We start from the raw sequence: 114,774 nt of genomic DNA, 5'->3' as shown, positions 1-114,774 counted from the left end.
GATCAGGATCACTTTTGAAATACCCGATTTTGACATTTAATCCTGTCCGTATAATTCTAATCTTGATTAAAGGTTCTGAAATACTGGCCCCTGATCTTCCAGTCAAATCCAGCCCCCAACTGCCGCCGCATTATATTCAAAAAGAGCCGAACTCTCCTCTGAGACTGAGACCTGACATTCCTTATCCCGTGCCGACAGTACGCTCCCTTTGATCCCAGATGGTGTTTTGGCTCAAGACGTTCGACCACAAACCCAAACACATGTACGACTCAATGGGATTATCACGGCTGTTCTGCCGTATCCCATACATGGTTCAGCTTTAACAGCAAGGACAGCTATTTAAGAATTCCCCTCCCAACATGACTGGAATACCTTGGGAAGCTGCCAGAGACCAGACAGAGCCAAATGCACCGGCTCTTCAGTCTTCACATGACCTGTGTGCCTCAGAAAGCGGGCTGTGCACCACTGACTCCTCGCAAGGTATTCTGGGATTCTGCTGAATAGTATTATGTTGACGTCAAGTCGCTGGACCGAGTGAAATTTCTCCAGTCTGCCCCAAACCAAACGGTGCCGTCTGGAGCGTGCCACCAGAATAATTATACACATTTCAGTGGTTCATCATAATGAGTTAATTGATGCGTTTAATAAGCCATCATTTGCAGCGTTGAGAGGAAGAGCCTCTTTTGTCAGCTGGCCAATTAGAGCTCCTGTTGCTGCTCTGTGGCTTGGACCTCTCTTAGTTTTTAGTGCGGTATGCTGGCTGTGTGTTTAAATGACATAGCGGGCGTAATTAAAGAGACAAATGATAGAAAAACCCATTAGCAAATTAAATACAAAAGTCATAATTAAAAGTCTTTTTAGCCACATTAGCGACATGACTCAAAGGGGGAACAGTGTGGCCTGGTTCAGACTGAAATATCTCAACAAGTGTTGGATGAATCACCATCACATTTTGCACAGATGTTCGTGATCCCCAGAGGATGAAGCCAACCGATTCTGGGAATTCCCTTACTTCATCTGGTGCCACTTGCACACTAACATTTGTGTTTTCGGTGAAGTATCTCTAAGACTAGTGAATAGTTTGCCACACATAAAAAATGATACAGATATTCATGTTGCCCTCAGGATGAACTGTAATAAAATTGGTGATTTCTTAAAGGGTTACTCCAACAATCTAGTTTTGTGCCTCTAGAAAGTTTTGAAGCTTGTCAGTGACAGATTTCAGCAGAGTTAAATTCAGAGTTAAATTTTCAGGTTTTAGAAAACACATCCAGAGCAGCACTACAACTGTTTTTACAGGATGTGGCTACTCCTTGTCACAAGTAAAGTGGATTTCATGAAAAAAATTGGTGGAGTACACCTTTAATTTTGCCATCATCTGATTAAAATCTAGAGTTTGTATTTGTTTACTACATGGCTTTGTTAAAAACTCAATTCTGATTGGTTAATTGCAGTATTATAAGGTCTGTTATTTCTTTATAGCAGACTGTTATGTATAACAGACTGTTGCTACAGACACAATTCTGATCATAGACTCTGGAGGAGCAATAAAATCAATTAAAAAAAAAACATTTTATATAATTGTATTGATTTATTTAAGTAATAGGTACCATGTAGCGGGATAATGTACAGAGAGCAGGTCATTATTGTGAAATAAATCATGCTGAAGTGGTTTATTTCATAATAATGACCTGCTCACCTTACATTATCCTTTACTTATGATCAAATGGAGAGTTTAAAGTTATGTCCCATTCTGGTGGACCACCATGGGAAACTAACTTGGGAAAAAATATGAGCGTAGTCAATAACAACAGACAAATAATTTTTTGATCCCTTTTGAATTGTGGTAAGAAAGTCGCTGCTGTGTCATAAAACTTCTTAAGTATCAAACCAAAGATACGTAATTAGAAAGACTATACACCAAGAAGTGGCGTTAGTGATGTCATGACTTCTTCCCTCCAAAAGCTAACGTTAGCCGGTGAAGTTACGATGTCTGTGTGTTTTCATGCTGGTCCGTCTTGTTCTCTACATATTGTAGCTCTAGCCGCTAACGTTAGCTAGTCACTCACACTTTTTATTATCTTCAAAGTCTGATAATACAATAGTTTTATGACAAACTGCGACTTTCTTGACTTGTAAAATGATCTTTTAAGTTGGCAAACATCATTTGTGTAATTTGTGGCACAATTCAAACTCAAATTTATTTAGCAAATCCATTTATAAACTAAAGTAAGCACTTTATTATTTGGACATGGAAAATGAAATTAGAGTTATTAAAAGGCACACATAAGGAACACTGTATAAACTTTCAGCCAGCAGAATAATTTAAATGTAAATTTAAGTAATCAGTTTGTTTTTCAAATGACTGTAGGTTAATTAGCGAATGGAAAAGTGTGTAATTATCTCTGTGGCAGACTGCAGACTGCATTACTAACAAGCTGCAGTCAGCTACTTTTGGTTTTGTTCTATCACTGCCGAGCTGCTGCTCTGCACAGGAGCTACAGGCTGTTTCCTTCAGCCGGGGACCAGGCAGTGAGCTGGCAGCCTGCTCCCTGTCCGTGACATCACTTTCCCAAACATTCACCCTTGGAAGTTCTTCCATATATGGAAGAGCGCTCCACTTTCTCCTGACTGTCGGGGCTATCCCATGTCGGCATCTTTCCTGCTCTGCGTGTGTGTGTGTGTGTGTGTGTGTGTGTGTGTGACAGAGAGAGGGAGAGGAAAGGGAGTCGGTTTACCTTACAAGGCAGACAGACCTGGCTCTCGCTTCACATGTTTACAGGAGCTGCGTTGTGACTCACCTTTCTTTTCTGAATGGCTGGAAGTCTGTTGCATACTGTACAGTGTACAGTATTTACCAATGGTGGAACAGAAGAATTCAGATCCTTTACTTAAGTAAAAGTACAAATATCACACTGTGAAAACACTATACAACAAGTAAAAGTCCTGCACACAAAACCTTAAGTAAAAATATGTAGTACTGTATTTGTATAAGAGTTACTTATAACATCAGAAGTTAAAGTCCCTGTCAGTGTTGTATTATTGTGCAGTTATCTCTATGTTGTGTTTTACTGCAGTGGCGTGTCCAGACTTTTTTGACTGGGGTGCCTCAAGTGTGGACACACAAACACACACATGTTGGGATATCATTAATCTATCACTCCTCATATCTACTTTATTATTAACATTAAAGTGTCTTACATTACAGTTTCTTACAGATTTGTGTTTAAAATGTTTATTTCAAAGACAAATAGTCCTGCAAATCACAACACAACAGAGTAGCTTCATACAAATGTGATGTAAATCTTCCATATTTTATTCTTTAAGTCTTGAAAAAAGAAATTGTAACTCTAAAGTTGGCTGCATACAAAAGAAAATTCAAAAATACTCATACTTGGGGTGGCCAATCACATTTCAGAGCTTTGCCAGTGCCACTTCCTGGACACACCGCAGTTTTACTTCTGCATTTGTTTAAGGTTTAGCCGATTTTAACTAGCCTAATTTATATGCTTTTGGATAGGTTAATCTACAGCAGACTTGGGCCTTGACCTCTGTACACTTGACCCCAAATACAGTTCGTTTGATTAGTGGGAACTTTGTGCTTTGAAATGTAGTTTGTTTGTGTGTCTCTGTTTGTACTTTCAGGTGTCTGCTGTACTGTTACCGTTTCATGTTTGCTTTCAGCTGTGTTGTAGCTGCATGCAGTTACTGTTGATGAAAAAAGCAAACACAAGAGGGTACATTTATTGTGAAGAATTTAAAGAAAGAAACTGTTTATCCCATGTACGTACATGAACAGTTTATCCACCGCTTTACAGTTGGTCAACTTGAGCCTTCTCTGTTTCGTCTTCAGTTAAAAGACACACCTTCAAGCGAGTAGACCTGTTGTCATGGAAACGCTAACCCCCACCGCACTGGGCTGACAGGCTAAGTCAAATCGAGCAATCAAACGTAATGAAAAAACATCTGAGCCTCTGGGGGCAATGACCAGTGTATCCAGATAACGAACAGTGAATAACTGACTACCAGACCGATTCTGTCCTCGAAGTGTGTGTCTGTACACAAACCGATAGCTAACATGCATGAAGAGAAAGTTGGAGGCTGGAGTAAAGCAGAATTCCGTTTATGGTTGTCGTGATTCTCATCAAAAGATTTTTTGTAAAACTGAAATGATACAGGAAGATGGCACCAATTCCTGGATGCTATTCAAACATACGTAAATTGACATAAAATGGTGTAAATGACAGCACAAAATTATGTACAAAAAACACACTGAAACTGCAATAGCATACTTGTAGCAGGAAAGCTATCAAATAGCTAGTTTAAGCTAGTTTATCATTCACATGCAGATCAGCTAAACATTTAAATGCATGATGCTTTACAGAATACTTACATATTTAGAATTAATGATGAACAGAAATTTTACTTACAAGCGGTGCTTTCAAAGACATGACAGAGGAAGGAAAAGATAAAGTAGCTACTGAGCAGCTGAAGCATTTCCTGAATGACGTCCCTGGCTGATCATGTGACTCAAGCAACCAATGAAAACAGCTTATAATGAAACAACCACCAGTGGGGAAGAAAATACTGGAAATAAATGCAAAGTTCTTAGAGAACATGACAAGGCCCAGACTTCCTCTTCTGCATGCTGGTCATTATTTTCATTCCAATTAGCAACTTGAAACACGAGAATGGAGTTAATCTCTGTACAGATATTTGCATATGAATGCAGATAAATCTTTAAATGAAGCAAATAAAAAGCTGAAACGTCAAATTATATCCAGTGAGTTCTGAGATTGTATTCTGTCTCTTTTGCTCTCCATGTGGACTGTTTGCTTGCATCTAACCAACACCCACTCACACATGATTGGTCAATACTACTGGGATTACAAATGGAAACCAGAACGCTTCAGATACCAAAATCTTGTCCATTTCTGACATCTGTTTACAGAGATACAGTAATGCATCATTTTCTACAACAGAGGTCTGCAACCTTTACCATCAAAAGAGACCGTTTAGGCGAAGAAAAACGACCCACAGAAATCTGTCTGGAGCTGCAAATTTTAAATTTTCATGCAGACTGTCTGGTTTTGGTCCACCCCCAGTCATGTTTTAAACAATATAAAATGCAAGAACTAATAAATTGTGTCTGATATGTTTCAAATACCTTGTTAAAATGGCTCACATAATTAGCTGCACCTGGCTTCCCCTCTGTTTTGCTCGCTAATCACGGTAAACTAGCTACATCCAGCCTCTCCTGTTGGCTGAGCATTACGGCTAATTTGACATAAACTTAGGTTTATAACATCATATACCCAGCCTGACTGAATTCGTTCTTTTGAGACGCCCTTCCTCACTGCAGTTTCAAAGCAAAACATGTATATTTATACAGTTGATGAATGTAAGAATCTTTAAATGAGACTAACTGAAAATCAAAAATTTCTGAGATTTCTACTTTATACTCAACCATATTTATTTGGTGATTTTAGTCACTACTTTGCAGATCTAATAAAGTATGATTTAGTATAGGTTGAGTTATCCAGCATTAGATAAAGTATTTAAAATTAACTCCTCCTTTAACAGCTGCAACACTGAAGTGATGCAAACATGAATCATCAATAATCAGAATCCAGTAATCAAATATTTATGATTCAGAAATGTGAGTCTGCATAGTGAGCAGTTTGTACTTAGTTACATCCCACCACATTTTGCTGATAATACTCCTGTACTTTTGTATCATTTTGAATTCAGAACTTTGACTTGTAACAGAATATTTTTATTTTATAGTATTTGTACTTTTACTCATGTAAAAATATCTTCTTCTGCCACTGGGTGTAACTAGCTATATTTACTCAAGTACTTCTACTTTTTACAAGTAATTCTACTACTATATTTGGTTAAGAAATATTGTTGGCTACTTTTTACTCCACAATATTTAATTTATAGCTTTAGTTATTGTACTAGTAACCTTAAAATTGTACTTAAGTACTATACTTGAGTAAATCTAAATATAGTTACATTTCACCACATTTTGCTGATAATAATTCTGTACTTCTGTATCATTTTGAATTCAGAACTTTGGCTTGTAACACAGTATTTTCATAGTATATATTTCTACTTTTACTCAAATTAAATATTGTGTTCCATAAGTATATTTACTCAAGTACCACTACTTTCCCCCATGTAATCCTATAACTATATTTGGTGCTTTTTTTCTCCACAATATTTTATTTACATGTCTATTTATTGTACAAGTACCTCAAAATTGTACTATACTTGAGTAAATGTATTTAGTTACATTCCATTACTGAGTACTACTAATGTTACTCAAGTAAATTATTTAACTATGTCTTCAACCACTGCTAAAAACACACCCAGAATTAACAAAACTCATTAGCCTACAGTTATTTAATGTTTTTCTAGTTAATGAAAGGTTTCCAGTTTCTATGGTTTTAGTTACACCGTACGAGGTAACGCGTTACTCTTGGCTTACTCTGATTACATCCTTAAGTCTCCTCACAGTCAAACACTCAGATGTTTGGATCAACCTATGCAGTCAACCTTGAATATAAAGCCTCCGCACTGACTGCCGAACCAGCCAATCGGCTTCGAGGAGGCGGGCGCTGCGCTGCCGGAGGCGTCCAATCAGAACGCTCGGTCGGTTATCGATTCAATTTGTCTGAAGCAAAGTTTTTGCGTCTGTCGCTCCTCTCGCCACTGGACCTGCCTACTGCCTGCCCGCCCGCCTGCCTACCGCTGCGTGCTCCTGCTGGGCGAAAACTAGAGCAGATAGAGAGAGAAAAGAGGCAGAGTTTGAGAGGAGGGAAAGACAGAGAGACCCAGAGACAGACGTAGTGAGAGAGAGAGAGAGAGAGAGAGAGAGAGAGAGAGAGAGAGGGAAGAAGAAGCCGGGGGTGGACCGTTAATTTCATCCACACACCGTCTTGAATGCGTGGCGGAGAGTAAAAGACTGAGCTGCTGTAAAACATCACCACCTCGCCGCGGAGGAGAACAAGAAGAAGAAGAAGAAGAAGAGAGCGTCTATATATATTAAGCTTTATAGATTTACATGTTTAATATGGATCAGTATGATGGAGACGTTGACTATATGCAACAAGAAGATGACTGGGATCGGGATCTGCTCCTGGATCCGGCATGGGAGAAGCAGCAGAGAAAGGTGAGTCCTACCTCCGGTGTAAAGGTGCGGAAGTGGTGCTGTTGCCTTGGATGGTGATGACAATATTTAAAAAAAATATATGATTAATATTACCATCACACATCAACGAGGCGTGTTTTTGACTTATTTGAGGAAGCAGAACGCGCACTGGCAGCTGTTGGCTTTAATTAAAAGCCTCATTATCGCTTAAATAATCACCTGTGCGCCCTTTTCCACTACTTTTATCAAACTTTCCTCGCCTCCACATCTTGAGAACGTCCTGCATATTGTTATGAAATGTAGCAGCAATTAGGCCCTACCCATTATATTTGCAGCAGTGTAAAGAGGGGGGAGGAGGAGGAGGAGGGGGTGAGTGTAAAAATGGGGGTAGAAAAACAATTAAAAACTGGACAGGGCGCCCACCTTGTTCCTCCAGCGCAACAGATGTCAGCCATGCGCTTGACTGCATATGGTGTGTGTGTGTGTGTGTGTGTGTGTGTGAGTGACTGGCCCCTCCTGTCATCTGGCTTATGATGCGACGTGGATTAGACCATGCTTAACAGCCCCGGGGGATGGAGTGTGTGTGTGTGTTTGGGTGTGAGGAGGGGGGTAAACCCATTATAACTAATTTTATTAGCCATTTGTCAAATTTACGCGCGGATTCTGCGCATTTTGGAGTCTAATAAATTGATTTTTCGTCACTTTATGCGCTATTTTTTTACATTATAGCCACAACCTGGAAGGTACTATACTCCTCTTTAAATATCTTAATATATTACAGCTTAACTGGATGAATATGAGCTCCATAACCCTGCGCGCACACGGCTCAACTTCATAATAAATGGCTGTAAGACATCCGTATATTGTCTTTAACGAGCCCAAATCATCCACACGCGTCAAACAGCTGCTGCTCCTTCTCCAGACACGGCATGAATGGTCTGTTTCGAGAAAGGGGTGTTACTTCTTCTCCTTTTTTCCCCTCCTCTTTGCTCCCCATACTTCTCTTTTCCTCCGCTTTGAAAAACGGGGAAGAAAAGCGCTGTGGAATCCGAGTAAGCGCTGCGGTTTGGGCTGGGCTTGCATGGGAGCAAAGCCGTGCCCAAAAATGGTAATAATCGGCCCCTCTCGCAGCCGTTGGAAAACTTTTTCCCCAAGTTTCTTTCTTGCACTGCGAGGCTCTCGGCTTCTAGTTTCCTGGATTGTGTCATCGGCAGGCTGCTACCGGTACAGACAGAGTCAGAGGACATAATAAAGGAGAGGTATGCAGGGGGTGAGGTCAGGTGTGAACAGCAGGCAGGCACTCATGCTGCTGTTACTTCACTGCCATTACAGCAGAGGTGGAAGGTAACTAAGTACAGATACTTAGTTACTGTACCTTATGGATTTTTCAAGTATTTGTACTTTACTTGAGCATTTATTTATCTGACTTTTTATTTTCCACTCCCTACATTTTAACACAAATATCTATTTTTAATACAAATACTTCTTTCCTGACATTTTCATCAAGTGTATATCAAGCACGACAGACATGAAAAGACAAAAACGACATAAACAATGTAACAAGGTAACAAAATAGATGTAAAAGATGTAACTGGACATAAAAGATGTAACAAAACAAAGGACATAATAAGACAAAAGGATGTAACAAGGCAAAAAAGTCAAAGACATAACTAGATTGAACAAGATGTAACTAGACTTAAAAGACGTAAGAGAAAAAGAGGCAACAAGACAAAAAAGAGCAAACAATACAAAAAAAGTCATAAAAGATGAGAAAAGAAATGACAACAAGATGAAAAGACGCAACAAGACAACAAAACATAAAAGATGACAAAAAAAAACATGGAAAAGTGGTCACGGATCAAAAAAACATGTAACACCTAACAAGGCGAAAACTATGTTAAAGATGTAATAAGACAAAGAGAGGACGTAACAAGACGTAGCGAAGAAAAAGACATAAGACAAAAAGATGCAACGAGACAACAAAAAAGACGTAACAAGATAGAAAAAAATGACATAAAAGATGAAAAAAGTATCTGTACTTCTACTTGAGTAAAGAATGCATGTACTTTTTGTAGCACCTCTGCTGTTAAGGAAGTTTCCATGCAATTAAAATAAAGTTTACACGGGCCTGAAGGGAGCAGTAACACCTGACAGTTTAGTGGATCACAGATCTTACAGAGTCCATCGTGGTGAATGAACTACTTTCCTCTGATGATCTGCACATTTCTGTGTCGACCCTCATTGATCTAATCATCAGTGAGACGAGCAGGAATGTTTTATTCATCTCCACAGAGAGCGGTGATAAGTGGTTATGTAGGGATCTGACTACACACAATTACAGATTGCTTGATGGGATGGCAGCAACCACCCCCCCCGGCAACATGCACCTCTGCCCTCTCACACACACACACACTCATCCATATGTTTGCACACACAAACTCCCTCCAGGCTCCTGCAATCAGCTCTGCTGCTGATGAAGAGCTAATCTAAAAAAAAGCTTTCATGTTTGCTGATTGGTTCCCATTGTGAAACGCATATTATAATTATTTAGATGTTTAAAATTCTGACCTGTTTTGTGTTTAAATTATTCAACCATATTACAGAAGCTACCAAATTAGCAGATCATATCTGATCTGATTTAGGAAAATAGCTCCTATCCTAATTTAAGACAGAAGATGTATATCACACAGACATCTTCACTTCCCAAAATCTTAAATAAACTCTCCTAACTTTAGACTAACCATCCAATCTGTCCTAGTAGTAGCTAACTTACCAGCTAATGCTAACTAGTAGTGTTCAATAATAAGTAGCTACTAGTAGCTAACAGTGCCTAACCGATGTGTTTGCTAACAGTAACTAATGGCTGTGTTCACTAACAGTTGTGTTTTTTTCTAACAGTAGTTGATGTTAGTTAATTTTGTTTGATCAGTATGGCTGCTCTTTTATTGTTTACACATTGGATGCTGGATATAGCCCAACATGTGTACTATCATTCAACATACTTTTACAGTAGCTACAAGTTTTGTTAGCTAACAGTAGTGTTAGCTACCAGCTATGTTCACTAACAGTAGCTAACCGTAGTGGTAGCCAACAGTAGTGTTGTGTAACTCATTTAATTTGTGTGGCTGCTGTCTTAGCCTGCTCTCTTTCCTTTATCTTTATCTGCTATCATTTGTCTTGAAATTAAGTACAAGTTGTATTTTTTCTTCCATTTTTTGCATTTTTCAGTGATAAAAAAAACAAAAAAATGGTTCCAGTTACAAAGTTGTTTAGCTCTGTGAGATAAGAGAGGATGAATAAGATAAGATCAGATTCATAAAGTTAGTAAATAGGATTTGCTTCATACCAAATTGGTAAAAATACTATCTTGAACTCTTCCTATCTTAACTTAATTTGAAATACTTGAAATTAGATTTAAGACAGGACGTTTCTGTAATAAAGCTCTTGGATGTGCTTCCTTAGCCTTCAAGATAGATGTTGGTTGTTTCATTTAAACAAGATACTGGCAGAAATCAACAATCACATTCATGTAAATGGAATAATAAGAGCTCACAATTTTTCGTTGTGCTTCCCTGTGTGTTGCTTTGTTTCTCTGTAGCCCGAAGGTCATTAATTTGTTTGTTCAAGAGGTGATAATTGTACAGCAAATATTTTACCACCTCAGTAGTCCTGTTGAAGTAGAGTGTTGAATACTGTTAAACTACACTGAATAAATACAAAAAGGCGGCTGAGACGTACATGTTTCATAGGTCAGGGCTTTTTGTCAGGTCTCTGTTTTGCAACTCACTTTGACTCACGCGAACCCAGCATGTCAGAGAGTGCTTAAAATATTTTGAGTCCGATGCAAGTCTTAACCTGACCCCTCTGAGTATGAGGGCGCTGCTATCCTCTTATCTTGGAATCTTAATGTCTTAGCAGACCCAGGTGTCTCAGGTACGCCGTGCCAGATGTTGCTTAAAGCTGTAGCCCCCACATATTTTCACTCAGGCAACATACCGCGGGACTGTTTATGTATCAGTCCGTTAAAAAACAAACAGAACCACACACGCCTTTATCAGTTTTTCATTGTTGTTTTCACGGCTGAAAGGTGGAGTTCAGGTGTTAGCTGCTGAAGCTAATTTGTCCAGGTTTGTCCTTATAAGGATATGATCTGCAGTACCTTCGATCAGGCCCTGCCTGGAAACCTCCCGCCTCCCACTTCCAGCTTCCAACTTCCCATCTCTCCCACACCCCAAACCGCTCACACCCACATTCCCCTGCTCCGACTATACAAGCCAGGTCACAGATAACATCCACTAATTGCCTGATTTGTTCTCTTTTGCCAAACTCACTTCAAGACTTTAACTTTCAAATTCATCACTTCTGACAGACAAGGACCAAACCTTCTTTCTTACACAGTTTTTAAAGTCAAATTCAGTGCTTTTTAAGACCTCAGCAGATATTATTCAAGACCCAAAGAATGCTGACAAATTCTTTGGTAGTTTATGGTGTCCAAACAAATGTCATCAGTGGATTTGAATCAGGATCACAGGCAATATATCGGTATTATGCAGATATCAGGATATTAGACTGGATTTTGTCTTAGATTTTGCATCTTATATGTGTTAATATGGTGTAAGTGTTGTCTTGTCCTGGTTTTAAAGGCTGCATTACAGTGAGGTGATGTAATCTTCTGAACTTACCAGACTGTTCTAGTGAGTGTCATCATCATAGCTGCAGTACTGATGATTATTTATCAAAAATCTCATTGTTTTAATATTTTATGAAACCTCTGATAGTCATCCTTACAATATTGCTGCAATATCAGTAACCGGTATTTGATCAAAAAATGTTGTGATATTTGATTTTGTCCATATCTTCCAGCTGTAATAGGCACTAATATTTTAATCACTCTCCTCACAGGCCACCAGGAGTCTACATTGGGTGGCCAAAGTACATTTTTGGTGGCCCAAATGTAAACTTAAGGTAAAGGTGATACAAAAATACATAAAAAAAAACAATATACAATATGTTTATTTTGCTTGAACAGCATAATTATAAGGCAAGACATGCAGTATAAATATCAGAGGCATAGCAGGAGCAAGACAAAAAATGAAGACACTCATAGTAACAAAAAATATATTTAACAACTTAGTCACATAAGTTTTATATCGACTGAACTCAGGTTACATCAGTTTAAAAAATACTTTAAATCAGCCCAGAGATGATCGCTGGCAAAATGACTCTGTCCTATTTATTCATTTTTAAATTTAAAGATGTGATTTAAAACAGCCTTCGTTAACTCTGGCACCTGTGGTGTCCACTTGGTGATGTCGTGTTTCTTGAAGGCTTTAAGTCATTAAAATAGTACAATTCTGTTTTACCACTTGTCAGTTCGGGAAATTGATTTGACAGATTTATTTGCCTAACATGGCATTTTACTTGCCCCGGGCAAGCAGGCAGTCCTTATTGTTGAGCCCTGGCACTTTTAGGTCCCATACTTCAGTATAGAGCTACAACAGTTTGTCGATCAATCAATTAATTGCCAACTGTTAAAATAATTAACAACTATTTTCATAAGTGATTAATCATTAAGAAAAAATACATAATGTGAATATTTTCTGGATTCTTTAGTGCTCTATGACAGTAAACTGAATATCTGTGGGTTTGTGGACAAAACAAGACATTTGAGGATGCCATTTTAGCCTTTAGGAAACATTTTAAGGCATTTTATAGACCTAACTAACTGATAAATCAAGAAAATGATTGACAGATGAACTGATAATGAAAAGTTTCAGTATCTAGCTGGCGACGAATACAGTTTTAGTCGAGGCATGAAAGAATCAGGACGCATGTGGAGCTGTAATGAGCTGGCGAGGGCTCGCAATATGAGGATAAAACTTATCACCTACGTGGTATATTTGGTGGCCACAGAGTCACTTTTTGTTTGTTTCTCTTCGTGTGACCTACTGACCGAGTTTGTGGATTTTTCTTTTTGGAGTGCGAGCTCGGGCTGTTCAGACTAATGAGCAGCGGCGTGTCATGACGTAGGACTCAATTAATCCACACTGTGGGCCAGAAGGCTGTGCAGAAACTTGTCTTTTTGTGTGACAGATATACAGGATGTTGCTCACTAAGCGAAACAGTCATCAGACTTGACATCAGTGTACACTCCCCACTTTGACTAATCAGTGTTCCCGGGGTTGGGCGGGGTCGTCGCTGGCAGCAGGCGTCCAAACCGAGCATCCTGACCTACATCTGTACTGTCATTTCACCGCATCTGGAGAAAATAACACTTACTTTTACTGCATAACAGTTAATTTTCAGGAAAAGAAAACAAACCTGTTCATGTTTTCTGTGCCCAGAAATGATAAATTACAGTATCTGATGAATCTCAAGGTTCAGGAAACTGACTCAGCACATGAATGACTGTGTGACGTTTCACTTCGAGTAAGAAGGCCATAAAAAGTTGCGTGTTTTGTTCCCTAACGGCAGCTGTTGGCTAGATTGCATAATAGGATGTGTAATGTCAGCTCTGGCCACCTCACAAAATGCTTCCTGTCATCAGATTCCTCTGTTCCCATGATGCACCTTGTGCAGCCCTCTTGTAACAAAAGAAGAAGACCGTCACAGAGCGGCGGTGACAAAGCAGGGAATGTCAAAACAGTGAATCCCCCTCTCTCTGTCTGTGTGTGTGTGTGTGTGTGTGTGTGTGTGTGTGTGTGTGGCAGGCGGCTCTGCTCTGCACGCCAATAAAGGCGTTATGTGCTGAAATGTTGCTTCTTTTCACTAAATAAAACATGAGCGTGCCGAAGAGTGTGTCACGTTTTGTTTTTTTTTCCATATTCAATCAACTGTGTGGCTGTGTCATGTGATGTTTCCCGTCCCGCAGCCTGACAATCAGCTGCTGATTGAACACACATGCATTTGCAGTTATCATGTAAGTTCATAGAGATCGGAAAAGTAGTGGAATTATCAGGACAATGGTTTTGATGAAATGTCTAATTGCAATTATTTTGACCGATATTGCAATTGCAATATGATTTGTGATATCAGAGGAAATTTCTACATCATTGTTCTCATTTTGATTATTTTTGCAGGGCTCTAAACAAAGATGTTTTCTGAAGTCTAGAGAATAATGTGTTGGCCAGGACATCTCTGCAGCATTTCATTTCATTTAAAGTTGTATTTTTGTTGTGCAAATATCGTGCGTCCTGTGATTTGAAAATTGCAGTAGACCATATTGTGACTGTGATAAAATTTCCATTAATTGTTCAGCCCCTCTTTAGGTCAGGTCTTGTGAGAAAAGTGAGAAACGCTTTGGTCCGGCAGTAACACTTTCCCTTCCCTCAAATGCTGAAAATCCCTTGAAACTAATAGAAACTGGTTGAGAAAGTAGGTTTTCTGAGCCTTCTAAAAACCTCAATAGACTGTTTTCACAGCAGCCATTTTTACATGAAATAAGGGTAAACACAGGTGTTACCAATGATACTGATTAAGGTCCTCTGCTGCTCTAAATTGAACGGGACCTTAATTAGTATCATTGGTAACACCTGTGTTTACCTTTATTTCATGTCAATATGGCTGCTGTGCAAAAGGCCTTTTTCTCAGACAAACTGCTCTCAGTAAATGTGAATTTAGTCTGCAGCATCGCAGTTCATTTTCAGAATAATCAGAATTGCTTTATTTGCCAAAGTTCACAAGAATTAGACTTGGTGATGCAGCGCAGTCTGACAAGAAACTAAAAAGTTTAAAGAGTTGTTTGACTATTGAGTCTATATCAGCGATGTCAATGTAGTTCACGGATCACGTACACCAGGATTTGATCCTAGTAAACCTTCTAGGTGCTGGTTGGCAGGTTTTGTTACCTTTGGACAGAGTAAAGCTAGTTGTCTCTGTGTGTCCTGTCTTAAAGCTAAACTAAGCTAACCTGCTGGCTCCATATTTAACAGACAGGTATGAGAGAGGTCCAGGAAGATAAAAGTCAAACTATTCCTTTAAATAAAGTCTAGAGAGTGAACTGTGTCTCAGATGCCACCTCTGTCTGACTCAAAGGCGCTCGAGGGAAATGAGCAACTTACTGTCTGTTTCTTAGCAGGAGACGCCTCACTATCATTCTCTCCGTCACTTAGTCGTCCGTTGGGACGACAGGCTGCTGTTGTCCGTGAAATAGTAAGAAAATGGAAAAGATATCTTTAGTGGAAGTCTCGAGCGCTCTTGAACGCTGATAATCCTGCATCCGCTCGCTGTCGGGGTTAACGCAGCTGGGTTATAAATCCCAACAGGAGCTCCCCAGCGAACCAATCATCCCGCCTCGGTCACGCTCTCGGGGGCGCTGTCTCGTTTATTCTGATTGATGGGGTCACGGGCCGACGCCCCAGCTGAGAGGGCCGCAGAGCATCCAGACAGCCACCCGACCCATCGCAGGAAGTTTTATGTCTGTAGTCCTGGCTCAGCCAGGGGGTACGATTAAAGGTCCAGTCCACGTTTTTTTAAACTCAGGGATTGTCCACTCAAGATTTAGATTGTCTTCTCTTCAATCTGCATTTAGTCGACACTGTTGTAGCTTTAAAACATTTGAAATCATCCAGAAATATTTATTATCCAATTTAGTTAAGCATCTCTGTACTGATTCTATTTAATAATGGTTTAAATCAGTAAGTCATGAAACTTTACTTTTTTAGTTAAATTTTAAAACTGGATTAATTCATTTTAAACATAGTTTTGCTAAACTCTGAATTAATCTAATTAATCTTTGTTGGTGTAACCCAGTCTCAGAGTCTTTCCAGTGAGCCAACATACACAATAGCGCCGCCCCGACTCTGAACTTTAATTAGTATCGTTGGTAACACCTGTGTTTACTCTACTAATTCATGTCAAAATGGCTGCTGTGAAAAAGGTCCATTAAACCATTAAATCAGATCTGATCATTTAAATGTGATAAATTAAGAATGAGTGAATCATCAGGGGGTAATCACCAAGACATTAATGTCACAGCTGATGAAAATTGGGCTTTGCAGTTTTATGTGGAAAAATTAATTATAAGTCAGTAAATTCCAGCAGTTAAAGATGCAATGTTGGTAATATCTTTGCTAGACTGTGTTCAAATCATTGTAATTCCACTTAGATTAATAAAATTATCTATCTCATGGAAATTTCTTGGTGACTCTCAAAGTTTCAATATGTTTTCATTATTGGTTTCTAATTCTCCCAGCTGGAATTGGAACTTTGACCCCTAAACCTACCAAATCCTAACCCAACCTGACTTACTCTACCTACTAAACTGTAACCCTGCCTACCTAACCTTACCTACCAAAGCCTGACGCTGCCTACATAACCCTACCAACTAAACCCCAAACCCCCTCTACCTTCTACTTAACCCTACCCCAATCCTCTACCTACCTACTACATCACTTTCTACCTAACATTAACCCCATCTTCCTTCCTACCAATCCTAACCCAACAAGCTCTCTTTTCTACCCACCCTTCTCCTCATCATCTCTTCCCTTCTTCTCTTTCTCTCTGTCCGTAAGCCGACCCTGCGTGAACACGGTCGGGGTTTGACCGGGCACGTTTCGTAATTAACCGAAACATCTCATTGTCTGCTATTAATGAGGAGCTCTCAGTGAGGAGGAAAGCATCTCCTCTTAGTACCCTGAAGCTCCTGTTCTTGATGTATGGTGTGTCAGAGGATACTGACCTGTGTCTAATGACTCTTACATAACCCGACTCCACGTCGCAGGCGGGGGGTATTGTTCTCCGGTGAAGTGTACTGGGGGCTGTTGTTGGAGAACTGGTGGCAGTGTTTACCCAAGAAAAGTCAATGGGGCAGCTCACACTGATTGATCCAGTAGAGAGTTGTTTTACTACACGAACTGGTGAAAACAGCAGCCGTTCACTGAGTTAACAAGCTGATTGGACTTTTGGCAGTGCTAGTGGTGTCAAGTGGTTCTATGGAGGTCTGTGGTGGTTGGTTGCTCCAGACTGAAATATCTCAGCAACTATTGGATGGATTGCCATGAAATTTTGTGCAGATATCAATGGTCATCAAAGAATGAATCCCAACAATGTTGCCGACTTTTCTATAAATGCTACAATTAGTTTTACATTTGTGATTTTGAGTGAATTATCTAAACAACTATTGGACGGTTTGCCCTTAAATTTGGTGCAGAAAGTCACATTTCCCTCAGGATAAGTCAAAATTTAAAAACTAATGATCATCAGCTTCAACTGTACTTTGTAGTGTTAATTAGCAAACATTAGCATGCTAGCATGTTATGCTGCATTCATGTGCTCCTCCAACGATTGGTCCCATTTTGATTGGAACACTTTGGTGTGTTCATGAATTTTAAGTCGTAATTTGGAAACAACATGGACGCTGCACCAGTATGTTGCCTTTAAGCCACTAAAATATTGATTTACCTGACTTGTTATCAGATTGAATGCTAATAGATAACTTTTCTAACTTATCTAGGTCACTCTGTGAGGACAGCAATTAACGGTTTAAACCTCATCACATATTTCTAATTACTTGTGAACACTTATGTATAATGTGAATTAATAATAAGTTATCAACCAAACATTAACTTTTGTCTGCCATGTTTCATTTGACGTCAACAACCCAGCAAGTCATGTACCAAAGTTTTTGCTGACTTTCCGAACCATTGTTCCAAATTGAGGGAGCGTTCTTGTGAATTTTCTGACTTGAGAACTAATTAATTGACTAATTGCAGCTCCAAAGATAATGCAGGACATGCAAAGCTAAAAGATAAGGCTTAAATTAACTTCTGTGGTCTCCTTTTCAGAGAGCATGAATACCACAAGATTTGAGCGTTTGTATTGACTCTTCTCGTGAACACATTATATATGTTAGCATGCTCATGTTAGCATTAGCTCAAACCACCTCAGTGCCAAAATATAGCCTCACTGAGCCGCTAGCAGGGCTGTTGACTCTCAGTCTTCTTAGGAAATAAAATAACTATTAAACAACCAAATGAGTCAAATCAAAGAGTAAACACTAACAAGCCACATCCCAGACTTACCAACATTTATGGGTTTAGTTGTAAAATGCGCCCCTGTAAATACTTTTTCCATCTTTAACAGTCCGGTAATCGAGTGCAACAAGTTTAAGACACATGAAACAACTTTTTATTCTTTCTTTCTTTGAATATTGGTGAACTGCATCCCCTCTGTGTTTTGCAGCACAACCTTCTTTGCTCTAATGCCTGTTTCAGAGCCAATGATTGAGAAAGCAGCTCTGTTTGTCTGAAGAGAGAGAAGGTTAGACCTTAGCAAAACTCCTCATCCTTTCTTGGTCTGGAAACATTTTCATGCTTAATTTGCAGTTCTCGTCCCTGAACAGTTTCTCCTTTATTTGTTTCAGGAAGGTGAAAGCTAATTCTTCCTCATCAAGCTGCGCTGCACACTGTATTTGGGCCTTTTTTTTTCCAAGTCACTGTTTGAAAAGTCAAATGTGAGCAATTACCAGGCTCTTATCTGAACGGCTCCCAAATGCCAGGGCCCTGATGCAAATTCTTGCAATGCTTATTTTCTCAGGCTCGTGCTCCAAATTTAGAAACATATACAGAATTCAGCTCCAAGCTCTTGGTTATAGGTCATTAAAACAGTTTCAAGACCAATTGTGCAATGAATTTTAATGACTTTATCAGGGGTTTGGGTAAGTTTGACTGCTTTGCCTCATAGTTTCATAACTGACGATTCGTTCTGCACAGACACACTGGAGTTTGGTGTTTAGTCATTCTTGAAAACTGGGACAAAACCATATTTTTGGGGAGGGTTTTTAAAAGGGGGATTTTAAAGATAAACCTTGTAACAGGCTAACCTTCCAGTGATTTCATTTTTCTATTAAATTACTGCTTGAGGACTTTTTTTTATTTATAAATTTATTTAGATTAAATCTAAAAAATCTGATAGATGTTAGGTTTTACGAAGTTGACAAAATGTTATATTTTAAATTGCGAAGAGTTCTCTTAATGCTAATCAAAAACACATTTTAAACCATAATTGTTATTCAGCTTTTGATTTTGCTCAAGTAGTATTCCCATCTTTTTTAAACCAGGAAATGAAACAGGGGTCCTCAGGGTATAAGTAAGTCTTTTTTTGCCTGCATATTTTTGTGAAAATCTGATGGAAACAACTTTCAAGTGCCAACATTTTCTTTTTAAAAAACAAATATTTTAAGACAAAGACAATTATAATGAAGATGTGAATTCTTGTCGAGGAAAAAGGCTGTTTTCTGTCACAGAGCAAGTTTAGAAATTAATTTAAGTAAACCAACGATTTCCATCAGATTATTTACAAAAACACAACTTAATCAGGCATAAAAATATTTAGCTATACCCCAAGGATCTCACTCTCTGGTTTTTAAGTGCTGGCAAGTTTTCTATTTTTTGATAAATTCATGACATAATATTGTTATCAGATGTGTCTCAACCATAACATGTCAACTTTGTAGCCCTTCTAAATCAAAACTAAATAGAAATGATGGTTTAAAAATGTGTATTTTGATTAGCATTAAGAGAACTGTTAGCAACTTAACTTATGGTCACTCACTATGACCATGCTGTGAAATAAAACATTTTGTCAATTCTGTCAGATTTTCCATCTGATAGAGCTGATGTCTACATTTAATGAAAAAATTAATCAATAAGATGTTTATTAGCCAAGAGTTTGATATTTTAAAATGTATTTTCCCACCATAATTGAAGAGTACAAATCAAAACCCTCTCAAAATACAGTTTTGACCCAATTCTGAAGGATTCTTAATGAATAAATTTTCAGAAAAACAAATTAATTATAGAGTTAATAGTAATATTTCTTCAAGAATTTTTTAGTCGGACATGATTTGTCCCAGTTCTCAGAGAGTGTGTGTTACATTTGCAGCTCAGTGGCAGATTTCAGACCCCAGACGGGAGCTTTTTGGATTCCATATCCACCATGGGATTTGGGGTCAAGGTGCATTTCCTGTTGAGCAAAAAACCTCCTCAAAGCTCGACCACGTCTGGAACCACTACGCTCTCGTGGTCACATGTCTCCAATAGCGTACGACCGAGGCCAGAGGGGCTTTATGGGCGATCCGTCTGCATGTTTGCAAGGAATTTTCCTGCACCACATGGGAAGGATGTAGCCGGGTCTTTTCCCCTGTTAATGCTATTAATCAAGCCACATGCATTCTCAAGTGCATGTGAAGCCTCTCTTTGAAGCCGAGGGGGGGTTCGTACTGTACCGTTCTCGCTTGGAGAGTCTATGAACATGTGAGTGTATTAGCCGTAAGCCTCCTCACAGGAGCAGCTGCACTGCGTCTCATGTAAGTGAAAGCAGCTTTGAGTAAACAGATACGGTGGTAAAAAGCAGGCAGCGGGGCACACCTTTCCATTCAGTAGCTGTGTGGGTGGAGCTCTGGGGGGAGAAGGGAGAGGAGGGGAGGAGGAGGAGGAGGAGGAGGCAGTGAGTGGAAGAAGAGGCTCAGACAGAGGAGCTTTCAGGTCTCAGCACAAAGAGAGCGTGTTCAGGAGGCCGTCCTTTGTCACTTTGTCAACCTGGAGTCAATAATTTATCATCAGGGGGCCAGGACGGCGTTTGAGATATCAGATGACTCTTTACTCTGAAGGTGCTGCGGGGAGTTTCCCTCCTGTAACATAATTAGTCCGTCATTAACAGTGGCTGGCAAGTTACTCGAAAACTGTAATCAGTTACTTTTATTTTACAATTTTACAAGATTTGTCTAAGAAGAGGTTGTTTTTTTTTAGGCCCTTGTTATATATTATTACATATTATGGTGAGGTTTTGGTGCTCTGGTGTCATTTTGGACCATAAAGCTAATTAATAAACTGTAAAATATTCTGCCTCCATTAAATATCTTTTTGATGGATCAAAACTTAAAGAACAGAATTGGCTGATATATTGTTTTGATTATTTTTGAATAGTGATATTGACATTGACCCCGAAAATCCAGTATAGGTCAGGCTCAGTCGGCAGTTGCCTAGCTTAGCTTAGCTTAGCATAGTCGAGAGAAGAAACAGAGGGAAATGTTGCAGTTGCCTGGCAACCACTGTAGAGACAAGATGTAAACAAGATATAAAGTGTTAATTAGTGAACTTTAGGGGTGCTGGTAGGTGGATTTCTTGCCTTTGGACAGAGTCAAGCTAGCTGTTTCCCATTGTTTCCCATCTTTATGCTAAGCTAAGCTAACCATAATATAGTCAACCACTGAAATAAATAAGAGATGGATGACTTCTAGGCACTGCATGAAAATGAAGCCATAATATCCCAGATACCAGCACCATCATCTCATGCTGGTGGTGTCAAGAGATAGCAGTGTTGTTATCTGTTTGAGGGTGGTGGTGTTTTTCTTCTCTAAATCTCAGTGAGGAGAAAAAAAAAAGCAGTCAGCAGTCAGCTAGCTTAATGTTCACCCTGGTGACTGCATGCAGCACTTCAAAAGTCCCGACCTCACAGTGAAGCTGCAGAGTTCAAACACCCTCAAACTATGACTCCCAGGATTTTCCTGAATGTGAGATAACCCGCTGCTTTGCAAGCAAGCTATGAATACACAATATGTAAATGCGACCACTGTGGAGTTACTGGAAGCTGCAATTTGTCCAGCTTCGGTTCAGGCTGACCAGCCCTACCGTCAAGCGTGCGTTCACCACAGCCGTCAGTCGTCTTTTTCCCGGATTTCTTGGAAGTTTGACTTTCCTTTTGTCCGTTCGGCCGTGGTTGCAGTTGCCGCTCACAGCTCTTCCTCTGCCGTTTATCCGCAATCAGCCACTGCTGCTTCTGCCGGAAACTTATCAACGCATCACTTCCCATGTGGCACAGGAGTTTTTCCTCAGAAGAGTGCAGTTGACTCAGGGAATGTAAAACTGCAGGAGGTTTAATGAACCGGATTAAGTGGAGGTTAAGACACTATTATGATATGTCAATCAGTGCTGGAGTGAATCTGTAAAGAAACATTTCTTAAGATGGTTATGGTCAGAACTTCCATTATCACCACCCCTCTTCTGCAGGATGTGACTGAGTGTGTGGCGATGGATTTAAGGAAACAGCTTTCTCTTTGCTTTAGCTTCAGTGTGTTAAAATCTCCCAGCAGTCTCATCAGGAAGCTTGTCCTCCACTGCACAGAGGGTGTTGGTGCGTCACCATTATTTGCTCTGTGTGTAATAAATAAGCAGTTGCAGCATTTAAAGAATGAAAACAGGATGTTTCTTCTCGTTTTATTTACACTGTAGGCAATTAAGTCTAATTCAGAAGGAGCTAAATCCATTGCAGTGAATCAGCCCTCCTATGTGGCCAATATTGCAGGCAGGGAGTGAGTAATAAGTGCAGCGGTTAATAGGGCTGTGAATGCATGGAGTTCTGAACATGGTGAAAATGCAACGTACTGCACTTCATTGAAAGATACTATTTTAAGTGTAGCGTAGCTCCTTAAAGAAATAGGCCAGTGCTGCAACTTATGATCATTTTCATAGTCGATTAATTGGCCAAGTGTTTCCTTGATTAACAGATTAATAGTTGTTTGGTCAAAAAAAAAAAAGGCCGAAAATGGTGAAAAATGTTTTTCACCAAAGATATTCAGTTTACTGTCCTAAAAACTGCCTTTTTTATAATTAGACTGATTAATCATTTATCAAAATCATTGCAGCTTAATTTAGTAATTGATTAATAATCCATTAATCGTTGCAATTCTAGCGTAACGTGTGTGTGGCATGCAATACTCAGGACCGCCTGCCTGACGATATGTCTTAATTTAAGTTGAGTGGCTGTCAAACAGCAATCAAACGCTTTACTTCCTATAAATTCTCTTCACAGCAAAAGTTCCATGTTATTTTGTTATTTAAAAGCTTTTATTATGAAGCAGCTAAATCAGGAAATGTTTGGTTTTCATCAGCAGTAAGTTAACACTGTACCTGTACGGCCAAAAGCGATGTGAAGCAGTGAGATAAGGCTGATATGATGGCTGCAACTTACGATCACTTTCATATCTGATTAATCAATCGATTATTTTCTTGATTAATCAATTAATAATCACAACACAGTTTATTGTCCTAAAGGAGTAAAGAAACCAAAAAAATTCACATTTAAGCAGCTGAAATCAGAGAATTTTAACTTTTTCTTCTTTAAATACAACTGAAACTGATAAATTGTTGAGTAAAATAGTTGATGATGTGCTTAATAATCAGTTAATTAGGGTGAAAACAGCAACAGAAACTTGAAAACACAGAGATTCAGTTGAAGCTACAAAAGTACTTTTTTCTTTTTTTGATTGTTGTGATTTTGAAGGGTCCAGTAAACCTTTAAATATCAAAAATATTTGAATTTTCTTGCAATTATTTCATTTGATGATTTGTGGTTTTACAGCGTTAAAGCGACAGTGCATGGAAAAGTAGATAAAACAAATTCTCCTGTGGACCTCGACTGATGATAATGTTAGAAATAAATCAATCCATCTATCTGTGAGTCCTCGGGAAGAGAGTGTTTTGATGAAATCCAAGGCCTGAGGCCATTTGTTCTGCTGCACTCTTCCACTTTTCTAAAGTGGGACATGTATCGAACGTCTGAATTTCAATCAGTGGCTGATATCGATCGTCTGCTCCGCTGGCGCTCGTGGTCAGTTATAGTTGACTCCCTGCAGGCCAGTTGCATTACGCGCCGGTGACTCGGCGATGCAGCCTGCACAATTCAATTCTGCAGCAGCAACACACACACTGGCCGACATTTCTCCTCGCTGCACTACTTTCCTGCTGCAGGATTAGTCCGCACGCCGCCGACGTCACTTCATTTGCGACAGTAAACAACAGCAGCCGCCGTGAAGAGCTCACACACGGCAGATCTCATTACAAGTTGTAACAGACACCTCCCCTCCACAGCCCCACCCCTGCTAACCCCCCACACAAAGGGAGAGGCGGGTGGATACTTGTCGGCGTGTAGTGGAGAGCTCTTGGCAGAGCGGCTGGGCAGCAGAGTGGTTTGAGCTGTGTGAAGTGCTGGCAGGTGCTGAGGCTGGTGGACGGACTCAGACAGACGGGGAGTCAAAACAGCTGATTCTGCAGTTCATCTGTAGCTGTGGCCACTTAGAAAATATTGAAATTCACAGGCTGCGATGAGCTCCACAGATGTGTCTCTTCTCAGGCTTCTTCTTCTTCCCGTTGTGTTTCCCTCTGACTTTCCCATGAACCATTTCGTCGTTTTCTCGCCCGTTGTAATTACAACCTCAGTGACCTTCCACTGATCCAGTTTAGAAAACCAGAGAAGAAATTCAGATGCCCACAAGATTTGTCTTTGTCCAGCAGAAATACAGTTCCTCTTTCAAAACCTAACGTTACTGCTGTCAGTCACATTCAGGGTCAGATCAGGTTGTTTGGGTGAATCTGTTACTGTGAACCTTTGAATCCCTGAAACGTAGCATGAATAAAAATCTGTGGTGCCCCAAAACAGAAAAGAAGTAATTGCAGCTTGCTTCTCTGATTAATTACGGCAAAGGAAGTGTAAGATGTGATCAATCAGTCACCTGCTGATCAGATCCTCCCACTTTTCATCACAATATTCAGCCCCTCCAAGATTTTGCAGATTTTCTGAAAACTTGCAGTGCATGTTGCAGTGTTTTTAGGCTTTCTTTGCAAATGAAATTGCAGTAGCAAGTGAATATTACAAAAGGAAGTTGTGATTTTTTTTTTATAGATATAATTCATTACAATCAAAAGCATCTTGTGTCAGGGAGAACAGGACCACACTCTGTCCTCAGTGTTCTAAGTAATCTCACCAAACAGACTCAGGTGTAAAAAAAAACTTCTAAAAAAATATGCCTTATTTGTAGATGAAGACATGCACAGAGCGCTGATAAATGTCAATAATAATGACAAACCTTCTGTTCTTTTCAGTACCGGCGACAAAATAAAAAAACATAAGAAAACACATTAACTGCATTCATTGAGACGTACATGTGTTTTGTCAAATTTGCAGAAAAGTTCTGGAGTTTGGACAGAATAGCAAGGCTGCACAGAATTCAAAGGGATTGGTTGAATTTGCGCGAATTGTTGCGATCGCAACATCGCAGCTTCCTGGTGGGACTGAAAATTAATGTATTTACTAAAAAACAGTTTAAACAATCACCTCAATCATTAAATGATCCTACAGCACACAGCAAAGACACACTGCTAGTTTTCCCTGAAGCTCAATAAACCTAAGATTTCATGAAAGACTTTATGATTTTGTGTTTTGTTGCAAGACAGCATTCACACTCTGTCTATCGCAATCATTGCAAACTCTTTTAATGTTCATTTTAATGTATTGAATGCATGTGTCTGATTCAAGTGGAAAAAAAAACTTAACTCTGTTTTTCGTTTTATAGTGGTTGGCATCCGTAACTGTTGCATTACCTTCATCTACTGAACGGCCCCTTTTCATATATATTCTGGCATTGCCATGACGTGTGTAAAGCTGCAAGACTTAAATGTTTCTGAACTTGCATGTGTGAGTGTTGTGAAAATCTAGTTAGTGGTTCCTGAGAAGTTATCCCAGTAATTTACTGGGAAGTGTGTGTAAAATTGGCTGTAATATGCTGCAAGAAACCCTGCAGCACTATCCATTTACTTTTTAATGCAAGCGAAATGTTGTTGTTGTTGAAAACAGTTGTTGTTAGCCGCCCACTGGCAGTCCGAAGCCTTGGGTCGAGTTTGTTGACCAATCAGAGGCTGTTGTTCTGTGTTACAGTGGCGCCAATCAAAGGTGTATTAATAGATCAATGGATGACTGGTGGCACTGAGCATAGAACATATGTAGTGGCTTTAAGTGCACATATTCAAATCAAAGTTTATGTTTCAGTTTTGACGGTTTGATAAATGTGGCCCATGGAGTGCTCATGTGGTGCTTTTCTTTCTAGCGTGAAGCAGAAATTTCTAACGCCATGATGTGTCTGTAAAAGCGTATAGTGTATGACATAAATACACGACTGGATGGATGTTTAATGTCGAGGTCGGAGGAGGAAGTCAAGCATCCACTGGAGCGTGGCTGAATAGATCACAGCAGTAAGTCATGATCGAGCTTTCACTTTACGCTTTACCTGGACTTCTTTTTTTAGACGCTCGTCTGTCCTGAAACCGGCTTTCATGTCCGGTTTATTTATTGAACTGAAAATATTACTGCTTCTCTCTTTGATTCTCATGTGGAACTGATGATCAGGAAGCTTAATTCTGTGTGTGTTTCGTTCTCAGAAGGATCTCATGTATAAACAACACAGAGGCCAAAGAAACATAGGTGACATAGCCAGCTACAAAAAGCCAAATTAAAAAAAAAAATTTGGTGATTTTGAACTAACCTTTAAAGATACCAAAATCACACCATAACACAAACAAACTCACTGATCGAGGCAACGGTAGACCAGTGTTGTTTGGTTGAGTTTGGTTGGTTTTGAGAAAGCAATATTTGGACAGATTCTGTCCAATTATATACATATATTTAATATATATATATATATATATATATATATATATATATATATATATATATATATATATATGTATATATATATATATATATATATATATATATATATATATATATATATATATATATATATATATATACACACATATATATATATATATATACAATTATATATATTATTATCCAGTTATATTGCTCTCTCTAAGGCAACCAGACTCCTTTTGCAGAATCAATAAGATGGGAGTTGTGGATCTACTGCTGCCTCGATCTCTTGTTTGTTTCTGTTATTGTGTGACAGTGACTGAGGCAGCAGTAGATCAGAAACTAATGTGCTCTGCCAGGTAAAATGTCAAAAGAGAAAAGTTGATAACAATACCAGAATTTTAAACTTTGATATAATACTAGGTCTATAAAAAAGGGAGATACTCGATACTTCTTTTGATACCACAACAAAAACAAAAATGTCCTTGGCACCCAAAATAGGACTTTTTTTTTGAGTGTTAATACAGAAAAAGTCACTGAATGCTGTCTGGTGATACTGTGAGACAAATTTCAGACAGGACAATAAGACTGAACTGACTATAACCTCCTGATTGTTCTCATCAGAATGAAACTGAGTATTAAATAGTAGAAAGAAGAAGTGAGAGACCACAGATAAACAGGTATGATGAGTCATGTGTTTATTAGATGCCATTATTCTTCAAATGTTAAAGAAGCTCTTATACACTCTGAGGTGTCCTGATAGAGGAAAATAATGAACAAAGTTTTGTTGCTGCAGTTTAAAACACACTCTGCAGATGTACAATATGTTTTTGTTGTAATAATTTGCAGTTTTAATGAACTTCTATCAATCAGAAAGTATTTTTTATCTACTTTTTCCCTGGTACAATAAGAAATACACTGTCTTTGTTTTGAAACTGAACAGAAAATGTCACCTCTGTTCTCCTGCTAACGTCTAGTTTGTTGAATAGAAATGTGGCACATATACTAAGTACAATATGTACAATGGCTTTAACAGGACACGTACAGTACAGTTGATGTGTAGATGTGTTGAATGCGTCCTTTGTTCGAGTGCACTGTAACTCCTCCCAGCTCAGCATTTCTCTGAGTCAGGTGACGGTCAGCAGAGAAAAACGCTGCTCCGGCACAAAGCGGCACCGTGGCCGAGCCGCACGCTTCTCATCACACGACCGCTGCGAGCAAACCAAGCTGGAAGCTGACTCATGACTAACTGTGTGTTATGACTCGGGTGAAGTGGGCCACTGCACTTCCCATCACTCTGTTTGGATTGGCAGCTGACTGTTGTCAGAGAGCACAACAGCTCAGGCATGACTCAGGAGTTATGGTTCTGCTGAGTTGCTGTGATAACAACTTCATTCCTGTTGAGAGAGAAAGAAATTTATTGTCTCTTTGCAGTGGATAAGTGCCGATCTGTCCATTTTAAATAAAGTTAAAATTGATTGATACTTGGAGTATACAGTGTGGGACAGCAAATAAAATTAATACATTAGTTTGTGATCAATACTGTTCAAGAAAAGTTGAGAAAACCTTTTGAGTTTTGAGTCAAACTTAAACTCTCAGGCTGGATGAATTGCAACAGTTGCAAAACTCCCAACTTCGTGAAACTAGTTTCAAGCAACAGCCAATCAAAACACTGATGTTGGAAATTATCATCTTAAACTTCACACAAGTTTGGTAACACCATTATGAAACAGGAGAAACACACAACACGTTTGAACTGATATTATCCAGCAAGAAAATTATACAAAATAAAGATACAAAGATGTAAATGTAGTTAAAAAGACCCTTTCCACCCGATATAATCTAGTAAGAAAACAGTTATTAAAAACAAATGACAATCTAGCCATCTAGTTTTAGTTAAATTAAATATTAAATTGTGTTGCATGAGATTTAATATGACTGTTTTTAAATTGCTTCATGAAATGGTTAAGTTGCATGAGAATTTACATTTCAATATGCAACCCACAACTAGTCCCATGAAAGTGTGAAGCCAGCTTGTAATCTTTTGTTGAAATAATTTACCTTTCTTGTTTAGATAAACTTGAATCTTTGAGTCTCAGAAACCATGAAAAAGAAATTCAAATTAATGCCGTATGTTTGCTGCATGAGCTAACGTTTGTTAATGAGCTGTTAGAGATCATTAATAATCTTTTAGGAGGAGTAAATGTCTATAACGGTTAAATTAAGTGATATGTTAATGGAGTTTGGCAGGCAGTGAGACAGTCACTGAAGTCAAACTCCAGACTGTGTATTTTCAGAGAAGTGGGCTTTTGTTTTCAGAATAACAGGTTTAACTTTACATCGACAGACAACTGACAGTTATATTCAGCTGATCAGCTTACAGTGTAGGACTCATCATTGCTTGTTATTGTCAAAAAATGTTGCGCTCGTTTTCCACTCCTGCAGTGTTCCTGCAGCCTGCCTGAGGCTCCTCAAGTCTGGGCGGGAAATAACTCACTTCTACCGTAGACTGTTTATTAAGCAGGATTTCAACCTATTTAATATGCCGTCTATGGCTCCAACTCACTATTTGAACTGCTGTACTCATTTTTGGAACCTCATTTGCTTTATGTTGTTTCTTTAAGAATTTGAGTTTTGCTCAAAAATCTATTGAAGTTGCCTGAAATTTTTAGTTTTCTTAGCTGATTTTGTTTTTACAGTGATCATACTATCTTTAGAATTTGCTTCATGTCTATAAAATATGAATATAGTCTGCACTATGCTGATAATATTTAAGTAAAACTTGAAGTCTGTGTCATTTTTCACCCAGTAGCTGTGTGTTCTTCAATGCACACATTCCTCACAGTTTGTTTAAGTAGCGTGAAGTCGAGCCGTAGCTTCAGTCTGCACACATACAGTACAGAGAGGAGGACTCTCTACAGACTGGCCTTTGTGCAGTGGGACACTCCAGCTCTGAGCCGATGAAGCGGCGAGATACATGCTCACACTGAGCTTTTCAATGACTTGTTGCTCAGCATGGCCTCTTTGATGCCTGCAGGGCTCCATTTGAATAGCATCTGCACATGGATTTGCATCCAATTTGTGTGCTGCTATGAGATCATCAGAAATGCTGCATCTTCTTATCAACTCTTGTCCTGCTCAGTTAGACATTTGTCAGCACAGGGACTTATTTGGTGTTGTTCTCACCGAATATGAAAGCTTAATGAATGAGATGTAATATAACATCAAAGCGGCTTGAAGAAGACTTTAAAAGTTTTCTGTTTTTAGATTAATTGGGGGCCTTAAAACACTTTGTTTTCACTGTTTGAAGAACTACTTTGATCCTTGAAGTTGCACCACCAACATGCAGAAATGTTATATATTATATTGCTGTATTATTATTGATGCATTAACTTGTAAGGTGCATGCTAAAGGTGTGTTATAGTTCAGATTATGTAAAGTGGGGTTGTATGAGGTCACTGTATTACCTACAGTAGATGACAGTGAACTCACCCCTAGTTTGGAGAAGTAGAGGAGTACCAGCATGGAAGCTGAGCAAAGTACCGCTGTGGACACAGTCAGCAACAAAACGTATTATAACCACCTAAAACAGGTCCATCTAAGAGAATTAAAACCATTTTAAGTGTACGCTATATCTAGAATATTTTCATCACTTTACCTCAATGTCAGACAGCCTTTTCTGACAGGAAATTGCTGTTGTACAAGCCAGTCATCGCTTTCTCGAAACCAACCAAACTCCTTTGGCAAAAGCTGAAAAATTGATAAGTTTGTTTGTGTTATTGCATGACTTTGGTGTCTTAAAATGTTAGTTTGAAATCACCAAAGTCACAAAATAGCACAAACAAACTAACTCTTTGAGGCAGCGGCAGACCAGCAACAATTCTGTCCTCTGAAGTAAAATTGCTGTTTGGCTGTTTTGGAGAGAGAGATATTTGCCTCATGTAACAACAGTTTCCTGTTGGAAAAGGCCATCTGATGGCAAGGTAAAGCTGTCAAAATATTTTAAATCTAGTGTACACTTAAACAACATTGATTCAGGTAATACAGTCCCACTGAAAATAATCTGAACTGTCCCTTTAATGTTGTAGCTGGTTGAGCAGAGCTATTTTTTAATACTTTACATATCTTTAGGCAACTTAATCTATGATAATTAATCCTTTTTTGTAAACTGATCATTTGTTGTGTCTATAAAATTTTAATCTGCAAAGTGACTAGTAATCATAGCTGTCATATAGTTGAACAGTAAAAAGTGTAATAAAATAAGTAGATATTTTATTATTACTTCATGACTGTTCATGTTTAACAAACTAAACTGACATCACATCCTTTGTAAAATTCAAATGCGATGGATGTTTGATCCAGCAGCAGTTTTAGAATCATCTGACATGAACTAGAAATCTTTAGGTTCCTTCAAACCGTCTGTTGAATTTCAGCTCCAGGTGACCGGCTGAGGAAATTACCCGTTGATCTCTCGCCGTCACAGACGTTTTTGCGGTTGTAAACTTGTGTTGCGTGGGGAGGTGTGGGAGTGTGTGTGTGTGAACGTGCACGTGTGAGCTGTGACGTGTTGTTGGATCCCGGCGAGCGCTCGGCGAGCCGTGGAACGTGGGTTTTAAGAGCCGCGGCACAGCCAAGCTGTTTGTTTGTGGGTCTCCAGGCTTTGGTGGTTGTCATAGCAACCGGCCAGTGTTGGGTGCTCTGCGGCATTTTCACAGATGAGCCGCTCTTTGTTAAATGAACTCGGCTGAGGAAAGAGCTACTACCACTCTTTGACTCCACATTGTAACACACACACACACACACACACACACACACACACACACACACACACACACACACACACACACACACGCACACACACACACACACACACACACACATATGAATATGCATCAGGGCTGCTTTGGGCCACAGAGAGTAAATATCAGTCCTCTGGTCACAATGGCTGCTATTCTTTGTCAATCTGTACGTTTTGGCCGGCGCTCTGCTCCATCAGCACGTGCTTCAACTGTGGAGTGTGTGTGCATGCATGTGTGCTCGTGTTGAAGTGCATCCACAGCACGCACACACACACACACACACACACACACACACACACACACACACACACACACACACACACTGTCTGCAGACAGGCTGTATGTGTGTTTCTGTGTTGGCATATATTTTTTTTTTGTACTGTGTTCACACTCTGGGGTGCATTAGCTTGCACACACTGGCCCTCGTGCACACGTGTGCCTGCTGAAGCAGCAGCCAAGGCGATGGATAAGTGTAATGGGATGAGTGTGCTGAGTCAGCGGTTTGCAGAAACAGCCTGTTTGTGAGCCCGACTGGATGAACGCTGCACCTGAGAGACTGTCGCACTCCATCAAGGCTGCAGGCTGCTGGAGGAAAGAGCACTTCCTCCTCTTTCTCTGGGCCTGAAGAGAGACTGCTGCGGTGAGACACTGTGTGTGTGTGAGAGAGAAAGACACACACATACACTCTCACACTGTGTGGTCTGATCTGAACTGAGATAGGGCAACAAAGAAATGCTAGTAAAAATGGATAAGAAAGAAAAGCGACGTAAACATAACCATCATTCAACCCATTTTTTGTCGCAGCCGAGCGGAAACCTTGGGAGTCTTTAAAGTAATTAAACACTGCATCATCAATGTTTTGAAATTTGATAACTCACCCAGCCCTACTGGGATCTGAGTACCTCATTTTGATCTGTCATGTTTATGCTGGAATCACAGTAAAGCATCCTCATTCTTATTTTGGCAGAGTTCCTGATTTAACACTGATGCATTGAGCAGTTTGATGTGTTTTATTGAGTTAAAAGCGGGGTTAAAACATGGTTATATAATGTAAAGAATCAAAAAAGGTATTGTTTTGACATCAGCACCAAAATGGACTTAACTGGCAGTTGTTCTTGGAAAAAGAAAATTAAAGATTTTCTCACTTGATCGTCCAAATTTGTGTTAGAAACTGTATTAAAAGAGGTAGAAAGTGAGAGAAAAATAAAAAGAACATGGGAGAGGTCCAGCTGTGCAGCTCTTGAGAGGAGGAGGAGGATGAGGGAAGCCGAGCCAGAGAGCCACAGTACTGGGATTATACTGGGATTATACTGGTGTTAACTCAACTAACTCCACCAGCTGCACTGAGAAAGTAGAGAAAGTGTCCACTCGGTCCATGTCGTCCTCCTCTACACACACACACACACACCACATCTGCCTGGCAGCCTCATTTGAACCTCGTCTATGCGTCTGAAGCCAGGGGAGTGTGTGCTGTTTTTTTTTGTGTGTGTGTGTGTGTAGCCAGGCTGTATCCTCAGTGAGCTTTAGAGGAAGGAGACAGAGAGGGATGAATAATGACCTTTGACCCTTTCAGCGCTCTCCCTTTGTTAGCTTTGTTAACCATGTCCCCAGACTTCTGTCCTTCCTGTTAAGAGAGAGAGAGAAAGACGGAGAGGGTCTTCAGGGCTGTAACAGAGAGACAGAGACAGATATTTCCCTTCATCCCTGCAGCAGGTGGAGCAGCAGTAAAGGTTACGTTGTTCCTGTCCATGACTCACTCTGAGCAGGACGGATGGAGCAGCGGAGCTTTTTTTGCGGCCGTGTCCCGCTGTTTGGTCTCGAGGCGTAAATGTTGGGGTGCCTCTCCTCTGTGGATGTTTGTCTGAGATGCAACAGTACGGCTCTCTTTAGCTCCGCAAACACGATTTATCATGTCAGGACAGCCGCTCCAAACGAGTGCTGAAAGTGAAGCACCGAGCGATCTGTCCTCCTGCAGCTGCAGCAGCGAGACAGCAGCATCGTCCTGTTTACTCTCTGTCAGCACACAAGCACGATATATGAGTGTTATCAAAACGTGGAACATGTTTCTGTTAGCAGAAGTCATTTAAGATAGATTTTCTACATCATATCAGTGGTAAAAGTGGTCTGGACCACTGCTGTTAACTTTGTCTTCAGTTTTTGAACTTTCTGCTTTCCTTATCAGCCACGTATGAGTCAGAAATGGCTAAAAATAACATTACAGACTGTCTGTAATTTGTTTCAGTTATTTTCTTTGGCCCACACTGATGCAAAATTACACTGCCAGTGATCATCTTACCTGCATATGACTGCAGTGATAAAATAACTTCATGTCATGACCAGTTTAGATTTTAAGTCAAAACACTGACTGTCCAGTTTAATATGCATCACAGCCCCTTTTGAATTTGAGGTCCAGTATTTTTCTGATCAGGCATCTAACATGGAGTCTTTTAAACAGATATGCCACTATATCACTGTTCTAACGTCTGCGTCTATTTTTCAGGATTCTGATAATTATTTGTTGTTTTCCTGTTGGAAAAGCCTGTCTGATGGCAAGGAAAAGCGGTGAAAATATTCTAGAAATAGCTTGCATGTAAACTGATATAGTTTTTTTTTAGGTGTACCTTTTCTTTAAAGTGACTAAAATACATTTTGCTGCCGAGCTTGTCCACAGCAGCGAATAGCTTCAGTGCAGATACTCCTGCTGCTTCTCCAAACTGGGGATTAATCTGAATTATCCCTCTCATGCCGCAGGTGCAATCTTACTATTCCTGATGGCAATGATGAGTAAAACTACAAAAACAGCCCAAATTGTAAAAAAAAAAAAACTAAACAACCTCTCAAACACATAAAGCAGTGTGTATAAAGATGTCTGTCGCGCTGTGAGACGCCGTAGGTGATTCATAGGAGCCTTTTTCCAGCGTTTTCTTGGAAAATGCAGCAGATCTTTGTCAAAAACAAAAGAGCCTGAAATAGAGAAACAGTCCTGAGACCTGTTGTTATATTGCAGTAAATTATGACTCAAATCATAAGTTCTGTGTGAGGAAAATGGCAAAACAAAATTGATTTGCGTTCTCACGTACAGTAACGTGCTGGAAATGTGGCGGTGGAGTGATTACTTTCTCTCTCTGTCACTAACCGGACAATAAGATAACATTTTTAATTCAAGAGACATATTTCCTGTCTTGTGACATACCACATCTGTTTCATGGAGCAGTCTGTGCTCCAGCAGAACAGGGTTTTATGAAATTGGATGGTTTAAATGTCTATCGGGACAGTTTGTAATCTTGTCAGAGTTCACAAAAATTGAGCTCCGTGCCAAAGTTAAACACGGATTTTGTTTGCCTACGTGAGCATATCCACCGATTGCTCTGATTTTATTGGAAATAATTGGTTTTGGTTAGAAAAACTGCAATCATGCGCCATGTTTTTTCAAATGCTGAGTGCTTATTTAACAATAAACAGTACAAACATATCAGAGTTTAATAGCGCTCATGAAAAATTCTGATTATGCTGGAAAAAAAATCTCACAAATGATTTCCCTGTCTCTGTCTGAGTCTCTGGACACGTACAGTAGTTGTTCCACTGTCTGCCATCATTTTTCTCAGACTTTGCATCATGTCTCTCTGCTTTCTTGCCTCCCACTCAACTGCTGAGATGGAATTTGTGTTTTTAAGTCCCTCTGTTTGCCAGATGCACAGAGCTGCAGACAGACAGACAGCAGTAACCTGAATCTTCTCTCTCCACTCTGCCAGACTCTCATTGTCAATTCTGATTCACCTCGCACTTCCCCTTTTTAGATGACACTTCATTTTTTATTTTAGGATGTAACCCTTATCTGATTGCTGCCTCCATCAGCTGACAGCTCTGTCAACACTAATGCAGACAGGAATCTGTTTTAACACCTGTACTTTGCTCGCTTGTTTGGAGGTTTCTCTCATTCCCTGTCCTGTTTCTGGCTCAGTCGAGCTGCAGAAGGTGTTGAAGTTGCAAAAACTTTTCCCTGTTTGCTTTTGTTTTCAGGTGAACTTAGAAAATGTACTCATTGCCATGGCAACGCTGACAGATTACAAATTGTATGTAGGTTGTTGGAATATAAATGTGTAGCACGCATTTATGAGGTGCAGCTTGGAATTTAAACAAGAATCTCTGCAACGTTTTGACATTAAACTTGATTGGAAAACATTTTTGTGTGGATTAAAAGAAGGGAGAAGATTTTGCAGTTGCACCAAAGCACCAAAAGTTTTTTAGTTGCACAAAAAGTGATTTAATTTCCAGAGATCTGCACCACACTGCAACAGGGAGATTATACCAAATACCAAATTCATGTGATACAGACATGATTCAGACGCTGAACTGGAAAAAGGACAGTTCAGAATAGCTTTTATTACATCAAACAGTTGGTGATGCTGTGAGAAGAGGCTCTTTAAGATAAGATGAACTTTATCGATCCCACGCCACGGAAATTCACAAAAATAAAGCTTGAAAAGGGCAAGAAAATACAAATAAAATAGAAATACAAAATAAAAAGTTTTGTACTATATGGATAATCACACACATACTGTAATACACATGTCACAGCAGCAGTAAAGTAACTATTATAAGGTATTTTTGCAAAAACCTGTCGTGATGTAGTTTTGATTGAGTCAGTTTAGGCAGGCAGAGGAATTTGAATTGAAGGTTGAAAAGTGGGTGTGTCACATGCTGTTGCGAGCTCGCCAACAGAAGAATCTGAGCTCTGTGCTGCAAAGAGCTGAAGATTGATTGGTTGATATTGATTGAAATTGGTTGGTTCAAGCTAGGGCTGCACAATTAATGGAACTTTTATTAAAATTGCAAAACTGCAGTCTTCATATCACTGGAGGCACAATATTTGTTAGAGGTGTGTTCCAAAATACCTTTTTATATTAAATTATCATCCTGCTGCAGAAATGTTCTGGCTGAAACATCAGAATCCTCAGACTTAAGAAAACATCCATGCAATATAATTTTTATTATATTCATTATCAGTTAATCTGTGAAACATTTTCACAGATTGATTTGTTGTTTGGTCCATAAAATGTAAGAAAATGTTGAAAAATGTTGATCACAGTCCAAGATGATGTCCTCAAATGTCTTGTTTTGTCCACAGCTCAAATATATTCAGTTTACTGACAGACATGACTAAAGAAACCAGAAAATATTCACCTTTAAGAAGCCGAGATCAAAGAACTTTTCTCAAAATTTTCTTGATTTATCAACTAATCATTGCAGTTTGTTTTGTACAGATTGCTGCAAAACTATTTATGTAAAAATTATCATTCCCTCTAATAATGCAAGTCATATCGCAACTGCAATATCAGCAAAAATAATCACAATTCAGTATTTTTTCAAAATCTTTCAGCCCCAGTTCAAACCCTTACATGGAGAAAACATTGGATTTTGATGTAAAAATACAAAGAAATTGATTTGCATAGCATATATTGTTAAATATGTGCACAATATGACTGGGGATGTGATTTAAAAGAGGTTAAAATGTGTGTAAAACAAGGTTGAACGTGCTAGAAAGCAGAAATTCAAATCTCCAGCCCACTCTGGAGAGTCTTGGTAGCATAAACACATGAGAAAAGTTCTTCCATTCCTCATCATTCAGCATTGATTCACCCTTGAGCAAGGCAAACTTCACGCACAGCTCTCTCCTCCTACGCAGCTGCCCCTCCTCCTGCGTGCCATTTTAAATCAGAACACGCTCCCAGTGAACCCGTCTGGTTAAACGCGATGCCCTAATCCATCACACATCAGGAAGTGATCTGGGAGTCTGAGAAGGAGGAAGGTGCCGTAGCTGTTAGCAGCTCTGTTTTCCTGGCACCGCAAACTCTTTCCACCGGCGCTTTCTGGCCCCCATGAGCCTCGGCGAGACAGAAGCAGCGTAGATAGACTTAACAGGAGAGAAAAGGCGCTCTTCTTACCTCCCTGGGATTCACTGAGCCCCCCCCCCAAACTCATCCAGACTCTCACTCTCATTACAGCCGGAGCTGTGGATGGTGTTATGGTTTTTATGTTGTGGGTTTGATTCTAAAGAGTCCCCCCCCCTTCAGCCTCCTCTCGGCTCCTCTCCTGCTCTGGAGGAGATGCTGGAAACATATTTTTCTAGTTTTTTTTTCAAGTTTTTCTTGCAATTTATCTGCCTGAGTCTGAGGTTTCATCGGGACATGAGAGGCCCTCTGGTACCCTGAGCTGGAGACTCGGGCTTGAGAAACTGGCCACCGTGCTGAAAACCGCCTTCCTGTGTCAGACGCTCTGCCAGCAATATCTGCCTTTCCTCTCCGCTCCCTGAGACTTGTCCGCCTGCCCGTGTGTTCGGATATGGCAGGCAGGGGCTCGCACTCATGAGCTGGCTTGTTTCAGTAAAAGGATTGTACTAATATGGAGCTGGCAGAGAGGCAGGAAATATTTTCCTAACTGAGGTTGATTAATGGAGTGGGAGGGAGGGGAGACGGGACGAGGGGGGGGGTTGGGAGCTGAGACAGAGGTGGGGAAAGAACAGGAGCGAGGAGAGGAAGAAAAAACTATATGTGATGGGTGTGAGGCTCCCAGTACAGCAAGGAAGACGAAGATGAAGCCCTTTTTACTATCTTAAACATGGTTTATCTTATTATTTGCGCCGACAGCAGCTGGTTTATCACTCGATTAGCTAATCAACACAAAACAATTCCAACTCTCAACGTTCACTTTCTAGTTTTTTTCTTGAGTTTTCAAGCGTGTCATGTGGTCGCATGTCATGATGATGGATCTGTTCAAGTTTATTTTCATCTGTACAGGAACCACAGGAATGAATTATGGTACCAAGGCACTCTACATTTCAAACAAAAAAAAAAAATATATATATACATGTATATAATAAAAGATGAAGAGTAGAAAATGTACAGTTGATGAAACACGTCACTGAAAAATAAACTTGGTCGCTGTTATATTATCCACGGTACATCTCTGGCTAATGGACTGCCTTCATATGGTTTATATAGTGACCATAGTTTTAGTGCAGCTGGACCACTTTGGAACAATGCGCCATCACTTTTTTTTTCTCAAAGTGAGGAAATACAAAATTTTCATAGTTGGCATAATCAAATAAAGTTCTGTTTTTTTTTTTTTTTTAAGAACAAGTGTATTTCCCCGATCAGACAGAGTGCAGTTTTTACAGTGAGAGGCGTCTTTTTCCAGTTGTGAGAAAGAGTGAGAAAGGAAATGAGAGGGAGCATTCATGCAGCGTTGCAAAACTCAACACGATGATCAGTTTTAGTTAGCTAAAGTCTGTAAACTTGCCACCGTAGGAACAGTTAAATGACCTGAAACAAGACAAAATGTAAGCATGCATACATACATCAGTCTGGTGCCTAAACAAACAGCGCTACACTTCTGATCATGATATCCACCCATCGATAGCAACACAGAGCTGAGATTCATTAGTCTGCTAGCTAGCAACAGCATGGTACGTCGGGTTATGACACGCCCACTTTTCAGCGTTAGATCAAATTCTTCCCAACACTTTGTCCCGTCTTCCTAGCCTGTTTCACTGTGAAATACGTCAGGATACAGAAGCCAGTGGCATATCGTAAACACGGTAAATACGACCCCATTTGAACGCACCACGTAACAATCCATCTCCATGACAACTGTCCAAACTCCCTCTGTTGATGAAACTAGTCAGGGAACCTTCAGTTGGGACTGCCAAAGTCAGTAATGAACTGTCATGTTCAATAGTTTTTGGGGAATTACACCTATTCACTTTCTTTCTGAGAGTTTGATTGAAATTGATACCACGTCCATGTTTATATGGTAAACATGAAGCTACAGACAGCAGCTGGCTAGCTTAGCTTAGCATAAAAAATGTTATATCTCGTTTGTTTAATCTGTACAAAAACCAAAGTGTAAAAGTGTTGTGATGGTATGAGGGCTTTGTACCTGATTATGTGCTAAACTAAGCTAATTAAGCTAATTCAGTTAAAGCAAAAATGCCAAACCACCACCGCTTTCAGCTTCTCAAATGAGAGGATTTGTGGCTTCTGTGTGTTTTATATTCTCTCTGGTGTACAGTCTGAGCAGAGTATTCAGGTTGACTGTCTTCAGGTACTTTGTTTGCCGAGCTTTGCGTTCAATGGTTGCCATAGGGAAAAATGTTGCTATAATGACGCTGACTGGCAACTTTCCCTGAAACTGATGTGGAGCAGATTCCTCCTGCTCTTGACCCCTGTTGTTTTTACAGCCGCCTCAGTTCTGGGAGGCTGAGAGCAGAGAGAGAGAGAGAGAGAGAGGAGGCAGACGAGAGCAGAGAGGGGCGGTAGGAGGAGGGGGGGGGCCTCCAAGTTTATGACCCTCCAGTTCCTCCCGCAGACACACTCAGTCGCACTTTCACTTTGCTCCGTTTACACGACATGCTGTAGTGAGGCTGAAGCAGACTGTGTTTGAGCCTCAGTAATGAGAGTGATTTTCACTGGCGCGCTGTCGATGAGCAGGAACTGGTCTCCTGCAGAAGACATGTTAACACAGATTCACAGCACATACTGTACTCACACTGATCGTACAAGGACAACACCATCACACATACAGCGCACAAGGATCATACTGTACAATCATACTGTACAACACACACTATACACAATAAAGTACAGTATGTGCACTCTGCAAACAGCTGCTCTCATGCTGTTTAACAGCTGTTTGTAAAGTACTTTGCATTCTGGGGTTTATTTTGTCGTGCTGCAAAAAAAAAAAAAAAAAAAAAAAAAGTAGTTGAGACAACTCGAACTTTTAAGGCAAATTTTTTTTACTTTTGAGCCCAATTCAAACTCTTAAGTTTTAAATAAACTTAAAGATTTTGCCGACCTGTAATTTTGAATTGAGATAATTTACTTTTCTTCTTTAGATAAACTTGAATCTTTGAGTTTTAGGGACTTTTAGGAAAATTAAATGGCTTTAATTGAGAATATGAATTTTTTAACCATCATTCACTTTCACTTCAATGAATTTACTTATATGTAATTTTTGGGGGGTTTCCAAAACTCAATTGGATTTAAGTTGATGTAAAGACCAAAAGTAAATTATCTCAACAATGGATTCATATTAGCTAAAACTTTTCATTATCCAAAACAATGATAGACATAAGCGTTTTGTTGCAGTCCCACCATTTTACACCCAACTTTCACCAGTTCTACAGAGAGGAATCTACTGTGAAACCGTTGGGGTTGGGGAAAAATCGTTACAGCTTAGTATCATGATATTTTGCGTGGCAATATTGTATTGATATTTCTATTTGATTTTTTGGCAAAGTCAGCAGAAGTCAGTTAGATTTGTAGATTTGTTTCTTTAGTTTTAATTCAAGACAAAAACAACGTAAAAAGAAGACCAAAATGACTTAACAATACATATCAAGACAAAAGTAACTTAAAATGTGTAACAAGATGAAAACGACGTAACAATACATAAGAAGAAAATGATGTAAAAGTTGTAACAAGATGATACAACATAACACGTAATAAGTTGAACAGAATGTAGCAAGACGAAAAGAAGTGACGATGCATAACAAGATAAAAATGACGTAAAAAGATGCAACAAAACAAAAATGACACAAAAGATGTAATAAGATGAAAACAATGCAGCAAGATGAAAGCAACGTAACAATACATAACAAGACAAAGATGGAGTAAAGTTGTAACAAAATGAAAGGGATATAAAAGACATAAGACGAAACAGACAGAGACGGAGACTCGAGTGTGGAGAAAAGGTGAGGTTCACTTAGTTTTGCGTAGATACAGACGGTAGAAATGTCTTTCAGAGGGAAACCTTTTACTTTCTTTTTTAATCTTTACTTATTCAGGAAGAGTTGACTGAGAGCGAGGCTCTCTTTTGCAGCAGCTGCCCAGTACAACCACAGACTGATCTGCTGATCGCTGAGTGGCTCACTGGAACAGCTGGGGGGTAAAGTCCTTGCTCAAGGGCACCTCAGTGGTGGTAATGAGGGAGGGGAAAGCGCTGTCTTTCACTTTTCCTGCCCGGATTTATCAAACCAGCAACCTTCTGGTCCCAAGCTCGCTTCTTTAGTACATTCTACTACTTAAGTTACTTACTTACTTACTTACTACCTTCTTAAGTACATTTCACTTTTTTTTTTACCTTTACTTAAGTAAAGAAGTTGAATCGATACTTTTTTACACAAATACCTGTTCTTCTTCTTTAGTTAATAATGTGTGAACTTTCAGCACCTCTGCCTTCATAAAATATTTGGTAGCCACGGAGTAACTTCTTTTGGCCACAGGCCATCAGACTGGTAATATGCGAGGATGAAGCTTCTCTAGTCTTTTTCATTCAGAACAGATGATGCCACTCATCCTTCCATCTCCTTTGGCTATAAATACTTCAGCCCTCCTCATATGGAAAACTCAGCAGCTGCAGTTTGTTGGAGTGATGAAAACACAACTCTGAAGGGGCATATTTCTGTGATAGCTCCTTCAGTAATCCACCACCAGGCTTAATTATCTCGTGCTGAGTTTCTAACCAATGTGTTTGGCAAATTTAACGCCCTGAAAGCATAGAGGACCGATTTCCAGAGCAGAGTGGACACAGTTTTGTGAGATTAGACTGACCACAAGATGTTCATTTTAATACCCGATTTGACTGTCTGCTCATGCGGTAATCTGCCGCTTTAACCGGTGGACCGGTGCCTCGGTGTCACGCCCCGCCGAGAGCCCTGGAACACCTGAAGGGCCTGGGAGTGTTGACCATAACACAGCCAGCAGGTCATGTGACAGCGCAGGTGGCTGCCAGCCTGGCCTGAGCGCCGCTGCTTGCCAAACTCCACACGGTGACCCAGAGAGTTAGAGGAGCCGCGGGAGGGCCGGCTAATTCTCGTCGGGAGGGGGCCTGTCACCCAGCCCGGAGCAGAGCAGCCAAACTTACCCTCCTTTCCAGCACATTTAACAAGCTAACATTCCTTCTGTGAACTTTTAGTCGTTTTCACAACTGTGCTCTTTGCGGGTTGACTCAAAGCCTTCTGACATTTTCATCTGTCTGGTCCTGTTAAAGCTGCGCTAAGCAGGAGTTTTGAGTAAAAATGCACTTATTTTATCTGCTTAAAACACATTTTCCATTGCCCTTTGTGACTTATACCTCCTTCCCTCAAGTGAAATTATGGTATTAGGAGCTCACTTTAATTGTAAAGCTTTAGTTCGAGGCTTTGTGCAGTTTGCTGATGATATGTTAAGTTTATTAAAGGTCAAAGTTCTCCTCCTGCTGCCAGTTGGAGTTGCAGAGTTTGCAAGACTTTTATTTCTTTCATGTTTTTAAAGGTAGGAGGCGATTTGAAGGATGATGCTGTCCCCTTGTTAGCCTGCCGCCCTCCTCTCCGCCCCCTCACAGCAGAGAGGTGCTGGTCAGAGGGCTTGTTTAGTTAAATATGTTGGTCTGATCTCTCTGAGTCACTGATTCTTCATCTGACTGAATCTGAATCTTGTGACAGAATCTGTGGCTGCAACCATGTTTCTAAAATATCAGCAGCCTTGACTGGGCAGTGTAGAGATAAAATCCAGGAGTGTTGGTTCTTTCAGTTTCATCTTGTATCTGTAATGTTCTCTGAACTATATTGCTGTGTGAGAATATTAAAAAATACGGAACCAGAAGAGTTCTTCATGAATCTGTTCCCTGTTTGCAGGTGAACAGAACTGATCGTTCCCCCTGTTCAAATGAACACATTGCCTGCTGTTTGAAGGTAGAAAGAAGGGTTCCACAAGGGTTCCTCCTGAAGGGCCGAGGTTCTCCCCAGAACCCTTTCTGAAGAAAGGATTCTAAGGATTCTATTAAGAAGAAAGGAATTTTAAAGAATTGTTGAAAACCTTGAAGAACTCTTTCATCAAGGGTTCATTATACCATAATATTAGAGGGTTCTCAGTTGAACCCCTTGAGTGTGTTCTAAATATAAACCCTTGGAACGTATAGAGATTCTCTGTAGAATCTCCTCGGTGTGTTCTTTATATAACTTTTGGAATATAAAAAGGTTCTCGGTAGAACCCTCTGAGTGTGTTATAGATAAAAACCCATGGAATATAAAAAGGTTCTTGGTAGAACCCCCTGTCTGAGTTTTAGATAAAAAACCTTTGGAATATAAAAACCTGTAGAACCCCCTGGATGGGTTCTTGTTGGAACCCTTAGAAGGTTGAATGGTTCTGGATAGAACATCTAGACAGCTCCATTACACCACAGATGTGTTCTAGAGCCCCATATTGGGGGTTCTTGGTGGAACCTTTCACACATGGTTCTTGTATAAGCCTTAATGTTGAGGTAACGTTGAAGTTCTAACGGAAAACTAAAAGTGTTCTCCTGTGGGGACATGCCAAAGAATGCTTTATGGTTCTAGTTGACATCTTTATTTCTAACAGTGTTTAACTAATACAGCTCTACAATTAATTGCAATTGCAGTAAAATAAATACATAAAATTAATAAATAAAAGTGCAGTATCTAAAAAAGAACGCAGAACCAGAAACACCTAATCACAATTTTTTGAAAAAGTAAAAATGTGTGAGAGAACTGAATGCAAAACTGATCATTTCCACTGATCGTATGACGTATCACAACTGCGATTTCAGTCAGAATAATTTGTTTGTTTTTTTTACCAAATCGTGCAGCTCAGTTAACTAAGTCATAGAAGTGAGAGAAAATGTTCACTTTTCAAAAAGGATCCTGTACAAAAAAAAAACCCAGAACACCCCACAGTGAGACTCACAGCAGCAGCGAACAGGCTCATCTCAATCCTCTGATTAAATTATACAGTATTCAGTGCTGACACCACAGCTCTGCCCCAACAGTTTAAGATCTTTGACAAGCCTTTTAAGGGACTATTGATCAGGATTAATTGAAACATCTTAGTGCCTGTTGGAGCTCGACTTAAATCATGACTAACTTTAGAGGTATCTTTCGGGCCGAGGGCGTGTGCCTGCCAGTTACACATAAATCCTCAGCGCTGGTCTTTTTCTGTCAGCTCTACCCCTGCAGATAAAACACCGTATAATCTGCCCCCTTTTCCCTCCACTTCTTTCTACAGTATCCTCAGTTCCCTTTGGCTTTTTTTCTCTCCTCTGGTTCAAACTCCACCACATGCCAGCGAACTCGTACGCATCTGAAACCCTCACTCGAGTTTATTGATAGTCGTGCAAACCTCATGCCACTCCATTTTAAGAGTGACCTCATCGCGGAAGTTCCACGAGTGCTCCGAACCGGCTCGCCAGTGACTTTTAAGTGGCTTTTGTTCCCCGGCTGTGGAGGGCCGGTCAGCGACAGACAGTGCAGGCTTTCATAAACGGCTGGCGCTGCTCCTGCAGGTCCTCCTCCGGCTCTCTGGTGGAAACATGGTGCCTGGTGTTTCGGCCCTGGGTGTAATTAACCCGGGAACTCGTAAAGAGGCGTTCACGGCGGGGTGCGTGGCGGGCCCACTCCTCATGCCAGCTCCTGTCGGGCAGCTGAGATCCTGCTCCAGATGTTTTCCGTTCGCATATTTGCATGCCAGCGATGCCAGAGAATCTGAGGCGCGCTACACCTACTGTATACAGTACACAATGATCCAGTGTGCTGCAGCCACATCGACATGAGATTGTTAGGAGGGGCTCTCATGAAAGGGTGTGAATAAACCAACAGGAAACACTTTTATTGGTCAACAGGTCTGGTTCAGCGACAAAACAACACACACCAAGCTGGGAGTGATTTAGAGTTTTGCTCCCAGACGCATTAACGATGCAGGAAGTGATTCTGGAGAAAGAGTTGATTGTTGAGTCTCATTCCTCGGTCGTCAAATTTGGGAAAGCACAAGCAGGGCTTGTATACGTGCCAGGGGCAAGTAAAATGTCACGTCGGACAAGTAAATATGACAACCCACTTGCCCATCCTTGCACTTGATGTAAAAGAATTAAACTACGCCGATAACTGATTAATCGTTGCAGTAATGAGTCATGCAAAATGGCAGAAAATGTTGTTTTCAGGTTCTTAAATATGGAGATTTTCTGCTTTTCTTAATTTTGATCATGTTAAACTGAATATCTTTTTGGTTTTGGGCTGACAAAACAAGAAATTTGAAGCCATCACCTTGGACTTTAAAAAGCCGGGATGGACATTTTTTGCTATTTTCTGACATTTTATAGACATTGCACCCCTTGATTAAACATGACAGTTAACTTTAGTTGTTTTTTAGTAATTGTTAATAAAGGGGCAAATCAAAATTTACTCTGGCAATTTGATTTCTGACCAAATTGCTCAACCAGGCGAGTGAAAAACAAACATTACCGTTGAACCCAGACAAATAATGCACTGGAAACTGATATTTCTTCTATCCACACTTGCTCATTATTATTTGGAAATCAATCAGCTCCATGATGACCTTTGCAGAGTTAAAAAAAAGGTTAAATCACTAATTTCATGCACTCTAGCGCCACCATGAGGTTGACATTTGAAGATTTGAATGAAATATCTCAGCAATGAATGGCTTGCAATGAAATTTGGACCAGGCATCCATGTCCTCTTGGCATGATTTATAATCACTCTGGTTATTTCTTAACTCATCCTTTCACATTATCGAGCCTGGGAACCAAAAGAATTTGCAAGCTCATGTTTCATTTTCTCTGGCAGATACATCTGGCTGCCCTCTTGTTCAAGCAGTCCAGGCCAGTCACAACCATTTATTCAAAATGGGGCAGAAATAATTGGTAAATTAACCCAAAAGCACGGGAGCGCACGGACTGAGGCAACAAAACTTTTTATTGTTATGAGACTAATGTTTTGATGCACACTGCGGCTGTGTTCTACAGTGCTTTTGGATCAATCTTCCGTTTTTTTGTTTTTTTTTTCATCATTCATCATTTCATCATCAACTGGCTAAGGCATTTTGATCCTCACCTGTTAATAACGCCCTGTGAAATTCTAAAATGAACTGAGAGTTGTGGGTTAGTCTGGTGATACCAGGTTAAGCGATTTCATCAGTTAAAATTTTTGATTTAATACTTTTGTTTGTTACCAAGAACCTGAAAAACTAATAATATCCTTGAGTCTGAGACTGTGAGCCTCCCCTGAGACAAAACTTCCTGGATGTCTATGGGATTATGATTATATTATGTGATTGAGCCAATATTGGTGTTTGGCGTTACTTCTGACAACACTAATAGAAAAGATCTGTCCAAAGACATTTATTAGTTTCTGACTCTGGAAGAGAGAGAAGTGGAGAAAACCAATTCTGTATCTCTGAACCATCTCTTAAACCAGATAACACACGGTCTGGTTGTTCTGTGGGATCTCCTTTTGATAACAAATCTTATAAATAATCCAGTATTTAAAGCAGAAATTATTAATCGAATAATTAATCAACTATTTATAAACTATTTTGATAATCAATTAATCGGTTTTGAGTAAATTTTTAAAGAAAAAAGTCAAAATTCTGTGATTCTTGCTACTTAAATGAGAATAGTTTCTGGTTGTGTCTGAGGATGTCATCTTGGGCTTTGGGAAACATTGACCAACATTTTATGGACAAAATTGACAAATTAATTGATAATGAAAAGGCGTACGTCCATGCGCTCCACATGTTTGGACCTATTTTTAAAGCCGCAAGATTTTGACAGGATTAATTAATCGATTAATTGAGAAAATAATTGGCAGGTTATTCCCACTTTGAAAACCTCTGTGCTGAACTAAGCCACTAGACTCGACTAGCGTTGTAAAAACACGGGAATTTTTTTTTTCCAGCTGGAAAAACACCTCACTCCTGCCCAAATGTTTACTGACCAAAATATAATTCCTGCCTTTGAGGTTAGCCTCACCGAGTTTAATGCACTGGACTGTTGCCACTGTCAACTGATTGTAAAATAGTGTGAATTTAATAACTCAGTATGAACAATCATAAAGAGACTCCGGTGGCCTTGAAATAAAAGTTGGCTGCGGTTTATATGTTCGTCAATAAGTGCAGCTGACTGATGTTTTTTTTTTTTGTTCTCCCTTTCTTCCGTCTCTGCAGACATTTACAGCTTGGTGTAACTCTCACCTGAGGAAAGCAGGCACGCAGATCGAGAACATCGAGGAGGACTTCCGGGATGGACTGAAACTCATGCTGCTGCTGGAGGTCATCTCAGGTAAACAGCTACTCACTAACTGGATTATCTGAATGGATGGACGGCGCTCGGCCATGCTGAGTTTGGATATCAGGATTAGCCTTAAAGGAGTAGTTTGACATTTTGGGAAATTTGCTTTCTCGCTGAAAGTCAAAAGAAGAGTTTCTAGGTGAACGGAGCACGTGAGAAGGTTCTAGCAAGAGAGTGCGATTTTGATGAAATCCTTCAGATTTTATTTGGATTGTTGGAAGCAGATTTGACTTTGCAGTATGGAGCTGTTTAAAGATCTGGAGGTGGAGGGCAGAGAGAAATAAACACACCTCCTACTGCGATTGGCTATCTCTCTGCTAGCTACAACTCACAAGCTTACAATCAGTCATCAAAAATATTCCAAGGTTTTACAGAAATAACAATTATTTTACTGTCTTTGAGCACGAAATTACTACCAGCAGCTGGTTAGCTTAGCTTAGCTTAGCTTAGCGCAAAGACTGGAAACAGAGGGAAATGGTTAGCTTGGCTCTGTCCAAATGTAAAATCTTCCTACCAGCATCTCTAAAATTTACTTATCATTATTATTATATATCTTGTTTGTCTAATCCGTACTAAAACTGACGTTTAAAAACAACAGAGCTGTTTTCAATCTTTATGCTAAGCTAAGATAACCTTCTCCCAGTTGTAGCTTAATACTAACTAGACGTATATGAGAGTGATATCAATTTTTGATAAAACTTTATCGATCATAGCCAGTTTGATGACAGGGACTACAGTAGTGAGGTGGTTCCTGGAATTCCTGGGCTGAGTCAGCTACGTAGGCGGCTAGCTCCACAGCTAACCGAGCTGACTAGCTAACGCAAGTTCACTAGATAGCAGCTACTGCTTTAGCACCAAATAAAGTAGTAAACAGCTATCAGTCCATCAGGTAACTCTGTAACTCTGTACCTTGGTATTGTACTCTGTCATCAACCTGGCCATATAACATTTAATGACATCTTTATGACAAGTTCAAATTTTCTCACTTTACTTGAGGTCAAGAAAAATATTATTAATGACAGACTTGTAATGGTCTTGTGATGGCCAGTGTCAAAACCAACCACATATGACAGTTTAATTACGTGTTAAAACATACAGATAAACAGTTTCTTTAAGTCTGATAATGTCACATTGTCATAACAACTTGACATTAACCAAAACAAAAATGTCTTTGTTATAACAGCTTGGCATCATCAGACTTTTTAGCTTTATGTTTTAGCATTATATTAAACTGACGTTATTGTCTTGGTTAATGTCAAGTTGTCATAACAAAGACATTTTTCTCTCGGTGAATGTCAAGTTGTCATAACAAAGACATTTTTGTCCTGGTTAATGTCAAGTTGTCATAACAAAGATTTTTTGTCCTGGTTAATGTCAAGTTGTCATAACAAAGATTTTTTGTCCTGGTTAATGTCAAGTTGTCATAACAAAGACATCTCAAACAATGTCAACTTTGTATTAGAAATGACATGATTGACTCAATGACATTTAATGACAACAGTCATTAAATATTCATAGACTCCTTCACACTCATGTCCGCTATCATGACATGGCTATGACAGTGTTATGACACTCTTATTCACACCCCTTCAAATTTGTACTCTCTCAGAAAGAAGGAGAGTAAACATATTTCTCAGAACTGTTGATTTAAAACAACAGGAAATATGAAGAACTAATCTGTGCTCCAGTTGAACCTGCAGCCTGATGTTTTCAGATTCTGCACCGTTGTCTCTATTTTTCTGAATCGTTCCAGAACACGACGTTATGTTTTTTTAATGTGAGCACTTAGAGAAACTCCCAGACATACCAATCATCCTCTATCTGTCTGCCTCCTTGTGTTTTCCTGTCTAGGCGAACGCTTGGCCAAACCGGAGAGAGGCAAGATGAGAGTCCACAAGATCTCCAACGTTAACAAAGCGCTCGACTTCATCGCCAGCAAAGGAGTGAAACTGGTCTCTATTGGAGCAGAGGGTGAGTGATGTCACCTCTCTGTCATACGGTGACATTTCCCCCAGAAGGCGAAGCCACCTGACCTTCTCTAAGCTTGTTTACATCTCGGCTGGTCACCTATTGATTTAATTAAGCCATCAGTCAGATCAATGGCTGTTATTCAGTTGTAAATAGTTATGTGTGATGTAGTCCCTGGCCCGCTCTCGTTACCATGGCAGTGCCTCTGGCTGCTGTGCCGTTTAATGAGATCCTTATTCCAGAGTGTTCCGGCCGAGGTTGTGCTTTGCAGTGCATTTTCTGAGAGTGGATCTTAGGATCAGCAATCCCCTCAGGGTCTGAGGCTGCTCATTGTTCAGCACAAATAACTTGGGGATGTCCGTCCTCCTCCCATCGGAGAGTAAACAACTCTTTAGCCGAATAAACACTCCCCTTTCCCTCTCACTCTCTCTCTCTCTCTCAGTCTATCTGTCTGCCTCTCTCACAGACACACACACCCCTCTGGCATTTTCTGGAAGTGACAAGAGTTTGCACATGTGTGCTACAAACAGGAACTACAAACTGTGTCCACTGAGCGATCTCAAAATATTTAAATTCCTTTTAAAGGGTCAGTTCACATAATATATAAATATTTTTCTGCTCGTCCCTCATGGTATGCAGATATTTTTGGTTTTGAGTGCCAGGGGTTTGAGATATCCGTCTCTGAGATTTCTTCTGCAGCCCCGATACGACGGAGCAGAACAGACATTTTATTGTGTCGCTCGATGCGCTGAAAGACGACATTTGAAGAACTCAATAGGAACTTGTTCTTCAAGAAACAAAGCTCTGGTCACTCTGGAGCGACCAGAAATCTGACTTTCAAAAAATCCTGTTGGAACTGCTTTCTACTGAAGAAATAGCCCCAATGAAACTGTTTCAGAGACAGATATCTTAAATATTGATTAACCAATATGGGCTTGTTAATGGCCGATGCTGATATTTACCAATCAATCAATCAATCGATCAAACTTTATTTGTACAGCACCTTTCATACAGGTTAATGCAATTCAAAGTACTTACCAGATGACTGTGAAATTGACAATAAAACACAACAAATAAAAACTGTAATAGAGTGAAATATTTCAAATAGAGGGAAAAACAAGGAATAAAACTGTTGATAATGATATATGATAATGTTGATTTAAACGCTATATAGAATCAAATAAAACCAAGAATCAGAACTAGATAACAGATTAAAAAAGGAAAAAACAAAATAAAAACAAATAAAAATGACACAAAGGATAAAAACAAAAGAAATATTCATAATAATAAAATAAAGTAAAATTAAAGAAGATGAAACAAGTAAAGGAATTTTAAAATTATTTATAGAGCAGGGCAGTCAATGGTTGATATATAATACTGATATCAAAACAAAGAAAAGTCATATATAATCCAATTATTCAATGTACATTACTGTCTAATATACAGGATTATATAAGACAGTAACATTTTGTTTTAGATTAAACTTTTATTAATTAATGAAATAAAAAAAAAAAAACTTAAATTAACTGGCTGACAGATTTATCAGTCTGTCACTAATCTGAAAACTTTAGCACATAAAAGTAAGTGAGAACATTTTTAGATATTTTGTTGAACTGACCCTTAAAATGACATGAACGTCATAAATTGTTGATCACTGACCAGCTAACATCCTGAAATTGTTTTGATTAAAGAAACAAGAGTCTGAAATCAGAGAATTTGGAGAGTTTTTTTTTAAATAAAAAAAAAACAACTAACAAATATTTTCATTATTATTGTTTCAATTAATTGATTAGGTAATAGTAGTTAATAGGTTATATTCCATAAAATCTCACAAAATGGTGAAAAAAATTGATCCCTTTTCCCCAAATTCCTCTGATTTTGTCCACAATCCAAAAGTTTACTATCAAAGAGGAGTAAAGAAACCAGAAAAACAATCACGTTTTCTTAAAGAATGACTCACAACGATTAAGAGATTATCAAAATAGTTGTTGATTGATCTAATAGTTGGTAACTAATCAATTTATCAACTAATTGTTGCAGCTCTAATCTTAACATATGTCAGTGTAAGCCAGAAAATCACACTCTTTGGGAATTTTGGTCCGCAACTAACGATTACTTGCGTTGTTGGTTTATCTGCAAATCATTTTCTTGATTAATATCTCAGTCATTTGATCTGTAAAATGTCTGAAAGCAATGAAAAATGACATTTTCCCAGAGCCCAAGCTGACCTCCTTAATCACTTGTTTCTTTCTGTCCGTCGATAATTTGAATAATCAACTCATCATTTCAGCTCTACTTTGTTTTTTAAAGATTGTTGAAACAGTTGAATATAATAGCAGATTTCCTTCACTTGTTTAAAGAATACAAAGCTGAAAAAAGGACTAAATTACTTCATAAGATGGAGATTATTTGTGGTGCACAGAGGCCGGTATAAAAGCTCCTAAGCCAGAGCAGCATTCCAGACAGATTAGCCGGCTGGAATCCCTCCTGGTCGAGCAGCTCCCAGCTCGCCGCGGCGGAGGGATGAGGATGGTCAAAGGCTCGGGTTCAGGCCAGCCATGGGGGGGTTTGTTGTGGGTGGGGGGAGGCAGTTTCAAATGGATTTAATAGGATTGGAGCTCTTCCTCCTGGTCCATCAGTCATGTTCATTAATCTCAACATGTATCTGTATGTGTCGGCCCAGCGCCACTTTTTTTTTTTTTCTTTCTGCCTCCTAATTCAATCCGAGCCGTCTTTCGCAGCGCGTTACATGTTCAGACATCTGACTGACGTCTCGCAGTCCAAGTTTGTCCGTCACAGTGGAGCGGCTGTGGAGCTGCCGTGCACCGTGCCTGATTGGATTAGAGGGAGAAACAAATGATCATTGAAGGCAGGCAAACAGAGCGACCTGTTGGAGGGGATTTTCATTATCGACGGCGCGGGGAGGCCTGGACAGAGACGGAGGCAGTTCATTCACAGCCTCCGACTGCAGCCACGCAGCTGATTGACAGCTTAACAGCTCCAGACTCAAAATGATTCAGTCATCACACGTTTCATTCATAAGAGCTCAGAACTCGCTGTTTTAGAAGAAAATGTCAAATCATGCCGTGTAGGATGCAGGATCTGGTGTTGAATCAGATTATCTGAGGGTCAAATGAGATTTGTGACTTTATAAATGTGTTCATGAACACATCATATGTATGTGCAGATTTGTCTGTGGATAAAAGTTTAGAAAACACCAACTTCAGGTCTAAAGACATCTAGACATCAATCTAAAACTTTTTTACAAAACAGAAAGTTTTTTTTTAGACATGTTGGTGTCATATACCCAGAGGTGGAAGTAACTAATTACAAATACTCAATTTGCTGTAATTAAGTAGTTTTTTTGGGGGGGGGAGAGGGGTACTTGTACTTATATGAGCAGAGTTACTCGTACTTAAGTATGCGTTACACCAGTGTTTCCGAAACTTGTTTTTTTCACTTTTCCTGGTGACCCACTTTTTAAAAACGATAAACCATCGTGACCCAGTTCACCACAAACCTTATCAATAAGTTTCAGGAAGAGTTCATTTGTGCAAGTTCCTCACCATTTCAGCATCACCTTATATTATCTTGATATTTATTAATTAATTAATTTATTTTTTAATATATTTTTTATGCACTGGTATCATATTGGTTATCGGTATTAGCCGATATGCAAAGTTCAGGATTTGGTTTAGACAGGTTTCTTGTTTATAAACGTTCCAGGGTGAGTGCACATTCGATACGATACGATACGATACGATACGATACGATACGATACGATACAATATACTTCATTGTCTCTGTAGGGAAATTCGTCTTGGACTCACATGCTGCGCACAAACATTCCTCCACAGTTGCGCTAAAACAAACAACATAATAAACTGCACATAATCCACATTGCACATTACAAGATATCGCACATACACAGCACATAACACATATTGCAGATACCCCATGGTAAAAACACCATAAAACTATTGCACAATCCCTGCAGCCTCAGGGAGCAAAACAGCTGTGTTAGTTGGTCAAAAGATTATCGCCAACTGTTGTGATCAACGTTCACTTTGTATGTTTGTGTAAATCCATAAAATGGCTTTTCAGAGTCGGATCTGTCTATTTGTCTTTCATATCATATTAATATATTATATAAATGTTATCTAACATTATTTGACTATCAGTTTAGTCATCAGGTCTCCACTAAGTTTGATATTCAAATAAATGTTTAGCTGAAAGGAACTGAATCACGAAACCTTTATGGGTCACTGACATCACCTGTAACCATGAGCACCTCACCTTTATCCTCCACTGAAGGTAAAATGTGTCACAACATCCTGTAATAAATGAAGCACTGTGGTACTGCAGAGACGCTCCGGCCTACAAATTGTATTCTCCAGATGTTCAGGGAACATGCTTGTCTGGTACAGACCCCAACAAAACTCACATCGTCGTCAATTTTAGATTTTTTTCAGGGAAAATTAAATGCAAAAATTACCATATGAAATATGTGTCAAAATAATTGCAGTATGTATATTTTTCTGCATGTTTAGTCCAAGTTGCTGCTAAATATGTAAATCCTAAAATCTAAACGTTATTGCTTTGCCCTTCTTCTTTCAGAGATCGTAGATGGCAACGCTAAGATGACCCTGGGAATGATCTGGACCATAATCCTCCGCTTCGCCATCCAAGACATTTCTGTGGAAGGTACTGAGTGTGTGTGTGGAACGTTTCCACACGCTTCTTATTCATTCACTTCATTGAAAAGAACTCCTGCTCACTGTCTTCATTTGCAACTGAAAACACTTTCCATTGACACTGAGTCTCAGCGTTCAGACCTTTGTGACGCATCTTAAGAAAAAAAAAAAAAAAAAAAGGCACAGTGTCACATATAGACTCCAGCTAACACACGTTCATTTGAATATGAATGTTCCTGCGTCTTTCCTCTGGATGTGGAAGTGTTTATGTTATGCTCCTCTCCCTGGTTCACGTATATAATGCACTTACACTCTAATCCAATTTAAATGTCAGGAGTGATCAGCCTTGATTTGTTCAGCATCAGATTCCAGCGCCGGATATTTTAAAGTATTTAACTTTCACTGTTTGGGTACAACACACCGCTGAACACCTCTCGGTTTCCAACAAGAGAGCCCGAAACATCCGAGCAATCACACATGCTTCCCATTCACTTCACCTCCACTTAATCCGGCACTAAACAGGGATTAGCCGAGAGTCGGTCAAAGTAAAAGCCCGAGAGTTTGTCCAACTTCACAATGATCCCTTCTCTCCCCGACCGCAGAGACATCTGCCAAAGAAGGCCTCCTGTTGTGGTGCCAGAGGAAGACTGCGCCCTACAAGAATGTCAACATCCAGAACTTTCACATCAGGTGAGACTCTTAAGGAGGAAAATGTAATAACTAACAAATAAAAGGTTATTTTACTCACCCGCAGAGATGCAGTTATAGTTAATAAGATGAGATTGTGGAACCATACCGAAGAGGTCAAGTATCTGCGTCAAGCAGAGAAAATTACGGGTTGATTCCAGTGGGGACGGCACGCCTGCGCCAGGGTTTTAATACGTCCTGCACACGTCTGCAGCCCCCACCAGCAGTGTTTCAGAAACGACTCGGCTACGGAGCTTTTTCCCCACCTGAATATGTTTACTTGCTCTTTGTGCTTCTACCATGGATAAGTGTGCTATGTAGTTAGATAATTTATTTTCTGTCTGTCTGTATGATCATGAGTCTGCACAGGGACTTTTATTTTGAAAATTGACCAGATTCTCTCTACTTTCTCTGTGTCTGGCTTCCTGTTTGCTCGATCGGCTCTGTGCTGAAACAGACTCAACGTGTGTTTAAAGTGGAGCAAAGCAGAGAGCTGCTTCTGGGACGCTCCGCAGCACTGCTGGGGGAAATCACAAGCATTATATAGAATGACTGCGATCAGTTTCAGCTGCCATGGTGCAACCAAAACGCGACGCAGACGAGCAAAGAACACGAAAGAGCAGCAGTGCCATCGTCTCATCTAAAGACAGTTTTATTTGGTCTAAAACCACTTTGAGCAATGAAATCAGAGGTTCTTCAACAAAAACAAGTATATTTGAATGGTATTTTCTTCATTTATATAAATTTCCAAAGCCTAGTAAATAATAAATGATGATTAAATTACTTTTCATGCTTTCCGTAGCAATGTTAACAAACAGTATAACTACAAAAAGCAACATAAAGAAAACTGCTGCATTATAATGCACTGAACCCAATAATCACCTGTAATGATCTTGATAGATACCTGATACGTTTTGATAAATATTGTCGTTATGTTAAACCAAAATGTTTGCCAAAAAAAATGTAATTATCATTCAACAATGAACCCAAACTTAAGTTCTATCTTTAGAACAAACTAGTGGTGTGCCGACCCAGTATTCAGTATTAGTTTCACGTCCAGTACTGACCAAAATCACATCACAATCAGATATTTGGACTAAAAAAAGTGTAATCCGGTATGATTCCTTCAGCCCAGGGGTCTGCGACCTGCAGCTCCAGAGCCACATGCGTCTCTTTTTCCCCTTTCCAGTGGCTCCCTGTGACTTTGCCAAAAAAATTAAATGGAAATGAATAACAGTTCTTATTTATTGTTATTTAATACTTTGACATTGTTTGACGTGCCAAAGTGTTTCTTTCATTCTCTAATTGTAGAAATGTGTACCCTATACCTCAAATTAAATTTTTTAAAAATTATTTTGTCACAGACTATGTCTACGGCTTGGTGCCTTTTCCTCTAAATTTTGGCAGTGTCTTGTCGTATGTCTCCCTCGAGTAGCTATGGATGCCAAATCCAAAAGAAGGAAAGTCTTTGAAGAAAACAGAGAATTTAATAGTTGCGGTTCAAATAGATTTGTTTTGCTTTTCCAACCAAAAACGTCTGTTTTGATTGTAAAGGTTGCTGACCCTGCGCTTTAGCCCAAACTTGTGTGCAAGTGCAATATCCAAATCGTAGAACCAGAACCAAACCGCAAAGAAAAATGTGAGAAAACAGCATTTTAATGAGGCGCTGTAGTCCTGCAGAGACGACCTGCCCTACAAATCTTGTTCATCAGAGTCAATCAAGTTTGTTTGTTTGGTTCAGACCCCAACAAATATCACAATGTTATGATTTAAATAGTTATTTGTTTTAGTAAAAATTAAAATTGTGATCGCCCCCACTAATTGTAATGCAGTTTCAGTCAAATAATCGCAGTATGACTTTGTAAGTTTTCTTTACCAGGGTGGAGGTGTGTGACGTCCATGTTGATTCCAAGAAACCTAAAACTGTCCACCTGCTCCTCCTCATTTGATGCTTAACTTGCTTGTTTTCATGTGGCAAAAGAAACCAGACTTTAAGAGTAACCCTGAATGGTTTGAATAGTTTGTTTTGCAGTAGTACTTTGTAACTGAGTGTAATATGAGTCCCTCCACCCTACAACCATCTCTTTAGGACACTGGTTTGAATTAAAATGTGGTTGTCGGCTTGTCTGCTCTAATTAAGGTCGTATATAAAACAAAAGAACACCAGGATCGCATAAAAATATCAGGAATAGTTAGTGATTCAGCACAGACGACAGCAGAGGCCTCAGACAGAGAACAGTCCAGCAGACGTGTTCTCATACTCCAGACCAGCACATTTAAATTTATATCAACAGATTTATTGCACGCAAAAGTGGTGAGAATACAAGGATATGGGTTAGCGTCCGATCCACCCGCGTGTCTGTCTGTTCCCGCCACCGGTGGGTTTAGTCAGGCCTCGGTCCGCGTCACAGGAAGCCTCCACGTTGAATTATTGACAGACGACCGCTGCGAGCCTCAGATGTGGATGAAAGGCGGGGCGAGAAGAAAAGTGGAGGGGAGGTCAGATCAGGAGAAGGTAAAGGTAGAGGCCCGGTGATCCCGGTGCAGGAGCAGAGGACCGGCCCTTTGATGTGGTCTCTCTCTGTGAGAGATGATAGCAGCACAGCTCCTCAGTCAGGAGATGAGAGGCACTCACACATGCTGCTGCTTCAGGTAGTCGCCTCATAAAAGCCCCTCTCTCTCTCTCTCCCTCTCTTCTTTTATGGCGAGTAATACATTCAAATAACCCATCTCACTAATTTGTTACCATGCGAGCAGAGAGCACCAGTAAATCCTGAAGAGCTCGTCCAAATTGAGACTGAGATCACACTGCAGCATCTCATCATGCTGCATTTACAGACCGTCTGCTTTCAGCATCAAGGCCATGAATCAATGAGCCGCAGAAGGCCGAACTAAAAATATGTCTTCCAGATAAATAGACACATAAACATTGATTTCAAAGCAGAACTTAACTGTAATGTTCTTGAACTTTGTGTCCCATTTAAATATAGCAGCTTTGCACATTTAAGTGCTGTGTCTTTTGTATAAGTGTGTTTTTACCGACATTTCTGCAGATGGAAACTTGTGTTTAAAGGAGCAGTAAGTGAGTCTGGAGAAAAATGGTTGAGTCATCAAATAGCAAGCAAGTTACTAAGTATATCAAGTATTTCATACACAAAGGCAATTCAGTGTGCTTAACACAGATTTTAAAAAAAAGAAACGTCCATGTGATAAATGCAATTAAAGGAGGTGCAAAATACATGAAGACTCATCTCAGTTATAAACTATGTGACTTTTATTTCACTGTGAACAAATTTTGAAGTACTTTTTTTTTTTTTGAGTTTCCAAAAGTCAGAGATTCAAGTTAATCTAAAGAGGAATGGTAAGTAATCTCAACTAAAGATTATAGGTCAGCAGAACTTTTTAAAGTTTACTTCAGAACGTAAGAGTTTGAGTTTGAGTTGGGCTCAAAACTCAAAAATCTGTTGCAGTACGTTGCCTGGAAATTTTGAGTCATCTAAGCTATTTTTTTTTTTACATTTGCAAACTGCAAAAATATGGCAAACTGCGCCATGGCCTACGTCTATGGCTCAGTGCCTTTTTCTCTAAATTTTGACATTGGCATCTTGAGTCTCCATGAATTAGCTATGAATTCAAAGGAAAAGAGAGGATTTAATAGTTGCAGCTCCAGACAGATTTTTTTTTCCCTTTTCCTTGTCTTTTGATCGTGAAGGTTACAGAACCCTGAGCTTGGCTCTGACTCTGAGAAAACGGAGAGCGATCAGGTGTTGTGTTGAAGCCTGTGTTTTCCCATCACTTAGTGTTTCCATGGCGATGGCCTCCATGGTTGAGGGAGTGAGGTGAGGTCAAACACGTACCGACAGGGAAGCAGATTTGAGCACAACACCCATTGTCTTTACCACAGCATCACAACAGTAACAGCAGTAAGAAATGCTTTCGGACTGAAAAGGACTGCTAAAATGCTAAATGCTAAAAGTGGCATTTATCTCCAACATTTACAGGGTAAAAAGGTTGTAAATATAGGAACTAAACCATATGAATAAACTTGCATGGCTTAATGAAAACTAGATATTTCGTCGCAGCTTGTCTCGCGTTCGGAGCTCCGGCGTTCTGTAAAAACTGAACCACATCTGTAAGTCAGTAAGTCACAGTGAGACCACTTGCCAAGAAAATTACTCTGGAAAATGAAAGCAAACCAGCACCAAAATACCACGTCTGTTCAGTGTACAAAAGTGACGAAGCAGGAATTTCTGTCTCTCTGAACACGTTCCAGAATCTGGACCTCAAAAGCCGAACGGCTACAATTTACATTTGTTTCACGGTCCTTGGAAATAATCTGATGGGTCAGTCTCTCTTCTTCAGAGACTAAAACAGTGTTTTACTTTGACATCATCTGACTGTAGATTGAGTTTGTTCCAGCACGCTCTGCAAATTTGTCTCTTTTAACATCAAATCTCAACATTAAATCTCATAGTTTGTCTTATAACTGTATTTTTTTTCCTGAAATAAAATAAATAAATCTAAGATAATATCACTGAATTTAATAATTTGACCTCACATTATGACAAACCATCAAAAATAAGTAGATTCTCAAACTTCAGAGGCTGAACTTTAGTTGGAGACTTGGACTATGTGGTGGTTAGATAAGCTATCATCCTGATCGTGGTCAGATTCCTGCTGTGTTACAGTAACACACCACGTGCTGCCAGGAGGACGTGGGTGTGTTTCATGAAGCTAATTAGGGAGACAGACGGAGGGGAAAGATCTCGATCAAAGATTAAAGTCAGACTCCCTCGGCTCGTTCTGTTTCACCTCACTCTCACCCTCATCGCCGATACTAATATATTCCTCTCTCTGTCCGTGTGTTCCAGCTGGAAAGATGGTTTGGGTTTCTGTGCACTCATTCATCGACACCGTCCAGAGCTCATTGACTACGGAAAACTGCGCAAGGTGAGAAGACATTAATGTGAGAAACATGTAACATGAAACCCGGCAGTTCACCACATTTCAAATGCAAAATCAAGACAATGACAAAGTAAAAGGAGATGAGAAGTTGACTTTTCAGCTCTTATGATCAGTAAAACAGCCGCTTTATGTCCTTGTGACTTTGTGACAAGTTGGAGTTTCCTGCTGAGACATGCTGAGTTCACAAAGATGTTTAAAAATCTTATTGTCAGACCATAAAGTCCCACTAAATAACACCACATACACTATCTGGTAGCAAAATAGACAAACAACACACTGTAAGTCATTAATATGTTGATTAAAGTTTAAAGTTTTAAAGAGAACTTGTGCTTTTATTTTGAAAGGTTAGTTTGTGCTACTCTTTTCAAGCAGCAAAGGATAGAGAAACAGTGCTTTAATTAACAAAACCAAAGAAATCATTTTGATAAATGGTAAATAATGATAAAAGACTGGAAAATTATATCTTATGTTTTCAATTTGTAGTTGCACAAGTGCCTTTTAGTCAGATTTTGTCAAAAGCATGTGCTGCCCTGTTTTCCTTTTCAATTAATCTGCCATTTCTTTCCTCATTTATTCATTGATTGTGTGGTTAAAAAAATAAAAATGTATATATAAAAAGTCCTACCCCAAAACATTCAGTTACACTCGTAAAACAAAGACAAGCAGCAAATGAAATCGATATTTATTTATTTTTTGCGGGAAAAATTACTAATAAAATAGTTGCAGATTGACTTTCTGTTGATCAACCAACTGTTTAATCATCATTTGTTTTAGCTATACTATCATATTGGTTGTAAATTTGATTTTTTTTAAATTAAACAGGTAGTTTGACAAATGTATTAAATAATCTCTGCTTAAATCATGATAGGATTATTTGGGTAAACAGCACTTTACTTTGAAAAAAGAGTTTCACCTTTCTAAATGCTAACTTGTTAAGATGTCTTTTCATCTCTATGACAGTTTTTCAAATAGTTATTGTGCTACTGTAAAATGTAGGGATATAACAATACCAAAAACTAAAGGTACAATAATACAATAAAATGTCTGTGATATTATATTTATTGCAATATTAAAAACAAAGAAGAACAACTTGAAAATAATGCCCTTTATTAAAAAATAAATCTGTTAAAAATAAAAATAATAAATCTCTGTTTCCAGCATGTTTTGTTTGTATAAAATTAGTTTGTCCTTTCAGCTTAAAAGCGCCTCTGCTTTCCTTAAATAAAATCTAATAAAAGTGGTCATTGGATTTTATCCTGATATTGGTACATGGTGAAATGTTTGCTCTTTAGAAACAGTCTTAAGTGTGAAGGTGTTGATGATCTGCTGTATCCGCTGCTGACAGGACGACCCGATGACCAACCTGAACACAGCCTTCGACGTGGCGGAGAAGTACCTGGACATCCCCAAGATGTTGGACGCAGAAGGTGAGCTGGCCGGGAGGAGAACTGTAAAATGATGATGATGAGGAGGACAGACTTTTTCCTGTGCTCAGAGACCAAAATATACTCTCTCAGAAGTGCTGTTCAAAAGACTGAAAGTGATGGAAAGTTCCTCTCAGGACATTCAGAGGTTCTGCTGCACCAAAATGTTTATAACTTACAGAAACTCACAATCTGACAGCTGTGCCTGTTTTCCTGCAGAGATTAGCCCGGTGTGAACACGGGCACAGCTTCAACTTTCACATTCCTCACATTCCTACTTACATCACTTTACAGATTTAATGCTGAATTACCTCTGTGGGCAGCGTTGAGAGTTAAAGGGATAGTTTTGAATGTAGTGCTGTGGACAGGGTCAGGAGCAAAGTTTAAGTGTACGCTATACTTAGAATATTTTCACTTCTTTACCTTGCTGCCAGGTAGCCTTTTCTGACGTGAGGCTGCCAATTAATAGCCAAACATTGCTCTCTCCAAACCAGCCAGACTCCTTTAGCAAAAACATTTTATTTTGCAGAACATGAGAGTTGCTGGTCTGTCACCGCCTCCATCAGTTACTTTATTTGTGTTATTGTGTGACTTCTGTGTTTTAAAAGGTTTGTTTTGATTCACAAAATAGCACAAACTAACTAACTAATCGAGGCAGCAGGGGACCAACTCCCGTGTTCTGTGAGGTAAAATGATTGATTTTGCCAGTGGAGTTTGGTTGGTTTGAAGAAAGTGATATTTGGCTCATATAACGACTCGTACCTCTGCTGCTTTTCCAAACTGGCATTGTCTCGACTACCATCTATTGTAGGTAAAACACTGACTATCGATCCAACCCCGCTTCAAATAATCCAAACCCTGAATCCCTGTAAGAAAAGAGACAACAGGAGAAACAAAAATGGCCAAAAATCTTAATGAAGTTCTGAACAGCAGCATGAGACTCCTGCAGACAGATGATAGATGGACTCTCCCTTTTCCACCACTTGTTTTTTTATAACCTGTTTATTGATCTCTGGGCACTAATTTCTCTGAGAGAGTATATTTTGGCCTCACACACGCAGCTGTGAACACAGAGGGACACACACACACACACACACACACACACACACACATTCTTGTTTCTATTTAATGTAAATATGCAGTTCTCGCTCTGTAAATATATCAGAGCTGTTAGATGTTTCTGTTCGCTCAGTGCTGCAGTTATAACATCTGTGTTTCTCTGTTTAAAGGGACAGTTCACATATTTTCCCTCTTACCCATAGTGCTATTTATCCATCTAGATAGTTTAAGTGTGAGCTGCAGAGTTTGGGAGAGCCGTAGAGATGTCTGCGCTCTCTTGAATATAATGGAACTAGATGCACTCAGCTTGTGGAGCTCAAAGCGCCATAAAAATACACCTGAAAAACTCAACAGCAGTGTCTCTTTCCAGAAATCCTGACCCAGTTACTCAAGATAATCCACAGACAGCAGTTTCGTGTAGGAACTATTTTCTGTCTACCAAACTAAACCCGCCCGGACGCCATTAATGTTTAAGATCCCATGTTGTCAGAAGCACAAGCCTCTGAGTGGATGCACACTTCCTTCTGCATAGTTTTCTGAGTGACATGATGGTGGGTGTAGTTTGGTAGGTAGAAAATAGTTTTATGTGAAACTGCTCACAACAAAGTCTGGGGATTATCTTGAATTTCTTTTACACAGAATAAAAAACCCACAAACTTTTGGCTTTTGTCTTTAATGGGAAAGGGTACAATCGGCATTCAGTTCCGTGTCAGCTCTGCAGTAAACATGAGTATTTATCAGTTCCAGCTCTGATTGGCAATGATGTAAATGTGACCTCCGGTTGGACACGCTAATGTTTGCTCCTTTTTGGCAGAAGGAATGGAAGCTTGTGACCCTTTTCTCACACATGTCCTGCTTGGTTTGACTCAGTGTGGCAGCCCAGCACAGCAGAATTTGCAAACGCCTGAGGAAACGCCTTTAACTGATGAAGTGCCTGCCTTTAGTGTGTCTCAACAGTGGATAAACACTTTATTTTATATAATTCTTTTCAATAATAGTCCCCCATTATTGTTTTTTTCTAAAAGCTTTTCATATAAAGTAGCAAAATCATGAAATGTTGTTTTAATCAGCAGTAACTTAACTATGGATAAGGTAAATACCTGAAAGAGAAAAGGGACTCAGGAGAGAAACTGTCAAAATGTGTAAAATTAAATGAGATGCTGGACCCAAAAATGTATGCAGGGTGAGGCAGAAATAGTTCAGAATGTGTTTTAATAAGAAACAGTATACAAAAAGCTTGCTTGAAAGGGCGGCATGCCAAACTAGAGTACAAAAAAACAAATAAATCAAACAAGGAACAAAATTAAAAAAAAAAAAAGAAGAAGAAAATAAATCCAAAGTCCAACAAACAGAACAAAGGTCAGAAACAGAGGACAATGAACTGATGTGGAAACAGAAACTAAAGGACTAAATAGACAAAGAACTAATCAGACACAGGTGAAACAAATGGTAATCAAAAGGGGCGGGAAAAGGACAAAGACGGGAAGTGAAGACACACGAGGCAGGACCAGGACTGCAAAATAAAACAGGAAATAACCAGATAAACTTCAAGACCGGGACGGACACTACACTTCAAACCACAGAGATTCAGTTAGAAGCTACAAAAGTAGTGAGAGCTAAACACACAGAGACTTTTAGAAACATCTCTCTCTGCTGTCCTGCACAGATATAAGTTGAAGCTTATCCACATTTAAAAAACTTGCATATACATGCTACTTTTGGTGTAAAATGTTATTGAGTAACTGGGTCATGATTTCTGGAAGGAGGCGTCCCTGTTGAGTTTTTCACCAAAGCTGAGTGTCATCTAGTTCCATTATACTGAAGAGAAGGCAGACATCTCTACAGCTGATATCTCCAAAGCTCTGCAACTCACGCCAAAACAAACTAGATGGATGAATAGCACTACAGGTAAGTGGAAAAATATGCATTATTGATTTTGGGGTGAACTGTCCCTTTAAGAGAGACTGCAGACTTTAAATCAAGTCGTCCCTGTTCGGCACATCTGGACAGTGACACAGCATGTTTTTCTTTCCACTCTGGATATTGTTTATGTGAAGAGCTGAATCCCGGCTCTACTTCCTGTGTCTTCATTTATCTGCGCTCTGTTTAACAACCTTAACTCCCCCCCCTCCCCCTTCCCGATCCACCCTCACCCCCCGCCCTGACCTCCTCTCTCCCGCCCCCGCAGATATTGTGGGCACTGCCCGTCCGGACGAGAAGGCGATCATGACCTACGTCTCTAGCTTCTACCACGCCTTCTCAGGCGCCCAGAAGGTATCCTGGATGCAGCATCTCCTCCTCCTCCTCCTTCCTCCTCCTCCTCCTCCTCTTCCTCACCCCTCTCCTCCCTGTCGTGTTTCTCCTAACAGTGCCCTTCTCTTTCTGCAGTGCACCACGCCCCCCTGCAGGGGTCACTCTCCTTCACTTTCCGCATGGTTCACGCCACCAAATGCATGATGGGACGACAAACACCACTTGTTCTTAGAGGCAGCGAGCACAAGCGCCTCTCCAGTCTACCTCGTTGCCACGGCGCCGCAGGCCGCCACGCTTACCCCTGATTAGGGTTTTGTTCCGCTGAGCAGGAGCCGAGCGGAGTGGGAGGTGCGGCGGAGTTTGTCTGATAAATGAGGATGATTGTCTGTGATGAAAGCGGCGGTTGCTGACGGAGGGAAACAAATTAGCCTGAAGTGTGGCATGGCGGGGGAGATGTAACCGTTTAAATGGATGGTTGTGTTCAGCCTCGAGAGCGACAGCTTAAATGGAGGGTGGAAGAATGAATGAAATTAAAACCGGCACTTCAAAGTCAAGCAGAAAGCTGTCTTTTAATTTTAATGGATACGAGCTGTCTGGCTTAAGTGGGGAGTCTGTTTCCTTGTTTCCCTGCGAGAAAGAAGTGTTGTATCAGACTTTATCTGCTGGATAATGGAGGATTGTCTGTTAGTTTGACAGCTACAGTACAGAAAACATTAAAGAGGAAACTATAAAGAATAAAGATGATGCAATAATGTAAATCATGCATTCCCAAACTATTTCATCTTAGGACCCATAACAGAAATTTAGTGTCTCCCCAGGACCCAAACTTGCAGAAATACATCATGAGTTGCCAACAATTAAGTGAATACTCAATTATTAATCGATTATTTATTTAATCAGCAGCTGTTTTGATAATCGATCAAACAATTTGAGTATTTTTTAAAGAAAAAAAGGTCCAAATTCTCTGATTTCAGCTTCTTAAATGTGAATATTTTCTGGTTTCTTTACGCTTCTCTGACGGTTAACTGAATATCTAAGACATTTACGTCCTCTTGGACTGGATCGACATTTTTCAACATTTTCTTATCATTATGGACCAAACAACTAATTGATTAATGGAAAAAATGATCAACAGATTGATCAATAATGAAAATAATTGTGACAAGAAAGATCTGAAAAATATGTTTGGACCTATTTTTCAACTGACAAGATTGTGACAGGATTATTTAATTGATTAATTGTTTTGAATCATTCACTGGGTCATTAAGTGTATTCATTAAAGCAGACACTTGAAAGTACATTCCCTAGAAACTAATTACTTTATATGCAGTAATTGGTAAAGTAATTTAATTACTTTTGAGAGAAGTAACTGTATTTTTTGCCCATGTCCCATCTGTTTAACATGGAGGGGATTTATGACCTATACTGCAACCAGCCACCAGGGGGCGATCGAGATGTTTTTGCTTCACTTTTAGGGAGCAGTTATGTCGTTTATCTTTGCATATGTCAGTGATTCAGAAACTCTATGACAAGAGCAGTGCAGCTGTTCTGGAGACTTGTGGTCAACCGCATCTTAAGTTAAGTAAGGCACTTCAGTTTTTCCTTTAATTTGTCTGCACCTTGAAGTGTAGCCCTGACTCTGACCATAACTCTGTGGCTCCTCTTGGACAGTCAGGGGAGGAAGCGAAGCATCTCAAAGCAGCAGAAGTTATATAAGAGCCAGGTTCATGTGAGAGGCCCAGCAGCAGAGAGAGAGTTTCAACACAGCTGTGTTTAAGCAACTCACATCAAAAATGTCTGTGTTTATAACTGGAGAGAGTGCAGAGGTGTGGTGTGTGAAACTACAGCTGGACTCTGGGTTGCATCATAGAATCTCAGAGCAGTGGGACAAGGCATGGCTGGTTTTTAAATTAATCTGGACTAAGTTTAGTTACAAAATACGATGAAATGCAAAGTTCAAATAGTTATCCCTCCTTCAAAAATTAATGATATCATCGGATTGTAACTTTGGCCTCGGTTTGACTCGTTTAATCCTCCATATTTTACAGTAACTGGCAGATATTTGATACCAAATCTCTGGTTGTATTTTTGTTAGAGGCACTTGGCTTCAAGGTGTGAATTCCATATTTAATTTATTATAACTGCATGTTGAGTTGAGTCTGAGCTGCTTAAACTGTACATACATATTAATACAGTTTAAAAAATAATGTTTAAAACTATATTTTCACTTCGTTAGCTCTCTTCCCACCTTAATATTTTATAGGCAAAATTAACCCACGAGAACCCGTCTTTAATGCAACCTGTTGGTAGACTGGAGACGACTTGTGCCCTCGCTGTTGCCTCCTCTTGTGATTACGCCCCCTGCTGGCCCTTTTGTCTCTGCACTCTTTTACTTTTGTGCATTTTTCTCCTCTCTGTCCTCTCTCCCCTCCTCCTCTGTTCCCTGGGCAGATATCATTAGCACCTTGAGGCCAGATGAGAAGGCCGTCATGACTTATGTGTCGTGTTACTACCACGCGTTCTCAGGCAAGCAGAAGGTGAGAAATTAAATGAACAAAAAATAAAAAAAAAAAAGAAAGAAAGAAAGGAAAATCTCCAAAACAATAACCGGATACCTGCCAAAGTGGTTGGCAGAGAATTAATGATTTGCTTTTTGCCAACAATCATTTTTTGGCTGCTTACATGTGGAACCATAATTGGACTCTGTGTACACTGTATGAAACCAAAAATGACCATATCAGGCAATACAACACCTGAGGTACTTATTTTTTAAAGGTTGAGCGATTCCTGTTGTTTGTATTTAATTTTTCTTCGTTTATCAGCAATTCTACTGACAGTCGACAATTATTTCACATATTTTTGGTGCTGAGTATTGGTTTTTAATAACACAATAGTCAATATTTTTATATTAACCGTGGATCATATGAGTATGTGTGATGTGAGAGGGGTTGTGATAAACCCACAGAGACTTTGTCACCTGACTTTGCCGCTCTATAATTAGAGTTTTAGCATCTTTCAGCTCATTGTTTTTGATTGGCGGCTCATTATTTTCGAAACCCCAATAGTCTAAAAAATGTCCCACTGGGCTGAAAGCCAATTATCCTGAATCCTGATTGCTCGGAGGGTCCATCGCTCCAAAAAATATCGCAAATTATTAATTATCGCAAAATAAACCCAGACAGGGTGATGCAGTCCTGTACATTGTCCTGCTTATTACACGTCTACTTACCAAAAAAAAGCAATAATTTGACACTAAATATTAATTTAAAGTATACAGAGCAACGTATTTATAGCAACAGTCTGTTATTCAGAACTAACAGATCATAGACTGCTGTAATCGACCAATCAGAATAATAACAAAACTGTGTAATGATAATTAATATCTAACATGTCTGATTTTTTTGGAACAGTTCCGAATGAGTTTTTAATCAGCCCACATCTGACAACTCGATGTGTTTTAATGTAACTAAGGTAAAACGCTCCCTTACATTTTTATTTCCAACATTTGGAATTTGTCTGCATTAGTAAAATTGTTTGGTGTGAGGCTGAAAACTTGGGCTATTTAGGGCAAAAGCCTTGCTGATTCGGCACCATGGACAGGGCCAGCAGTCAGTGAACTAACAACTGTACTGAGTTCGTGTATTTTTGGAGCAATGGGCCCTTATTTTCGGGAGAGTGGACCAGTGGGAAAAAAAGGACATTTTTTTTTACTTTAGGCGTTGCAGAATAATGGGCTGACGGATCAGTCGGTAGGCCCTTCTGGTTTCACGGTTCTCCCGTTTATGGTAACTATTTTGGTGCACTCTCGCCACTCTTGTATTCTTGTTTCCAGCATCAGTGCAAACCTGTTTTCAGCAAAAAAGCTCAAATATACCCATTGTACACCACCTGCCACCAGCTGGTCGACAGAATTTAAAATGTAGCAGCAAAAGAGGCAGTTAATTCTCTCGTTAGTTGGTGGAGACCAAAAACAGAGCTAATAGAGAGTGAATATTGGACCTACATGTGGCAGGTGGACACAAATATAATTCCAAATGAGTGGAAATGTTGCTCCATAACTGCTGGATGTGTCAATAAGTGACTGTTAGCTCACAATATCAACTTTATAAAGTATAATATATAAATGCTGTGTTTACAGCAGCCCATCTTCACCAGAAAAACAAGACTGAGGTTTCATTGGCAATCAGCCTATTCTGTTGTTTAGGTATGAAGACATGTTAATTTACATGTGGCCAAGAATCTGTTAATGCAGGTTAAGCATATTTTAAAAAAAAAATGTACAATATATTATGTCAGTGAAAGATTTTTTGCAAGAATGTGCAGAGTATTCACTAGGGAATGTGCCAAAGTTCTCAGCATGAAGTAAAAGAATATTTTAATGTGCAAGATAGTAAGTCAAAGAAAAAATTGTGTGTTAATTTAGTGTTTTTATTCAGTTGGTGTATGTAACCTGTTTTTAAAACCTTAAGCAGCCCAACAAACACATATTTACATGCTGACGTCTCATCTCCAAACAGACCTGGTGAACTCTTTCTTTTTATTTGCCTCGCAGTGTTATGACTTCGTACATTTTTTATTGTGGGCGGCCCCGGTGGGAACCAGAACCCTCAGTCATTCCGAACCTCCTTATCTGCCATCTTTCAGCGGCGTATTGATCCCTGATAAAGAAGTCAACCTTTCTCCTCCCTGCCAACATAACATTCTTACACCCTCAGAGGAATACGTTATGCCAAAGACACGCCAGACTCTCTGCAGAGAATAACGGAGACTTATCACACACACACACAGGATATCCGCTAAGTCTCCTGTACTTAAAATCTTTATTAGGATCCACTGCTTAATGGAGCTCCTGAACCTCCCGAGGAGTCCGGAAACCACTGCTGGCTGTCTGGCTCACAGTTTTAACAGCACTGGCACTGATTTCACACAGAAACACTTACTCTTCCTGTCTGACACCTCAGAGTGAGTGCACCCTCCAGGGCAGCATCACTCCAGCTTCTCCTCGCTTAAACTGTACACAGAGAGGGTCGGTGTTAGCTCCAGTTTGTGCCTCTTATGTATCTTCTTTACAGTCCAAAGTTAAATATCTGATGTTCTGAAGACTTTTCTGTCCATCTGGATCACAAAATGTTGTCTGTGTTGCATCATAAAAATGATAAATCTGTGTTATAAAATGTAACTGTGTTCCCTGAGCCAAGCAAAGGTAGTCAGAGATTACATATCTCCTTCCTTGTAATAGCAGATAACGTTGAAGTCACTGAGATCACGTCCTTGGTGATATTTCTGGGATTACGGGATGGTTTAATGAGCTTTATACTCTATAATTACAAATATTTTCCACATGTTGGCGGTTTTTAAGCTGATTCTGGTATTTTAACACTAAATTTCTTGACATTTGTCTGTTTTTAGGGGGATATACAATGAATTAGTTAAAATAAAGTAAAGAGATTTACTGTTTTCCACCAGGATTAGATATCCTCTGCTGTGGAGAAAGCTTTGAGCCCCGGCATGAAAGACAGTTATTTCTCTTAGTGGTTGGTGGAGACCAAAACCAGAGCTAAAAGAGAGTGAATGTTGGACTCGTAGCTTCATAGCTGGGTAACATAGTTGAGTGTTTAGCAGCTAAAGAGCCGGATATTTCCATCAGGTGTTGTTATGAACTAAAAAGAGAATAAATATTGGACTTAAATCTGGCAGGTGGACACAAATACGACCTGTTAGCTAACACATTCATTCTTCAAGCAGTTATTTCAGGAAACTACATAAAAACGAAATTTTTTTTCCCCCAGAAAATTGTATGAGGATGGAGTTTAAGCCCTCAGGCATTTAAATCACAGCCCTGGATAAATATACATGAGAATATAACTTTTTTATTTTGTTGCTGCTTCATACAGACCAAGCCAGGAGACTTGACCTCCTGTCTACCATCTTTATTTGAGAAGATGGATATAAAGAAGTTTATTTATTGTGCAGCAGACAGAACTTAATATGTTGTTAAAAGGCTATTACAAACTTTTACCACAGACATAACACATTTGTACATATACAGTAAATACACTTAAAGGTACCATACATACATCATAATAATAATAATGATGTTAGTCTTTATTTATATAGTGCCTTTAAAACCAGAGTTACAAGATGTTTCCCAAATTAAAAACACAGAAAAATATGGTATAAATGCAATTTGGTCAAAAAAGAAATTCAGAAAAATAAACCACGATTTTAGAGTTTATCATATGCAGAAAACGTGGAGATAGGAAACCAAGATATTAAAAGGACAAGATTAAAATATTTCAAATATAAGCAGAATTTACAAGCAACACAGTGATCAATTATGTATTTTGATCATCTTGATGTAGACATTTCGAGTTTTTTAAAGATCATCAGTGAGTTCTGTGATTAAATCTTTATGGTGATACATGAGAGAATCAAACTGGAGCTACGTCCTCGTTGACCTCATAGATCAACAGCTGGATAGTTTTTGCCTTGATCAATCCTTCCAGCGTCCCCTCTCTGTTACCTCTGATGTCAGGACAAAGTAATTCATAAAAGCCGCCCTGGCTGTCAGCGCTCTGGGTAAACAGGCCCAGCGTGCACACATTTTGCTCACAGAAGCGCGACCTGCACATCCTGGCTCTCCTTTTAAGGCAGCTCGCCTGCTGCCCCCCCGCTGCCGGAGCATGTCTCCGACCGAGCCAAGTTTCCCCCGTGATCTTCTGACAAAAGAGGACTGGAAGCCCGTCCTCCTGAGTGGGATGCCAGTCTCTGAGCTATGAAATGTGGTGGGAGGGAGATTCGAGCCTGTCTTTGTGTGTCTGTGCTCTCTAAAAGGACACTGCTGTGAGGTTACGCTGCCTCTTAAATCAACTCATTACCATGTCAAGCCTTTTAGAGGGGAAATCGATGACCAGGGTTTGGTTTGATTCATGATTGTCGCAGATGGATTCTTCAATTTTTTATATTATCTCATGCACTTTACCTTCAACTCTCTAAAACACTGCTGGAAACTTTTATTTCCGACTTAATGTTGGTCAGAAAGCAGCACATGTGCGCTTCACAAGCAGAAGATGTGGCAGGAAGTAGCTAACTGATAAAATAATGCTAGAAATCTTGTCGTTAAATGAACCATAGATGAATGAAAAAGGTCTGAAAATATTACTTATGATTGAAAGGAGCCAAGCTCATAGTTTCCACTGATTTTTGTCTGTCCTGAAAAAGTGTCTTGGCGTCTCCTCCTCCTCTTCAATCACCATAAATTCAGCTATTGGAAATCGATAACGGTGCTGTTTGGGTTGATTCATGACGGTCACAGATGGATTTCTTTCATTTTTAATATCAACTGAGGCACTTTACCCTCAGCACTAAAATAAAAACTTTTCTTTCCAACTGAATGTTGGTCATGGACAAAATCATGCAAGAAATGAACCACAGATGGATGAAACAGTATTAAAATATTACAGAAAGAAAGGAGCCAAATATTGACAGGAGCCGACACAAACTGTTGAGTTTCAATAAAACGATTAGGGCTGCAACAAACAATTATTTTCACAGTTGATTAATCTGTTGATTATTTTCTTAATTAATCGATTAATAGCTGTTTGTTTTAAAATGTCAGAACATGGTGAAAAAATGTCAATCAGTGTTTCCCAAAGCCCAAGATGACGTCCTCATATGTCGTGTTTCACTCACAGCCCAATAATATTCAATTTACTGTCATAGAGGAGCAAAGAAACCAGACAATATTAACTTTTAGGATGCTGGAGTCAGAATTTTGACATTTTTCTTAAAAAAAAAAAACAATTAATCGGTTTTCAAAATAGTTGGCAATGAATTTAATAATCAGTTAATAATGATTTAATTGTTGCAGCTCTAAAAACGATATAGCTAACATTAATATGCGAGACAGAGTTAACGTTAGGCTAGCTAGCTACAGAGTTGCCAGTGCTAACATCAAATTTACACTCGCTAACAAGCTGCTAGCGTGGCTCATAGTTTCCTGTCCCAAAAAATGTGTGTTCCTCGTCAGTCACCATAAATGCAGGTATTGTCTTATGACCAAATATTTAATTTTTAAGGGACTGTTACAGTAACTGTGAACTTTTTTTTGAGTAAATATGGTCACTAAGGAGCTGCAAGCAGCCTACAATGAAATACTTTATTAGCTTAGAGCAAAGCATCCTAAAAGAAATCGTTATGGCAGCGCTACTCAACTTGTGAGTGGCTCTCCCTCCACTTTCTAATTCACAGTGAAAATAAACTGATTTTTTTCGGAAAAGGACAGGTACCTCATTTTTGTGTGACAGGATAAATCAGACTGTCAGTAAGAGATAAGGCTGTTCAGGCTGTGCAAAGTGCAGGAGGATCAGACGGTGAGATCTGCAGGGGAAGATGACTGAGAGCTCAAGACGAGCAAAAGTTGCACAGAAGAGAGAGATGAGGACAATTCTGATCCCATAAATGTTTATTTTACTGAGAGCGCTCGTCCTTCTGTCCTTGGAAGGAGCAGTTTATAAAATGTTGTATAAACTCTTTAAAATCACCAAAACATTTACAGCTAAAGTGCAGCTGCACTTATTAAATGCAGTAAAATATCTGATTTATCTGTTGACCCTTGCACCAAAAAAGTTAGCTAATTTGAAAATGGTCCTTTTCATGTGTATTCATTTTATCTGATAAATAGTGTCATAAGTAATGTTTGTTTATTAACTGGCCCCTGGTCTCCTGTCATTTTGAAAAAGTGGCCCCCGGGGAAATAAAAAAAAAAAGAGTTGCAGAAAACCACGTAATCATGGTTTTCTGCAACTCATTTTTAAAGCATCCTTAGATGAAAATTTAAGGTCAAACTTAAAACCAAAGTGGTTTTATGTAACCAGGACCCCTGAAAGGGTTAGAAGAAAAATCAGAGAGGTTGTGAGATGATTAATGTGTTTCGTTTATAGTTAGGCAGAAGTTTTTTTCTGAAATATTGGGGAGTTTTACATCTTTGAGCCACAAAAAAAGTAATTTAAATGAAACTATGTAAGAGGTTTAGAGGTGAAAATGTTTTTGTTGTTGCATTTCTGCATATCTTCCACACTTTGTGCATGTTGCTTACATTTCTCTCGACATTTCCTCTTGTTTTCCTGACCACATTTACACATCTTGAACCCGACGGGTTAACTGACTACATGTTGTCATGGAAACTGCCTCTCTCATGCATTGCCAGTCCAGAGATGAAGACTGACAGGGCAAGTTGAGGAAGTGTTGTGTCATGGATGAGCCCTTCTTTTTTTCCCCACTGGGCTGTTTTTACTCCCACAGGAGCTCTCCATCTCCCTGCTGTCTGTATGTAGGTTGAGAGGCTAAAATAACACACCGTACTGTACCTGCTGTTCTATAAAAAGACAGTGCTGCAGAGAGGAAGGTGCCCCCACACCTGATGACAGGTTCAGTATGATGGGACGTCCTTGTTAAAGCTCTCTGAGTCGTCACTGTCGCTCTCCAGAGTCCCTTCTGCTGGAAACAGACATTAGATTAATAATCTCAGGTGATCTTCAGGTGACATTCGCAGAGCAGCACACAGGTCCAGACAGACAGACGGAGAGATAACATCGCACAGGGGCTCTCCTGTCTCCACACGCTTGCAGTATTGTTGCTGATCCATTGCTTCATTCCCCAAAATGACTCATTTGGGAAATCTTGGAGTGCGTGTGTAGGCAGCGGAGACGGATTAAATGGCAGAAATAAATGTGAATGTAAAAATGATCCATGATAAGTAGATGCTGTACATTCGATTTTCTACTTCTAGTAAGTATTAGCAGCAAAATGTACTTAAAGTATCAAAAGTAAGAGTACATGCTCTGCTGAAAAAGGCCCCATGACTGATTGATTATTATATACGTTATTATCAGATTGTTAATTCTATTGGATCAGTGTGTAAGTAGCATGTAAGTATTATTGATGGCACTACTTAATATGCAGTTTGGCTCAGTGTCTGTCAACCAAGTCTTAAATTAAGATAAGAAGAGTCTAAAACGGGATTACAGAAGAAAATCATAAAAAACTTAAGGTTCCCTATCATTCACCATATCTATATTAGGAAATCCTAAATAGTAAATCCAACATCATTAATCAACGTTTATGTCTGTTACCTACCTACTTTCCTCATCTCTAGAATTAAACAACTTTTTAAACAACTAACAGTTGTTTTTTTAAAATCATTATTGAAATATATACTGAGAAATTCATTGAATCAGGCAAAAAATGGAGCAAAAACAACTAAACTATAAGATCGGTGAGTTGGAGGTGTTGTTAATATCTGTACAAAAATCCAAAAATGTTCTTTTTGGTAAACGCTAGCAAGATTAAAAAAACAAAACAAAATCGAGCTAAGATAGCGGACACAGTCTCCACCATGTCCGTCATTCATTGTGTAAAAGTGATAAAAGAACAGCCTTAAGGACAAGTTGGCAACACTACCATTAGCTTGTGCTAGCTAACACTGTTAGTTACTGTCAGTCAACACAAGGGGTGGGTATTTCTAGCCAAAATGCTGTTTGATATTCACTGGGCACAATTCAACAACTCTTTAAATATCTGGGCCAGTAATAATGCAAGAGTGGTAGTATCGCATTATTTCCAGATGCCAGTAAAACAAGGGAAAATAGATTTTAAAAGACAGCGATAGTCACATGAACTATTCAATTTTTTTATAATTTAATGACTATTCGAATATTTGAAAATCATGACCCATTCCTAGTTAACACTACTGCTAGCTGCTGTTTGCTGACACTACTGTTGGCCAAGACTGCAAATAGCTACTGTTAGCCACCACTACAGTTAGCTACACTTAGCTAACACTGCAAATAGCTACTTTTAGCCAAGTTAAGTTACGGTTACCTAACACTACAGTTAGCTTCTGTTTGTTAACAGTACATGTAGCTACCGTTAGTAAGTTAGCTGCCACTAGAACAGTTTAACAATTATCTGAAAGTCACAGTAGTTTATTTGAGATTTTGGGAAGTTAGTGTTAGTGTGCCATTTCCAAACTTAGGTCAGGATTAGAAACACTGTCTTTGGAACTGGTTTCCTAAATCAGGTCCTAACGCTTATTATAATGGTTACCAAACAGTTCAGATATGATCTGCAAGTTAGACACAAAGGCAGGCTGAAATGAAGTGTAATGAGCTGGCAATACCAGGCCGCCTCAAAGGGTCACAAGAAAAATCTGAGACATTGTTAAATGATTAGTGTGTTCGAAAAGAAGAAAAAAAAGTTTTGAGACACAAATTAGTTTCATTTTTTGGAAACTGGAATGACCATTGCTTTTTTTCCCCAAAATGTTGGAGAGTTTTACGACTTTGAGGCCATGAAAAGTTATTTAAACTGAACTATCTCAGAAATTTAGAGGTGAAAATGTTTTTGTTGGAACTGTATTCGGAAAAAGGAGTCTGTGCTTTAACAATGGGATTCTCAGTGGAGTACTAAACCCAAAATCCAGTGAACATATTCCAAAAAACTCAGTTAAGGAGGACAAAATAGTCACATATCACATGTTTATTTGACATCTGAAATGTGACCAAAGGCCCAAACCAAACACTGATTTTCATCTCAAGTCAAAAAGGTTGAAGGTTTCTGGTTTAGAAATATTTTATTAGAGTAGTGAAGTAAAAAGTACAATATTTCGCTCTAAAATGTAGTGAAGTAGAAATATAAGCTAAATATTTATATAAAGTACACACAGAATACCTCAAAATGTTTTATTTAAGTACAGTACTTGTACAAATGTCCTTGTTTATATTCCATCACTTAATATATGTCACTTCAACTCTATAGAGATCACAGTAAATGTTCAGTATCTATATGACTGAACACTCAGCTGTGGGTCTCACTCTGTTTCTGTCCGTCCTCCAGGCAGAGACAGCGGCCAACAGGATCTGCAAGGTGCTGGCTGTCAACCAAGAGAATGAGCAGCTGATGGAGGACTATGAGAAGCTGGCCAGTGATGTGAGCACACCCCCCCCTCCATTTTTCTTTTCCTATAATTGTCCAGCGCCTCCTTCTTCCCTTCTATCTCCCTGTTCTCCTTTAAAAGCTGCTCCCAGCCTCCCCGGGGGTGTTTGTGCTCCGTGCAGGTGCAGGTCAGGACCACAAACAGGGCAGATCGAGACAAAAAGACAGACAGGAAAACATTTGAAAAGTGTTCTGCTGGTAATTTTTGTAAGACTGTGTTTTAGCTCATGATCAACAAATTTTATTTTGGGGTTTTCAACAGTTTGTTGAACAAAACAAGATATTTTATCATGACAGACTGGGTTAGAAAATTGATTTTTACTTTAAGTATTTTCTGAAATTTTATAGACCAAACAAAAAGATCTATCAGTTAATCAATAAATGTAATCAATAAGAGTAAAACAGGTTTTAGTCTTGATTTTTTTTTTTACAAACCATTTAACAGCCACTGTTTTGAAAAGACATCTGTGTGGTGCATTCGAGTGCCTTTGAGAAGCTCAGACCACTGAATATTCCAGAATTAGCATTTAAAACATGTAAAAACACAAGTTTGATCCTTCAAATCTGATATAAAATGTTCTGTATTCTTCTTTTGCTGACACACATGAATCATATCCACTTTACCTCTTTTATTTCCTACTTATTTTTCCTTTTATTTGCATGATTCTCCTTTTTCTTTTCCTTGAATGTCACTTGTTTCTCTTCCATCCCTTTTCTTGTATTCTCACCCTTCACATACACACACACACTTGCACACACCACCATCCACACCCCAGCTGTTGGAGTGGATCCGTCGCACCATCCCCTGGCTGGAGAACCGCATGCCGGAGAACACCATGCAGGCCATGCAGCAGAAGCTGGAGGACTTCAGAGATTACCGCCGCCTCCACAAGCCGCCCAAAGTGCAGGAGAAGTGCCAGCTGGAGATCAACTTCAACACCCTGCAGACCAAGCTGAGGCTCAGCAACAGGCCCGCCTTCATGCCCTCCGAGGGGAAAATGGTCTCGGTAGGTCACAGAAACTCACACCGAAACTCTTAAAGAAAAGTTTTGAGATCCAAACCTCCTCTGCGCATGACTAAGAAACGTTTCTGGTGGTCATCGAGTTACCTCAGCTCACATGAATCATGTCGGCAACGATGCCAGGGAACATTTGAACCCATTTTTAAGTTGTGTCTCATTTGGTTACTTGCTTGTTTTGAAATGTCGAATTTAAAATCTACAGTACCAAATATGGCAGAGAGAAGTCCTGTTCAACAAGCGGCCCGCAGGCCAGATATGGTACTTTTTAATTTTTCTATGGCTGACGAGAGCCTGCCATCAAATCAGGCTGGTATGGCTACTTGAAGACATCCGAAGGAAATTCTTGAACTCTAACATGTATAAAGAAACAGTGCCTAATAGAATAACAATAGAAGCGGATAAGTTAAGTACAAAAATAGCTAAGTGGAACAAGTAGTAATGGGAGTTACACTGAAAATAACATTGACAGTTGTTTTAAGAGGTAGTACAAAAGTTGTATTACACCAGAAAATGAAAGTAAGATAGTACATGATGTTGAATTTACTAGGACGTGATAACATTTAAAGAAAGTAAAAGTGGAAGTAATATTGCTCAGTGCACATTGAATATAAGATAAGATAAGATAAGAAATTTGCAGTGTTGCAGCAGCAAAATGGATAGTAAAATAGGAAGAAGCATCAATAAAATAATAAATGTGGAAACAACAATAGGAATTATTAGAAAAAATAGGAAACAGGAAATATAAACAATAGGAAATTAAAACAATATGAACAATAGGAAATATAAAAACAGGAAAAATAGACTGTGATCTGAACCAATATGATATTTCTTGGATCTTTTTAAAGCCTGTAAGTGCTGTGATTGGCTGCAGTTGGATTACACCTGCATTATTACCTGCCGTTCGCTCAGTCTCAGCCTCATGTTCGACATAACAACAAGCTTCTCAAAGCTAAAGAGATGTAAAGTTAATGTTGAAACCTGACAATTCCAGAGTGAATGAACAGACGAATTTATTTATTTTTCCAGCTGTAAGAAATAATAAACTGGTGTGTTTTATTGTGCAACAGTGGGTGTAATTTAAAAAAAACAAAACAAATCCCCTGACTGCAGTTCCCTTCAGCTCTATTGTATGAAGAGTTTTAAGTGTCTTTTGGCTTCAGTGTCTTTTGTTCTTGATTTATTTTCCTTAAAACCTTAGAAAGACCAATCAGAATCGAGTATTAATAAGACTTCATAGTCTTCCTCAGGAGATGATGGGGAGTTAAAACTGAGCTAAAAGAAGAGTGAACAGTTAATTTGCATTCATCCGTTGGACAGAAACACGACTCCAGATGAACGATAATGTTGCTCCGTCACTGCTGGATGTTTAAATAATTATCTGTTTGCCAAGAAATTCACTGTATCAACTTAAAAGGGGGGTGATATATGGACGTGTTCAGCAGCTTGCTCCCAAAAATCTGATAAACTTAACTTTTTTTAAACTTTAGTGATCATGCATGTATGCACGACAGTAAACACTGTCTAAATCCTGGTAAAATATGAGTGGCTGGTAGATTTGAGACACAAATTTAAACATTTATTTGTCCCATTTTTAAACAGTAATTTTCCACCGTCCATGTTTGACAGTCCTGAAAGGTCTGTTGTTAAAAACTGACATCATATACTTGTACAATAAAATATGAGAGCACAGAAAAACCACCAGCTTTGCTTACAGAACAGATGAATCTGTTCTTATGTTTGTGAGAATTAATTCTCAAGTATTCTCCTTTCCCTCGTGCAGGACATTAACAACGCGTGGGGAAATCTAGAGGGAGCAGAGAAAGGATATGAAGAGTGGCTCCTTAATGAGATCCGCAGGCTGGAAAGACTCGATCACCTGGCAGAGAAATTCCGCCAGAAAGCGGCGATCCACGAAGCCTGGACTGAAGGTACCGAGTGTTAGAAATGTTCAGTATGTGGATATAAAGATCTATAAAGCTGGATGCTAGTGAAGCAAAAGAGAAATTAGAGCCTGTAAACATTTTAGGGATGTTAGATGTTGCATTTTAACAAGCCAATTGTCCTTAATGAGAAATGTCATTGTTGAGAGATTTGAGATGCTTTTCTTAAATCTTTTTTTATTCTCTGTGTCTCCCCCTGCAGGTAAGGAGGACATGCTGCAGAAGCGTGACTACGAGACGGCCTCTCTGTCGGAGATCAAGGCCCTGCTGAAGAAACACGAGGCCTTCGAGAGCGACCTGGCTGCGCATCAGGACCGCGTGGAGCAGATCGCCGCCATCGCACAGGAGTTAAAGTAAGAGAGGATGAACAAGAGCAGGGCCTGATGGGAAAAAGATTGAGCTGATGTCTTCTGTTGATCAATAACAGATACGTATTGGCTTAGACAATATTTAATGCCCCCTGAGAGACAATTTGTGGTGCAGCAGAGCACATATAGACACATTAAACGCACATCAAACAAAACAACAAGTCTAAGATCATCTGTAGCAGCATCATAAATATCTTCACAGTCACAGGCAGCCATTAAAGTGCATGTCAGTAACTGTATAACAACAATTAGCACAGAATAAATACTGAGTATATTTTCCTAAGGTAACCATGGCTACCGCGTCTCGTTTAATTGGGTTATTGCTTTGGGGATAAAGTAATTGAATAAAATAGTTAATTGAGGTATCTTTACCTCCGTCAGATACAGGTGGTGGAGGTCAGCCTGCTGTTGCTCCATGATTTTCCGACAGGAATTCACATTTTTTCCTAATTTGTTTCTGAGGGTGATTCTGGAGTGTCCACACCGGCACAGATTTGTAAAATAGAGTAGAGAGAGAATTTTGTTCCTAATGTTAAAGTTCAGTTTAGTTTTCTAAGAAAGTAAATGTGCTATCGGTTTTTCTTAAAAAGAGCATCAGCACATCAGTCTCAGGAGAGCTTGTTATCAATAATAAGACCAGGATACTTGGCCTAGAATTTATACCACAGTATTGTTCTTTTAATTGTTTTTATTGCGATGGTATTATATCACAGTATTGCAAAAATAGTAAGGGATGCTCCACTCGAAAACATTTTTTTCTTTTCACTTTGGCATTGTAAGGGGAAACAAGACTTTAAAAATAGAAGTGTTTATTGACTCTAAATAAGAATAAAAATGAGGTGTACTTGAGTTTTGGGAGGAGTAGCCTGCGTCGTAATGTGATTCATTCTCAGAGTTAGTCAAGAGCTGGATTATCTCAACAGCATTTATTTGGCAGGAAAACTAATCCTACTACACCCCCCCCCCCCCTCCAGCCTGTTCACAGATATTAGCTGCGGCCCTGCAACATGCCAACTTCAACAGACTGACCTGCAAATACACAGTAAAGCAACATAAAAATAGCAAAACTTACAGCTTCCAAGTTTGAAGTCAGCACAGAGGCCCCGTCTTTAAGATAGCAGTAGTAAAAAGTGGTAAACTTAGCGCACACGCAAGAGTTCTCCAGTTGTTGTTGGGACATTTCCATCGTAAGTGGAGTTATTTCCCAAGGATCGTGGGAAAAATGTTAGATGAAGACTTTTGTGTCTGTTCTTGCAACTAACGATAGAGGAACTGGGATGCTTTGCTCGTAATGTTACCTTCCATAGCTTCATTTTATGCAGTCTGTGATTCTGTATGTTTTTGATATCAAAACAAAAAAGCAGCAACGGTGACAGTTTCTGTTTTCTTTCTTTTGTTTCCCGTTTTTTATTATCCAGACATTAACAGCCAGTGGTTCATTTTCTGATTTATTTATTTTTTATTTTATTTTAAAACGAAAATCTAAACTTTCTGCAAAAAATAATCTCCCTGAAAATCAGTTTATGGTTGTAAAATCTACAATGTTGCTCACAGATACATGTCACTTCTTCTGTCAGCTCAAAAAGGGAGTCTGTGATACTTATGAGAATCTCTGCAGCACTTTTCTAATTGGTCTAACTCACAGTGTTGCAAACAACCCGGTGTTACAACACTCCCTGGTTTCCCCTACTTATACTCACCACCACCACCAGGGTTCGAATTACACAGTGGGTTTTCGGGGGAGTCTTGCTTTGCGGTGCACGCCACTACTAAAACATGTCACGTGCACATGCATGCATTCTACTGTTACTTCTACAGACAGTTAATACTGTCATTAACATGTAATAAATGCTGCATAACAACAATATAAGGCTACTGTTCACAATCAAAGAATAATCAGAGAAAAATAAAGCTGAACATCTGTTAATAATTGTTTAGTAACTACATTTTAACTACATATAAAGAGACTTATTGCAAGGTTTAAGGGAAATTAAAAAAGAAAATATAATAAAAGAAAGTATAGTCTGTAACACTGTAAATGAACAGTGTTTTAGAGCTCCACCTAAATGTCTCAGAGTAAACTAGTTAGAGCTACATCCAGGACACGATTGACTTATTGATTATTGTCTCTTTGCAGCTTCAGTGACCCTGATCTTACATGGATGTATTGTTTACCTCTCTGCCTCACATTGTTGTTTTTATGGTGATCTCAAATAGTTTTCAGTTATTTATTACTTTCAGAATATTCATCATGAACATCAAAAGTCTCTCTCTTGAACTTGGGTTCACCTCATTTGATGAAACAATGAAAAAGTGAACAGAACAGAAAAAAAACACAAACCTAATGAGTGACTCTAAGAGGTCCTTCAGGGGCTTATAAAAACATTTCATACCGTAAAAAAAGGCAAAAATAAAATAACAAACAAACGCAGCAGGATCATAAAGGCATTAAAGTGCATCTAAAGAAAGACGGTGTTAAAAAAAAACCCAAAACAGCCAAGTGATTAATGTCAGTGGAAACTGCTGTGATGCAGATAATTATAATGAATCTCTTGTTCCCTCGTCTGTTTGTGCTCCAGTGAGCTGGACTACTACGACTCCCCCAGTGTAAACGCTCGCTGCCAGAGGATTTGCGACCAGTGGGACGCGCTGGGAGCTCTGACCCAGAAACGCAGTGAGGCTTTGCAGGTGAGGCCGCTTAATAAGAGACTCTGGGCTAACCCTGAGAGAATTAAAAAATAAAGTGAGGAGTCTGAGGAACCTCTAACCTCTAAAACCACTCACTTTGTTATCCCTCTTTTTTAAGTTCCCGCTGTCCTTCTCTGAGCTGCTTAGAGCAGAAATAATGACATGAAAGTATCTCCTTCACAGTGGGAGGCTGTGGAGAGATTTTCAGGATTCCTGCCGTCCTTCAAAAAAAACTTTAAAGTGTGGAGATTTTGGATTTTTATTTGTAAAAAAAATATGACCCCAAATCCATCTATGGGCCATGCCACAGCCCTCTGGAGGATCATGAATAAAACGAAGCCTCCGTAAATTCTTGAATTTCATCCGCCAAGACTTTGAAGGTCAGTAAAAAGCCTGTGGATTTGTGCGGTAAAAACCTTCTTTTTTTTATGCTCAACAGAGAACCGAGAAGCTGCTTGAAACCATCGACCAATTGTACCTTGAGTTTGCCAAAAGAGCGGCTCCATTCAACAACTGGATGGAGGGCGCCATGGAGGACCTGCAGGACACCTTTATTGTCCACACCATCGAAGAAATCCAGGTGAGCGCGGAGACGACTGACGGGGAGGAACGGTGGAGACTTTATTTACCCAAGAATCAATAAAAGCAGTAACATGCATCATGTACACCAGGGGTCCTCATCTGATTTTTATACAAGGTCAGAGGTCTGGAATGATTGGCGGCAACAAAATAAAATTTAATCAACGTCGCCATGACAACGCTGTCAACAATAGGGAAATACACAATAAGCCACTTTAATAATACCTTGTATTTAAATTAAAACCCATCAATCTGGGGACTGAGTCACTGTGCAGCTACACAGAATGTTCAGCATCACTAATAATATGTTGATCAATAGAAAAATTATTTAAAAATAGAAAATGCTACACTTCATAATGTGCTGTGGTCATAACACAAGATATATACTGTAGACTTTACGTACAGTTACAGTATGTAAATAAAAATATGTCACTGAGAATTTAAAGCAAAAGGGAGAATGCTTTTATTTGTTTTCTTGCTTGATTTTCAAAATAATGGTCATTTTAGAAAGAAACAAAAAGGAAAATAACACGAAACATTAACGGCCATTAATACCAAATTTAACACAGAACCAAATATGAGTACAATAAAAAAAAAATTAAGTGTTTCCTAATAATTGTATAAATAGTCTCGTATTTTATAGAAATATCAAAATATGAAAATCAAATCAAAATATCTGGAAAGCATGCAGCCTCCCATGCTTTGCATTTATATCATTTTATTATTGATGTTTTTTTAATGAATCGATACCAAATGAGTTGCTTGAGAATGTTGAAATAATCCATATTAAAGATATGAAACAACAGAACAACTAAGAAAATGTGCAGTAAATTTCTGAATAGTGCCAAACTGAAGAAGTTATCTATGTATCTAACTAGATTTGTGCTTTGCTGCAGCTGTCTCTTCTCTAAAACTTCAAGAGCTAAAGCTATAATACTTCACAAAATGTTGATTCTTATCGTTTGTGTTTTGGTGTATCTTATTACACTGAGATTATATATTATACTGAGCAGAAACCAGACTGTCTCTGCCTCATTTTCTAAAGCCTTTATTGTTGTTTTTGTGGTTTAGACTTTAATTGTATGTGTGTTGTTGTGTTGTGTGTCAGGGATTAAGCACAGCCCACGAGCAGTTCAAAGCCACACTGCCAGAGGCTGACAAGGAGCGCCAGGCCATCCTGGGCATCCACAACGAGATTGCCAAGATCGTGCAGACCTATCATGTGAACATGGCTGGCACCAACCCCTACACCACCATCAACCCACAGGAGATCAACGCCAAATGGGACAAGGTAATAAAAATCACTCATGAGCAAGAAAATACAGACAACAAGATGGTTTTTAATCTTTATTTATCCAAAGAGGATCTGCAGTTCCAGTCTGCGCCGTACAGCCGCAGTCCTCAGGCTATAAAAGCCTGTAAATGTTTCCACTATCCAGCCAGAAAGACTCCTAATGAGAGATTTAGATTAATGCGAAAAGGAAAATTAAGTTTTGGCTGAGGCATGAATGTAGTATAACAGGAGACAACCTGGAAAACTAAAGAGCACACGGTGCAGGAACAATTTGTTTTGTTTTCAGTCCTTTCAAGTCCTCTCACATAATAAATCAGAGGTATTTGAAATGAGAAAGAAAGAAAAGAAAGCAAAGCAAAAGAGACTAAAGACAGTGTGAAAAAAAAATCAATATACAGCTATGTAAACAAAACAGACGGTGAATCTCAGCCCCCCCAATGTTCTCTTATATCCTGAATGGAAAAGTTCCATATTTTAGCAAACACACACGTTCGCTTTCTTTGAGAAGATTGACACCACTCACATGTCTGAACACTGGATATGAGCACAAACACTGCAAACGGGGGAATCTGGCTCTGGTTGCCCGGCAACTGGTCCTTCTCAAGAAATATCCCGCCACAAATAATCCCCTGGAAAATGGCAAATTATTGTTTATTATAATTTTGTTTTTGAACAGATTACATAAACAAGAGATTTAGCAAACTTTAAAAGAGGGAGACAGGTGGATTTGGTACCTTTTCCACAATGTGCAACATATATTACATATATTATATTGTAGAATGACTATTGATGGTTTCAAAATATTAACACAGTGAGATTTTTGATGAATAATCATCATCACAATATCCAAAATATAAGACGATATATGAGACAATCTGTAATCTCACATCATCATATCAATATAATATTATAATATTGCCAAGGCTCACCAATTCCTCCTGCCTCCAGTCATTATGCTAAGCTAAGTTAGCCGGCTACTGGGGTTAGATTTATATTTACTTTACAGACATGAGTGGTATCAATTTTCTCAGTTAGATATAAGATAAGATATTCCTTTATTAGTCCCACAACAGGGAAATGTATGGTGTTACAGCAGCAAAGCGGAAAGCAAAACTGTAAAGAAGCATCAATAAAAAATACATAAAAATAAAATATCTAGAATGTAAGCAAGAGGAAATATAAAAAAATAGGATCACTGTAAACAAAGGCATGTAAAAACAAAAAATAGGAACAATATAAAGAGGGGAAATATAAAAATAGGAACAGTATATATAATATGAGGAGACTAAGCAGTTAAATTTACAGCAGTGGTTTCTTTACTCCTTTATGACAATAAACTGAATATATTTGGATTGTGGACAAAACAAGACATTTGAGGACGTCATCACTGATTGATATTTTTCACCATTTTTGTACATTTTATAATAATCGACAGAGTAATCAACAATGAAAATAATTGTTAGTTGCAGCCCTGTTAGAGATGTTTGTTTTTATATTTAGAAAAGGAGCACAATCCTGTTTTACAAAAAAGGTGACATACTTTTTTTTAAAGACATGGATTCATCATCATGATGGAAAAAAGGAAAAATATTATCAGTTGATTATAAGCTTGATTCTCTTCTCTTCTTAAAAATCACATCACTGTTTATTAACACATGTTTTCCGTGTCTCTCCTCCGTCCTGCTGTAGGTCAGGCAGCTGGTGCCGCAGCGCGACCAGGCTCTGATTGAGGAACACGCCCGGCAGCAGAACAACGAGCGTCTGCGCCGACAGTTTGCCAACCAGGCCAATGTCATCGGTCCCTGGATCCAGACCAAGATGGAGGTCAGTGCGAACAGAAAAGACCACGTTACAAGTTCAGCATGAGGCCAGCGTGCCGCCGAGTGCAGCGCTGCACTACAGCACAGTGTGTAATTTAGTTTGTGTGTGCAGTTTAAGGGCATTTTTTTGTCGAGTTTAGTCATTTATCAGCCCATTTCTGTGAAGAATTTCATATGCACATGGTTTAAAGAAAGAAACATTTTGATTGAAATAACAATAAAAATAAAAAGGAAAGATATTGAGTAGATGGTAAACAGCAAGGTATATAAATAAGTAAATCGTTATGCAAGATATAAACTATATAAAAGGGTTAAAAAATAAAATACCAGGCAGAATTCATCATTTGTTTGGTTATTTTTTCTATGTTCCTATCATGTCCTCCACCTATTCTAATTAAAGGGTGCCCTAACCTGCGTGTGTCTGTGTCTCTGCAGGAAATTGGCCGCATCTCAATCGAGATGCACGGCACCCTGGAGGACCAGCTGACGCACCTACGTCAGTACGAGAAGAGCATCGTCAACTACAAGCCAAAGATCGACCAGCTGGAGGGAGACCACCAGCTCATTCAGGAAGCCCTCATCTTCGACAACAAACACACCAACTACACCATGGAGGTAAAACCTGGAGCCCAGATTAAAGGGATAGTTTGGATTATTTGAAGTGGGGCTGTTCGGGGTACTTATCCATAGTCAGTGTATTACCTACAGTAGATGGCGGTCGACACCCCCAGTTTGGAGAAGCAGGGAGGAGTCCTGGTGAAGGAAGCTAAGCAATGTACTATTGCTTTTGGACAATGGGAAACTGGCATGATGTAAGCCAATATAGCTTTTTCTCGTTTAACCAAACTCCATTAGCAAAAACAGCTATTTTACCTCGCAGAAGATGGGAGTTGCTGGTCAACCCCGGCCACTTATTTTTGTAATTGTGTGACTTTACTGAATCCAAGCTAACATTTTAAAACTCCAAAGTCACACAAAAACACAAGCAAACTAACCACTCGAGGCAGCAGTAGACCAGCTACTCCTGTGTTCAGTGCGGTAAAATTAATTATTTTGCTAATGGAGTTTATTTGGTGTGGAGACCTGTGGTTTCCTGTTGAAAAATTCTGTCCAACGTCAAGTGACAGCTTCACTTTCTACACCAGTACTCCTGCTGCTTCTCCAAACTGGGAGCGTGCTGACCGCCTTCTACTCTAGATAAATACATTGAGTGAACTACCCCTTTAAAATTACCTAACATGGCAAAGGAAACACTGAGATTCCTGCTTCATCTAGTTAACATCCAATTAATGTTTCTGCTTTCACTTCTCACTGAAACCGTCATTGATCTGTCAGTCATAACTCATCTGACCCGACTGAACCCTGTAAATACTTTTTATGTATTTTTTTTATAAGTTGCGTTGGGTTCAGATGGTTGCGGTTTGCCGCAAAGAACAAAGCAGCGGGTGGCAGGATGTTTAGACAACCAAAGGAAAGTCTGTTAGAGTTTAATACTCAACTTTTCTGACGCTGCAATTTACCATCCAGTCTCCATTGTACATAATTAACTTTTTGGCTCCTCAGACGAGTGCTGGAAAACTACAGTCCCCTGCCTGCCAAGAGTTATTTTTACTGGACAAAATAATTCATATGAATCTTGTTATTGAAATTCTGCACATGAACTGACCCATTTTCAAAGCTATTATGTAGGTGTATGTCTAGAATCAGCTTCTGTGCAGAGCATTTAATAAAGAGACAGGAACGGATTATAAGAGCCAAATTTGTTCATGTGTTTATGCAAATACAATATTTTGCATTTCTTTTTTTGTTGGCCATTTGTTGGCATCCTCTCTGTTATGGTTTAAAGGCGTAGTGTGCAAAAAAAAAAAAAAACAATATTTAGACTCGCTCATTCACTTTAAACCATCATCTATGACCCAATTGAAGTGTGTGGTGGTGTGTGTGTCAGAGACTCCGCCTGTATTTTCATATTTTTTCTTATTTTTCTGTGTTTGGGAGATGCTAGTGTTGAGAGTCTAGCTGATGGTTGGCATTTTCCTTTTTTTCCCTCACGGTCAAAGTGCACAGTGGCCTTCAGAGACACATGACAACAGGCAAAGACTTGTGTGTGTGTGTGTGTGTGTGTGTGTGTGTGTGTGTGTGTGTGTGTGTAATCAAAGATTAAAATGTCTTGAAATGTCAGCCACCATTAGACACTGTTAAATGTCAGAGATTTCTTCAGTGTCCCGATGCTGTAAAATCTCACTCATCTGATCCTCCACGCAGGTTTAAAACAAACATTTATTCACAACCACCCGTGGCTAAATCAAACACCCCTGAGACTCTTTGACTATCTGTCTCTTCCTCAGCCTCTCTTAAACTTCCTCTGCCTTTGTGTCTCCGTCTCTCCTCTGCAGCACATCCGTGTGGGCTGGGAGCAGCTACTCACCACCATCGCTCGCACCATCAATGAAATCGAGAACCAGATCTTGACGCGAGACGCCAAGGGCATCAGCCAGGAGCAGCTGAACGAGTTCCGGGCTTCCTTCAACCACTTCGACAGGGTCAGTACTCGTCCTGAGTCAGTGGGCAGACAAAAAGGCGAGCAGAGGTGCTGTAGATCCTCCGCTGCTCATTTGCGGACAGCTGTTTGGATTCGGTTGGTGGCAAATGCGCACGCTGTAAAGTGAGAATGGAGTAGGAACCAAAAGATTTTGTGTTGTTAAAGGAATAGGTCAACATTTGAGAAGTCTGTTGCAGAGAGTTAGATGAAAGGATCAATGGCTGTCTCATGTCTGTCTTTAAAGTCCTCATGAAACAGAAAGCGAAGAGATTAATGCTTCTGCATATTTGCGTGTCTTCTGTAAAACAGGCAGATAGGGAGGGACTTGTCATGGATATTGATTGGAATAGGCGTTTACAGTAGCCAAGGTGTTTTCTTGCCAGGCTTGGCTCCGGGATTGCTATGTCCGTGTTTTTTGTGTTGCCGCAGGATGAATTTTGTTTTTGTTGACTGGTCGATTGAACCTAATTTGCATGCAAAATATATTAATAATATCTATAAATACACGTCCATATTTGAAATGAAATAATTCATTTCTATCTAAATCCTACCAAACTGACTACAGATCAGCATATACACACACGGACTTGGTATAAGTCGCACGCATTCCCACATAAACACTCACAAATACAGCATGCCTATGCTCTCCACCTGCTGGCGCTGGGTTTTACTGGCCGATGGGCTGGTTTTGATCTGTTACTCGGCTGGTTTTGATCTGTTACTGGGCTGGTTTTGATCTGTTACTCGGCTGGTTTTGATCTGTTACTGGGCTGGTTTTGATCTGTTACTGGGCTGGTTTTGATCTGTTACTCGGCTGGTTTTGATCTGTTACTCGGCTGGTTTTGATCTGTTACTGGGCTGGTTTTGATCTGTTACTCGGCTGGTTTTGATCTGTTACTCGGCTGGTTTTGATCTGTTACTGGGCTGGTTTTGATCTGTTACTGGGCTGGTTTTGATCTGTTACTGGGCTGGTTTTGTCACACAGACCTGGGAGCCCTGTTTGGCTCCAAGCTCACGGGGCTCAGTCAGTTAGCTGCATGGCTAAGATAAAAGCACTACAGTTAACGGTTAAAGTTAACTCCTTTAACAACAAGTAAAAGCTATTTTTCCATCAGGAAACTCTGTCACCTCTGTACTTTATTTTCAGTACTTTATGTTCAGTACCAGTCCTGCTGAGCCTATTTCTGTCGCTCGCTAATGGCAGCTAAGTTAGCAGAAACTCTGAAAAAATATGTTCCAGTTTCACCCAAATAAGTGAATACAGTCATTAAGTCATGCTTTTGTACATTAATCAGTGTGGCCCGGCCCCCAGCCCATTGTAGCTAATGTCAGCTAGCTGCTAAAGAGGCCCAGAATCACAGTATTTTAGGGAAATGGAACAAAGTTTGAGATGCATAAACACACCATACTGTTGCTGCTAGCTAGCTAACTAATGAATCTTTAAAAGATGAAGATTAATTGATTGGGTTTATGTCATAATTGATTGACATTGGTTTGTTCTATCTTACATAAGAACACGTCAGCTACTCACTAAGAGTTGTTGTTGGCAACTGGACTTTTCTGGAGTTTCTTGATTGGACTTTGATGTAGAAATACCAAGATGTTGATTTTTTGTCATTTTTGGCTAAATAGGTGCGAAAGGGTGGTTTAATGTGATTTTAAAAAAGCATTTTTATTTCATCTGGACTTATATAAGCTTAATGTCAGCTGATGGTTATCTTATTTTAGCTTTAGATTATCTTCAGCAGCAGTGACTTCCTGGATTTTGACGATTGCTAAGCTAACTGCAGCAGCCATACCTTCATATTTGTTGCACAGACATGAGGGTGGTATCAATCTTCTCATCTAACTCTGAGCAAAAAAAATGATAAACCGTATTTCCCAAACTCCTGCTTTAAAGACGGACGTATGAATTTCTAGCATGTGGAGTCACGACTTTGTCTTTCATACATTTAGACTGCATCGAGAAAACAAAGAAGTTAAGGTGAGAATATGTCGTTTCCGGGTTTAAGATGTCGTGTCATGCTGCCCGAGGTGTCGCTAACAGAAATCCTTTATATCCTTTAACCAGAAGAGTGTGCAGAGTGTACAGTTTGAGTGTGAAATGCATCAGACCGACCTGACCTTACCGCCTGGTTTCAGCTCAGTGACACGACACTCATCTTAAAAAGCTCAGGAGCTCTCAGTCATATCAACAACCAGCTAAATCCTTTTATTGTGAAATACAAAGACGTCAGTATTAAATTAAAATGATCTAAAGATACAAAGCAGGCAGAGATTGAGGACCATGTTTAAACGACAGGTAGCTGCTAAATATCTTGCCATTGAAGGCTGTTTCTATAAAACCTGCTTTCTTTGACCCCCTCCTGCCTCCAGAACTTAGTGTTTACACTGGGGCTCAACATGTCAGGAACAGCACCAATTATGGATGAGTTTTTATTTAGCCTCCCTCATCTCCTCCTCCCCCTCCTCCTCCTCCTCGTCGCCCTCCTCACCCCAGCTCTCCTGCTGACTCCACCATTACCTCATGCATTTTTCCAGAGCGTCTCTATTGTTAATCAATACCTCAGGTTGACGACTGGAGCCCACAGGATGACGACTGTGGACCTGAACTTGTGCCTTTGTTTCATATTTCATTCGGATTAAACCTCCTCCTCCACTGAGGCTTTCAGCCTGACATTTGTTAGTAGGTGTGAGGGGAAGGTGGTGCACTGAGCCACAGCGCCAGATTAATCAGATTGATTAGAAAAGAGTAATTTTCATTTCAGTTTGACTTGAGTTTGATGGGGAAGAATTAATTCAGTCTGAGCCAGTGTTGAAACAATAAGTCACTTGGTCCATCAATAGAAGTCTGGATAAATAAGTAATTTATCAAGCAAATTTATCAAACATTTGCTGATTTTAGCTTCTCGAATGGTTGGATTTGCTGTTTGTCAATGTTTTACATTAGTACAAATCAAATAAGTTTGCATTTTGCAACGTTGGTCTGACAAAACAAGCTATTTTAAGATTTTACTTTGGCTTCTAGGGAATTAAGAAGGATGTCTTTCACTATTTTCTCGCATTTTATAGGCTTAACAATCAATTAAATACACCAAAACAGAACAACAGGTTAATCTATAGTGAAAATAATAATTTGCAGAGCTGGAATAATAAGTTGCTGTATCAGTTAGTTGAGAGATTGAGTTATTATGATAAAGTCTTTTTGTATGTCAAGGGTCTTCAGGGTCTGAGACTGTGGGCCTCCTCTCAGCTTAGGTTTTTCTCACTTCCTGGACGTCTGTGGGATCATGATTATATTATTTGATACCACAGAGACACCAAACAATGGAGCCGAGATAGCTTCATATTTCTGTTTGACATAACTTTAGACTACAACAAATACATAGAAAAGGTCTGTCCAGAGGAATTTATTAGTTTCTGACTCAGGGAAAGTTGGAAAAACAGTAAAATTCCCCCAAACTGCTGTGTCTCTGATCTATTTCTTATACCAAATCACTCATTTAAGCTTTTCCATGTGATCTCCTTGTGATAACTAATTCTGTTGTATGATATTTGGCTGAAAATGTTTGGGTTTTAGATTGTATATCACACAAAATGAGACATTTTAAGGTGTAACCTGAGCGTCTGGAACTAATGTTTGACTTTTTTTGCTGACATATTATAGGTACGGAAACTCTGAGAGGCAAGAGAGAAAGAACAGTCTGATCCAAGTTGTTTTCTCTTCTGTGTTTATGACTCAAGAACTGAACAGATGAAAAAAAAGGTTTCTTCCAAGATTTGCGTTCTAATTTCCTTAAAGCTATGATATGTAACATTTATGCACTAAAATGTCTAAAAACACGACATATTTTGTTGAGTTGTGTACTCAACAGGATTTTTTGGCATCTGCAATGGTGGTTGTTTAGCAATGAAGTTAGGTGAGTTAGGTGAATTTTTATTTATTCATTTATTTAATTTTTTCAGGATCAGGATAATTTTTCTGCATTTGTTGTTGTAATACTCATTTTGGCCACAGGAGGCTGAAGCGCACCATGTCACCAGGTTCTTAATAGAACTAAAAGCATTCATGTTTTCTTTTCCAGGTGAGTTTTAATCTCTCCATGCACTCTAAACACAAGTTACATATATGTAACATATATGTGCATGAATGCTTTTTGCCCTATGTAGAACAAAATGAAGGAATTTAGACTGATTATCTCAGCAAAAACTTTTTTTCACCTGTTCTTAAGTCACAAAGACAGAAGAGAAACAATTCCAAATTTAATTTTTCTCACTTTCCTCTCAGCGTTTCTGTATACAGGCCAGCAGCTAACGGATAAACAGAGAAAATAATCAGTAAAAATGATTGTTAGCTGCAGCCCTCGTCTGTATATTTACATTTATGTTAACAAGTTTAAGGGAAAATTAATGTGACTGATGTGTTTGCTTTGATGCTGTACAACAAAGGTAAATAGATATATATTTCTTTTATGTCAGAAGAGAATATTTTGTGACGTTAAGTACGTGTGCCATCGGCGATATGAATAACCCCACCACAGGGCCCTGTAGTCTGCCTGCACCACTGCACATTAACGCCTCTGAATGCCCTCGCCAGCATGGCAGCACTGCTGCCACCGTGTGTTCACCTGCCAGATCCTAATGAATATGCACTGTGTTCTCTGTTTTCTATCTTGTGCATGGCCCCCCTCCCCCCCACCCACCCACCCTCACCTCCTCCTCCTCTCCTGTGCATGATGCACTCCCTCCTCCAACACCACCTCACCCACCCACCTCCTCCGTCCGTCCCACCTCATCCACCCTCCTCACCGTCACTGACACCGCTGTATGTGTTGCTGCATGGCCTGTGGCCCCCCGACGCCTCGCCTGACACTGGCCTCCCACACCCCAGGACCACTCGGGCACTCTGGGCGCGGAGGAGTTCAAGGCCTGCCTGATCAGCCTGGGCTTCGATATCGCCAACGATGCACAGGTACTTAAACGTAGCCACACCCCCGCTGTGAGAAGTTTAACTGGTTTCTTTTTTTTTTTTCTTTTGTACTTTTCCCCCCTTGTATTTCTCTCCTGTTTTCCTGTTATTCCCACCTTTACTGCTGATCCCTGTGGTCTTAATTCCCTTTGTGATTTCACCTTCCAACCTCCACACTGTGGACTGTTGCTGCTTCCCTCCTTAATTCTACTCTTTGTTCACCCTTTACTCTCCTGACCATTCTCCTCCACTGTCCCTGCTCCTCTCCATCTTCCTCCTCCTCCTCCTCCTCCTCCTCCTCCTCCTCCTCCTCCTCCTCCTCCTCCTCCTCCTCCTCCTCCTTGTCTCATCGCTGACCTTGTAGAAGAGATCAGGAATCATGGATGCTGAAGACTTCAAAACCTGCCTTATCTCCATTGGTTACAACCTGGTAAAGCCATGAGCACTCTTCAAGTTTGTTTGTGTGTGATTAACGAGACCTGATGGAAATGGTAATGGACAGCTGTAACCTTAATTTTATTTTTTTTTTTTTTTATTGCTTGTTTTTGTTATTGTAGATTTATTTTAAAATATTGTTTATTTTCCATAGAGCTTTATCAAAGGAATATATTAGAATTTACTCAATGGTACCTCAGTTTAATTTAAAATTCACTTCTCATTCACCTGTTCTTGAGAATTGGGATAAATCATGTCCTACCTCAAAACTTTAACACTCTTACTCCTATTTTTATTGACAATTTATATACAGCACCAGTCAAAAGTTTGTACACGTCTCATCAAATTTTTTTTCTGTATTATTATTTCTACTTTTCCACATTGTAGATTAATGATGGAAACATCAAAACAATAAAATATGGAATTATGTAGTAAACAAAACATGAAAACAAGGTCAAATCTGTTTTGGTTTTTTAAGGATCTAAAATTTAAAAGACACACACACTGTCTTCTCACAGAAAGTGTGTGAGAGTCATTTATATTTCTTTTATATTCCTTCTTTCTACGTCTTTTTGTTTGCAAAAGTTTTTGATATTTTAGATTTTTTAAAGTGGACACCTTTTGCTTTAATGTACACTGTTGGTGTAATCTGAACCATTTCTTTACAAAATCAAGAAAACAGAAAAGAAAATATTTAATGAGAAGTGTGTCCAAACCTTCGACTGGTACTGTGTATGAAATATTTTTTGTGTGGATTAGTATTTTTTTTTCTTGCATTAAGAGAACTTTTAGCAACTTTAAAAAATAAGATGGCTGCTCACTGTCATGATGCTATGAAACGAGAAAATGTAAGAGGTCAGCTCCTCCAGAAATTCCATCTTTTTAGATCAGATTTTATTTTATTTCAAATGTTAAATGAAAATACAGTAGAATATTCACTTACGAAAAAGCAAACAAAAGTAACAAATTAACTTAACAGCAAATATTCAGCAGGAATGAATAATTAATGTCCGAAAAGGAGCAAGAAAAGTGGATATTTATCAAGTCCTTCCCCTTTTTTATAGTTCACTGATAAATTATCTGAAATGCTGTGCGAGTATTCCCACTTTTTGCCCCAATAATTTGTTTGTAATTATTTTTTTTATTTTTTATTATTATTTTTTTATTTATTTATTTATTTTTTACAATTTACTAAATAAATAAATAAATCAGTGCCCCCCTTGAGCCAGTCAATCAAAAAAGTCCGTCAGCTGGTTGTCAACTCCATCATAGTGAAGTCATACAGAAGATTTTTTTCTGTTATATTCATTAAATATTTGCATGTAATGATTTATAAAATGCGTTTATGTCAACAAAAAAATCATGGTTCACCTAATATGTGCAATAAATCATATTATATGTTTTTTCTCACAAAGACAAACTACATTATCAACCAAAATTGCCGCTGGGAACCATTATAAAGTTATTTATTTCTTGAATAAAAACATGTCAGATGTTATGATTATACAACAAACTAAACAAGCTTGTATTTTATGCAACAAAAACTGACAAACTTTTGTTTGTCTGACAGAGTTGACAAAATTCAAGTCCTCAGCTGCAAAAAAAAGCTATTTAGTAAATAATTACAAGGTTCTGCAGCAAGAGTTTGATCTTTTAAAATTTATTTTCACAGCATAATTGTAGATTAAAAAACAAAAAACCCTCAAAATACAGTTTTGTCCCAATTCTCAAGAACGAGTGACATATTTGTGCCGAACAATCAACAAAATAAGTTCTGTCTCTGTTTGCAGAACGTCTGTCGTTTGCTCTGTGTGTATGTTTGTGTGTGTGTGTGTGTGTGTTTTGGTGTGTTGCCGTGGAGACTGTCACCTCGGCGACCGAGCCTTCACAGTTCCTCTCTGTTGCCACCAGGGCGAGAACGAGTTCTCCCGCATCATGAGCATAGTGGATCCCAACAGGATGGGCATCGTCACCTTCCAGGCCTTCATCGACTTCATGTCCCGCGAGACGGCCGACACAGACACCGCCGACCAAGTCATGGCCTCCTTCAAGGTCCTGGCAGGAGACAAGGTACAGCAGCATCATGCTATAATACCATCAAAGAAGAGTAACAGTGAGGCAGAGGAGATGTTCCTATTGTTGTTTAAGCCCCTTGTGGCCAAAACATGAATATTTAATACAGTTTAAGGGTAGAAGGAAAGAGACAAAGAAATTAAAGCTCAATGTTTTAGTTTACAGTTAGTTAACAGGCAGCTGTTTCATTGAAAACACTCTGACAAACCCACTGTACACTACCTGCTCAACACCAAACAGCAGACAAACAAAGTTAGCGGCTGGCTGGTGAACATAGTTGACCGTTTCTCAGCTAGAGAGACAAATATTTTCCCTCAGGAGTCGGTGGAGACCAAGACAGAGCTGAAAAGAGAGTCAGTGTTGGACTTGCTGAAACAGTTTTGCAAAATCAACCTAATAGTTTGCAATATGTTAGAGATTACATCTTGTTTTAACTTCCTCCAGAAGGCCAAAAATCAGTTATTGCAGGTTTAATGATGCTTTAAGTAGTCTGCTTAAATAGCGTAAATCTAGAAAACTCTTGTTTTAGCACTGACGACTTTGCCATAGTTAGACTATCAAGTCTTAATTTGGAAAGATCAAGATATGTTTGGTTTTATGCCTTGACATTTAAGTTTTCAAATTCCTCTTTAAAAAGAAAACAATTTATACAGTATCAAGTCTGATATAATGGTCAGTAAACTGCAGTGTCCTCTTTGAACTGTTGTTATTATATTTATTATTAAAATTGAAAGCTCGTTTTGATTGTTTTTTTATTATTTAATATTGAAATTGTTACACCTGCACTATGTATATAGTCACATCTTAAGTTAGCTAATTTTAGCCAAACACTAGCTAATCATCAATCATTGGCTAGTTAGCATTTTGCTAACATTAGCTAACTTAGAATTTGACTATTTATGGCTGTTAGAGGTCTTCCGGTGTCATCTTTTAATCATTGTTATAATTTGTTTTTCTTTTCAACCTAACCAAGCCTGGAACATTGCATATATAAGTAGAGCAAACATAAAAGGTTAAAGGTGAGCGAGGTGTACCAGCCTTGTTCAACTGTTATTGGTGCACAGAGCAAAAAGGGGCGGGATTTAAGGAAGGTCACTTGACTTTAGTTAATTAGTCAGCAAACCAAAAAGTGAGCTCAAAGTGGATAAAAGTGATAAAAACATTGTAAACCCAGACACCAGCTCTTTATTTCTTCATTTTAGTTTTCAGCATCTGTTTCTTCTGACAGTATAATGTATTTATTACTAACAGCTACAATTTTAATATAACAAATGTAATGTTATGTTTCTCATCCTCGACAGAACTACATTTTAGCTGACGAGCTGCGCCGGGAGCTGCCTCCAGACCAGGCCGAGTACTGCATAGCCCGCATGGCGCCCTACACCGGCCCCGACGGCGTGCCCGGAGCCCTCGACTACATGTCGTTCTCCACCGCTCTGTACGGAGAGAGCGACCTCTGAACACTCTGTCGTCAGTCGTCCTGACTCGGGACCACCAGCCTACCTGCTCTGATCACCGCCACGTCCTCCGACTGCCCCCTCACCACACTCCTGTCCTACTACGCTCATTTTTTGTATGTCTCTGGCCTTATCTTTTTGTCACTATCCCCCGTCTCCTCCTTCTCCTCCCCCTTCTCCTCCTCCTCCTCCACCTCTCCAGCCTCTTCACTGCTCCCTCACACTCTGTCTCCGTTGTATTTGCTTCCCACGCAATGCAGCAGCTCTCCAGGTTTACAAAGAGGGAGAGAGAAAAATGTTTGTTTCTGTTTTTATTTTCTTGTTGTCATTGTTTTTCTTCATAAAATGAATAAAGTTAACATATTTTATTATACTGAACAAAAAAAGGTATTTTTCTTCACCTGATTGAAAATATGAGACAAAAATTGTAATAAAGAAAAATTGCTATACTTTCTCTTCTTACTCTGTGTTTACTGCAGGGATCTCCTGTGGTTTTTATGGATTTACCTTCACTGTTTGCAATTTGACTTTCATCCGGAGCTGTGAACTCTTCTTTATTGTCATTTCAAACATAAACACACATGAAAGAACATTCCTCCAGGACCATGGTGCTACTTAGAACAACACATAAGAAAACACAGAACCAACTAAGACTAAACAGACCTACACAAGACTACATAAACATACATAAACCTACACAGGAGTACAGAATGTCCTTGTCTGGGTCACACAGCGGACCTGAAGATGTTGACTGTCGGCGCAAGATGGTGCAAAATTACTAAGACAGTGCAGAAAACTTAGAGAAAGTGCTAAATTTAAGAAGAAAATGTTTAAAATAGTAGTTAAAACAGTTTTGACAGTCAAAACTGCTGCTAAGCTAAACATAACTGCAGTACAAACATCACAATACTGTGCAAAATTACAAGAGGTTTATTGATTTAATAGTTAGAAACTGCATTAGATTATAAACATAAGCTGCTGTAAATGTGATAGAGGTGGAAAAATTACAGATATGTGTTTAAAAGGTGGTGGAGGTGTGAGGTGGCGTCCATATCGACATGGCTGCTGAGACGAAGCTCTGTTACAGTTGTTTTTGTGGTGCAAACAGTATATCAACAAACAAATTCAGATTTAAGTCACGACAGACAATCGCCACCTTTACGAATTATACTAATTTACGTTCGCTGCTCTTGTGTGTCTTGGGTCATTGGAAAGGCTGTGCTACACTAAATGGAATGGGACCTTAATTGGTATCATTGGTAACACCTGTGTTTATCCTGCTATTTTCATATCAGTAAGGCTGCCATGAAAAAGGTCAGTTGAACCTGGAGTATTAGGGGCCCCCTGAGCTCTGGGGCACAGAGGCAGTTACCTGCTTTGCCCAGTTGGTAATTCAAACTTGGCTCCACCCTAAAAGCTACAAAAAAAAAAACCCTAATATCATTCAAGCAGAGCACAGTCCCACTCAGTGCTGCCTGCAAGAAGCTCTAATCAGGCAAATTAAGTGAAAACACCTGAGTGGGTCGACTGACAGGAGTGTGACCTGAAACCAGCAGCTGCAGAAATGGTAGGAAAACGTTCAAATGTTCTTGGTGACATGGGCTGCAGTCATGTAAACTGTGAGTGCTCGTAGTAAAACACGCAAAAACGCCAGTGTATAATATATTTAAGTAAATATTATGTCTATGAGAAGCTGAATACATACGCCTTTGGTATTAATGTACAAAAATCTTTCACAACACTACAGTTAAATTTTAAATAAAATACCACCAATGATAAACCTTGATACAAACCCTCTCAGTAACATTTAACAACCTTTTGTCTGCTTTCTTGACATTTAAAAACGCATTTCCCACACACCGGAACCTTTAATCTCGTCTCCACAACTGTACGGACAGTTTAGTGGGTCGGACCCGTTCAGGAAACGTTTCCCTGCTGTGACCTGCCCGGCGTTTGCTTCAGTAAAATGGACTTGTAGCTGGAAAGAAAAGTCATGTTCAGCTTAAAAGCGTTGCGGAGGAACAAAACAGTGAAATATGGAGTCCCAATGCTGGTAAGTAACTTTTATATTTACCTTTAAAATATTTACGAAGCGGTTATTAGCCTGTTAGCTAACACTTTTACTAGCTAGTTAGCAGTTTCATGATACATAACGCAGGTGTCAAACGTCTAAAGGAGTTATTTTGTCCGTTTAATGTTGAAATTAAAGTAAAATTTCAGACTTCACAACAATGACAGTTATTATTTTAAAGAACAGTTTAGTTACAAGTGCTGTTTCTGTTTCTCACCTCACAGTATCTAACTTCGAGCACTAACATTGTCTTGTTTAGAGTCAGAAATACAGGTGCTCCCATTCAAGAATAGAAAAATATATCACAGAGCAATTAGAAGAAAGAAAATCTAAAAACAAAGGTGTGTAAAAGTATCTACAATCTACTGCCACAGGGAGAAAATGGCAATAATAGAAAATAAAACAATATATATAGTTAAAGTATGTGCTTTATTTTCCCAAAGAGCAATATACAGTTAGAGTTAGGTATGTATATGCCTACAGAACATAGAAGAAAAAAAAAATATATTTATATATCAGTGTAAATAAAAATGCTGTATGACAGTACAGTTTGGTTTAATTGATTATTAATCGATTATTAAACTAATGCCAACTACTGTAATAATCGATTAATTGTTTGAGTAATATTTTATAACATAAAAGTCAAAATTCTCTGATTCCAGCATTTAAATATGAAATTTTCTGGTTCCTCCTTTATGACACTGAACTGAATATCTTACGATGTCATCTTGGGCTTTGGGAAACACTGATCAACATTTGTCGCCATTTTATGACATTGTATTGGCAAACCACTATTAATCAATGAATCAGTTAATTATTTTCTCAATTAATCGATTATGAAAATAATCATTAGTTGCAGCCCTACAATTAATTGATTATCAAAATATTTGGCTACTAATTTTATTTTGATGAACTCAGTAGGCATGAGAACACATCCCCCTTGTTAACCTGCCATCCTCTCACTCCATCAGCCTAGTAACAGAGAGAGTGCAGGGGTAGAAGGTTGTTTCAGTTGAATGTGTGAGTCTGTCTGTCTGACTCATTGATCGTTTATCTGAAGTTTTGTGCAAGTTAGAGTCTGTGGCCTCGACCATGGCACTGAAATATCAGTAATCTAACTGTACTGTGTATTGATAAATCCATGTCGCTGTCCATGGTGCTGAAATAGGACACAGATGTTTTTTCTCAGTCCCACAGAAACCCGGCCTTCTATCAGCTGTCTATATTATTTAAGTTTCCTTTAACTTTAATCTTTAACTGCTGAATCGGAATCTGCAAAGTTCAGTGTTGTCAGCCCTGCAAAAAACCTTCATGGAGGTTGTAAAATTCAGTCTTTGTTGTTTTCTCAACTTTGTGGTCATGTTGTAGGCTGTACAGTAATTTGTGAAGCTCTTTAACTGGGTTAAAGGATCATGTTCTTAAATGATTAATTCTCAAATAATATTCATAAAATTTATCATGGGTAACTGAGCATTAGTGTTACTGTCACATTATTTTCCCATTATTCAGAAGAAGGTCTCTGAATAGAACTGTTGTTGAAACACTCGCTCATCAGTACTTTGGATTAAATTAACAAACCATTTGTACTTTCAATGTTTTTTCAGTTGCTCGTAGTTGGAGGTTCCTTTGGCCTGAAAGAGTTTACACAAATTCGATATGATGCCCAGAAGATCAGAAAAAAGGTTTGTAGTAAATTAACTCTTACATTTCACATAATTAATGGAAATTTGCATGTGATAAATATGAAAGTAGATTAAATTTATATTCTCACATTTCCACCATCACCCTGACAAATAATCCTCCATTACAATAAAAAACTAAAACGACTGAAAGCTGAACTAAAACGACCCCTATTTTTTATCAGAAATACAAAACTGAAATGACCAAACCCATTCTCCAAACTAGCTGAAACTAAGCTGAGTTTAAAACAAAAATTGAAAACAAAACAAAAACAGATGAAAAATACAAAACTATAATAACTGTACAAGAAACCTTGCAAACACTAAAAGGGTCAGACACAACTGTAAAAAGACACAACCAGTGTGCAATGGCTCCTCCCAGTGGTCAGACATATAATTTCATGTGAGAGTCATGATTGTTTTCCTCAACCTGAACAGTGTAAAAATAGCACACTGCACAATGTTTCTATGTCTGTGAAGCTGGATTCTCACACTTCGGTGTGGTGGATTTCGGCTTATGTATGATTTTTTTAGGGAACTTAATTAGATACTTTTGTCTATCCATCATGTCAGTTACTGCGGGCATGCGGCACTGACAGGCTTTTCTAACAAGCAAGAACAAGCTCCAATAATTCATTAAATGACAGACCCAATTCATTAAAATGACAGAAGACCGGCCCTTTATTAGAAGCCATTACGATCCGATGAGCTGGCCACGAGGAGAAGTGGCTGTTTTGTGCTATTTTACTCTGACAAACGCTGATGCACGTCATCTGGGTGGGAGCCAGATGGCAGGGGGCATCTTTTCTTATTACTGTCCAATGTGAGGCGGCACTAGACTGTGGATGACGGCGGTGGAGAGGAGGCACGGCGCCCCTGGCAGCGTGCCCGTGCAGCTGCCCTCGCACTCCTCGCTCTCTTGTGTTCTGACGGGGCCTGCGGCAGACTGAACCGCTCTCCTCTCAGGCCCTGTTGAGCAAAGATGCTCAGCGTGTGTGTGCACATGTAATTTAATGCACTGAATATCTAAACACAGGACTCACATGATTAAAAGCACACTTCCAGTTGTTACTTGGAACTGTTTTCATTATTTAGTTCTCACAGATATTTGCCCATTTAAATGATTAAAACCACTGTCTCAGAGTTAAGTCACTGTATGATCCAATTTGCATTTTCTCCTCAACGATTTAATTTAGCCTGCAGGCAGAGATGGACCTGATGGCCTTTTGTCCTCACTCTGCAGGTTTTGTGTGTTTTCTCACCTCTTAGTTGTTTTTGAGTCTTGTGGCAGCTGAAGAAAAGCTAATAACACCTCCATAACATGTATCATGCTAATTATTTTCCCCATTAATTCCCTGCTCTGAAGGCTGCAAAATATTCTATATATTATTTATTTGCTGTAGTAATGTAGGTCTAATTAAAAATCAATCACGGAATTATGAAACTCATCAGTCAGCCGAGTAACTGCGGCGTTATTGCTATGAAATATTAGAACTCATTAAAAGTAATGATTCAGAATGGGAATCATTTCAGTCCTATTCTCGGGCAAAATCAATTTGAATTGCAAAACCCAGATAGCTCCATTGTACTTGTCTCTTTCTCCCAAAACCCTCTGACACATAATTTTTTTTCGTTTTTCTTTTACTAAACCTGGTAATGCCGTTGCCAAATCAAGCAGAATAATTTACAGAGTAAAAACAGGGTAAATTGGATCCTCCCTCCAGGTTTGGAGAGGCCAGACTTTGACACTGGTGAGGAGAAAAAAAAACCTTCAGTGTTGATCTCTGGGCCTGGCTCGAAAAGCTACTTCACCTCTTCAGCAGATGTCATCATTTATACATTAAAGAAATAATGCACAAAGAAGATGAGGAGGAGATGCTGCCTGAAGGGGCTTCTCACAGCTCCGGTCGAAAGTTGCAACCATGCAAGGCTCATTTAGTTTGGATTTTTTAAAGTGGGGTTGTATGAGGTACTTATCCGTAGTCAGTGTATTTGACTGTCGGTAGGCCCCCAGTTTGGAGAAGCAGCAGGAGTACAAATGTATTTTAGCCAGATGAAAAAAGGCACCGTAGAAAATCTATCAGTTTTCAGTTTTCAGAGAGCCTCTTTCAGTAGGAAATCACCATAATATCAATCTGTTCAAAGACACCAGACTCCTTCAGCAAAAACAGTAATTCGTTGGTAAAAGGTATGCATATCAGCGCAGGTATTTTCCCCGGTTAACAATTAAAAAGCTCTTTAAACTGCAGTTTGTATTCTACTCTGTGTACTTTGTCACTTCATGGTCAGTCCATTTAAGTTTGTGACAGAGATCCCACAGTATGAGCACAAATCATTACTGTACTTGACGCCTCCTTTTCATCCCGTCTCTACCTGTGATCCATTATTAATACGTGCAGTGATTTGCAGTCTAATAATGCTTATAATCAGTTAATGCTTTATGAGCTTTTTGTGACAGTAAAGAACATGAAATTACACATCAGGAACATTAAAGTGCTGCATGAACTTCTGTCAGTCACCAGAATTAGATTTCGACCAGTCAACGAGTTACCTGTCAGTCTTTAAAACTTCATGTTTACTCGTCTTGGTTTGTTTGTAAAAAAAAGTTAATGTCAACAGAAATTAGACCAGAACTAAAATATAACAATGCACCATCTGTTTTTTTCCTATTGGTTCAGACCAAATGAATTGAACTACAGATGGCAAAACACCCTCTTCCTTTAATATTCTGAATTTCTCTTCTAACACTAATGACTTTTAATGACTAATAATGTCCATCTCTTAAACAAGAACCCCCTCTGCATCTTTTCCTTTCTCTTCCTGTCTTTGCTTTGTTTTCATTTCCTCCATGTTGTTATGAATCTGTGACTTTCTGCGTGAAACATTTCTTCTCCACTTTCTCTCAGCTGGATCCTTCGCTGGAGGCCAAAGTGGACGTCCAGCGGCAGTCGGTGATCCTGGAGGAGGAGTATGAGGTAAGGAGAAACCGGGTGAGACATTTTATCGGGGATCTTAAAAACACGCTGGCTAGGTTAGAGAAGTAAAAACGTGGGAATTGTATGTAACTTTACACAATTTCACATCATTTTAAATATTTAGGAGGAAACTGGGACCGTGCAAGTGTGCTTGAATGCTGCAGCCTCCAGGTCAAACACTGCTTTAAAATAACTCAAGAAGGGTTGGATCATTAGTAGCACCGTTCTCAGTTTTGGGCATTTGGTGTTCACTGCTAAAGTAAAGTAGCACACCTAGCTGAATCCTCAATATTTAACCTCTTCCACTCACCCCTCACTCACATTGACCCATTTTTGTCTTTTTTAAGAGGGAACCGGTATTTTTAACGAGAGATAGCAGTGCATCTCTTAGCCACATAGAGGTGGTCTACATAATCTGAAAGCTGGAAATCTGAAGATGTGTGAAGTTTGGTTAGTATTAAATCTGTAATAAAATATTGTTTTTCTATAGATGTCTGCAAGCAGTTGACAGTTGATTATTAGTGACTGCAGTTTCAGGAATATCATCATCTATATGTGTTTGTTCAACCAATTAAATTATCTATACTGTGTCTGGAATGGACAGGGTTTGAACCAGACTAACCAGAAGTTGTTCATTTAAGGCAAAAGTTGCTATATTTAGCCTCAGACTTTGAGGCTCAAATCACTGTTTAAGTTTAAGTCTTAAGTTTAAGAACTATTAGTTTTTTTAATATATATAAACTTGAATGAATAAACTTCAGTGAGTCAGTGAATAGAACACATGCAGTATGAGTCACCCAATGATGATTTTACTTCATCTCAGGTACAGATATCGACAAATTTTAGTTGTAAAAAGTACTTTATCCATACTTGTTAAGTTCGAGAAGTCATTCAACCCTGATACTGATGTTGCTGAGCAGCTACACTACACACCTACATTATGTATTATAGAAAAAGGGTCTTGGATGAAGCAGTGACCAGTGACAGTGCAAACAGTATGCATTATAAATAAGGCACTCAGATGAGGCATGAATACGACCTCACTCACCAAATTTAAATGCACTGATGGACACTAAAATGGACATTTACAAAATAGAGAATATACCAGTGTATGTTAACCATAAATTAGAATTATTTACATCACCTGTAACTGTACAAAGTTTTCTGTGTTTTTGTTTTTATTTCCACCTACAAATCTCAAACAGGGTATTTCAGATGCACACAAATGGATGACGTATGCATAAAATATTCTAAATTCATCTTATGGAAATGTGTTTGATGCTGAATTTCAGTTAAAAGAATATTTTAATTTTGTTTTTTTTTGTTCCTGCATATTCTCAGTTGTGACGGGTTGTGCCTAATAATCATACATAGAGGATATATATCGCTATGTGCTTTTGTGTTATTAACTCTTGACTATGATGAACTTAGGTGTTGAGATCCCTCTTCCATGCATGTTAATGTGTGTCATGTGTGCACCCTTTGGTTAGGTTTTCTTGTTAGGTTTTGGGCAGGGATTTTTGTTGTGATTTGTATGTTACTGAAATACATCATCAATAAAACTAATATTTATATTATTTTAAAAAGTAAGACAGCTGTCATGAAGAGGAGGGGAAGCAACGCTTCAATTAAATATGGAAATAACTGCACACATCTGCACAAATGGGTGTATGACAGATCGTCAGTTTTAGAAAATTACAGAAATTGTGAGACACAGGCCTGTAATTTTGGTGGCAGCGGTGGTGGTGGGGTGACTAAAGCTATTCGACCATCCAACACGCTGCTCTGAAGAGCTCTGACAGCTTAATTCTTGCCTCTTCTCACCTGTGTGAAACACCAGATGGTCTGACTTTTCTACATCTGGTCATTTCAGACTACAGCGAGCAAACTGAGAAAAGAATCCTAAATTGACTTTGAAATGTTTTGTGTTCACGTAAACTTTTCTGCCCTCTTGATACTTTCAGAGAGTTAAAAAATCCTGTTCTGTTTTCAGATACTCTTAAATCTGCCTGGTCTGAATTTTCTATTTAAAGTATTGAATTATTGGCATCCTGAAGTTTAAACCTCGTCTCCTCTTGTGTTTTTTTTTTTTTGTCCTCTCTGCAGAAGATAAAGGAATTGAACTTGGAGGAGTGGAAGAACATCCGTGGTCCTCGTCCCTGGGAGGACTCCAGGGAGTACCAGGAGCAGCAGCGCACCAGACAGAATAAAAAAGACTGAGGAGGTGCAGGGACACCAGGCGGAGCAGACTGCACTCTCACACACACACACACACACACACACACACCCTGCAGCAGGACGGACCAGACGAGAGTGGACGGAGTCTGTGGCAAAGACGCCACTGAGACCAAATTACCCCGACGCTGCAACTTGAGGGCATGGACTCAACTTGTTTGGTCTTGGCTTGTGTTGGACTTTAAAGGGATAGTTCAGATCGTTTGAAGTCGGGTTTTCTACAGTCAGTGTGTTACCCAGAGGAGATGGACGGTCGGCACACTCACAAGCAGTGTCCTGCTGTGGACAGGGTCAGCAGCTAAAGGTATTTTTAGGACAGTGACCAGACGTGCTCAAAAATTCAGGACAGTCCCAATTTGCAAGGAGTTGTCCCAAATCCTGTCCTGTTTGTCCAGAAAATTAACTGTTGTGATACTAGAGAATATTAACATATGACACTGAGAAAATATTCTGATCAAATCACTCATGTAGGCTATAATTCCTGCTTTTAGTTATACAAAATGTGTGGTTTCTTATTGTAAAAGTAGAGTATTATTGATGTTTTCACTTATCTTGCACTAATGAGGCTCTGATTGATCATAAATAACGGATTGTGGATGTCATTCGACCTGTTTTAAACCAGATGACGGAGACCGCAGCCACCAACCACAGAATCTCTAACTGATCTTCATAATATTAATAACAAATGATTAGATTTTGAGTCTGGCGTTTCTCTAAATGATTCTGGACACGTGAATCCTCACTCACTCTCATCTGGTCACCCAGTATTTTAGCCACTTAAAAAAGGTCCACCTGCAAAAATCAGTATCGGTTTAAGTCTACACTATATTTAGAATATTTTCACCACTTCAGCTTCCCGTCAGACAGCCTTTTCCGACAGGAAAACAACACCAAATGTCGCTCTCTCTAAATCAACCAAACTCCGTAGGAAAATTCAGTAATTTCACCTCACAGAACACAGGAGTTCAGAGTCTATAGCTGCAGCTCAGTTAGATTGTTTGTGTTACTGTGTGGCCAAACTAACCTTTTAAAAGACCAAAATCACATCATATCAAACAAATAAACTCACCAATCAAGGCGGCAGTAGATCAAAAACTCCTGTGTCCTGCAAAGAAAAAATCACTGTTTTCACCTATGGAGTTTGGTTGGTTTGAAGAGAGTGATATTTGTCTTATGTAACTGCAGTTTCCTTGTCAGAAAATGGTGTCTGAAGCCAAGATAAAGCAGTGAAAATATTCTAAATATAGCATACACCTTTTTAAGTGACTGAAATACCTTTTGTTGCTCACCCTGTCCACAACAGTACATTGTTTAGCTTCCATGCTGGTACTCCTCTCTGCTGGCGGTGTGCTGAATTGCGTTTACTGTATTTAATACACTGATAAGTACCACATACAACCTCATATTAAATAATCTGAACTATCTCTTTAAACTTAAGAAATGTACGTTGTTTGTAATGAGTTGTGATCTCCTCCGGTACACAGGGGCATTAACGGTGGTTAATATGAGCCCAGAAAACCTTGAAATAAGTTCAAGGTTGGTCTTAAGGACTTATTCATTGATTCTTATAGTTTTATACAGATAAGTATAAGGTATAAAACAGTCACCTGTTGGTGTTTTACTCTCCACTCTGATTATCAGGAGTTTGTAATAAAAACAACCAGCAGGTGGCACATCTGTGTCCTGCTGCACCTCACCTTCCACACAGAAAGCAGAGGAAGGAAATGTATATCTGTATGATGTTCCATGTCTCAATAAATTATGTCCTATTGATCTAAATTGTTACTTTTCCTTTTATTTTGTTTTTGACAAAAGCTCGTAGACGTGGCGAGTCTTTGTTTACAACAGTGTTGCATTGATTTACCAGTTGAAAGTATAAAAGAATAAATAACACAACAGTCCAGCGTTTCCTCAGGCTTTATGGGTCTCGACAGTAATCTGTTTCTCTGACAGTTATTACTTTGCAATGCGGTGGATTTATTACGTTTATAATGGAAATAGTATTACCTTTTGCTTCTTTCGTCCTACAAACTGAGAGAACATGATTTTTGCTGTAAGTCTCGAGATTGTAAGTAATGTTTGGGTGACTGACAGATAATGTATGTGCTGCTCTCCCTCATTCAGTTTGTGAAATAGGATGTAATGAATATTCTTCAGGTGTGGAGGTCTGCATGAAAATGTCCAGGGATGCATTTTCTGTAATCACATTTTTTTTATGTCCATGATTTTACTCTGTGTTTCTCAGGCTCTGTAATTTATGGGAGACAAACAACAGGATTATGTTTTCATGCACAGGTTGCACTGATTTAAATCTTCGCTTTGTCGTGGGCTGTTTGAGTGTCAGACCTGAGCCGGCGTGAAGCGGCTAATCCACCAAACACATCTGAACGACAAAGTGGAGCAATCAAGTAATTTGTCAGCGGATTGGCAGATCAGATCGAGCCTCTCTCTCTTTTTTGTTTCTTGTCGGGCTGCGTGTTGATAAAAATGTCTGGTGTGTGCTTGTGTTTCTGAAGAGGCCTCTCTAAATTTAGAGTAGCCACATGTTTGGTGCATCTGTAATGTTAGAGGTCAATCACACTCTTATTCTGGATGCTCCACAGGCTGCCCCCGAGGCTGGTTTTGATTAGAGACGCACTGCTGAAGAATGAAAACTACAGCCAGGAAGCTGCTGTTTCTAACTGTGGGAAAGAAGAAATATTGAGTTTGATGATTGTCGATAAGACAGTCTAAACTGTGCTTTGGAGAGTGTGGCTTGAACTGTAGGCTTAGCTGCAGTATTAAAGGGACATTTCACCCCAAAATCCCTTTTAGTGCTATTCATCCATCTGGATTACTTTGGCGAGAGCTGCAGAGTTTTTGAGATATCAGCTGTAGGGATGTCTGCCGTCTCTCACATATAGCAGAACTAGAAGGCGCTGGGCTCGTGGTTCTCAAAGCACCAAGAAAAACAAACCAAAAAAAGCAACATCTCTTTCCAGGAACCCTGACCTGGTTGCTCAAGATAATCCTCAGACCTTGTTGTGAGCGGTTTCATGTAGGAATGATTTTCTTTCTACCAAACTACACCTGCCAACGGCGTCGCTGTGCAGAGGGAAGCGTGCATCTTCTCAGTGTTATCGGAATAATATGCTTAAAGTATAAAAGCAAAGTGTTCGCAGCCAAAATGGGGTCTGTCAGTGTGACATGTAAGGGATAATATACAGCTGCCTGCTCTACTTATTACAGGGTTACTTCCCAAACAAATCAGGCATACATTTATGTGACACCAACTATACATTTTAAAATGATTTTATGGCTTTATTTTGCAACTGTGACCTACTCAGTGTCCATTATCCTGCTTGTAACATGGTTATGTATTAAAATAAATCAATAATTTGACAAAATATTAATTTTGAACTGATTTCAGCAGTTTAACAATGATTTTATTGTTCCTCCAGAGTCTATGATCAGAACTGTTTCCATTGCAACAGTCTGATCTTCATAACAACGATCTTGTTATACAGAAATAACAGACCTTATAATGCACCAATCAGAATCAAGTATTTAACAAAGCCATTTAATAATATATATTATACTATTGGATAATAATTATTGACGCAGGAACATGAAAGGTGCATTCAGTGTTACAGCTAGCTTCAGTAAAGCACTGTAGGGTGATTTAATTGACTGTATAACAGTGCATTTTATTTTATACTGTATGTTCATAATGTAATGGAAGTTGAAAGTGGTATTTGAGGGGATGGGGGTGATATCCTGAGGGTTTTCCCCCCAAGAAAATCTGAGTTTCATAGCCTTTGTTTCCTACATTCTGGTGACTTTTAAAGACTAAAAAATAACATAAGTTACAAACTCATTTTTTGCAGATGGATGCCGGCATGATGACAATTATTAGCTGGAAAACACCTTATAATGCTCACCTAAAAGTCTAATGTCATATTTTGATTACGATAACACAGAAAACTTATATTTTACAAATGTTTTCTCTCATTAGGCTGCTCTTAGAAAAAAAGCTGCCTCCTTTAAACTTTTCCATTAGGGAAGAAAAGAAATATAACCAAATGAAGTCATGTGTTTGGAGGGAAAGTTTTGTAACTTTCCCCTGAGGACTCACTGCTGGAAGCCTCTCAGTAACCCTCCCACAACGTTCTAAGACTGTTGTGAAGGAGAACACTGAGGGGAAACATTCACGAACCTTCCCAGAATATTCTTGAAATGTCACCATGTTTGTGTCTCAGGACCCAAAAACAAATGTTCCCAGAACGTTTTGGGAGACAAAGTTTGCTGAGCTCCATGACTCAGTCAAATCTAAACACAAAAACATGAAACAAATATTTTTAGATTCAGTGTCACTTAGACTTTTTGAAGATAGGAGGATTCTCTCTCACTCTACTTTTTTAGCAGTACCAATCTGCCAAAATATAAATAAATTTAGGCTGTGTAGGGGTTTGTTCACAGTGTCATACCCTTGTCAAACCCCCGCTCTAGTTACTCATCTGCTCTCAGAGGGACTATTTCTTTTGCAGTGAAAACTATTGACGGGCCGCATGTTTTTCTGAACTATAATCTCCATATTCTGCAGACAGAATGGTGTGTAAAAATAGCTTAGGTGTCTTTTTCATTTGTCTTTACTTCCTCCTCCTTAAATACACACCATATGGTATTTATTTAGTTGTGTATTCGGTGAACCGTCCGTGACCTCACTAATTGTGCAGAGCCGCACCGCCTCACAGCTCCTCCGTAGAGCCATTTTAAATGAACCGTGGGAAAGAGACTTGAGAGCGTTGAAGCAAAAGGTACTGTACGTTACAGCACACCACGGCTCTGTATATTGTACAGGCGTCAGAGGCCACGCTGGGTCAGTCCGGGGGGCCTTGCGGTCGTGGGCGAGCTGTCAGGGTGCATGACGAGTTGAAGTCTCAATTTAAAGAGGCCGCACCCCTTCACGTGCCGTTAAATCTTTTATTCGAAAATGCAGGAAAACGCCATCAAATATTCATTGGACATGGCTAAGAAAAGAGGAAATCAAATTCAATATTTACCATGCCGTTCTACGAGCGGGAGAACTAATGAGGTCTTAGAAACAAGAATCATGTAGCTGGTTCAAATTCAGGGCCCTGTGACAACTAGGGCACCGAAACACTGAATTACTACGATCCCAGGTATCATCCAGGGGCCTTTTTTCCAGCTCTGGGGCCCCTGAATCATTCAGCTCCTTCCCTCCAGTCTGCCGCAGCCCTGTGACTTTGTTTGCCATGAATCAAACCGGCTGCTGCCAGATTATCACGGCTCTGATGTGGAAACACTCTGCAGAAGAACCAGTCGGCTCTCGGTCGTCTTGGCCCTCAATGAATGAAAAATCCCTCCTCCCAAACACGCTCACACACACTCCAGATGATGATTAATTACCACTGGTATTATCTCGCAAGAAGACATTTTTCACAACGATTACAGACATGATCATTCAGCTCCACAAGTGAAATACAAAATATTTGATCACATTCTGGGATGGGAACCCCCGCAGTAAATCCTCAAACCTGGTCGAGTTTTTTAATGTGATGTATTTCCTTTTGAATCAGGGTCCTGGGGTAGGACATGAGACAGGAAGGGGTCAACCCTGAGTCCAAACCGTCACATGGACAGAAAAGCTGTTTGATTTAATAGGACAGGCAGAAAAGTGAGATTGAACAAACATTTGTGAAGACTTTATTAAAGGAGTTGCATATAAGAATTGGCCACCTGTCGATTTCATGTCTCAAACAAGTTGACCCTGGAAAACTTGACAGACATAGCAACAGTAACTAAGGAGGCTGGGGCTGAGTGAAGACGTCTTTGACATAATGTCAAAACTGTTATTTCTTCGATTTCTTTTAATAATTTTAGTTCATTTTGAATGTTTTAATTTAAAATTCTTACAAATGGCGCCTTTAAGTAATGCAGCATACTCTCCCATTTTCTATTTCATGTCAATTTGAATTAGAATTCTTAAGAATATAAAACCCAAAATATATAAGAAACTCCCTTTTTAATCATATTTATGGTGGCATTTTATCAGCAAAAAACATTCAGTGTATCTACATTATGTAATTTCCACTCTATATAGTAGTTGTAAATAGTTGGTAGTCCACCATTGCCATGCTGGATTCAAATTGCCTTCATATGCACAGGATTTACAGGAAATAATGTACGAGTGTAATCCAGCATTACTGTAATTGTATATCAGCCTCACTGTTTACTCCACAATCTCCTAAAGCTTCATCAGAGCTGTTTTAAGTTATACTGTATGTATATCATATATACTTGTACTGCAGCAAGGTGGGAAGTTAAGCCACTGGAGGTCAGTGAAAACAAGGTTTCAGCTGTTGTTAATTTGGTATTTATGGCATCTTTCAATTTTTTTCTGATGCTGATCCTCCTGATCTCATTGATTACGGTCATATTGATTGATATGTCAGCTGAGATCTGACATACCAATTTTCAGAAACTCATGACACCATCACACAGTTTGATAAGGACCCCTTAAATGACCAAACAGTTGCTACAGACAGATCTTTAGCATTTCAGTAACGAGGCCATGGAAGCGAGCCCCAACAGGCTTGCAGCTTTGTTTATTTATTTATTTATTTTTAAATAACTGTAAACAGAGTTTTTCATCTGTCAGTCAGAAAAACACAAGAAAATTAAAGATGTCACCTTGGACTGTAGGACGCTGTGATGGTCATTTTGATTAATTATTAAAATATTTGAGATCTAGAGCTGCAGTGATTAATCAGTTACAGGGCTGCAACTAAGGATTATTTTCATCATTGATTAATCTGTTGATAATTTTCTCGATTAATCGATTTTTTTTATTGATTAGTGGTGTCATTCAAAATGACTCAAAACGATTAATAGGTTATCAGTATAGTCGGCCATTGATTTGATGATCAATTAATCGTTGCAGTTCTAATCAATTATGAATCGTTTATCAAATTATTTGCCAATTATTTTGATAAACGATTAATTTTTTAAGAAAAGAAAAAGTCAAAATTCTGATTCCGGCTTCCTAAAAGTGAATATTTTCTGGTTTCTTTCCTCCTCTCTGACAGCAAACTGAAGATTTGTGGGTTTTGAGTAAAACGAGACATTTGATGATGTCAGTGATTGACATTTTTCACCATTTTCTGATCAAAACAATTGATTGATTAATCGAGAAAATAGTTGACAGATCAATAGAAAATGGAAATAATCAATCATTATTTCTATGAATCTCTTTGTTTACTAGATTAGAAATAAAACCGATGAATATCCGGTCAGTAAAGGCCTCAACCTCAACTACTGACTCACTTAAATGTCACTTACAGTGAGCTACTGAATCAAACGACAAAAAATAGACTTATCCTACACCGAGGAGGAGGAGGGAGGAGGGAGGAGGGAGGAGAGTGAGTGGGGAAATGGCCCCTGTGCTTATTTTATTTCCTCTCTCCCTCTCTTTCATTTCATTTCTATAAATAGACAGACGCTTGGCAGCTGAGGGGTAGTCCACGCAGAACAAATGCACCCCCTGGCTGTTTCACTTCATTCCCCACATAATGAGCCAGACGGAACGCGCACAGATCGCCGCCGTCACTTCCACTCTACCCCAGGACCGAGGCAGGGGCCACACGTTGCCATGGAGACGTGGCTGTCGGGCAGAGCGGTGGTGGTGGTGGTGGTGGGGGGGGGGGGGGGCTGCGTGGAGCAGAGAGACCCCGGGATGAGCTGACCTCTCTGGCTTGATCTCTGTCTCATCCGGCCTTCCCCTACTTTTGATTCCTCTCCCTCCGTCCCTTCCTCTTGTTCTCTTTCATTCAGCACCATGAGGCACTGGGGTGGGAGGGGGGCGAGTAGATGAGCGTGGAGTCCAGTGTCCTCCACTCGTCTTCTGTGTCTCTGATGTAATGGAGTCAGTGCAGCGGGTATCCCTCTCTCACCCATCTTCCTCTGCGCATATATTCCGGACCAGTGAACCACTGAATGCTCGGCTCCGATGGCTGCAGCTGCAGAAGGGGCACTCTCCATAGACGAGCTATACTACGTGTGTG

General features: G+C 39.3%; 2 protein-coding genes across 6 annotated transcripts; both read left to right on the top strand.

Annotated features, from left to right (window-relative positions):
- Positions 1–6,722: 6,722 nt before the first annotated feature.
- Positions 6,723–98,200, top strand: actn1 (actinin, alpha 1). Of its 5 annotated transcripts, XM_084742176.1 has the most exons (22): positions 6,723–7,177; positions 47,397–47,511; positions 49,372–49,491; positions 54,106–54,192; positions 54,785–54,872; positions 59,741–59,819; positions 61,180–61,261; positions 64,506–64,591; positions 76,466–76,558; positions 77,341–77,571; positions 79,367–79,514; positions 79,729–79,879; positions 82,474–82,582; positions 83,022–83,162; positions 84,270–84,452; positions 86,145–86,279; positions 86,711–86,890; positions 88,672–88,818; positions 93,709–93,789; positions 94,151–94,216; positions 96,133–96,291; positions 97,596–98,200. In XM_084742176.1, the coding sequence occupies exons 1-22, from the start codon at positions 7,070–7,072 to the stop codon at positions 97,752–97,754; spliced, it is 2,748 nt and encodes a 915-aa protein (XP_084598302.1). In that variant the 5' UTR covers positions 6,723–7,069; the 3' UTR covers positions 97,755–98,200. The 5 variants fall into 5 exon arrangements, with proteins under 5 accessions (XP_084598302.1, XP_084598301.1, XP_084598299.1 ...); XM_084742175.1 differs by lacking the exons at positions 64,506–64,591; positions 93,709–93,789 and adding an exon at positions 67,022–67,107; XM_084742173.1 differs by lacking the exons at positions 64,506–64,591; positions 94,151–94,216 and adding an exon at positions 67,022–67,107 and having other exon boundaries at positions 6,724–7,177.
- Positions 98,201–99,662: 1,462 nt separating this feature from the next.
- cox16 (cytochrome c oxidase assembly factor COX16) lies at positions 99,663–106,840 on the top strand. Its single transcript, XM_084743007.1, has 4 exons — positions 99,663–99,804; positions 101,427–101,504; positions 104,408–104,476; positions 106,583–106,840. Exons 1-4 carry the CDS (start codon positions 99,745–99,747, stop codon positions 106,694–106,696), a joined length of 321 nt encoding a protein of 106 aa, XP_084599133.1. The 5' UTR covers positions 99,663–99,744; the 3' UTR covers positions 106,697–106,840.
- The last annotated feature ends 7,934 nt before the right edge of the window (positions 106,841–114,774 follow it).

The sequence above is a fragment of the Lutjanus erythropterus genome, chromosome 18, assembly GCF_056507025.1.
Source record: "Lutjanus erythropterus isolate fLutEry1 chromosome 18, fLutEry1.hap2, whole genome shotgun sequence".
NCBI classification, from domain to species: domain Eukaryota; kingdom Metazoa; phylum Chordata; class Actinopteri; order Lutjaniformes; family Lutjanidae; genus Lutjanus; species Lutjanus erythropterus.
The sequence above is the reverse complement of the archived record's forward strand: the minus strand, read 5'-3'. Positions and strand labels throughout refer to the sequence as shown.

What these genes read in the sequence shown, in the direction of transcription:
- cox16 (XM_084743007.1), top strand. Translation starts at nt 99,745, where the DNA reads ATGTTCAGCTTAAAAGCGTTGCGGAGGAACAAAACAGTGAAATATGGA. An exon ending in AATATGGAGTCCCAATGCTG is followed by an intron (nt 99,805 to 101,426) that starts GTAAGTAACTTT and finishes ATGTTTTTTCAG; the next exon opens with TTGCTCGTAGTTGGAGGTTC. An exon ending in CCCAGAAGATCAGAAAAAAG is followed by an intron (nt 101,505 to 104,407) that starts GTTTGTAGTAAA and finishes ACTTTCTCTCAG; the next exon opens with CTGGATCCTTCGCTGGAGGC.
- actn1 (XM_084742176.1), top strand. Translation starts at nt 7,070, where the DNA reads ATGTTTAATATGGATCAGTATGATGGAGACGTTGACTATATGCAACAA. An exon ending in GCTGCTGGAGGTCATCTCAG is followed by an intron (nt 47,512 to 49,371) that starts GTAAACAGCTAC and finishes TTTCCTGTCTAG; the next exon opens with GCGAACGCTTGGCCAAACCG. An exon ending in CAAGATGTTGGACGCAGAAG is followed by an intron (nt 61,262 to 64,505) that starts GTGAGCTGGCCG and finishes CCGCCCCCGCAG; the next exon opens with ATATTGTGGGCACTGCCCGT.